This window comes from Raphanus sativus, chromosome 4 (assembly GCF_000801105.2).
Source record: "Raphanus sativus cultivar WK10039 chromosome 4, ASM80110v3, whole genome shotgun sequence".
NCBI lineage: Eukaryota > Viridiplantae > Streptophyta > Magnoliopsida > Brassicales > Brassicaceae > Raphanus > Raphanus sativus.
Genome location: NC_079514.1, coordinates 42,211,534 through 42,349,784, shown reverse-complemented (window position 1 = coordinate 42,349,784; position 138,251 = coordinate 42,211,534). Strand labels below are relative to the sequence as shown.

The 138,251-nt window shown below is 34.3% G+C and overlaps 21 protein-coding genes, 1 long non-coding RNA gene and 4 pseudogenes across 28 annotated transcripts; 10 read left to right on the top strand and 16 right to left on the bottom strand.

Moving 5' to 3' along the window:
• Nucleotides 1-1,069: 1,069 nt before the first annotated feature.
• On the bottom strand, nt 1,070-3,633 carry LOC108855926 (uncharacterized). The gene has a single exon (XM_018629856.2). The coding sequence runs from the start codon at nt 3,116-3,118 to the stop codon at nt 1,259-1,261; it is 1,860 nt and encodes a 619-aa protein (XP_018485358.1). The 5' UTR covers nt 3,119-3,633; the 3' UTR covers nt 1,070-1,258.
• Nucleotides 3,634-5,432: 1,799 nt separating this feature from the next.
• LOC108848875 (CMP-sialic acid transporter 2) lies at nt 5,433-9,441 on the top strand. 2 transcript variants are annotated; one of them, XM_018622329.2, is made up of 14 exons: nt 5,433-5,754; nt 5,957-6,130; nt 6,217-6,333; nt 6,531-6,587; nt 6,858-6,935; nt 7,183-7,287; nt 7,428-7,550; nt 7,641-7,718; nt 8,186-8,255; nt 8,377-8,484; nt 8,600-8,733; nt 8,822-8,901; nt 9,001-9,046; nt 9,143-9,441. In XM_018622329.2, exons 2-14 carry the CDS (start codon nt 5,975-5,977, stop codon nt 9,191-9,193), a joined length of 1,203 nt encoding a protein of 400 aa, XP_018477831.1. In that variant the 5' UTR covers nt 5,433-5,754; nt 5,957-5,974; the 3' UTR covers nt 9,194-9,441. The 2 variants fall into 2 exon arrangements, with proteins under 2 accessions (XP_018477831.1, XP_018477830.1); XM_018622328.2 differs by having other exon boundaries at nt 5,435-5,754; nt 5,952-6,130.
• Nucleotides 9,442-16,758: 7,317 nt separating this feature from the next.
• On the bottom strand, nt 16,759-19,337 carry LOC108849015 (PTI1-like tyrosine-protein kinase 3). The gene is made up of 7 exons (XM_018622506.2): nt 19,076-19,337; nt 18,632-18,821; nt 17,969-18,346; nt 17,622-17,895; nt 17,413-17,545; nt 17,256-17,342; nt 16,759-17,160 (listed from the first exon to the last, which is right to left on the bottom strand). The coding sequence occupies exons 1-7, from the start codon at nt 19,109-19,111 to the stop codon at nt 17,026-17,028; spliced, it is 1,233 nt and encodes a 410-aa protein (XP_018478008.1). The 5' UTR covers nt 19,112-19,337; the 3' UTR covers nt 16,759-17,025.
• Nucleotides 19,338-19,755: 418 nt separating this feature from the next.
• On the bottom strand, nt 19,756-21,591 carry LOC108851866 (uncharacterized). The gene has a single exon (XM_018625341.2). The coding sequence runs from the start codon at nt 21,512-21,514 to the stop codon at nt 19,880-19,882; it is 1,635 nt and encodes a 544-aa protein (XP_018480843.1). The 5' UTR covers nt 21,515-21,591; the 3' UTR covers nt 19,756-19,879.
• A 1,221-nt stretch (nt 21,592-22,812) lies between these two features.
• Nucleotides 22,813-25,806, bottom strand: LOC108855780 (plant UBX domain-containing protein 11). The gene is made up of 10 exons (XM_018629679.2): nt 25,652-25,806; nt 25,412-25,499; nt 25,275-25,327; nt 25,105-25,186; nt 24,673-24,738; nt 24,519-24,586; nt 24,225-24,443; nt 23,675-24,146; nt 23,328-23,585; nt 22,813-23,251 (listed from the first exon to the last, which is right to left on the bottom strand). The coding sequence occupies exons 2-10, from the start codon at nt 25,497-25,499 to the stop codon at nt 23,022-23,024; spliced, it is 1,536 nt and encodes a 511-aa protein (XP_018485181.1). The 5' UTR covers nt 25,652-25,806; the 3' UTR covers nt 22,813-23,021.
• A 539-nt stretch (nt 25,807-26,345) lies between these two features.
• Nucleotides 26,346-31,955, bottom strand: LOC108852900 (clathrin interactor EPSIN 2-like). The gene is made up of 14 exons (XM_057008980.1): nt 31,721-31,955; nt 31,146-31,264; nt 31,011-31,062; nt 30,700-30,779; nt 30,535-30,613; nt 30,355-30,438; nt 30,096-30,241; nt 29,526-29,837; nt 29,288-29,329; nt 29,085-29,183; nt 28,783-29,012; nt 28,367-28,593; nt 27,160-28,252; nt 26,346-27,076 (listed from the first exon to the last, which is right to left on the bottom strand). The coding sequence occupies exons 2-14, from the start codon at nt 31,178-31,180 to the stop codon at nt 26,544-26,546; spliced, it is 3,012 nt and encodes a 1,003-aa protein (XP_056864960.1). The 5' UTR covers nt 31,181-31,264; nt 31,721-31,955; the 3' UTR covers nt 26,346-26,543.
• A 1,623-nt stretch (nt 31,956-33,578) lies between these two features.
• On the bottom strand, nt 33,579-38,057 carry LOC108838050 (extensin-2-like). Its single transcript, XM_057008979.1, has 3 exons — nt 36,655-38,057; nt 34,004-36,291; nt 33,579-33,924 (listed from the first exon to the last, which is right to left on the bottom strand). The coding sequence occupies exons 1-2, from the start codon at nt 37,928-37,930 to the stop codon at nt 34,040-34,042; spliced, it is 3,528 nt and encodes a 1,175-aa protein (XP_056864959.1). The 5' UTR covers nt 37,931-38,057; the 3' UTR covers nt 33,579-33,924; nt 34,004-34,039.
• Nucleotides 38,058-46,209: 8,152 nt separating this feature from the next.
• LOC130511653 (uncharacterized) lies at nt 46,210-48,797 on the top strand. Its single transcript, XM_057008978.1, has one exon. The coding sequence runs from the start codon at nt 46,349-46,351 to the stop codon at nt 48,776-48,778; it is 2,430 nt and encodes an 809-aa protein (XP_056864958.1). The 5' UTR covers nt 46,210-46,348; the 3' UTR covers nt 48,779-48,797.
• Nucleotides 48,798-56,961: 8,164 nt separating this feature from the next.
• LOC108849516 (transcription factor bHLH129) lies at nt 56,962-61,765 on the top strand. Of its 4 annotated transcripts, XM_018623074.2 has the most exons (7): nt 56,962-57,037; nt 57,128-57,444; nt 59,140-59,450; nt 60,035-60,166; nt 60,311-60,376; nt 60,466-60,534; nt 61,519-61,765. In XM_018623074.2, exons 2-7 carry the CDS (start codon nt 57,156-57,158, stop codon nt 61,570-61,572), a joined length of 921 nt encoding a protein of 306 aa, XP_018478576.1. In that variant the 5' UTR covers nt 56,962-57,037; nt 57,128-57,155; the 3' UTR covers nt 61,573-61,765. The 4 variants fall into 4 exon arrangements, 3 of the variants coding, with proteins under 3 accessions (XP_018478576.1, XP_018478577.1, XP_056864957.1); XR_001949207.2 differs by lacking the exon at nt 56,962-57,037 and having other exon boundaries at nt 57,044-57,444; nt 60,316-60,376; nt 60,474-60,534; XM_018623075.2 differs by lacking the exon at nt 56,962-57,037 and having other exon boundaries at nt 57,044-57,444; nt 60,474-60,534.
• Nucleotides 61,766-64,907: 3,142 nt separating this feature from the next.
• Nucleotides 64,908-67,706, bottom strand: LOC108849397 (prolyl 4-hydroxylase 1). The gene is made up of 12 exons (XM_018622947.2): nt 67,472-67,706; nt 67,183-67,230; nt 66,864-66,920; nt 66,677-66,729; nt 66,528-66,593; nt 66,176-66,250; nt 65,986-66,060; nt 65,833-65,903; nt 65,689-65,740; nt 65,459-65,548; nt 65,239-65,331; nt 64,908-65,147 (listed from the first exon to the last, which is right to left on the bottom strand). The coding sequence occupies exons 1-12, from the start codon at nt 67,542-67,544 to the stop codon at nt 65,040-65,042; spliced, it is 861 nt and encodes a 286-aa protein (XP_018478449.1). The 5' UTR covers nt 67,545-67,706; the 3' UTR covers nt 64,908-65,039.
• Nucleotides 67,707-67,908: 202 nt separating this feature from the next.
• Nucleotides 67,909-70,438, top strand: LOC108851052 (signal peptide peptidase-like 3; annotated as a pseudogene).
• A 553-nt stretch (nt 70,439-70,991) lies between these two features.
• On the bottom strand, nt 70,992-71,809 carry LOC108851920 (transcription factor IBH1). Its single transcript, XM_018625397.2, has one exon. It carries the CDS (start codon nt 71,747-71,749, stop codon nt 71,279-71,281), a length of 471 nt encoding a protein of 156 aa, XP_018480899.1. The 5' UTR covers nt 71,750-71,809; the 3' UTR covers nt 70,992-71,278.
• A 5,807-nt stretch (nt 71,810-77,616) lies between these two features.
• Nucleotides 77,617-81,586, bottom strand: LOC108848935 (probable pectinesterase/pectinesterase inhibitor 16). Its single transcript, XM_057009810.1, has 3 exons — nt 80,691-81,586; nt 79,138-79,153; nt 77,617-78,496 (listed from the first exon to the last, which is right to left on the bottom strand). Exons 1-3 carry the CDS (start codon nt 81,540-81,542, stop codon nt 77,832-77,834), a joined length of 1,533 nt encoding a protein of 510 aa, XP_056865790.1. The 5' UTR covers nt 81,543-81,586; the 3' UTR covers nt 77,617-77,831.
• Nucleotides 81,587-86,783: 5,197 nt separating this feature from the next.
• LOC108855756 (polyamine oxidase 2) lies at nt 86,784-90,201 on the bottom strand. Its single transcript, XM_018629649.2, has 8 exons — nt 89,695-90,201; nt 89,179-89,294; nt 88,988-89,076; nt 88,794-88,907; nt 88,616-88,703; nt 88,312-88,500; nt 88,137-88,234; nt 86,784-87,762 (listed from the first exon to the last, which is right to left on the bottom strand). Exons 1-8 carry the CDS (start codon nt 89,732-89,734, stop codon nt 87,024-87,026), a joined length of 1,473 nt encoding a protein of 490 aa, XP_018485151.1. The 5' UTR covers nt 89,735-90,201; the 3' UTR covers nt 86,784-87,023.
• Nucleotides 90,202-93,386: 3,185 nt separating this feature from the next.
• LOC108851835 (transcription factor PIF4-like) lies at nt 93,387-95,331 on the bottom strand (annotated as a pseudogene).
• Nucleotides 95,332-99,905: 4,574 nt separating this feature from the next.
• Nucleotides 99,906-101,557, top strand: LOC108852280 (transcription factor JUNGBRUNNEN 1-like). The gene is made up of 3 exons (XM_018625785.2): nt 99,906-100,135; nt 100,233-100,504; nt 101,123-101,557. Exons 1-3 carry the CDS (start codon nt 99,952-99,954, stop codon nt 101,498-101,500), a joined length of 834 nt encoding a protein of 277 aa, XP_018481287.1. The 5' UTR covers nt 99,906-99,951; the 3' UTR covers nt 101,501-101,557.
• A 1,199-nt stretch (nt 101,558-102,756) lies between these two features.
• Nucleotides 102,757-104,376, top strand: LOC108851051 (probable pre-mRNA-splicing factor ATP-dependent RNA helicase DEAH2). The gene has a single exon (XM_018624483.2). The coding sequence runs from the start codon at nt 102,947-102,949 to the stop codon at nt 104,291-104,293; it is 1,347 nt and encodes a 448-aa protein (XP_018479985.1). The 5' UTR covers nt 102,757-102,946; the 3' UTR covers nt 104,294-104,376.
• Nucleotides 104,377-106,625: 2,249 nt separating this feature from the next.
• Nucleotides 106,626-107,772, bottom strand: LOC108851955 (uncharacterized). Of its 2 annotated transcripts, none has more exons than XM_057009799.1 (3): nt 107,485-107,772; nt 107,310-107,383; nt 106,626-106,979 (listed from the first exon to the last, which is right to left on the bottom strand). In XM_057009799.1, exons 1-3 carry the CDS (start codon nt 107,661-107,663, stop codon nt 106,663-106,665), a joined length of 570 nt encoding a protein of 189 aa, XP_056865779.1. In that variant the 5' UTR covers nt 107,664-107,772; the 3' UTR covers nt 106,626-106,662. The 2 variants fall into 2 exon arrangements, with proteins under 2 accessions (XP_056865779.1, XP_018480937.1); XM_018625435.2 differs by having other exon boundaries at nt 107,310-107,387; nt 107,486-107,769.
• Nucleotides 107,773-108,523: 751 nt separating this feature from the next.
• On the bottom strand, nt 108,524-111,092 carry LOC108849290 (uncharacterized). 2 transcript variants are annotated; one of them, XM_018622837.2, is made up of 8 exons: nt 110,778-111,092; nt 110,333-110,672; nt 110,065-110,253; nt 109,885-109,976; nt 109,690-109,749; nt 109,526-109,595; nt 109,236-109,439; nt 108,524-109,154 (listed from the first exon to the last, which is right to left on the bottom strand). In XM_018622837.2, exons 1-8 carry the CDS (start codon nt 110,924-110,926, stop codon nt 108,765-108,767), a joined length of 1,494 nt encoding a protein of 497 aa, XP_018478339.1. In that variant the 5' UTR covers nt 110,927-111,092; the 3' UTR covers nt 108,524-108,764. The 2 variants fall into 2 exon arrangements, with proteins under 2 accessions (XP_018478339.1, XP_018478340.1); XM_018622838.2 differs by having other exon boundaries at nt 110,787-111,091.
• Nucleotides 111,093-111,535: 443 nt separating this feature from the next.
• On the top strand, nt 111,536-114,903 carry LOC108853328 (defensin-like protein 58). Its single transcript, XM_018626753.2, has 3 exons — nt 111,536-111,626; nt 114,400-114,447; nt 114,729-114,903. The coding sequence occupies exons 1-3, from the start codon at nt 111,536-111,538 to the stop codon at nt 114,872-114,874; spliced, it is 285 nt and encodes a 94-aa protein (XP_018482255.1). The 3' UTR covers nt 114,875-114,903.
• LOC108853327 (AT-hook motif nuclear-localized protein 16-like) lies at nt 112,563-114,316 on the top strand. The gene is made up of 3 exons (XM_018626752.2): nt 112,563-112,988; nt 113,319-113,764; nt 114,265-114,316. Exons 1-2 carry the CDS (start codon nt 112,615-112,617, stop codon nt 113,722-113,724), a joined length of 780 nt encoding a protein of 259 aa, XP_018482254.1. The 5' UTR covers nt 112,563-112,614; the 3' UTR covers nt 113,725-113,764; nt 114,265-114,316.
• A 4,075-nt stretch (nt 114,904-118,978) lies between the features above and the next one.
• LOC108853202 (zinc finger A20 and AN1 domain-containing stress-associated protein 7-like) lies at nt 118,979-120,462 on the bottom strand (annotated as a pseudogene).
• Nucleotides 120,463-123,372: 2,910 nt separating this feature from the next.
• On the top strand, nt 123,373-123,971 carry LOC108851050 (putative defensin-like protein 55; annotated as a pseudogene).
• A 4,310-nt stretch (nt 123,972-128,281) lies between these two features.
• Nucleotides 128,282-129,136, top strand: LOC108853168 (putative defensin-like protein 55). The gene is made up of 2 exons (XM_018626619.2): nt 128,282-128,430; nt 128,699-129,136. Exons 1-2 carry the CDS (start codon nt 128,343-128,345, stop codon nt 128,839-128,841), a joined length of 231 nt encoding a protein of 76 aa, XP_018482121.1. The 5' UTR covers nt 128,282-128,342; the 3' UTR covers nt 128,842-129,136.
• Nucleotides 129,137-131,107: 1,971 nt separating this feature from the next.
• LOC130511993 (uncharacterized) lies at nt 131,108-131,924 on the bottom strand. The gene is made up of 2 exons (XR_008945525.1): nt 131,505-131,924; nt 131,108-131,415 (listed from the first exon to the last, which is right to left on the bottom strand). It is a non-coding gene; the product is annotated as an uncharacterized LOC130511993 (long non-coding RNA).
• Nucleotides 131,925-132,180: 256 nt separating this feature from the next.
• LOC108851049 (uncharacterized) lies at nt 132,181-135,342 on the bottom strand. The gene is made up of 7 exons (XM_057008313.1): nt 135,223-135,342; nt 135,040-135,126; nt 134,734-134,931; nt 133,776-133,946; nt 133,647-133,700; nt 132,963-133,106; nt 132,181-132,864 (listed from the first exon to the last, which is right to left on the bottom strand). Exons 1-7 carry the CDS (start codon nt 135,340-135,342, stop codon nt 132,418-132,420), a joined length of 1,221 nt encoding a protein of 406 aa, XP_056864293.1. The 3' UTR covers nt 132,181-132,417.
• Nucleotides 135,343-138,251: the final 2,909 nt, after the last annotated feature.

Sequence of the window (138,251 nt, the reverse complement as noted above, 5' to 3'; positions counted from 1 at the left end):
ATAAAAAGAATCATAAGATTTTGATTACATTGTAAATACAAAGATATTCAATCTTTCCTAATGAAACCAACATTTATTTTTTGTCACCATCAAGAGATTATATATGTTCAAACCAAACCAGTGCAGTCACCATCAAGAGATTATATAATTGTCAACACCAGAGCTTTTTTTTTTTTTTTTAAATAAGGAAATAGATTTTTGAACATTTAATCAATAAATGGTCCACTTTATTTTATGTACAATGACAGTTTTGTAATATTTCTAATAACTTAATTACTTTTAATATACTGTAAAAAAAGTTGCGGAGTTGACACATAACCATTGTAATCAATGTTACAACTTAAAAGATGATTTTCAATTAATATATAATATATTCTTTGTCTTTTCTAATGACTAAATATATTAATGAAAATAAAAGGAAAGAGTTTTTTTTTTGACTAAGAAAATACTTCTTAAAATGCATATTTGTGTTCTTATATATAATTAGAATGTGTGAAGAAAAATCATAAGAAGTTAAAAAGAATATCTTAAACACAATCCAAAAACTAAGAGATAGAAATGGCTATCACAACGAAGACTTTAGTCACATTTGTTTATACTATCCTTTTTCTCGGATCTTCTGTTCATTGTCGTACTATAGCCACCGCTGTTACTTCTGCTAATGGTTTGTATTTGTACCTCAATTTCAAATATTTTAAGTAATTAATATACATATTGATTTTATGATTTTATTCATATAAATAGGTTATGGAGAACTAGATACGGACATTTGCTTCGTCGTCTTGTCACCGTGTGCTTATCCCAATGGAAAAGCAATGTGCAATAACTATTGTAAGAGACAAAAAGATTATTACGGACATTGTGATGTTCATGGAAGATGTTGTTGTGTAATATAAGTATGTATCCAAGGTGCAATCATCTTATCATATGTGTTTTAATATCTGTAACAGAAGATCTAGAACAAAATAAACAATATTACCAGATTGAAATGAATTTGCTTAAATTTGAGTAATATTTATCAAAAAGGATCACAAGACTTTGAGTACATTGTAAATACAAAGATGTCCAATATCTACTAAAACCAAGATTTATTTTTTTTGTCACCATCAAGAGATTATTATATATGTTCAAACCAAACAAGTGTAGTCCAACAAAGACACATGCATCTACATAAGAGAGAACATGTAAATATATATATATACATACAGTAGTAGCTAAAAAGAAAAATATTTTAATGAAAGTCAAAAAACTCTGTTCTTCATTGAAGTCTGAACTTCTTCAGCTTTTGCCTAAGAGCCTCGATTGCATTCTGTATCCTGTTGCTTTCTCTACTTCTCACTTCTAGTGACGCCTCATGCAAGTTTTGAATCCCTCGACCCAATTTCGCAATCGAAGGAGCTGAAGGAAGAGACACAGCTGCACATTCTATCCCATCTCCATACAGAAGCAGTCCTGCACAAGTCGAAAGACTGGCTCCAAACGTTGCCAACGGCAAGGCACCGATAGGTTTTGCTCTTCTTTTCCGCATTATCTCATAGAACGCAGCCCTCATGGCAGAGAAGCTCGTCTTCTCAGCTGAAGCTATAATACTATGCGTCACCGCTCTGATCTTCTCAGCTGATAGAGAAGCTTTCACCAGAGAAGTTGATTTGGCTCCAGAGCTAGCAAAGCCAGGAGCCATCACTTTAGAAGGATACGCCACTTTGGTGAATGCATAAGTCATCGCCTTGTGAGTATGCGTCAAGAAGAGGTTCAGTGAAGCCGGGACTTTGAAAGTCATGATCTTGAAGAAAGGAGAAGCAGAGATAGCCTTGGAGAGTGATGAAGCACCCCAAATAGCAGTTGCTCCTGCGCCAACCGCTACAACAGGTTTATCAGACAACAACCGTTTCAGCTTCGAGTCATTACCACTCTCCTCGTTATCAAAATCCTGCACCATATGCTCAGACAGATCTTTGACTTCTTGAGGAACACAAGTCCTCCAGTGCTTCCTTAGACCCGCGAGGTTGCTCGCATCAACCACCGCTACTATGTTCTTAAACCTCTTAGCCTGGCTACGAAGAAGATCCGCCATAAGTGCATAAGATTTCTCCTCGGAAGAGAGGTTTTCAAACCGATCTTCGGTTCGGTTCTTGATCGGTAGCCGACCAGCATTGTTCAAAGCGATTCTAAGACCTTCAACCGCAATCTGGAAAAGGTAAACTTCGGAGAGAACATCAGTATCCATGGCTTCCCCTCTATCTACATCAGACAACATCTTTCTAGCACTGGCTAAAGCTTTCCTAATAGACGGCAAATCATCAAATATGTCACGAAGATCCACAAGCAAAGAGTAAATAGATTCAGCAAACGGTGGAACCTCGTAACCATTACTTGAAACTCCATTGGCGACGCAGCTCAACGGGGTAAGCTGAGTGATATGCGAAGATAACAGCTTCAGCATCTGTGTCTGAACATCGTTAGTGATCAGAAACCTCCTCGAACCTGACAACACAGCAGAGCCACCAGAGCTTTGCGGTACAAGACTATTAGCTAAACCCTGCACCTTCCCTCCTCCTGTATCACTTTCCTCATAAGACCCTTCGATAGCAGCGATGTTCACGAAAGGAGACTCAAGCACCATGAAGGAAGAACCAACCTCGGAAGCAACCCTCTTAGCAGCCAACACGTGTCCGTTAAAACTCGTCCCGAAGATCTCCTTCAGCACCAAGATCCCCGCGACGCTCTCGTACTTCTCTTTGTTCACCTTGTCCACAAAACACTGCTTGAGAACTCTAAAAGCCGACGTCGGTATCGGGATAGAGTCCGTTCCCGAGACAGTCTCCTCGGCTTGAGCTTCTCCGAAAGCTGATTTGTTCACCTGAGCAACGACGGCGTCGGGGCGGAGCTCGCGTATGAGAGACTCAGCGTCGGTGGCGGATCTCTGAGAGAGGTTCTGAGCGGAGAGGATGTAGATGGTGGAGTCGTGCTCGGGGACTCTGATGGCGAATATGAAGTTCTTTGTGGTGTCGGGGAGTGAGAGTCTCTGGAGAAGCTCCTTTGATTCCTTTATGTCGTTGGTGAATAGTGACAAGGGCCATATGGTTCGGAGACTATTCATAAAAGCAAATGTCACCATTGGTTTGAATTCGTCTAACAAAAAGGTTGAGACTTTTCAAAATCAAACGAGACGAATCTCCACAAAGCTTTAGTCTTTATTATCGAATTGGATCATGGAGGCGATTTTGTAAAAACCCTACTCAGATCGAATTGGGGGGAGGTGAAAGAAGAAGCTTCTCTCCTTGGTGTAATATACGATTGGAACAGCAATCGGATGAAGCGATTAAGACAACTAGACGACGAAACTGAGAATCGGAGATTCAGGAGACGGTGGAGAGACAGGAACAGTGGGCTTGATGACGGAGGAGAAGTACCTGGTTGGTTTGGGTTAAGACTGTGGTGGAGATCGATGACCAGATTTTAGGGTTTAATTCGTACGAAGCTCTCGATGGTCTGAATCTGTGACCAGCTATTGAGTCTCTCTCTCTCGCGCGACTCTCTCCGATGTATGACGGACGAATTCGCACACAGACACAACAGTTCTTCTTCGTGTTTTGTTTTCTTAAAATCATTTAATTTTATTTCATCATTTGGAAAAATTGTTTAAAGGTCTCTTAATTGTTGTGGTTATGGCTTAATCAATTATTCGACCCGGTCAAGTTCGGTTATTTTGGTTTTCTTAATTTAGTCGGTCTTGAAAAATTCATGTATTAATAAATTTTTAAAGAACTGTATTGATAATAATCAGTGTAGTCAATTTGACTAGATTTATAATCCGATTTAAAAAATAATCATCCGTCTTGGTTTCAAAGGTGGACTGGTCTTGAGCCGAAGAGAGCCGAAACACACAAAAATAAAAACAATTCCTTTGCATTACTACTAGGCTACCAACACTTTTTTTTCTTCATTTTAATTTGCACTGTCAATTATACATGAATTGTTGAATATCATCGTTTAAATTTATAGTCAATTGATAAAAGCATAAATTTATTTTTATCAAAATATATAATATTGTTGAAAATAATTATTTTCTGAAAAAACAACAATTTTCTAGGTCTCACAAAACTATTTTAGTCGGTCTTGAAAATTCATGTGTTAATAAATTTTTAAAGAACTGTATTGATAATAATCAGTGTAGTCAGTTTGACTAGATTTATAAACGAATGATATTTTTCTTCTTCTGAAAAGTAATTTTTTTTATGCCAACAGTCGGTGTTTTGGGTCCAGGTCAGGAATCAATCTTTAGATAATCCGATTTAAAAGTTAATCATCCGTCTTAGTTTCAAAGGTGGTCTGGACCCGAAACACAAAAAAAAAAACAATTCCTTCTTTTTTATTTGCACGGTCAATTATACATGAATTGTTGAATATCATCGTTTAAATCTATATACCATTGATACAAGCAAAAATTTATTTTATCAAAAAATATATTATTGTTGACAATGATTGTTTTCTCATAAAAACAACAATTTTCTAGGTCTCACAAAACTATTTTAATGCATATGTATGTTACATATACTAGAACCAATCTGATATCAAAATCCTGAGCTTTTTGAATGTGTAGATTTTTACTAAATTATGGTTGTGAATTAACACCAAAAAATGTGACCAACATTGTAACGCTCTCATGAATCTTCATTTTACAATTTTAACAAAAAAAGAAAAATCTTAATTTACAATTGCAAGCATCATTTATAAAGTGTGAAGAGTGGATACACATTCATGGTGTATTATATGCCTTAAATTGTGTCCATAACTACAAGTCTACAAGGAAGTGCATGCAAATTGTGTGTATCAAGGTTTATAGGGAAAGAAATATGTATATGATGCCGTATATGTCACGTTGTTGATTTGTTACGCATGCATTCTCCCTCATCACAAAAATAAACTTCAATTCTCATGTTAATTGCTTGATTTTTCAATTCTTTCTGCAAATTAAACCATTTTTATAATTGTTAATTTTTTTGCCATCAGCCACGAGTTGGAACTTAATTATGAAGCTCTCTCAGTCCATAAATTGAATGCATTAACCTTCTTCTAGACCCTAATTAATTATAGAACATTAGAACTCCTATAGTTAGGTATCTCCTACAACGGCAACAAAAATAATCAATTAGTGTTCGTGTTTACGTTAAATTAAAAAAAAAACTAAAAACAAAATGTCGAACCACTATTAAATAATAAAATATTAAGAAAATTTACTAACAAGTCCAAGCGAAAGAAACATTTGACCAAAAAGGCAAAACTTGGATACAATAGTTACGAGACCCGATTCAAAGGCATACACGTCACCTTAACCAAACCTTTATCACCACTCCTACTCAAATCTTATTGGTCCGTCACAGTCACCAGCTGTCACCGTAGAAAGAAACAGCCAGTGGCTGTTCTGTTCTGTTTTTTTTTTGTGTTCCTCCAAAGAAACGCAATAAAACGTGCCAGAGAATAAGAACGCACTTTCAATCAATCAACCAACCAACCGACGGATTCATCTTCCTCATATCTCTCTCTCTCTCTGTATATTCTTAGCATCTTCTCTAAAAGCTGAAGCTTGAGAAGAGAGCTCAAGATTCTCTTGAGTTTCTGTAATTTAGATCTCATTGAGATAAGAGAGAGAGAGAGTATCCAATTGTGTCTGCATCTTACGCGGTTTAGGCGGGAGGAGGTTTTGTGCTTGTGAATGCACTGTTTGAGCTGATCTTACACAGGTCCATTAAGGTTAGTTTGATCGATCTGGTCTCTGTTTTTTTCTTCACCGGAATGTGAATCTTTACAATGTCGCCAGCCACAACGTTTTATGCTTTGATTCTGCTCTTACATTTTTTTTTTTACCTTATGGGTTTTGAGATCTATCATGGATACTTAGATCTGATGGCTGAGATCACACTCTTTGGCTGTTTTTTTGCATTGTGTAGCTCAGTCTAGAATAGTGAGGACGATGAAGAACGGGATGGCTGAGTGCAGCGTGTGTCGTTCGAGGAGTATCAAAGCTATAGCCAGGGCTTATGACAACCGCAAGATTAGAGTTTCCTCTAAACAACGAGCTCTCAATGTCTTTTTGGTGGTCGGTGACTGCATGCTTGTTGGTCTCCAGGTAATATTATTATCTTTCAATGTTACAATCTCTGATTAGTGATTCTTCATTTTAAAAGTTTTTTTGTTTTTGTTACGGTGTTACAGCCTGTGTTAGTGTACATGTCTAAAGTGGATGGAAAGTTCAACTTCAGTCCTATTAGCGTCAACTTTTTGACGGAAATCGCAAAGGTTATGTTTGCGCTTGTCATGCTTCTGATCCAGGTAACGTTTCTGAATTTGCCTTCACCGATCTCTTGCCAAATATCATTTCTATTTTGTTTGTCATGTTGAATTCATTTCTTCTGCGCTTAGAACAGTTTCTTGGTTTTGGCTTACTTCTTCTATCACGTGCGTCCTTGTTTTTCAATGGGAGAAGTAACCACCCTTTTAATACTCATGTTTCTGTGTTGATACTGTAGGCCAGGCACCAAAAAGTTGGAGAGAAGCCTCTACTATCCCTTTCCACATTTGTCCAGGTACTTCTTCATGTCAATTAATAGATTAGGAAATACTGTAAAAGATTATGTAGTAGGATTGTAATAATATGTGCATAATCTCAAATTTAAAGTTAGTTTCTTGAGCTCTCAATGTTTTTTATATATCTGGTTGTCAAAGCATGATAGTTTGAAATGTAGATATTATGTGATCACTACTAGAACTATATTTAATACTCAAAGCTTCTGAGTTTATTAATTGCTTAGTATTTACAGTGCAATTGCAGTAACAGTAGCGCTTTTATTTTGCAGGCAGCTCGGAACAATGTGCTTCTCGCTGTTCCAGCAGGATTGTATGCCATTAATAACTATCTTAAGTTCACTATGCAGGTACACATGCTTCCTTCTTGTTTTTAAAAGTTCCCCAAGTCCTTCTTGACATAGTGCAATATGTTTGCTTTCTAGTGATAGATATTTGTGTTTGCTGTAGAGTCTGCACTGAACAATTGCTTAGAAGTTGTAACGTAATTACATCATGCACTGTTGTTGTATTATCTAAGCCTTCTCGGCTATTAGTAGATTCTGTCTCTCTTATATTTTGATTTCACACAGCAATTCACTTTCTCTGCTGTGACAGCTATATTTCAATCCTGCTACCGTGAAGATGCTCAGCAATCTAAAGGTTCTGGTAATTGCTGTGCTACTGAAGATGATAATGAAGCGACGGTTTTCCATCATACAGGTCTGGTCCAATTACTTTTTGGCTGTCTGTATGTATGATTTTTTTAATGGTTTTCAGACATTATTACATACATTTCTGTTTGACATTCTTTACTTCCTACTCTTAATGGAATTGACTTTGTTTTGACTTTCGGGTTGTAGTGGGAAGCCCTTGCTCTGTTGCTGATAGGGATTAGTGTAAACCAGCTGCGTTCTCTTCCTGAAGGTGCTACTACTATGGCTGTTCCAGTTGCTATGGGTGCATACATCTGTACCTTTATCTTTGTAAGTTACACTTTTTGGTTCTTCCATTTGTTTTTCCTTGAAAATTTAGTATGTAAGTAGTTCCATTCACATGATGTTTGCATCGTGTAGGTTACTGTCCCGTCCTTTGCATCTGTCTACAACGAGTATGCTCTGAAGAGCCAGTATGACACCAGCATTTATCTCCAGGTTAGCTATTCCTGACACACAGTTTTTTCTATAAAGCACCAGATAAGTAAGAGTAGTAACATTGGAAGGTTTGTGGTGACCGTTGCTTGTAACTGCTGGTCAAAGGCTTAAAGCTACATATTCTATTGTGTTATTAATTGTGAGACACATCACTGGAAAAGTCATGACCATCACAGCTTGTGTATTTCAGTAGCCATTTTACTGGATTCTTTTTTTTTTTTGGTTTATGGTCTAGTTGGCTGTGTTAAAAGGTGTGGTCATTTACTGTTTAGAACAGAACTTTTGGCTCGTGTTGTTGAACTTGCTCTGTTCTAAGGTCTAGTGACCTCTTTTAGAAATTCGGTTACACAACTTAGGGTTCAGCGCTCATTCTCTAGGACCATAACCCACTCCTGCGTTTTCCTCATCTTTTGTTTTTGTTTGTATATGTTCTGTTCTGAATTTAAAACATTAGTTTTGTGATGCAGAACTTATTCCTCTATGGTTATGGTGCAATATTCAATTTCCTTGGAATACTAGCAACTGTTATATACAAAGGTATGTGTATTTTTAACACAGCAGAGAAATATATGATAAACCTTTAAGCAAATTAAATGCCTGAAAAGCTTCTTGAAATCCTGTTAGACGCATTGCTCACAACTTTTTCCACTGTCTACAGGTCCTGGCAGTTTTGACATCCTACAAGGACATTCTAGAGCTACCATGTTTCTGATACTGAACAACGCAGCTCAAGGGATTCTATCCTCCTTTTTCTTCAAATATGCAGGTAAATAAAAGATTGTTTTGGATACTGCTATATATACATGAGTAGAAACCTTGCAGGAAGATTGTTTTGATGGATATTTATCTTAAGTTGTCTTCAATTTTTGTATGGTTCTCAGATACAATCTTAAAGAAATATTCATCTACGGTTGCCACAATATTTACTGGCATAGCATCTGCAGCACTCTTTGGACATGTGTTAACCATGAATTTCCTTCTGGGGATTTCTATAGTTTTCATTTCAATGCATCAGGTAATCCCATGCAGACCTCTCCCTGGTGTATCAGTTAACTTATTTTATCTATCTCTTAATGTGTTATTCTGACTCGTACTTTATGCAGTTCTTTTCACCGCTTGCAAAAGTGAAAGACGAGCAACAAAACGGAAACATAGAAATAGTTAATGCAAAGGATGGTCATAGGTGTGTGTTGTTCAATGATGGATCATTATTCTTTCTATAGTAAATGAAGATTCATCTGCACCGTCTTAACTTATTTTCTTCCTCTGTTATCTCCTCCAGGGCTAAAGACTCATTCATCAACATGGCAGCAGGAGCAAATGAAGAGGTGAAAAACTCACACATTTTCAATCCTAAGCGAAATCTAGCTCTTGTTATCTGACTTAAACTGAACACATTTTGTGTTTCTTCTCTGTGTATGCAGGCTAGTCACCGTGTTGAATCAGACGACAGAGAGCCGCTTCTTCCAAGATAAACAAAACTCTCTCAGCGAGATCATAAGCACCTAGTTCGGTTGTTAGATTTCTGTTCACACAGTCCTTGTCTCAGGGGCGGATCTATTAACAAGTTAGGGGGGTCAGCTGACCCCACTAGATTTTTTTTTTATTTCTTTCTCTACATAAAAGTTCAGGGTCCGATTGGGGATAGGGCTGTTGAGGCTTTGTGGTTGTATAAAGCCATGAAATCCAAAAAATACCAGTCAATTTTATGGGGTTTTAGAAATTTGTAAATACCAAGTAGTTGAAAAGGAAAGAGAACAGAGCAAGGAAAGGACAGAACCTGTCCTCCACGCTTTCAGAGCAAGGGTAGACAGACACGGGAACCCATATGGGGAGAGAGTGAGCACGAAGCAGACTCGAGCACCCCCACCACCACCCAGCAAGAGATCTGACAATCCCTCTCAGCCTTTGGGGAACCAGAAATCTATGCAAGAAAGATCTCAACACCTACTCTCCCCACCCTTCACTCATCATAGACAGAGCAGCTACAGAGAGACGTCGAGAGGACGCAACCTCTTCCCCCAACGAAGCCAAGGGCAGTGGAGGGCTAAACAGCTGACAGGCCCAGAAGAGGAGCACACAAGAGATACAGAACCAGCTAACCCTCCACCTAGAGAAAGCCTCCTACCTGCAAACCCCCAGACAATCGTAGCTGAACCAGGCATTAGAACAATGGATGAAGTACTAGAGGAGCTACATGAAACAACGAGACAATACCTGAATTGCCCTGACCCAGTCGAAGCAGCAGCAAGGAGACAAAGGGTCCTACAAGGAGATGCCTTGGGACAGACGGAAGAAGTGGCAGCTTCTATCATTGCTGCAGAGACTCGTAGGCACTACTTCTTCTCCCAAGGGGGAGGATCTGCAAGCAATCCTAATACTCCACCACCAATTCAAGCACCCTCTATTAACGGTCTTCCTCTCCCAGGATTCTCAAGTGCTAACGACCTACAGGACACTGTAGTAATCAACGTGGAAGAAAGAGACCATGGTGTGCATCCTGTCACCAGAGAAATGGACGTGACACCAAAGAGAGCTTCGGGAGGACCCGCGAAGTTGAAATCGATTGTCATTAGCCCTGTCTTCGAACCAGAGATTGCACCAGGGAGTCCCTATGAGCTCTCTGAACAGCCAATGGAAGAGGAAACTCTTAAAGAAGTCCAAAGCAAAATAAAAAAGAAAGGAAGAAGACCAATACAAACGAGAGTACCGGGGAACAGTCCTAACATCTTAAGGGGAGCTAGCTCAAAGAAAAGGAAGATCTCACAGATCCAAAACTCACCAGCTAGAAGAGTAGACTCCTCTAAAGGTACATCACCTACAACACAAGCAAGAGCAACCAAAAGTAAGACAACAGCAGGAGCATCGAGAAGCCAAAGAAATCAGGATTCAAACCCACCAATTAATCTCATTCCAGCAAGGACTAAGAGAAGCTCGGATTTTCGGGCCTCTCCACACCCGGCTCCTTAGTCGTAGCTAGCTGGAATTGTAATGGGTTGGGGAATCCCATTACAATCCAGCGCTTGAAGGAGATTAACCGGCGTAATGCTCCTGATATCTTCTTCCTCATGGAAACCAAAAATCCCACTGATGTAGTCTTGGAAAAAATGGATTGGCTACACCCTGACCAACACTACGTGGTCCCACCAGAGACGCCAGGAAGTGGAGGTCTCTTCTTGACATGGAAACCTGACATCAAGCTCACAGTGTTAAACGCAACAAAGAACTTCATAGATACAAAAATCATCTATAAGGGAGTCAGTTTCCATGCTACTTTCGTGTATGGTGAGCCTGATCAGACAAAACGTCACGCAGTATGGAATGAGATAACTAATCTACAAGTTACTCAAGGAGAGCCATGGCTACTGACAGGCGATTTCAACGAAATCATAGATAATAGCGAAAAATGTGGCGGACCAGAAAGAGCCGAAGGCACGTTCTGTGCATTTCGATCATTTCTATCTCACAATGACCTATTTGACCTAAAACACTCAGGCAGCTTCCTATCGTGGAGAGGTCAAAGACATACACACCTGGTTCAGTGTAGACTCGACAGGGCAATCAGCAACAGTGAGTGGATAGAACTCTTCCCTTCCTGCAGAAGCAACTATCTGAAGTACGAGGGGTCAGACCATCGTCCTCTAATCTCCTACCTGGATGCGACAAAGAAAAAAGGCAGCAAACTTTTCAGATACGATAGGAGACTCAGAGAAAACATGGAGGTGAAACAAATAATCAATGAAGTTTGGTTGCAGTCACAGTCACTCCAAGTTGAAGAAAGACTTATCTTGTGTCGAAGAGCAATTGTGAAATGGAGTAAAGCCCACCAGGAGAGTAGCAGAAAGGCAATGGATCTTCTTAAGGCACAACTGGAGAACGCTATGGCAAACCCAATAGCAGATGAGGGACTAATCCATGAAATCAACAAGAAACTCCTCCTCGCTTACAAGTCTGAAGAAGATTTTTGGAAACAAAGAAGCAGACAAATGTGGTTAACTTTGGGAGATTCAAACACTGGGTATTTTCACTCTGTCACTAAAGGGAGAAAAGCACGAAACAGAATGACAGTAGTGGAAGATGGGAATGGATTACCTGTTTACGAAGAAACACAGATAGCGAAAGTGATCTGCCACTTCTATACTGATCTCTTCAAATCAAACAATTTGGATGGCAAAGACACGGTAGATGATGCTCTCCAACCCTGCATCACACAAGACCAAAATGAGAAGCTTATAGAAATCCCCTCCTTTAATGAGATAAGAGAGGCTACCTTTGCTATCCATCCTGACAAGGCCCCAGGCCCGGATGGCTTCTCTGCTTCTTTCTTTCAATCCAATTGGGAGATAGTGGGAGATGCAGTGGCAAAGGAAATCCAACTGTTCTTCATCACCGGGTACCTAAATCCATCAATGAACAAAACTTTTGTTAGACTGATCCCGAAGACAACTACAGCTGCAAAGATAGAGGAATATCGACCTATAGCTCTGTGCAACGTCTATTTCAAGATCATATCAAAGCTGCTGTCTCTACGACTTAAACCAGTCCTAAGCTCGATCATCTCTGAACATCAATCAGCGTTTATCCCAGATAGGGCAATCTCAGACAACGTTTTGATCACCCACGAGGTACTACATTTCCTAAAAGCATCTAAGGCAGAGAAGAGGTGCACAATGGCAGTCAAAACTGACATGTCAAAGGCCTACGATAGAGTGGAGTGGAGTTTCCTAGCTAATGTCCTAAAAAGACTCGGTTTCCATGATATTTGGACGAATTGGATAATGCAGTGTGTTACTACTGTAACCTATGCCTACCTAGTAAACGAGGAAAGCTATGGAGAAGTTCAACCAGAGAGAGGGATTAGGCAGGGAGACCCACTGTCCCCTTACCTTTTTATCCTCTGCGGAGAGGTGCTGTCGGGACTCTGCAAGAAAGCGGCAGCTGATGGCTCTCTCCAAGGCATAAGAGTAGCAAGAGGATGTCCACGCATCAATCATCTGCTCTTTGCAGATGATACTATGTTCTTCACCCAAGCATCTGCAACGAGCTGCAATACATTAGTGAAGATTCTCTCCAGATACGGGGAAGCGTCAGGGCAACAAATTAATAGAGCTAAATCATCCATCACCTTCTCATCCAAAACACCTGCGATAATCAAAGAGGAAGCAAAATCAATTCTGGGAATAAGTAAAGAAGGAGGAGTGGGGAAGTACTTAGGCTTACCTGAACATTTTGGGAGAAGAAAGCGAGACCTCTTCACGTCTATAGTGGATAGAATCCGCCAGAGAGCCCTAAGCCTCTCAACAAGGTTTCTGTCGAAGGCTGGGAAACTGACAATGCTAAAATCCGTCCTCACTGCAATACCAACTTATCCTATGTCTTGCTTCTTGCTTCCCGTCAGCCTGTGCAAGAGAATACAGTCAGTACTAACTAAATTCTGGTGGGATGGACCGCAAGGGCAAAGAAAGATGTGTTGGGTGTCTTGGGATAAGCTAACTCAACCTAAAGGTAATGGAGGTTTAGGGTTCAGAGATATACAACTCTTCAATCTAGCACTCCTTGCAAAAATCTCATGGAGAATCCTAACGGCCCCTAATTGTTTACTCGCACGAGTTCTACTGGGGAAATACTGCCATAAGCAAAGTTTCCTAAAGGTATCACCAACTGGGTCCTGCTCTCACGGCTGGAGGGGGATACTAGCAGGAAGAGATCTACTACAAGGCAACTTAGGAAAGGCCATAGGGAACGGAAATACTACACACGTTTGGAGAGACTCGTGGATATCTACCGACACATCCCTAAAACCCTATGGACCGATCCAAGAAACAGTGCAAGACTTAATGGTGGCAGACCTATTAACCTCAGAACTAGAGTGGAATAAAGCAAGATTGGAGGAGCTTTTACCTGACTTCGCTTCCCAAATCCAATGCATCCACCCAAGTAAGAGCAGAGCGGAAGACTCAGTCATCTGGCTCCCACTGCCATCGGGGGTTTACTCCACACGCTCAGGATATAACTCTGTTGCAACACCAGCTACATCTACTGCAGTACAAGCAACCCAAGGGGGCTTTGACTGGGTGAAGGACGTATGGAGCGGCTCTTTCTCACCCAAGATGAAGATGTTTGTGTGGTCTATACTACGAGACGCCCTGCCGTTAGGGGAAAACCTACAAAAGCGAGGAATGGGACCGGATGTCAAATGTATCAGATGCCAAGAAAAGGAAACAAAAACCCACATTTTTTTTACCTGCCCCTACGCCAAGGAAGTGTGGGAATCCATTCCTCTGTTTCGAGCAGTTCACATAGCTGATAATGAAAGCTTCGAAAACGCTATCATCAAATTCCGCAAAGCGATTTGTCTCCCCCCATCAGGAATCAGTGGCAATATACTACCCTGGATCTGTTGGGCGATTTGGACCTCGAGAAACACCCTGGTTTTTGAGAATAGAACCTTCAATCCTGCAGAGACAGCAACAAAAGGGTTAATAGCAGCTAAAGAATGGAACTTGGCTCAATACAAAACCCAAGCGCCTACCGTCCATTCGCACACCGATAGAGAGCCAACAACGTCGACAACAACAATCATCGCAGCCACATGCAACACAGACGCGGCTTGGGATAAGGAGCAAAAGAAAGCGGGACTGGCATGGACTATCTCGGATCCCTCTTCGTCTATCGCAGTGGAAGAAACAACCACCGCAGGCTTCGTCGGATCACCGCTACTGGCTGAAGCCCTCGCGGTTCGAACAGCAGTAGCAAGGGCAGTAGAACTAGGGATCTCCAATCTCAAAGTCTACACCGATTGCACAACGCTCCTTGGAGCTATCAACGGCAAATCGCAGCGAAAGGAAATTATTGGTGTTGTCTCTGACATCAGATCAATCTCCTCTGCTTTCGCCTCTATCCTCTTCTTTCATGTTTCTAGATCAAAAAACTCTCGTTGTGATCGATTAGCGAAAACGACTCTGCATCAGGATGTAACAAACTTGGGCTAAGGCCCATTGGGTTTTAGCTTCTATTTCTTAATAGAATTTCCGTGACAAAAAAAAAAAAAAAAAAAAAAAAAACTGTCTTTTTGTTCATTTTTTTCAACAGCCACCTTTTAAAAATGTTTTAGTCATAATTTACTACTATTAGACATTATACTCTTATGACTAAAACTTATTATAAAAGTAACTGGAAACATTTAAGAATGATTAAAAACAAAACAAAATTAAATACTATTTACAGAAGATTTTTTCACTATAAATACAAAAATAAAACTCATTTCACTATAAATTGTTTTCAAAATCGAGCAGAACAAAGAAACTACAGACTTCTTTAATTGTCGCCATTCATCACTTCGGTCAGTGATTAAAAGAACTTTGGAGTATGAAAAAAAAGTGGGGTATTGTGAAAAACGAAACAAGGTATAACATATTTACAATGCGTCAAATTGTGGTAACAAACATGATTCTTCGTAATTTTATTTGTAAGTCAAATTTTGTGGATCCCGATTTTTCAGTCAGAAGAAAATGAAAACAAACAAACAACAAATAAGGAAGAACTTTCAAATACGATGGAATAAGATCTTAGTTCAAGACAATACATAGAAGGTGTTCGTGATGAGATTGTAAATAGCATATGGGTTAGGATCCGTTAAATTTTTATTTTTTTTAATTTAATAAATTGTAGTGTTATTTAAAATAATAAAAATAAAGTTGTTGGTTAGAATAACTAAATAAAATATATTTACTGCTAAATTTTTACCAATAAATAAAAAGTAAATATAAAGAAATAGGTAATATATATTGGTAAATAATGTGAAATATATATTTATAACAGTCACACTTCTAAGTTTTTGATACTGATAAAGCTTTTAAACTTTTAAAAAATAAAAATTACAGCATTTAAAACAAAAATCTATACAACTAAAAGTCTAAAGTCAAAGCCTAAAGTGAAATTCATTACCAACCGGAGTCATTGACCCCTACTACTCATGTCTTTGACCCCCTTCCAATATTCGATTTCACATTTCTTAAAATAAAAGCTTTTTCTTACTTTCGACGAAAACAAATAATTAAAAAAATCAATTTCTATTTCTACTTCTATTTTTAAGATATTAATTATTTTTTGTATTAATGCATGTATTTACTATATTAACGCTTTGTATTTAATGTTTTTATGGATATTCTCGGTAAATAATCTGGATAATAGTACATTTTTAATATGTTTCTCACTTTCTCTTAACACCGACTAAAATGGTTCTTGAAAGTTTTATTATAAGCAATAGAGTTATGACGATCATCAAGACATAGAGCTACAACGGATTTTTTTTTTAACAATACATTATAACTAGAAGATAAAAATATTAATGCATATGAAAAGTAAATGATAATAAATAGAACCATATCTTATTCAGTATCAGTGATTCTTTTGTAGTTTTTCGGCCAATCAAACTTTTTCTTAAAAATGTATTAAAATCATATATTATAAGAAAATATAGATTTAGAATCTATGCACAAATATTGTTATGTTTTTTTTTCTTATTGCGTATTGTTTTGTACCGATATTTGTATATAAACTGACTCCGAAAAGATTTACTTTTGGATCCGCCAGAGGACTCTCTCACCGTAAGAGTAAAAAACATCTTCTCTCCAATTCCATATTCTTTTCAGTCTAAGATTAGAGACTTTTGAGTCTCCCATGCTCTTATTGCATGATTTTGTTTTGCAAAATTCTTTTGGCTTGCTTGATTTAAAGAGTTTAGTCTGACTAAGTCCATTCTCTGTCCACAAAACTACTGGTTGAAGAATAAAATCTAGGAGAACTGTATGTATTGATGATATTGTATAAAGTCATTAATCAAATTTTTTTTTGTTAAAGTATGTACATTCGAATTATCTTCAATGAACGAGCTTATATGGTAAACGAACAAACAAATTTTAGAAGATTACCCATCCAAAACGCTACAAAAAACCCATCAGCTCAAAACCAATTGATATGTATATACATTATCTCGTAGCTTTTTCTCTTCAACAACTTGAACATGACACATTATGTATAAAGTAACGAATCAAAATAGATTTGTTATAAGTGTGTACATTCGGATTATCTTCCAAGAATCAGAGCTTATAATAGTAAAACAACAAACAATGTTTAGATGGTTATCCATCAAAAACGTTTAACACAACACATCCGTGTTACTCTACTCACATCTCTTCCTTAAAAACCCATTTACATAACCACTTGTAAACAGAAAAAAAGGAGAAACAAAAGAAACCTTGAAGCCATGAATGAATCCAATATGCAAGAACCACAAAGAAGAGAATCAGTTTTGATGGTTGTGAGGAGGAGCAGCTGTTCCTGAAGACCTCAAGAGTGGTTGAAGAGCTTTTACTACAATGCTCATGTTTGGCCTAAACTCTGATTCGTATTGCACACACAAGGCAGCAACCGCTGCAAGCTGTGGTGTACCATCAAACACACAAGTTTTTGCTTCAAGTAATGTTCACTGAGTTTATTTATAAAAATGAATATGAAGGTTCATAGTGTTTTTACCTTTGCAACTGCTTTAGGAGGGTACTCTCCTTTGAGTTTTGGATCAACACATTGCTTCACTTTGTCTTCACTCAACCTTGGAGTAGCCTAAAGAAAACACAGCCAAGAAGAGCCTTTGTTAATTCAAGAAAGTAATATATCATATTAAGTTACTTACCCAAGTAACAAGACTTTGTTGACCACGAGGCATAGTATGATCAACCGGTTTTCTCCCGGTTAGAAGCTCCAAAAGCACAACTCCAAAACTGTAAACATCACTCTTCTGTGTCAACTGTCCTGTCATTGCATATCTGCAAACCACCAAAACATACATAGTTACAATCTTTAACTTGCGAAGAATCAAGAACGTTCTGAGCTTTATCTTACTCCGGTGCGTGATAACCAAATGTCCCCAAAACTCTAGTGGAATGAAGACGAGCAGCCATATCAGGAGCTTGGTTTGACAGATTGTAATCAGCTATCTTGGCTTTGAAATCTTCAAAGAGAAGCACGTTGCTAGAACGAATATCTCTGTGTATAACAGCAGGTTGAACTTTCTCATGTAAGTATTCTAATCCTTTAGCTGCATCAACTGCAACTCTGACTCGTTGCATCCACTCAAGTGTTGGACCAGGTTGTGCTCCTTGGACTCCCTTTCTTCCTGTTTAACATCAAATCTATCAATCTTATATCCTAAGTTATAAATCGATGTTTGAACATGAAAACTTTCATACCGTGTAAGATATCATGCAATGATCCCATTGTTGCAAACTCATAGGCAAGGACACGGAGATTGCCTTCAACACAGTAACCAAGAAGCTTAACAAAGTTGTCATTATTCAGCCTTGAAACCTTGGAGACTTGAGTCAAGAACTCAACATTGGTCTCAGGTTCAGATGCATTATCAAGCTTTTTCACAGCCATGGCCTTCCCATCACCCAAGTTTGCATAGTACACTCTTCCATAAGATCCTTCCCCAATCAAAGCCTTTGATCCAAAGTTCTCTGTCTTTTCTTTGAGCTCGGCCAATGACATTGCAGGGACATCAATAGGAGGAGCCTCCTTCAACACGGCAGGCTTCATAGGGGGTGGTGGTTTCTTATCGTTACGTCCTACACAAGCAATAACATTAACTAACTTGTGGAACAAGCAAAGAATCAAACCAAAAACAGGGACGTAAAGCTCTCAGAGAATTTAAAGAAAAGAGGGTTATGAATCTAATAGGTTTCATAAACAAGCGAGGTCTATTAATACAAGATGGAAAGAAATAACTATAACAAAAGTTACTTAACTTGTATAACAAGCAAAGAATCAAACCTAAAATACAGACCAGTAGCTCTAAGAGAATGTATCATGAATCTAATAAGTTTCATCAGTAGTTGAATAAAGATCGATACCATAGTCGTAGTGGCGAGTAGGAGGTGTTCTGGATCGGTTATGATCAGCTCTAGGGTGGTTAGCTTCTTGGACATGACAAGAACAGCACAACCACCTGCGCATCTTCCCTTTCTTGCCTATATCAAGATCGTCTACAGATCTAGGTTTATCCAACCGAACAAAACGGCTGCTCGGTGAACGATCCTTTGCCTGCAAATGACATCAACATCACCACTCAATGACCTGCTCTAGATTGATAAGGGAAAACAGAGGACTCTGCCATCAAATCAACAACATTTGTCTCTATATCACCAACAATGAAGAGACAACCTAGGTTTAATTATGTTGTAAAAAGATGAATACAATGCGCATTGATCAAGAATGACCTTAGAGTTAAAACTATTACATGATCATACAATTCGAAAACAAAATGTAGATGCATTCTAATGATGAAAGATGTTTACCACTGGACCACCACGACGATGAAAATCACGATCCATGACGCAAAAATGCAAAGAGAAACAAAGGATCAACGAGCAATAAACCAGAGAGGACGAATCAAAATGAGAGGCAGGGACCAAGGGAGACGAGCTGTGATCAAGGAACAAAACACAAAAGATAAAAGGGAATAGAGAAGAGAAACAAACAACAACAGCTAAGAAAAGAAAGAAAGCGTAAAAAAGAAGCGACAGAGAGGCATTTGATCAAGAATAGAACTAACATCCCATTTTTGGCCAATTATAATATTGTTTTTAAGCAAATATTTATTCTTCTGATTTGGGCAGAGATAGACGTGGAAGAAATGATTTTCTTGGCGTGAAAAAGCCATGGAGATAGACAGAAGAGCAACGTGTGGCTAATGAACTAAAGGTGGCAACAACAATAGAATATTTTACATTTTCTTTATTGTTTTTAAAATTGGAATGTTTCAAGCTACTTTTAATGAATGTAGAGCTGTTGAATCTTGATCCTTAAACATGTTATAACTGGTCAAACATATCTATATGGTTCTGACCCTTGATTCTGATATTATGTATGTTTAGTTTTATAAAGTGTTAATTTCTTATAATTTTTGAGTGAATCAACATTCATGATTTTTATCAAAGTGCTAGCGGAGTTTATAATAATAATAAAAACAAATATATCGTTGAAAGCTTATTGTTGGAACATAATTTGACACAACACATAAACCTAGAAAAATCAACATGAACACACAACCCAACGAGACTTAGCAAACGTGCTAGATTACATCCTCAAGCTCACACATCCTAAGAAAATTGTAGCTGTGTACAATAGTCTAGGACACATTCTAATGAGCAATGGAGATTCTCAAAACTGCTGCTAGAAAGCCTATAAACCATAGGGAACCGACAACGAGAGCCACAAGTAGAGCACAATGGCCTAGAATTGGAACTGTTGAGAACCGCTTCTATCTTCATTCCATCTTCCATGATTAGTAATCCTGGCTTTATGTTCAACGAGTCTCCAATCACACAATCAACATGGCACACGACCCCACAATCATAACATGTATAGAACCATTTCTCAGGATTGGTCTCAGCTTCACAGACCGTACACCAATATTTACCAAGCACCTTCTCACCACGGGACAAGACTAAAGAATGGTCATCACACCTGTGGTTTATCACTACTGGTAGAGTAGCGCATTTGAAATCCAACTTATACTCACAATCAACGCAACTCAGAACATATGCGTTAGTCATGTCGCAAGCCGCACAAGCGCCACGGTCTAATGTGGTAAGAAATAATGCATGTGGATGAAGGTTAGGGTTTTTAAACCAAGAGACAGACGCACAATGCACATCTAATACTATTTTCTCACCGTCCTCGTACCTAAACCCACTTACTACTCGAGCACAAGCACCACACTTATGTAACTCACCGCGGTTCTCCTTACCTGGGTGAAGAGTAAGCATACGTGTTGAAAGCCCATGCCGTTTCCTAAGAGGAAGGTTAGCACATTTTTGGTGAAGTAAGAAATCACATTCTCTACATTTGTAATGCTTCTCAGAAGAAACTGGACGTGCACAACCTTCGCAATGTATGCCTTCACCACCATCAATAAGTAATAAATTGTGTTCTTCATGGGAGAAATGATTAATCACCCCTTCTTGGATCACTTTGAATGGCATAATATCTTCGTCTTCCTCAGGCACTCCTTCGAGTTCTTTCCCATCCCACACGTCTCTTCTTGTTGCGCACAAGGAGTGAACAGAAAAATCTTCACATTTGTTGCATGAATAAGCTCCGTACCTCCAGGTAATATCTCGACGACATACTTCACATACTCTATCCTTTGGACTTAGAGGGTATGCATGAGATATGCGATGATCATGACGGTTGATGTTTATGACATGAGGTAGATCAATACAATCATAATGAAACATGAGAGAGCACGGAAGACATACATAAGGGTTTCTCTCACCATGAGTACCACAACCGTTACATGTGAAGGAGACGTCCCTCCCCATGAGGGTGAGTCCATGGTCATGACACTTTGGATGATCCACTGTGACTGGTGGCGGGTTATTTGCGCATTTGATGTCGACGCTGAAATCGCATAGCTTACAGTGGTAGATAAAGTTGGAGAGTTTCTGTTGACAGAGGCTACATTTCTTGTTACCGTAGATAGGTGGCCCTTGGAGGCTGAGCTCGAGGGGGTGGCTAGAGTGGCAAGGGTGGTTAATACTCTCCGGCGAGGTTGGAACACAAGAGGGGTGCCATTTCATTTTGCATACAGAGCATTCATATAACTGGCTCCAAGCAACAAGGTTTCCAGTAGACTTATGACACTCCTCGCATCCATCAGAAATTAAACCAACTTTGTAACATAAAGGATGGTCATGCCAAAAGAGATCCACATATTCATATATAGGGGCCATGTGTGGAAACAATGATGAATTAGCTAGGAAGGAAAAAAAATAGTTTCACAGGAAAACTCTCCCTATAATGGATCCATATAAAAGGATGAAGGATCAATATAAATATAAAATAGTCAGTGTTCTTAACTTAAATGGAAAATATATATATTTATTTATTTATATGGTATAGTCTTTTTCTTTAAATCAAGTTGATCATTGTTAGCTGTACAATGTTGACCGAACTGGTTTCTTAAGGCTCAATGAAAATTTCTATTCACCAAGTGAATCCGCGTGTTTGGAGAATTTGCATTCTTGACTCTTCTATAGTCATTCACTAGAATATTAATATTATTGAACTATTTTTTTTCTTTTGCTAAAATAATAATATTATTGAACTTCGACGAAATAATTATACAAATATAAGGAAATTTGAAAATCATGGAAGACCCTACCATGACAATACTGCTTAGTCGTTTCTTAAGGCTCAATGAAATTTTCTATTCCACCAGATAGAACGGGATCTTTTAGAAATGAATTATCACTAATGGATTCATCTATAAACATAAAAATAAATTATCAAGTTAGTCACACAAATAAATACATTTTTGGTGATGTCAAATACACGAGTATACAATTTTTTTGGTCCAAGATGAGCACCATACAAATTTATAGGCCAGGTTGTAATTTGTTTTATATGGTTAGTCTTTTTTTAAGGCTCAATGAAATTTTCTATTCCACCACCAGATTAAAGGGGGACGTCCTCAAGTGTTTATTAAATGGTAAAGAGGTTTTCAGAGTGGGCAAGACTAATCAATCTTTCACCAGATTATTGAAATGAATTATCACTAATGGATTCATCTATAAACATAAAAATAAATTATCAAGTTGATCACATATAGACATTTTTGGTGATGTCAAATACATTAATATACAATTTTGGCCCAAGATGGCCATACATTTTTAAAGGTCAGGTTGTAATTTGTTTTATATGATTAAAACCTTGCAACAAACTAACCAAAATAACAATAATAAAATATAATTTACATTCTATACACCCTTCGGTTTTCTTAAAAAGCGTCGTTTTAGTATTTTAATTTTATTTCACAAAAATGTTACTTTACATTTTAAATGCAAATTTGTAAACAATATTCTAATTTTAACCTCATTAATCTAATATATTAATTGGAAAGAGAATTTTTGTTAATGTATTAATAATCAATAAAATTATTTTTATTGATTTTCCTAATTTGTGTTAAAAGAGTAAAAGTAACATTTTCTGTGAAACAGAGAGAGTATAAGTAATAAAATAGAAACACAAGAAAAGTAACTTTTTCTTAAATAGATTTTCGTTATCTGAAATTTATCTTCTAGGTTTGGAGTTTTATATTAGTAACTAACAAAATAGAAACAAAGGAAAGATTTTGTAGCTGGTCAACAACCATATAGAGAGTAAAGTATAAGAAGAGTCAAGTAACTCAGAACTGTTTCTGTTGCACTAAACACAAACAGAGTTTAAGCTGTCTCATTTTCATCGCCTATCATTACTGTCTCCACCACCGCTTTCACCACCATACTGTGTTGAGTTTCCATTCCAAAACGCGTTTCCATCACCAAAAGGAGCGTCTTCTTCGTCGTGTCTCAGCGTATGGATGTTACTTCCAATCCTAGATGTGGTTGGTCTCCTGTTCCTAACGTTGCCCCTACCTTCTGCCGCTTGCGCCACATTGTTTCTCTGCTCCGCACTAGACGCAACCGGCACTAGAGACAGGAAAAAAAAAGAGTTAAGCACTTACACGACTCTGTTGCATTAGAAAGGGGGTTTTATGAACTCAACTGTACTCCATACTGCCTCGAGGTTCTGGAGCAGAGCTTGATGCATTGGGAGTACCGCCGCCAAGATATGAAAATGGGTTTGCATAAGAGAGTAATCTTCTAAGATAAGCAAAGTAACCGCCATTGTTAGTGTCTGTCGTGTTGTTGTTAGACTCAGAGTAAGATGGTCCTCTTTGATAGACTGTTGCTCTTTTCCTCGGAACCACTATAAGTGCTTGTCTACCGAGCAAACCCAACTCGGACAGAGACTTATCAAAATCTGCACAGATCATCATAGATCATGAAGAAACTGGCTTTCAAGGTAGAATGTTCTAAATTTGTTGGATGCATTGGAGGATTTTGACGTACCTTGGTCACTATAAACCTTACGGGGGTAAGGAACAGCAAGATCATAAGCACCTAGTCCTGGTGTTTGCTTGCTATCCACATAGTCCTTGACCATTCTCAATGTGCTCGTTACAGAAAACTTCTCTTGAAGGTTAGCACCATGAGGCAGTCGAATGTTTAAGTGGACATCAGATGATTGTCTCCAACTTTTTTCATCCTCTCCTTCATCATTAGGCGTTACAATCTCCTTTTCATCAACAGATTTTGCTAAATTAATATCCCTTTCAGCTTTGTTTACCACGGTTTCTTGCTTCCTTTTTCTATCTGTAGAAGATTTGGATGTACTATCATCCGGTCTTGGGGCTGCAGGACGAATGGGCTCCTTTTCTGCCTGAACAGACGAAGGGGTCTCTGTTGCTCCATGCACGACATTGGGTTTGGTTCCATCAACAGAAGATGCTGCCTGATTAGTGGGTTCAGCAGATTGTTTGACCTGTTTAGGAACACGGCTACAGCATGTAAGACAACATCAAAACTAAAGTAATGTGGAGATGCTTCTTTGTGGACAAACCTTAATTGCAGCTGTGTCATCACTCTTTTCTTTTGTTGATGCAGATGTCACTGTTGATTTAGCCTCTGAGGGTTGAACACTTGTTCCAGTTGATTGAGATGAAGACACTGCATCTGAAGTACGGCCGTCAGAAGGCAAGACAACATTGGAAGCACTAGAAGTAGGTTGATCTGAGTTTTGTGATGCAAGTGCTGCTGAAAAGATACTTGCAGTCGTTTCCTAAAAACGACAGGGACAAAAAAAAAATCAAACATAAACAACATCAAAAGTGAAAGAGAAGTAGCCACCGCGTACCTGGATATGAAGTCCCAGCCACGCCTTCTCTAAACTGGATGCGAGATCTTCAGCAACAATAAATCCCTCTGAAAATAGAAGGAAAAAAAAAAAAAAACTTTGAGCATGTTTGCTTTGTCTATATGCTCTTGACAAAAAATACATGATCTTTTACCATTTTTCCAAACTTGTGTACCACTGAATCCAATAGCAGCTATACAAGGAACAGAAGAATATGGGTCTAGATACTAATGTAAGGATCCAGATAAAATCAACAAAAAAGAAATTGCATTACACACACACACACGCAAAGGTGGATAAACCAGCTGGAGTAATAGACTGATAGATAGCAAAAGAAAATATTATAGGTAAATCTAGTCCTAGACTCTAGTTAGGTCCATTCTTCATAAACTATCATCTACGCTACCACAAGAGCTAGAAACTTGTAGAAAGCATCATTACTTCTTCCGGCCTCGTATTGCAAACTTACAAGGCAGATTCTACAGGACGCCTGTTGATTGAAACACTAAGCATTTACTATACACAATCCAGAAAAAGCTTTGAAACTATACCAGAGTTGTTTCATAAAAAACGAAAGAAAGGATACATATAGCGGAGAAGTTTGTGGCGTCAACACTTGCAGCTTGTAGATGCAATAAAACACAATACTTGGACAGCGACTCTGCCACCTGTGTAAGTAGTAGTAAACACACACGACAATGTTATGAAATGAAAACAATGACCTTTGATTGATTGCAAATGTAAGAGAAAACCTACGGATGCTTCAGTCCATGTCAAGTTGTTCAACTTATCTGAATCTTCATCCTCTCCTAATAAATATAAAAGATCAAGCTTTAAGATCAAGATCACTGTATGAATGATTATGATCCTCTCTTAAGATGTAGAAAGCTTACCAGAGATGTAAACTACAAAAAGCTTCTTCTGTCCTTTGGCTTCCAATATGGCTTCCATCACAGAGCCCTTGAATGTGAGAGCTTCCATCTTACCAATCAAACAATCCCAAAATTTCAAAATTCAATTGAAAACAAACAAAGCAATTCAACTTTCAATTTGAGAGAATACAGAGCCTATATCTAAATAAGCTCCACACCAGAGCCGATCAAGCAGAAACCTAAATTCAACAACGACCATACCTTGATCTGATCCAAGCTTATCAGGGAGAAAAGAGAAACTTCCAGCAGCTTTTAGTAGGACGAAGAATCAAAGAGAGAAGTAGATATGAGTCTAACGTTAGATCAGACGCCGTTAAGACTCTATAGTCGGTAACTCGAGTAAACGCCACCGTTACGGCAACGTCGTTACGCGTTTAGTATTAAATTGTCTCGGAGGTCCATTAGTTCTTTAAATATCTAAATACGCCACTTAAGTTTTTATATTTGTTCAATTTAAACACAAACCAACAAATTTGCAAGGAAAAAAAGAAAATTTAGCATTGCTCCGTGAACAAATATCAAAACCACATCGTCGTCTGGATACATTGTGCAATTCCATTTCATTTGATTGGTTATAGGTTTCACTTTGATAAGGACATCAGAACCGTCACTAATTAATAATTATAATAGCTGCTTCTGGTCTAAAGAATCTTCTGCACTCCAAGAGTATATGAACAATGTCGCATCTATAACAGAGCCAAAGGTTTTGTAGCTAGCTTTAGAAGGCGTGAACCTGAAGCGATACCAAAACTTCTGCTAGACTTTAAAGACACTAAAGGTGACAGAATCCAAGTCTTTTTGGAATGAAAGACAGTCCCAGAAAAAAAGTAAATATTTTTATTTGTTCCGTGAATAAAAATGTTTTACACATTCAATAATATGTGAAACCCAAAAATAAAGAAGAAAATGTGTATATATCAAATTTATAATACTCATATAACAAAAAAGACAGACAGACCAGAGGGAGGTCTGCCACTCTCACCAGCACAAATTTCACAACAAGCAGAGAGAGAGAGGGACAAAGACAGAGTGTGCTCAGTTCTTGATATTACAAGTGGAGAGTCTAATGTGTAATGAATGGTTTGGCTTCATCTCACCTGTATCCACCACCATAGGATTGTTGATGGTTGTAACCGCCTTGACCCATCATCGGATTATAATTGTTGTTGTTGCCTAGCATGTTTTGACCAGGGTTCTGTGGTTGTTGCATCGGATAGCCTTGGCCATATCCTCCCATGTTCATGCCTGGTCCCATTCCCATACCACCCATCGGTTGGTTTTGGTTCTGGTTCATGCCTGGTCCCATTCCCATACCACCCATTTGTTGGTTTTGGTTCATGCCTGGTCTCATTCCCATACCACCCATTGGTTGGTTTTGGTTCAAACCTCCATAGCCACCAACATTCATTCCACCGCACATGGGCATGCCAGAAGCTACCATCGGATTCGGTGGAGGTCTCATAGAATTTGCACCGGCACGACCTAAGCCAGTGCCTGATCCCATCGCTTTACCCATGTTGATAGTCGATGTTGGTGCTGGTGTGTTTGTCGGTTTCTCTAGCCGCTTCTCTCTCCTGTTGATCGCCTCAAAGTCCACTCCTATGTCTGCCAATGGATTTGTTTTAGCTGCACATGAGTAGCAAAACAGAAACTGATGTTAGAGAGTTTGCTCCAAACTGGGTTTATTGTTTTTTTATTTTCTCACTTACGTCCAGAGATGTTAAAGTTAACAAGCCCCCTGCTCAACGTGTCTGCCCAGACTGATGACTTCGGCTCAAACTTTTTCTGAGGCTGAGGAACAATCTCAATGGCTCCTGTTAAAGGTGTGAGATCTTGATGAGAGGACGATGACGTCAAGGTGCTTGTTGGTCCACCTTGTGAAAACATGTCTCCCATGAAATTGTTGTTCCCTTGCATAATTACAGGCACGGATTGAGTTCTTTGTAGACCATGGGAAGGCGGCATTCCATGACCCTGGTGTGCCATGAACTGACCAGCTGGTCCACTGGGGTTAGAGTAAGGGGTCTGTGAGCTCGATGAAGTGGCAGAAACTGGTCGTGGATGGAAGCTTTCGCTTGTAGGGTGCGAAGCTACTGCTCCAGGATTGTAACTGGCTGAGCCAGGCTGGTGCATGAAGCCTCCACTGTGATACGGCGAGGCTCCAGCCATATTTTGTGAATGAGGAGGAACCATGTTATATTGTTGCCCAAATGGAGTTTGTCCATGCATGTTTGGAGCCGAAGATACCGGCTGAGGATGATATCCCTCGTACATGTTGTTTCCACTGGGAGGAAACTGAGATGTTGGTACTGAGGCACCCGGTTGTTGCGGGAGTGAAGCTGGAGGACCAGCTTGCCCAAATGGAGTTTGTCCTGGCATGTTTGGAGGTGAAGATACCGGCTGAGGATGATACCCCTCGTACATGTTGTTTCCACTCGGAGGAAACTGAGATGTTGGTACTGAGGCACCCGGTTGTTGTGGGAGTGAAGCTGGAGGACCAGATGGTGGGAGGATGCCAGCTAGAATATCAATATCACTCTGAGATGTGTCAAACTGATCTTGAGGAAAATCTGGTGAGTTTGATGGAGGTTGCACATTTTGAACAGCAGGTTCAGAATGGGCAACAGCAGAAAATGAGTCCCCAAAGCCAAAGTTATGAGCAGTATCAGGATGTGAGGCCTCCGAGGTGAAGGCTGGTGGTGTTGCCTGGAAAGGAGCTCCAAAGCTCTGATGCGGGTTCGAGTCAGTGTCCGTTGAAGTGAAGGCTTTGAAAGGAGAGTCACCAAATGGGTCATCAAATGGCTGTACAATGCAGAGAGAATTTTTAATAAACAGAGTTGTACAAAGAAGAAAGGTATCCTCATAAGAAACAGTCGAAATCTCCGAGAACTAACTGGTTAAGCTCTGTATCAATACCTGAGTTGATGGCTGAGATGAAGAAAACGATGGAGCATTTGATTGTCCATTGGTTTCAACAGACGTAGAATCAGACGGGACAATGGCCAATGCATTTGATGAAAATACGTCTGCAAGGGAGCCAAGTAAGTCCATCTCAACATTGTTTGAAGTGGGAGGAGCAGATGTAGAAGCAACTGTTGGAGGAACTGAAACACCGTCTGCAGGTGCATATGCTGGAGGACCAGCTGAAAAAGAAATAAGCACAACACTCACACTCGGAACAAGCAGAGAGTTTTATGGTAGAACAATATAACAAACTAAACGAACAATGAAATTTAATCTCTATGAACCAGAGGAGTTTGAAAGGAGAACTTCTTCTTTAAGATGTAACAGACTAGGAACTAAAGAAAATGCAAACTTCGAGACCTCTGTACCTGAAAATGCACCGCGTGGATCAAATTCATCAAAAGCCTCAAATTTCTGAGGAGAAGATTCATTAACAAAAGATCCAGCCGGAGGAGAAGCAGCCCCTGAAGCAGTTTGTGGGGGAGGAGGAGAAGCAGTTTGTGGGGGATGAGGAGAAGCAGCTCCTGGAGAAGCAGTTTGTGGGGGATGAGGAGAAGCAGCTCCTGGAGCAGCAACTTGTGGGGTCTCCCCACCATCCCTGGCACAAAAAGATTCATCAGAACCAGTAAAACCAAGGTAGCTCTGAATCGGTATATTAGAGGATTATCACCTTTCACTATATACAGGGCTCCGTGATTCACTGACAGCATCTTCATAACTAGGTGGAGCACCAATATTTTGTTCAGAAAACTTCCTCTGGAGCTGCCCTCTGTCATATAGTCTGAAGAAAGATGATATGAGTTGACATACGTCTACATAACTTAATACAATCAGAATAAGGCAAAAACTTCAGCAAAAGACATCATAAATTACCTCCCATCCTGAGAACTGTCATCAGCTCGAGCACCACTACCCCTACACGATAAAGAGGAACTTTTCATTGTATAAGTGGAACTAAGCTAAGAAGATGCTCGAGACATGCTTTTTGACATCAACTACTACTAAGCTACTATTCACAACAAAATATTTAATCCAGTGGTATTGGTTTAAAATTGTTCCTTTCTTTTTAAGATCAAGTCTAGAGATAAGCTGAAAGTCCAGATCAACATACCTTGATGAATGGCCATCATCCTCAAAAGTTCGTTCCCTCTCTGAACTCCTACCTCGCGTGCCCTGTTGGTAGTGATCAACACTTCTGCTCCTTCCTCTGTAATCTTCTTCCCTATTGCCATCTCTCCCATACCGGTCTTCAGAGTCTCTCGAATTGCGATCTCCATCACGGCTATTTCTGTCATCATCCCTGTAACCATATTCTCTTTCTCTTCCATAACTACTTCGCTCTTCATCCCGGGATCCGTAATCATATTTGTCACCATATCCTCCTGAAGGCTTATACATCCCACCTGGTGCTGAGGTGCGATATCTGTTGCAAAAGCAATGTCAGATTGATATGTTTTGAATGAACCCAAAGATGTGTTACTTTTTATCTCTGAGAGATGAATGACTTTCAAAATTCAAGAGCTAATACTTAAAAATGCTACAACTACAAATTGATATACTATGAGGCATAATAACAGTTGCAAGGCCACTAGCAACCAGAAATTAAACAAGTGTCCTGGAGGCTAACACAGAGAGGAAACTACATCAAATCAGCAATTCGGACAATTACAAGCAAACTTACTTATCTCTGTTAGCAGAAGCCTTCTCTCTGACCTCAGCTATTCTTTCTTTGTCATTAACCAACGCCACCAGGCTCTGTGATTTCTTCCTAACATTGCTTCCTTGATCTCTACCACCGGAATCAATATACTGAAAACTGGACAATGTCTGCCACATGGAAAATGGACATAATGTAAGATAGTCAACCGCTGAGAATAGCATGAAAGGATTCTTTTGATGCTGAATACTTCTAAAATAATGTACTTAAGCGTGGTCATTACCGAAATTTGATATGCACGTTCTCGAATCTCGTCTATGACACGTTCTGACCCATGGCCTACCATGTACTCCAAAACTGTCAAAGCCTGAAGTGAAAAGAAGAGGTAAACCAACAGGAAATTGTATCATTCACTGCTAGAGAAAAAATAAAAAGGGAACTAAGCCAACAAATATATTCTTACCTTATAGACATGCCGCCAGTTCTTTCCAGTGTCGCTAAGTCGTTTCCAAAGGACCACCATGATCAGCTGGTATTCATGGCTGCAAGAGAAGTAACATTTCATGTCATTCCTGTGCAAAGTCATAACTACATCAAAATAGAAGAGTTGGAAGATGGTTGTAGTTACTAATTTCTGGAAGCTTGCGCAAGATCAGCAAGAAGTGATCCGTGAGGACCCCATGGCTCATTGCTAGTAGCATCTAGAACCTAAATAGGAAGAAGGGAAGGTGAGAAACATAACACTATGTTGGACATCTGGCTTCAAATTCCATAACCAAATGAGGAATGCAAGCTTTAACTACTCATAAATTCTAGTTGTAGGAAGAAAAGTAACGAAATTGATCAACTCAAACAGCTCTAAAACTCAGTTTGAGCATAATTACAATGAGAACAAAAACAGAGAAGAAGAAGAAGAAAAAAAAAGAGTGTCCTTTTTACCTTCTGCTCTATTCCAGGCACTTTAAGCACTTTCTTGTTAACCTCTCTCTTACTAAAAAACAAAACACAAAATCAAGCATTAGTTAATGAAAAAAAAATAATTCAATTCCAGGGCAGGGGCATTATAGTTCTTACAGGTCTCTGACAGTTTGACCGAAGACTTTCTTCATCTTGGTATGTGTGGTTCCAGGAATAAGTAGCTCTTAAACAAATGCCACCTCTACAATTGCAAAACTTCACCTTTTTGCCGTCAACTGTATCAAACAAGTCATATATCATCACCACAAGAGGATTAAAACAAGAGAAAACGAATTAAAAAAAAATAAAAATCTCATTCACGAAATGAAGTTAATGGAAGACGAATCAAATAACAAAATGCGTCAAATCATATAATGGAGGAATAATCATAAATCAATCTCAGCTCAAACGAAATAAAAAGTTTTCACAATTTCGCTAAATCAAATGAATGATAATAAGAAGAAAACAATTTCAAAAACAACGTAGACTCAAATCACAATCGATCAAAGTTCCGAAACGAAGCTTCCACAGATTCTACAAAACTTCTATCCCTATATGTGGAGCATCCGCCTAAGAGAATGGTAAGCAAAACCAGCTCGAATCAACCGGGACATTCGAAATGAGAACACACAGATCTGATGAAATCGAAACGGAAACGTGAATCAAATCTCCAAAAAACAGCTGGATCGTACCTGCGGAAAATGTAAACTTGACAAGAATCTAATCGCCGGATCTGTGAGGAGGAGATAAGAGAAGAAGAAGAAGAAGAAGAAGTAGCGGCGTACAGAGCGATTAAGGAATCGAGAGATCGTCTCAAATCAATCAATCAATCAATCAATCCTCTTTCTATAATTTCGGGTTTAGAGAGAGAGAAGAGAACACACAGCAGCCAGAAGAGAACATTCAATAAAGAATAAAAATTAATTAAAAAAGAGTAAAAAGTGGAAATGAATGAAAATGATAAGACAGCGCGATTAACACGCAGAATATTAAGGACTCCTAATCACACATCACTCTTATTCATCACAGCTGTTTCTTCTTCCTTTTCGTATCTTTTTTAATTTGAATTTAACACAATTATTCAGTACTTTGGTGTCAGCACGTTTTATAGCTGAATCTCAAGTGGAATATATAGTATTTTTTAGAATTCAAATCTACGGATTTGGATATCGAAATGTGTGCTTATTTTCATTCTTTTGGTAAGATAACGTTTTTCTAGTACGAAGCTATTTAACCAAGGAAAAAGTTTATACAAATGAAATATTTAATCACTGTTTGAAAAAATTTATAACTTGGTTTCAATTAATAGGGATCAGTGATTATCATTACTGCATCATATTCCCACCCACCCCACCACAAATAAATGACGGTGACAAAAACCCGTGGACAAATACGTTTTTGTAATGGGCCTCAACTCAGCTATTACTATCCCAAAGCCCAAATTATAACCACTTCACGTGTATTTTAGTCCCGTTTTGTATGTGTTTTTGGTTTAACGAAGTCTCTATCTTATTAAAACAGAAATATTCGGTTGGACTTAACATTTATTTTGTAAGTTTTTAAATTAAATACACATTTATACTTTATAGTTAAACATAAATTAAATCACTAATGTTCATTTCTTTATACTATTATCCATGTTTTCAAACAATATACTTATTTTTTTATAATACTATCAATGTTTCCAAACAATATACTTATTTCTTTATACTACTATCAATGTTTCCAAACAATATATTTTTTATACTAGTATCATTGTTTCCAAATAATACAATAACTAATCTTAGTTATTTTATACCTATCATTTTCTCTTTAAAATTTTGTAAAAACATCATAATTTCATAAATTGCAAAATAGTGAACTTTAAAATTTCGATTATAAGATTACAAATTATGAAACTATTACAATTTAAATCCAATTAGATTACATATCGGTCATCCATCAGTTCAATCGGTTAGTCTCGGGTTTTAGTGATTTTTTAATATGAATATTTTAAAAACATAAATTGAATTATCAGATATCCGGATTAACCGGTATAATCACAATCGGGTTGAATTTAAAAATACTGATTTAAATACAAAAATATTTTAAATACACACTCTTTAAAAATTACCAAAATATTTGTTAAATTATTAGTAAGAAAATTTATCGTAAAATATTCCGCGCTTCAAAAGCGCGGATCAAAATCTAGTACAAATTATATTAGGTTAAGTTTTTTAAATAAAATTATCAATTCATTTCAATTTTTTCGATTCGTAATTTTTTATCCATATGTGTTATTTTTCGTTGGTGTTTTTCACACATGTTTAGTTCAATAGTCAATGTCGAAAGGAAAAAAACAGGTAGAAATTAGTTGAAAGAAAGTGATTGTCTGACTAACTCCATAACACAATTAACTAATAAGCCAATAAGATTGCAAAGATGTTGTCATGTTATTATTTTCACTTTCCAGCGTTTGAAGCAACGATATGTCGACGTGACCAACTCACCGGAATGTCTTTCAAACTTGAATGTTTCAAAAATATAAAAATAACGTTAAAACGAACAATCTTATGAAACACGAAACTGAACATCTTTTTTATTTGCTAACACCTCACTCATTACATAAAAAAAGTAGATAGAAAATGTATGCACAACAAATAAATAACGATAAAAAAAGGTTACAAAGAAAAGTACTATGATACGATCTAAAAGGGTCTTGGAAACAATCGACTTGACGAAGACGCGAAGATGATAATGCAGAAGTGGAAGATGAGCGACATTGAAGAAGAGGAAGTGATGTGGATCATTGTTGGAGATGTATTCTTCAGGGTTTCCACGAGACGATCCTTATTTGGTTCACTTCTTCTCATCTTTGACTTTGACCCTTCCTTTATTTCATTTTTAGAAAGAAAACCTGTGTAGATGAAAATGAGATTTTAGTTTATCGAAATGAATATGGCGCATATTGAAAGTATCTGAGCGTTGGAACTTACTTGAATAAAGCGGAAATTTTGTTGAATTTGATGAGCCTAGTAATGGGTAGGAGGTGGGGGAGAAGCGTAAATGTAGACTGGAGGTGGAGGAGATTTTACTGGTGGTGGTGGAGAGTTGTAATAGTATGGTGGTGGTGGGGACTTCACCGGAGGAGGTGGTGAATGGTAGTAGTAAGGTGGAGGAGGAGATTTGACTGGAGGGGGTGGTGAGTGGTAGTAGTAAGGTGGTGGAGGTGATTTCACTGGTGGGGGAGGTGAGTGGTAGTAGTAAGGTGGTGGAGGTGATTTCACCGGTGGAGGTGGTGAGTGGTAGTAGTACGGTGGAGGAGGAGATTTCACAGGTGGAGGTGGTGAGTGGTAGTAATATGGTGGAGGAGGAGACTTGACGGGAGGAGGTGGTGAATGGTAATAGTATGGTGGTGGTGGAGATTTCACCGGTGGAGGTGGTGAGTGGTAGTAGTAAGGTGGTGGAGGTGATTTCACCGGTGGAGGTGGTGAGTGGTAGTAGTATGGTGGTGGTGGAGATTTCACCGGTGGAGGTGGTGAGTGGTAGTAGTATGGTGGTGGTGGTGACTTCACCGGTGGAGGAGGGGAGTGGTAGTAGTATGGTGGTGGTGGTGACTTCACCGGTGGAGGAGGGGAGTGGTAGTAGTATGGTGGTGGTGGCGATTTCACTGGTGGAGGAGGGGAGTGGTAGTAGTATGGTGGTGGTGGCGACTTGACCGGAGGAGGTGGGGAGTGGTAGTAATATGGTGGTGGTGGCGACTTGACCGGAGGAGGTGGGGAGTGGTAGTAGTATGGTGGTGGTGGCGACTTCACCGGAGGAGGTGGGGAGTGGTAGTAGTAAGGAGGGGGTGGGGACTTCACCGGAGGAGGTGGAGAGTGGTAATAGTAAGGAGGAGGAGGAGGAGATTTCACCGGAGGAGGTGGTGAATGATAGTAGTATGGTGGTGGAGGAGACTTGACCGGAGGTGGTGGTGAATGGTAGTAGTATGGAGGTGGTGGGGATTTGACGGGTGGTGGTGGTGAGTGGTAGTAATATGGAGGTGGAGGAGATTTTACAGGTGGTGGTGGAGAGTTGTAGTAGTATGGTGTAGGAGTGTGCGTTGGAGGGGGTGGTGATTTGTAAACATAAGTTGGAGTAGGAGGAGGAGGCGACTTGTAGACGTAAGTCGGAGTAGGAGGAGGTGGTGATTTATAAACATAGGTTGGAGTCGGTGGTGGTGGTGATTTGTAGACATAAGTCGGAGTTGGTGGAGGCGGTGACTTGTAGACATATGTCGGGGTCGGTGGTGGTGGTGATTTGTAAACATATGTAGGGGTTGGCGGTGGTGGTGACTTGTAGACGTAAGTTGGAGTTGGTGGTGGTGGTGATTTGTAGACATAGGTTGGGGTTGGTGGTGGCGGAGACTTGTAGACGTAAGTTGGAGTCGGTGGTGGCGGAGATTTGTAGACATAGGTTGGGGTTGGTGGTGGCGGAGACTTGTAGACATAAGTCGGGGTTGGTGGTGGTGGAGACTTATATACGTATGTCGGAGTCGGTGGTGGTGGTGATTTGTAAACATATGTCGGGGTTGGCGGTGGTGGTGACTTGTATACGTAAGTTGGAGTTGGTGGTGGTGGTGATTTGTAGACATAGGTTGGGGTTGGTGGTGGTGGAGACTTGTAGACATAAGTCGGGGTTGGTGGTGGTGGTGATTTGTACACGTATGTCGGAGTCGGTGGTGGTGGTGATTTGTAAACATATGTCGGGGTTGGCGGTGGTGGTGACTTGTAGACGTAAGTTGGAGTTGGTGGTGGTGGTGATTTGTAGACATAAGTTGGGGTTGGTGGGGGTGGTGATTTGTAGACATAAGTTGGAGTTGGTGGTGGTGGAGACTTGTAGACGTAGGTTGGAGCCGGTGGTGGTGGTGACTTGTAGTAGTAAACCGGAGACGGTGGTGGTGGAGATTTGTAGTAGTATGGAGGATGGTAAGGAGCCGGTTTGTGGCATTCACCGTAAGGTTTCTTTGGTGCATAAGCAAATGACTTAGCATAAAGCACAATCTCGTACTTTGTCTTTGATTTCACATGGAGTTTTGCACCTTTGTTACCCATATGGTAACTTGTAGGAATGTTACATGGCGATCCCTTAGGCGGAGCATGAAGCTTGGCCGTGCAGACTTCACCACCGTATTTACGGTAGTTGTATCCTTTAACGGTAATTGCGTATTTACCGTTGATTTTGGTCTTTCCGTATGCCTTCACTGTCTTGTCACCGGCCTTACAAGTCACTTCCACAACAGCACCTATATGACAAAAACAAATTATTAAAATTTAAAATATCACTTGACGTCCTTTTAGTTGGTATATCTACAAAACCGATTTTGCCTGCTCGATCTCTTTGGATTATTTGTCAATAACAGATTCTTGTCTTTTTCTTGACTTATAATCGTTTTCTTTTCTCCACTAATAAAAATAATCTAGATCACATGCAACTACTAGTACTTTTAAGCAAAAAAAAAAAAACTACAAGTACCTTACGGTACATATATGCTAGTTTAATTCTTTAAGTCCTATAAGCATCATATAATCAAGATGCTTCTTAATTATCGTGAGACTTTTTGCTAAGATTAGATTTTAATTATTGAACACGGGGGAGACTTAGTTACCTTTGAGATGCTTCTTATCGTGGGACTTTTTAGGGTATGTCCAGTCATAGCATCTGTAACAATACACCTTACCAACAACTTTGAAGACAAGTGGATGTGTGTGTGGGTGAGGATGAGGATATGACACCGGAGGTGGTGGTGATGAATAGTAGTATGGTGGAGAGTACGACTTTGGTGGTGGTGGTGGAGATGAGTAGTAGTATGGTGGAGGGTAAGATTTTGGTGGTGGTGGAGATGAGTAATAGTAAGGTGGAGGTGGTGATTTCACGGGAGGAGGCGGTGAATGGTAGTAGTATGGAGGTGGAGGAGATTTGACCGGTGGTGGTGGAGACTGATAATAGTATGGCGGCGGTGGAGATTTAACTGGAGGAGGAGGAGAATGGTAGTAGTACGGTGGTGGTGGAGATTTGACCGGTGGAGGAGGAGAGTGGTAGTAGTACGGTGGTGGTGGAGACTTGACCGGTGGAGGAGGAGAGTGGTAGTAGTACGGTGGTGGTGGAGACTTGACTGGAGGAGGAGGAGAGTGATAGTAGTATGGTGGTGGAGGAGACTTCACCGGAGGTGGTGGAGAGTGATAGTAGTAAGGTGGTGGTGGAGATTTAACTGGTGGTGGTGGAGAATGGTAGTAGTACGGTGGTGGTGGAGACTTCACCGGAGGAGGAGGAGAGTGATAATAGTATGGTGGTGGAGGAGACTTCACTGGAGGTGGTGGAGAGTGATAGTAGTAAGGTGGTGGTGGAGACTTCACCGGAGGAGGTGGTGAGTGATAGTAGTATGGTGGTGGAGGAGATTTCACTGGTGGTGGTGGAGAGTGGTAATAATATGGTGGTGGTGGAGACTTCACCGGAGGAGGTGGAGAGTGGTAATAATATGGTGGTGGTGGAGACTTCACCGGGGGAGGTGGAGAATGGTAGTAATACGGTGGTGGAGGTGACTTAACGGGAGGAGGAGGAGAATGGTATACATAAGGAGGAGGAGGAGACTTCACAGGTGGTGGTGGAGAGTGGTAGTAATAAGGTGGTGGAGGAGACTTAACTGGAGGAGGAGGAGATTTATACTCATACGGTGGTGGAGGGGACTTAACCGGAGGGGGAGGAGATTTGTATTCATAAGGAGGTGGAGGAGATGCAACCGGAGGCGGTGGAGATTTATACTCATACGGTGGTGGAGGAGAACTGTAAATGTAAGGTTCGGTAGCGATTGCCGAGCCAACAAGTAGCGCCAAAATGGCTACTACCCATTGACCCTTGGCATGACTCCATGCCGGAGTCGCCATTGTTTCACCGGATAATTTTAACCGGCTACTAAGGCTTTCTCTCCGAATTATTAAGGGAAGAAAAAAACTGGAGAAAGTGTGTAATGTTTGAAGAAGATGAGGAAGAAGTGATTGATTGTGTTTCTGCATGGAAGAGAGTTGTTTTATAGTGGAGAAACGTAGTCGTTTGAGGTGGCCTTTGTTCATAAGGGACCGATTCAATATTTACGTCTCTTTTTCTATTGTTTTGTTATTATAATTTCGTTATTAGCTGGCAATTGTTTGTTTGTAACTTATATAATTTAAATATAAAACATCCGGAAATTTCCACTGTGTTAGAAAACTAATCTTCAACCACCGGATTGAAATAATCCAAAATTCTGATTGATAATTATTGATCATTCTTTAGAATAAATGATACTATTTGATGCTTGTTTAGCTATGTTAATCACAATGACATCTACCACAATCACTTTCGATAATATTATTTATTTTCTACCGACATTCTGTATCTGTTAAAACTTATGTAAATTTTGAAGCTATAAAGTATCTAAGCAGGAAAAAAAATGTTACACGAAAAATAAAGTTGAACTTGTTTGTGCGTGGAACTAATGGGTGGCGAGAGGACCACAAATTTTCCGTTAATGCATATTACAATATAGTGCCAGAACGTTCCTACATGCTTCAAAGTCATACAAATGAAAGTAAAACATATATAGAAGGGTAAATAAAACGCTAGAACAAGTAAAGAAAGTAAAGAAAATGGTGATCATGAGTGAAGTCAAATGTCCTAAAATGGCTGACACAAGAACCCTTCGCCATCAATAGGTAGAGACAGCTGTTTATGAAGATGTAACGAGTTGATACCAAGTTCAAATTAAACTAAACTACAATAGACAAAGTTAACAACAACGACTTTGATTCGTGACATAAAGAAATGTTATATAATACATGCAAGGTCGCGGGGTGTGACTCGGTGTAAAATACCACGTCGACTCGGTTCACACTTCTGGACTGTAATTATAGAGTGCAGGGGTGGGCACTTTACCCGATACCCGAAATGGCATCCGAACCCGACCCGAAAAACCCGAACCGAAAGCCGAACCGAAGTAGCAAAATACCCGAACGGGTATTGAATTATGATAGATTGGATATCCGAACCCGAACGGGTAATACCCGAACCCGAATGGATATCCGAAAATAACCGAACTTATGTACTATTAACCATATATACATAGTTTACTTCTCTAATTTTATTCAAAATACTTATATTAATTATACACATGGTTTAAAATTAGATAATATACATATAATTGCAAGAAAAGTGATTTTTTGCTCACTTAAAATGCTTAAAATGCATGTCCAAATTTTAGTTTCATGCATTAACAAAAGCTACAGCTAAAATTTTAAAACAATAATCAAATTAGTGTATTTTATTTTTAAGATTTTATCTTCAAATCATTCAATGTATTAAAGATAAAATATCAGTTAAGTAAAATTTATATTTTTTAAAAGAAAAAAACTTGAGAAATGAAGAAGTTAATTTTTTTTTGCAAAATCTAAATATCCGAAAACCCGACCCGAAATAACCGAACCCGAACTAAAAATACCCGAACCCGACCCGAAGTACAGAAATACCCGAACGGGTTTTATACTCCTATACCGAAATACCCGAAAATCCGAAATACCCGATCCGAACCCGAACGGGTATCCGAACGCCCACCCCTAATAGAGTGCATGTGAAAACTCTATTATGAGAAGTATAGCATGTGGGATTAAACTCAGTGGCTTGCAGCTCTTTTCCTGGTCGTACGATTGGCCTGCTAATCTGAGGCATAAATTGGTATAAATAATAACTTAAAAACAATAATGTTAAACTTTTTGAACTTTAAGAAAAAAAAAACAGTTTAACTTTTTGCTAGTGTAAATACTCTCTCCGTTTTATTAAAATACATATTTTAAAAAAATTCAACTACATCCTTTATATGTTTAATACATTTTTGTCAATTAATAATGACTAGCCATAAATTCAAAATAATTATATTTATTAAATATTTATTGGTTTAACACTATGAGAAATATGTAATCATAAAAATATGTATTTACTAATTAAATTTAATATATTTATGTGTAAACATTTTAAAATATGAATTCTTTTGAGTCGGAGCAAGTATTAAATTACAAATAAATTAAGGGCATTATGCAACTAAGTTATATATATATAACAATTCGAAATTAAATCAAATTATTCTTTATTAGTTAAGGATTAGGTTAAGAACCTTCTCTCCTGTAATTTAATAATGATTGTTGGCCACCTGTAAACCTTATCTGACTAAAAATTACGGGTTTTCACTTTTCACATGATCTGAAGATTAATATGGTTTCAGTTTTGGCATTTCCCAATTAAAAATTATATTTAATTATCTTTTTGGAAATTAGGATGCAACACACAAACATGCAGATTACTGCTATACTTCCTCTGTTTTTAAATAATACATGTTTTGAGATTTTCACACTTTTTAATAAAACATATTAAAATTTACTTATTAGTGCATAGTTTTTTGTTATTTTATATTTCCTATATTTCTAAACCAATAAAATTTCAAGAAATGCAATTAATATTTTTGAAATTCACAATTATTCATAATTAGTTGACAAAAATTACATTGAAAATATGAAAAATATATCTTTTTGAAACAAAAAAAATTCCTAAAACATATATCTTTAAAAAACAGAGGGAGTATGTTTTTTTGTAACTGGCTTTCATGATTACTGCTATATATGTTCAAGACAACACAAGACATAAGTAAGAATGAACATAAAAGCGGAGAATATTTACGAATTGGAATCATAAATGTAGGTCGAAAATATTAAATCGTGCAAAGAAAAAATAGTTTATGTCGTAAGCATGTATATAATATATTACTTATTGCGTTGTCAAAAAAAAATATTACTTATTGCCAGAGAAGATGCAAAAAAATTGTTTTTTTTTTTTCAAGAATTGAATTGTTCTTATTTTTTTATACTTGTATTTTTCAAACTTCCTCATATTTTAGGCTGCCCATCAATTATCAATATATTCCCAAAAGGCTATAGACTGGTCAATTAGTTAGAGCTCATGTGGTTAGTTGGGATAATGCTTGTATATAAAATGCGCATATATGTGATTTAATCATATATACAATTTTGGGGAGTATTATATACATTTGACCACATCCGGTCTATATTAGTGTTTTATTTTGTGGAGAAGCATAAGTTACGTTATTTATTTTATTAGAGCATCTCACACTCTATTTTGAATATCTGGTAAAAAAGTTTCATTAGTAACAAAATCGTCGTTGGCAAGGTTAGTGTCACATCAGAGGAAATTAGTGTTGGAAATTTGATACCATGATAATATAATCAATAATTGTTTAACTTATATGTTTGCTTTATAACTTTATTCGCCAGTTAATTACCCTATGTTGTAGGATTGCTCATTAAAAGACAAATCTTAATGTAGGTTTTAGTATTAATATATAACTAGATCATGACCCGTTCGACCGAGCGGGAGTCATTTTTTTTTTATCTTTGTTTTTACTAAATGTTATACATGATCGCCAATGTGTATTAATATAAAATTTTGATAAATAACAATGTGTACTAATGTGTTTAAGTAAGCAATGTGTTTAATTACTAAATTTGATTTTTAAATTTTATAATAACGTAAAGTAGATTTTTTCTGTATTATTTAAAATATATAGTGCTATATATTTTGTATTTTCAACATTTATCATACAAAACTTACATTGGGATATTATTTATATGAAAATATGTGTAACATAATATATTTATATATTATATAAACATATGCACACCCGCACTGGTTTTATTTTTAAAATGTATTCTATATTGTTTAGTTTTATGTAGTATCGAGTTTGTATAATTCAATTTTGTGTTTAAATAACAATATCAAAACTGTCTTTCGTATGTAAAAATAACATTTTGCAAGCACGAGTTGTGTCTTTTTGTAACACAAAATTTTATATAAAACTTATGTTTTTTTGTACATTACGAAATTTAATTTTTTTAAATAATTTTTACGTAATTTCAAAGCGAATTTTATCTCTGAGGTCTAATATATTTTGTGTGTAATGGTTCAAAGCATTTTCGATATATATTATATTTCATTTGGTTTGTTTTTAGTATTATTGTATAAGTATAATACTATACAATATTACTATATTCTATACAATATATGAAGCTATGTGTTATTTGTTTTAGAAAATAGATTAGGCCCAACGTAGTTATAAGAATAGTCATATCTTTATGTATGTGTCTATGACTTATCTACCTAATGTTATTCATACTAATAAAATTAATATGGCCAATGAAAATATACTGATCAATTTAAAATGAATTGTATAGGGTAATTATAGAACGATTAATATTTTTTAGTATTCTTAATATATATCTTATTTAAATCGACATGTAATAAATGTAAAAATAATATATGGAATATGGACAAAAAGAAGAATTGTATTTAAGGAAATACATCAATGCAAAGTTAGACTATGGTACGTAATATATAAAAAGAATGAGATATTTAATTTAAATATATGAGGTCCACCTTTAAAAATCCACCTAAAAGAAGTTGTAATGTTCCTGTTTTAATAAGATAGATTATATATATAGAGAGAGAATTACTATTTACTACCCTGTAGTTTTAGAAGACTGGCTGCCCTATAGCAATTAATTAGGACCAGTTAGCACTTGAAATTGTTGTATGATTCCCTATTCATTTGTCAATGGCGTGCCAAGAAAGAACTCTACCAGGATTGTTTTTAAACTATTTTTTTTTTGGATTTGGTAACGTTTATCTAGAATTTTCTTGCAACAACCCTATTTTGTTTATTTCATTTGAATTAGCAATCCGTACTCAAAGTTTATGTCTGTCGTCAATATAGTGTAATTATATTTCATGGAACTCAAATGTGATACCATAATCGATTAATTGTGAAGGAATGCTGGGTGGCAGTTGCCTTAGATTGAAACGTTTAAATGTTTTCTTAACGTATCAATATAACACAAGTATAAAGTGTATTTTGGACTACATTAAAATTAGTGTTCAGAATTTTGATTATTTTTCTTTGTAGATAACCTTTAAAATTGAATGTTAATGATATTTTTATATACTTTCAGGAAACTGTAGACAATGCAGATAACAGAGACTGACACAAGTATAGGGATCAGGTGCAGGCAAGAGAAGTACTATGTGATAGACAAATTAGATTCATAATTTTGAAGCAATCGTCTTGATATGTTTTCGTTGAGGATTTTATCAAAATGTAGCATCTTCAATCCAATACTTTATTTAAAGGAGAGAAAAACTTCAAGAATTTGAGAGTTGATTGCTCCAACCATAAATTTTCAAAAGATTCTTTAAAAGTTTATTCATTTGAACTATAATTTTTGACATTAACAAAAATTACTAATTAAAAACTGATAAAATTTCACAAATACATATTAAATATACATTTAATATATTATATAATAAAAGATTACATAAATTACATATACAATAAAAAACACATATATACACAGATTTTAGAATTTTGGTATTTGATGCCACTTGTAAGATATGTAGTATTTAATGTTTATGTAATTTGATTTCATTTGTGCTAAATTTTCTTAATGTATTTTTATTTTGTGTGAGCTTTATTTAATGTATTTTTCTATTATACGAACTTTATTTTAATGTTATGTAATATTTATCATATTTTATTTTGTTTTGGTGTACTTAAAATATTCTAAATTAAGTTTGATATATATAATTTGTGATAAATGATAATTATAAGGACAAAAAAAGATAGCTTTAAAGTTTTAAATTTGAGATTTCACTATTTACCTCAAAATTGAAGATTTAAAGTTGGATTGAAATGACAAAAAAAACTTTAAAAATTGAAAATTTGAGGTTGGGTCAGACATGTTCTTACTCATTTGATTACTTGTGAAATTTAAGAAAGGGCCAAACTTAGGAATATAGCTTTTGCACACCCCCATAACCATGCTATGCGTGATGATTTTTACTTAGTATTTGGAAAAAGTTTCAAATTTATATAACCTGAAAACATGTTTTAAAGAGTGTTTTTCCTATGCCACACCAAATTAAGTTTCTTTTTGTTCACATTTTCATCTTACTAGTATATCAGAGCATGGCTTTGATTAGAAGAAAGTCTTCTACATATATAGCTTCCGCTTTCACTCCTGATTTTATAGTACGGTCGAATTATTAATTAATTTCTAATCCATTGAACCAATCATGCTTAAATAAAGTATTCAATTGGACAATTAAATATACAATCTGACAATTAAATAGTAATGAACTATATTTTACTAGTCAATAAATTTCACAGTACCATAAAAGCCGGAAATATAGAAAAAATCTTTTTTTTGGTTGAAAAATATGATTGCTTTTTCTTAACATAAAGATCTAAACCACTGGACTATGAATGAAACTTAAAATATTATGAGTCTTTCAAACGAAAACTACAACTAGAACCCTACACGACAAAAGAATTGTTAAACAAAATAAAACTAAGTAAACACCACATGTTACTTATACTCTCCTGTCGTTAGTTCCGCGCACGGATCGAATATTCAGGTTTTTAAAAGTATTTGTGATTTGTTTTATATGTTACGGATATGCTTCACGGATCTTATTTTCAATTTATTTTGCTTCGGAAAAATATAAATATTCTGAAAAATGGAATCCGGGAAATAAATAGATATTTGTGGATATTTACGGATATTTACGGATATCCTATTTGTTTTGATTAATAAAAATAATTTTAAAAATTTGATACAAATTTGTTTTGTAAAATATTTTTTACATGGTATATAAAATAAAAATTTAAAGAAATATTGAATCTACATATTTTGTAAAAAAATTAAACTTAGTTAACAATTATAATAACACAAAACTTAAGAAAAATTTATAATCGTCATAAAAACTTTCTCTCCATTTTATGTAATATTTTTATATAAGTAATAATGTGAATATAATTTGTCAAATAATATGTTAGAATAATAATTATATAAATTTATACGTTTAAAACTTTAAATATATATGTATTTATATATTGTTGGATCGGATATTCGCTTCTTAAAATTTTAATATTTGTGATTTGCTTCGATTTTAACGGATATTAGTTTTTAGTATTTGTTTTGCTTCGAAAATTTATGAATATCCAAAATTTTCAGATCGAATCAAAACGAATAACGAATAAAAAATGAATTTAACGGATAAAATGTCTACTCCTACCCGTCGTTAACAAGGGTTTCAATTAATAAAGTTTTCTATCTTATTCATATGTCAATAGTGTCTCGTATACTTTTCCAAAGCAATGATTAGCTTTATTTTTTATTTTAAACGAATTATACTAGTCGCTACAAAATAATTATCATTAGAATGCATATTGAAGCTTAATAACTCGAAACGTCTATATGCTACTGTATTATGAAAGTTATTCTCAAGTAGTTTCTGGTTTCTTAAGATAAACCTTTAAAAGATCTCGAATACATACTGCACTATATACATTCTTACATACTTGCATATATTCGCATAATTTGTAAATAAATTTTCATAAGAGCATATCTGGATATACGAATTCTGAGACGTTTATGTATTCTTTACGAATAAATTGATATTTGGTCCATTAACTAATCAAAATTAAAAGATTTAAAACCCCTTAATCGAGGTAATATATAGCATATAAATTAGTATGAAATAGGGAACTCTCAAAGTTTTCATATGATGTAAAATATGAAGTCGCCTCGCGACTCTTCATCCAGCTAACACTATTAATTTTTTTTTTGATAATCCAGTATCCGACCACTAAGCGTGATCGACTAGTCCACCGGGCCTAAACTCATGCCATTACAGGATTTTCAAGCCTCCACTTAAGGGTCTTTGGTTACGCGAAGTAGTCTGGAGGACGAGAGAAACCCATGTGAAAGCTCTCGTGGCCAACGTGGATCGAACTCAGGGCGGGCACTCCAGCCGGAGTTCCTTTACCACTAGGCCAACACGCGTTGGTTAACACTATTAAATTTTCGTAATTAAAAACTAATTGTCAATGTTTACTGCTGGTATAACTTAGGTTTTGACAATCGGTAGTTAGTATCCCAAACTATATGCGTGGACGTATACGTAATGATGTCCAGCGCATAAATTATTCGACTATGGATATGCCACTAGATTAGCTAAATAAAACAAATGATACTTACGTACTTAACAGCAGTTATTCAACGGCTCAGTTTCGGCCTATTAGTTTGTGTAACGTAAGTTACAAGATTATCTCTAAAGTCCTATGCCAGAGACTTAAAAAGGTATTGCCAGAATTAATATCGGAAACCCAGTCAGCCTTTGTTGCTGGAAGACAGATATCTGACAATATTATGATTGCTCAAGAGATGTTTCATGCTCTAAGGACCAAGCCAAGTGGGCGCAACAAAAGAATGGCTATTAAAACAGATATGAGTAAAGCCTATGATAGGATGGAATGGTCATTTATTGATGCTGTGATGAGAAAGATGGGTTTCTCAGAAACATGGATCACATGGATAATGAGATGTATTACGTCGGTACAATACAAAGTCCTCATGAATGGGCAACCAAGAGGAAATATTATCCCAGGAAGGGGACTACGACAAGGGGATCCTTTATCTCCTTTCATTTTTATTCTATGCACGGAAGCGCTCGTTAGCCTTCTTAATCATGCAGAGAACCAGGGAAAGATAACGGGGATGCGCGTTACCCGCGCGTGTCCATCGGTATCTCACCTACTATTTGCTGATGATAGCCTTTTCTTTTGTAAGGCGGAGCCCCGTGAATGTGAAGAAGTAATGAAAGTGATCAGGATCTATGGTAAAGCATCAGGACAATGTATTAACTTTGATAAATCCTCCTTACTCTTTGGTAAGAGGATTAACGCAACCACAAGGCAAGAGATCAAAGATGTACTTGGAATACAAAATGATGGAGGGATGGGGACTTACTTGGGTATCCCAGAAGATATTAGTGGTTCAAAATGCAAGCTCTTTGCCTTCCTAAAAGACAAATTAATGCATAGAGTGAATGGCTGGACAGGTCGTTGGCTCTCGAAAGGTGGGAAGGAGGTATTGATTAAGTCCATTTTGCTAGCTCTCCCGACGTATGTTATGTCTACTTTCCTGCTCCCATTGGAGATATGTGAAAAACTTGCCAGTGCTATTGCTCAATTCTGGTGGAGCTCAAATCCCCCAAAAAGAGGAATACACTGGTCGAAATGGGAGAAAGTTTGCCTACCGAGAGAAGAAGGAGGGATTGGATTTCGTATGATCCATGAGTTCAACTTGGCATTATTAGCAAAACAATTATGGAGGCTAACACAAACTCCGGATTCGCTGGTCGCCCGGGTCTTAAGAGGAAGATATTACAGACTAAGCTCGCCTTTGCGAGTAAATTCTGTAAATAGTCCTTCTTATGTGTGGATTAGTATTTCCGCTGCGAGGGAGCTTTTGTTGTTGGGAATAAGGCAGAAAATACATTCTGGTTATGAGGTGAAGGTGTGGGAGGATCCCTGGATTCCAATGACCCCTGCTAGGCCGGCTATACCTATAGCGCCAGTTATGCATCCAAATATGAGGGTGAGTGATCTTATTAATCAGGAGTTGAAGGAATGGGATGTTGATTTACTGGAACAATATGTCAGCCCTGCTGACATACCCCTTATAAGGAGTTTGGCCATAAGCACAACGCATAGGCCTGACACGTTTTGCTGGAGCTTCACAAAAAATGGACAATATACAGTCAAGTCGGGATATTGGGTTGCTCAAAATCTTCTAAAGGATGCAGACGAAAAACAAGTGCTAGAGCCAAGTATTACAAAGCTTCAAGCCTTTGCTTGGAAGATAAAGGCGCCGAAGAAAATTTGTCACCTTATATGGCAATTGTTAACTGGTCAAGTGGCAGTAACGAGAAACCTAGTAAGGCGAAATATTAGATGTGATAATTACTGCCCAAGATGTGGTGAGCCAGAGGAATCAGTAACACATGCTATTTTCGAATGCCCACCTGCTCTACAAGTTTGGCTACACTCATCAACTCCAACGAGTCCTGCTGTTTTTCCAACGCCAAGTATATACACGAGTATGAACTACCTCTTCTGGGAAAAGAACGGTACATTTGAACCAGATCAAGACAGGGATCCTTATCCCTGGCTGATTTGGTATATTTGGAAGGCTCGAAATGATAAACTCTTTAGGGGCATAGACAGAGATCCTCTGGAACTAGTTCGATATGCTGAGAGTGAGTGTCAAGCTTGGTTTAATGCCAATGAAACGATACCACCAGTGGTACAGGAGAGTAATGCAGAGGAACCTCAAGTCATAAGCTTGGGGAATATTTGTTTGCTGGATGGATCATGGACATCTCAGGCTCAATTTAGTGGGTGTGGATGGGTCTGGTTGGACAGCAGGGGAGTCACGAAACTCATGGGATCACAGAACATCCCCAGAAGAGAATCAGCTCTGCACTCAGAAGTGGGAGCACTGCGATGGGCGATGGAAAATATGCTTCAACATTCAATTTGCCAGAACTTTGGAACAGACTGCAAGGACTTGATTGCTATGATCAAGGAACCTCATGCTTGGCCAAGTTTTGCTACGGAACTAGAGAGGATAGAGACACTGCTCATATGCTTTCCAGACTTCAAGATTTCGTATATTCCTAGAGCGCGTAATCAGATTTCAGATTTTTTAGCTAAGACAGCTAGATCCTTCCATAGGAAGTTACATTTTATTGGTTGTTCTATTCCGGTCTGGTTACCTAGACCACCTCAAGCCTGAGTAATAGAATAGCCGTTTGCCGTCAAAAAAAAAAAAAAAAAACAGCAGTTATTCAACTAACAAGATATTTTGAATTGTTGTAAAACGCAACTCATACGATTCGGTTATCCAAAGAGATCAACAAAGACAATAAGTATATCTTATAAGTTGGGTAATTTTCACCGACAGTACTTTCTGAACTTAATAACATAAATCAACATCATGAGTCGACCAATGTTTACATTATATACATGCACGGACGGATTAACTGACAACAATATATATATATATATACTAGGTGATTTTCCCGTGCTCATGCACGGATATAAATATTTATAAAATAAATATAATATAATAGTTGATTGCTATATATTTTAATTTTAAATTTAATTTATAATTTTAATGCATAATTTATATTAATAATATTGAATTACTTTAATTCTACATATGATTTTACATATGTTATATCTAGTGGATTTAGTTATCATTTAGGTATATTGGACTGCATTCAACTATAATATTTTTTATTCTAAATATATTAAAAATTTGATTCATTTTCTTATTTTCATTTAGGTTGGTTGTTGTCTTCTTTAATTTTAAAATAATATATTATTTTAGATATACGGTTGATTAGTTTATGTTACTTAATTATTTTATGTAATCATCTAATAAATTAGATAGATATATCAAAATATTTATATTACTTTGAAAATATATATTTTTTATTGTTTAAAATTATGTTTTATAATAAATAATATTTTTTTTTAATATCAAAATTATCTTTCTGAAATTTTGTTTATTATAAAATCACATTATATACAATATATATATATATATATATTCATCTAAGAAACAATAAATATAAAGTAAGTATTTTATTACTTCAAAAGTATATTTTATGTTATTTAAAAATATTTTTAAATTAGAATATTAGTATCTTGAGAAATTTCCCTTTTTAATGAAATCATATTATATATACATATATTTTCGGTTTTAAATTTATAACTTTTTCCTTTTTAATATATATGTTATATGGAAAATTTTAAAAAAGACTAAAAAAATAATAGTATTTAAATGTAATATTTTTAATTCATTAAAGGTATCGGTGTAATCAACTATCATAAAAATAACGTGAGCGCAACACATAAGAAACTGACTTCTCGAATTATATCATAGATAGATATATATTTTTATTGTTTAAAATTATGTTTTAAAATAAATAATATTTTTTTCTAATATCAAGATTATCTTTCTGAACTTTGTCACATTAGATACAAATATATATATTTTCATCTAAGAAACAATAGATATAAAATAAGTATTTATTACTTCAAAATTATAATTTATGTTATTTAAAAATATTTTTAAAATAGAATACTACTATCTTGTGAAATTTCCTTTTTAATGAAATCTTATAATATATACATATATTTTCGTTTTTTAAATTCGATTTTTAAAATTTTAAAATTTTCCTTTTTTAATATATATGTTATATGGAAAATTTCAAAAGGGAAACTTAAAAAATAATAGGTATTAAATGTAATATTTTTAATTTATTAAGGGTATCGATGTAATCAACCATCGTGAGAGTTAACGTGAGCGCGACACATAGGAAACTGACTTCTCAAATAATATTATAGAGATATACATGTATGTTGGTTTACCTTAGTCACATATATAACGATATATGTGTATATACATATGTCTATATTGATATTAGTAAACAGTTATCACAGCATGGTTATTGGTTTGTTAGTGAAAGGCTGGGTATTTTTGGCACTGTCAAGCTTTAGTTTTTTTTAGGGTTTATACTATTGTTTATACTTTTTTTTTTTTTGAAAATAGCTATTGTTTTTACTTGTAAAGGAAGATGCTGTATAAGCCCACAAAATACGTTCATATATTAAGTTCACACATTAATATTCTAATGAATTACACCAAAAAAAATATTCTAATGAACCACGCAAAATACTACTTTTTTAATGAACCACGCAAATTCTAATGAACCACGCAAAATACTTTCTATACAAAATAGAAAAGAAAGACCACATAAATGAGAAAAGTCGTCCCCCTATTACCACTTAAAAAGTAATTTAACAAATAAAATGGTATTTTGAAACGCAAAAGTGGCAACATATATGTCTCGACAGTTAATAAAAAACAAAATGTTGGAATTATTGTGCTCAAACAGCAGAGTGAAGACATGCACTTCAATACTGACTTCCACATTGCCTAATTATAGCGTCACATGGCCGCATTACGGTCAATTCATTCTTAAGGCCACCACCGTCTCAACCGGGTAACTTCTTTTGGCTGACTTGACTTTTGTTGCCAGTATCGCCGAGTCATCAGTTATCATTTTTCATGTAAGTTCCAAGTATCATGTGATAATTCGTATTAGTTACATTTACAACCCAATTATCAGATTAGTCCTAAATCCTACATATTATAAAAGAATCAGGTAGTGGTAAAAAGGCTTTAGTAGAAGTCACTCTCAACATCGATTAATTATAGGAGATACTTATACTGATTCTTTCATAACCTGTAGGATTTGAATTGTAGTCTCATCTTAACACAAGAATGCGACTAACCACTTTCCAAATTTACGGAAACAAAGAATGTGTTTTCACTAAAAAGTAAAAACTAACCCCTAAAACTGTTTTATGAAGCCGCCAATTAATTTTTTCTTCCTTGTTGCAGAAGTGTTTACTGTTTAGTGTCTTAAAATAGCAAGATGACATATTTTGACAGATCATTTTTAAAATGGTCGTATTTGTATGAATGACTTCTACATAACTATCACGAATGTAAAATTACAAATTTACATTTTGAGACAAAATAATTCTAGAAAACCTTCATTTCTATACCCTTTTTGTAACCGATCATTTCTATACATTATTGCCAAAGCAAAAATAAAAGAAACTAGCATAAGTGATAAGTTACTCATTTTTCTTATGGTGATTTTAACAGTAGGCCGGAGGACCCCACGGCGGCGTAATTCAGACAGCAGCCTCTAACAACTAACTTAGCCTTCCTCATATGTCTCATCTTTTGGTCGCTATTTACTTTATTTTATTTCATGTTTTCTAGCGAAACATATATAACAAAATCGTCACTATTTTGTGATTATTTTAACTAAATTATTGAATGCATGATATAGAAGGTGGAATTATTTAATCATGAACTAAGCTGGTACATCTTGGAATGTGCTCCTAGTGAGATGCTCTTTGGGTAGGTATCGATTCAATGAATATTCTTTGCAATACAAAGAAGTGTATACGTTAATTAAGCTAAGTTAAGTGATAAGTTTTTAAGACTAACCAGTTGCTGTTGTTAGATTGTCATAGATTTCTACGGATAAAATTCTTCACTAATCAGGAAAAATAGCAAACAATTTGTCCATTAAATGAGACAACCACATAGGAGAATCCAAAGTAAAGCACGAAAGCCCCATGACGTTATTCACGATGTATGGTTTTGTGCAAATTATTACAGTGGTTTTAAAATGTTTATGTGTTTAGAGAGTTACATACTCGCCTGTTTAAAATGATCAATGTTTTTTTAAAAAATTGTTTTTAAAAAGATACATAATTTATAATTTTAATGTATATAATAATAATAAATTTTAAATTTTAAAAATATTAATTGTGTTTATTGAATTTTGGTTGAGTAAAAGTTATGTAAAGGATTAATTACGGAAAATAATATATTTATAATTAAAAATTTACGTATTTTGTTAATATGTATAATTTTTTTTGAAAATACATTATTTTGAAACGAAGGGAATATATTATAATCTAGTCATATTGTTCCAAAATGTACTAATACGTATAACACGAATTACGTTGATAAAACGTACTAAGAATTAACGGCGAACATGGGGTTGACTATTATGTATTTTGTGAATCATGTATTGTTATTTTATTTTACCCGTCACAAAAGGACGAAGAGACTAGCGATGATAAGATACTTATAAGCAGTTAAAAGTAAATTAAAGAAAATAATCCCGTTGATTCAACTATCAACGTAAATAATTTTTTTAAAGTAAGCACCTTAGTCTTGAGCATTTTATCTGTTAAATTTGATTAAATTTGTTATTTATTTTGATTCGTTCTAAAATTTTTGGATATCTGTAAATTTTTGAAGTAGACAAATATTAAAAATTAATATCCGTTAAAAATAAAATATATCACAAATACTAAAAATTTCAACATTAGATATCCATTCTGCTCCGTATTTTTACAAATAGAAATATATTTACAGTTAAATAAATATTTGCAAATATATAATTTTATAAAATTATTATTTTAACATATATTTTTAATAAGTTCATTTATAAAATTACTTATAAAGGTATCAAATTAAGAAAAATATAAAATCTTAACAAAACTACAATTTTCTATTTTTATAAAATATGTAGTTAACTTCTAAAAGATGCTACAAGTCTTATCTCTCTCAGCTGTAATTAAATTGCCTTCTAGGGTGTTTTACTATTTGGATTTAGATTTGTATTTTGTTTATTCTGTTTTGTTGTTTAGATCTTTTGGTTTCCAGAGATATTTTATGATCTGTCGGCTTAGTTTCTAGGAAAATTTTATATTTTCCGTAGTTTTAGATTCTGGAGGTTGCCAAAAAAAAAAAAAAGAGAAAGACTCTGGAGGTTTTCGTAACTTGCCAGCTGTGTATGATCTTGTGTAAGTCCATGTTGTAAATTTTTGGAATGAATATAATCAAGTGTTTGACAAAAAAAAAGAATATAATCAAGTGTTAAAAAAAACTAATACGTCATATACGGTTCTTCTTATGCAAATAAATTTAAGAAAAATACCACTCATCTCCTTACGAGTCTCGTGTTACTTGAAAGCTTACCCGTCAACTAATACGAGAAAAGAAATTGTAAAATAGTAGGAGAATGACAGATCAACAGAGCTTAATTAGGTTTTTAATATCCAATTAACAAACGATACAGCATCTTACAGTTGTCAGAAAGTTGAGGAAAACGTGAACTACCAAAGATAAATTTAACCAGATTCGTTTGCCATCGTAACCTGTCATTCACAAGACTCGTTCATCTTTTTTTTTCTGGTGTAACGTTCATCTTTTTTTTTTCTGAGAAAGGGCTTTTTCATATTTTTTTCCTTTCTATTCTATTAATTTTTTATGACATGCCTTTTTCAATTTATAGTGACTAACCTTAATCTAGAATTAATTTTAACGCTCTAACATCTAGATTACTTTTTGAAAAATTATAAATTAGTTTACTATTTGAGTTCTACTATTTGAATTCGTTATTGACTATTTTGACTATATATACATACTGCACGGGTTATACCCCCACAATGATCACATATATATCGTGGTGATACTCATTTTCGTATCAAAATACTGCAAGCAAGATCTAAAATTCAAGGAAATCAGTTAGAAGATATAAGTTACATAGCTATCAGTAAGTATACAGTATATGAGATATGACCTCATTCGTGGCTATGCACAAAAGGCGTGAAAAAGAGCTTCGAGACTCCCTTTCTAAAGTTAAAGTTAAACTATCTTTATAGTGTTTTAGACCTTATAGTACAACGCTATAGAAGCTTTATTCTGAGCTAAATCTCGTTTACATGCGATTCTTTATCAAATTAGTGCTTTGTATCGTTCGCATACTATTTTATCAATAAACAAGAGAAATTACTCAAAATAAAACAATCAGAGACGGCTTAAGTAGACGGAGTTCCATGTGCATCCGGTGAGGATTTATTAATTTTTAACGGCCGATCAACTAATTTGTTGTCTGATTGTTTTAGACTCACACCATCCTTATACGAGGTCAAAGGATCAAGGCTTGATCACAAAACTTGATTTTTGTTGTTAATAAACTTTTCACTGGTCCCTAAAACAGTATTTTCTTTCAACCCTTTGTATATCAATATTTTCTAAGTAAATAACCTATCAGATGGTATCTTAAGAAAATAAAAGTGAAAAGTAAATTCAAAAACACTTTTATAGATTTTAATTTCTTCCCACATTTCATACCGTGAACTTAAATGTTTGAAAGATAAAAAAATTTTTTACATGTTTAGAATTATTTGGTCTGAAATGAATATTGTCAATTTTGTAATAGCTAAATAGATATATCTGGTGAGACTTGACGTTAATTTGCTAAAGATATCAAGGTAACCAAAAACCAAAAGATAAAATCTAAAATATATTATATAATATGTAACTGTTTGAGGTAGTTACTATAAAATTCTTGAAATATATTAACTTAGTTGATAAATTTACCATCGGGAAGTTTCTTCATATATAGTTTACTATGTCATGGTGTTGTCATCAAGGACATGAGACTTGGTAGTGATCATTGGTACAATATCACATGTTTAGTCATCGCAAAAAAATTCAATAACGGTATAAATACGAAAATTGCTGAGCACATAACCGCATTTGGAGTTTCATACTTAGATTTATCTAGTTGTCATGGAGTTGAAAGTGATCTGATCAAATAACCAATAACATTTCTTAATAGATGCAAACACACCCACATATGAATGTATCGATAAATATATGATTAGTTTAACAAAATTTAAACTTATATAAGAAATAGTTAGCAAAAAAGACATATAAGAAATATAAGTTTATCTAGGATATTCAAATATATGAATGTAACGATAAATATATGATTAGGTTGGATCGATTATGTTGCCATGCTCTTTACGTCGGTAGTTTACTTGACTGTGCTTTAACCGTACCGTAACAAACTAGTTTTATTTATAACAGGCTAAACCAAAATAATTAACCTGATCTAAAATAAAATTCCAAAACAAACAAAATAAAACCGAAAAACTAATTTAATTAAAATATGATTCGTTTATTTCTTTTTGCAGATGCATTTTGGTAACTTGGTCTTTTCCAAAGAAAACGAAACCAAAAAGAATTCTTAAGTTTAACAAGAATTTATTAAATCTGAATAAAGCTAATGAAAAGATAGGAACCGAAACCGAAGCAAACTTCGATCAAAAGTTACCACTTCGATATGATTGTATCGTTATTCCAAAAATATAAACAAAATGGAAGCAAACTTAAATCCAAAATTTTACCAAAAAAAAAAAACTTAAATCCAAAAGATGCCATATCTTCTTTGCAGGTTTCACCAAAAAAGAAGTATCAGAAAATTGGAATACATGGCCAACTAACTATGTGTCTATATATAGAATTGGTATATTTTCTTGTTTACAAGCAAAGGACACACATGCTTAACTATATTGACGTGTGGTGTCTATTGAGACCAGGTCTAGACTCTAGAGTTACATATTCTGTCTTATTGTCCAGCGAACTTATACAAAAATAAACTTCAGTTTTATATTTCACCGTTCTAATCAACGAAATTAAAATTTAAAATTCTCAGCTAACCTATTAAAAATGCGCATTGGTGACACGAATTTTCAAATTAACCTTAAAAGAATTATTCACCATAATATACTTAACTCAAAAACTAGTTGTTACAAATGGCATCAAATTAATATTGATAATAATAAACACATGGGTTAAATATATTTGAACATGAACTGAGTATATATTTGATCTGGATGAACTAACTCTGTAGACCTTATAGCATCCAACCCAAGAAGAATCGGTCTTTATCAGTCTCCCTAATGATTTGGACTGATCCGGCCCGTTTAAATATGCAATGTTGGATATTGTAACTAGTAGTAACAATCTTGGGCTTCGTGTTGTTCGTTTAAAACTTTTTCGAGTAACCCAATAATTGTGAATGTGAACCGAAGATAATTTATCCTCAACTATCATGTTTGCCTATGAAATTTTAAATTCATATAAAATTCTATTTAAAAATTTTTAAAAATTTCATCATGTCCGATCCCATTAGTTTAATTTGTTTTTGATCCATCAAGTGCAATGATAACAATATATCTTCATAAAAATTAGTCTAGATAAAGTTAAATCTTCTTCATCACCATGTACTAAATAATTAAAAATTGTAAAATCTCCAACCAATCATCTTCGCAACATACAAACGAAAAGTTATAAGAAAAACTTTAAATTAACTAAAATTTTTAAAACGTCAAAATCTCCACCTGTCAACCACATGAGGTGCACATGCGTTGACGACCGTGAGTAGAACACTCTCTTCGTCAAGCGGACAAGCACTTACAGCACATGCACACACACAAGCCTCCTTTCCAATTTTGGTCCCCTTTAACTAATTTAAACTTAACAATCCCTAACTACATTTAGTAACTCTCTTGCATTATTAAACTAACCAATGAACTAGTCATAACCTCTCTCTCTCTCTCTCTCTCTCTCTCTCTCTTAAGGCTCTCAAGATTTTTCCCCTAACTATCAAATTTATTACTTTTGTAGGGTTTATATTTTCCGGCAAAAGCAAATCATGTATCATCCGTCCTCCTCCAAATCCACCGCTCCAGACGACGGCGACGCCGTAAACAATCCATATGATGAAACTACAGGTGGTTTCTCCTCCCTCGGCTCTCAAACTCACCATAATCTTCCACCGCCGCCGCCGCAGCAGCACAATCCCAACGTCGTCGGGTTCGGTCATTACTTCTCAGGCGAACCATCTACCATCGGACATTCCGGCGCTTCTTCTTCTTCTTTGTTCCGACACAGAAGCTCTCCGGCTGGATTCTATGACCAACTTCTTCCCACTGATCCCAACGGTAACTTTTGCGTTTCTTACATTTTCTACCACCATATTTGATGTATAGTCGACGGTATGCAAATTAAATTACACTCTTACACGTAGGCATATATATTTTTTTTGACCCAACACATAGGCATATATCATAGGATTATAATTAATATTATTTGGTTAAGTTAATCAATGTTTTGAATTTTATATTGTTTCATTGAGATTTGAGAATATATATAATTATTTATATATATTTTTTTAGAAAAGCTTTCAATTTATATTTTAATAATTAAAGTTTTATACAAAATTGTTATTTTTATTTACTTGTACGAATTAGAATCGATATAACTAAACTGATCATTACTTATATTTTAGTATTTTTTTTACAAGACTTATATTTTAGTATTGCAGCAAATGTTTCAAAATATGTGAAATTTACGTAACGTACGATTTAAATAAACTTGTACAGTAAGTATTTGATTAAACGAGTTGGTAAGTAAATTGGTCTAACACGTAATTTGACTTCCTGGAATCCAAACTATGTAATTTAACATTGAATTGGATGCGATGACTTTTTTTTTTGAATGCGATGACTTTAACTTGTCTATCTGTTCCCCTCCACATATAAAAGGGATACGATTTTTGTTTTTTCTAATTAATTAATAATTATAATATCAACAACTTAACTGAAAATTGAAATCACAATAGCTATCAAAATATCTAGCTACCAGGAGATTTTTTTTTGGTTTATATGGTTAACCAATCTATTGATTTATTAACACCTTTCTCTTTCATTTATGTCTGGAGAAACCATGGTCGGTCTGATTTGCATACATGTACTAAAAATACATGTATACAAAGATTAGAAACATACATATAATATCTTTCACAAAAACATACGTTTATATACACCTTACATGCATGAATAATTAAACACGTATTTCTAGGAGATGCAAGTTGTATAATATAATGCCAGTTACAAAAAAAAAAAAAAAAAAAAAAAAAAAAAAAAGTTGTATAATATAATAATGTAAATTAATGCAAATAGCGTGTATTATAAAAATATGCACTTGCCAAAAGTATATGTTAAAAACGAATCATTGAAAAGTATAGTCCACTTGGCAATATTAAATCCATCCCACTTGCTCTTTTTCTTCTGACAAAGCAGCCATACGGCCCACCCTGCTGACATGGCTTCAGCGTAGTCACTATTTTGATTTTTGGATACACCTACTTGTTATTATAAGAAATGGATGAATTTATTTTTATACGAATAATAATAATAGATGTATTACTTTTATTAGTTGCAACTTGCAAATAGTAATTTATAAAACTAATTTTTGCGCAATTTGATCTTCTGTTCATTGCATCCGTCCGGTTTATTTTCCACTGTAATACATCTACAAGCCCCAAGAAAGTTTACCCCTCTTGCATTATTAAATAGAATAAATGATAATAATAGTTTGGAATGCGAATAGTGAATATTTCTAAGATTCTTTTCATGAATCTTTATTCTCTATCAAATTGGCGATAAATATAATTGAAGTAGAGACAAAGGAAGGGGTCCTCGAATCTCGAACACGGCCCATTCTCTCCTATTTTGTATATATATACGTTTCAAAAATCATACTGGTTATTAAAATATTGAGATAGATACAAGTTAATAACCCTACATAGCATTACATCTCTTTCGATTCAAATTTGTTAATGGAAGAGGGAACAGATTTTTCTCTAGGGCGGCCAAACGGAGGATACGGCGGAGGAAGAGGAAGAGAAGACGGAGGGACATCTACGTTGAAGTCGGAGCTGAGATTCTCCGGCGGAAGTAGTAGTAACTATCAAGAACATAACACTCTACCTAGAATCTCGGAGGTACAAGCGGCTGGGGCGGCTATAAACGGTGTCGCATCAACGAGTATGAGTTTTGGAAATGATAATAACAATTGGAACAGGCCGTCTTCTCATATCAGTTTCACCATTGATGAACCTGGAAAACGGTCCAAGACCACCGACTTTTTCACCTTAGAAACTCAGGTATTTCTATATTTTTGTGGTTGTTATATGTATTTGTGTTGTGTTATGAATCTTGAATACTTTAATTGTCTATGCAATAAAGTGTCATAATTATTCGAATCTCTTAGGTAAAAGAGTGGAAATTGCATATATATGTCCAAAGTTGTGTGATTTGTATTTTTATTATTGGTTGTCTAAGTGTGGAGAACGTTTATGATTGATCTATGTATGATTTACAAGTTGTCTAATGTGATTTGTATTTTTATTATTGGTTGTCTAAGTGTGGAGAACGTTTATGATTGATCTATGTATGATTTACAAGTTGTCTAAGTGTGGAGTATTATACTGTGCTGAGTGGTTTTGTGTATATACTCTAGTATGTAGTCTATAAATCAGATTTAAGTTCCATAAAGTTAACTAGCAAAAGGGATTTCAAGTTGAAATAAATGCCAATAAAAATGTATGTCACAAGTTAATGGATGTTGAGTGGTGTTGTCTAATACATATACATACTTTATAGAAGGTACTATTATTGATTTATTAATATTTTCACAAATGTTTATAAAGCTTTAAACTGATGTTTGTGTATGGTTCTGATTCTTTAGTTTAGCATGCCACAAACGTCTCTGGAAATGGCGAGAATGGAGAGTTTGATGAACATCCCAGAGGGTTCGGTGCCCTGTAGAGTAAGGGCCAAACGTGGATGTGCGACTCACCCGCGTAGTATAGCTGAAAGGGTAAGTTTTTTTTCCTAATAAAGTAGCTGAAAGGGTAAGTTGTATTCTACTGATCTGATATTAACTGAGTAAAGATATATTCGTACAAGATAATTATATGTGAAACCCAAAGAAAGCAAGAGTATGATCAAGTTTTCTGTATAGGATAGAAGAACGAGAATAAGCGGGAAGCTGAAGAAGCTACAAGAACTGGTGCCTAATATAGACAATGTGAGAGATATGAATTTCGTTTCTATGTAATTTAAGGTCTAATCAAGGAGATTATATATACATAAAAATGTTTTGACTTTTTTTTGAAGCAAACAAGCTATGCAGAAATGTTGGATTTGGCTGCTGAGCATATCAAAGGTCTTCAACACGAAGTAGAGGTGCGTCTTTCTGTACACTCGATATATTACATTGTCTCAAACTGAAGTAAAGATGATCATATTAATTAATCCTTATATGCTTGTTGAGAATATGCTACTTTTAATCAACTCAACCATATATATTTTGATGTGTTGAAAAAACAATAACGGTAATATATAGCAGATTATTAGCAGCTATTTTATAATTGATCAGATCATGAATCAACCTTTACTCAGGGGCTTGTAATATTTTCTATACAGCAAAATTTACATGACAACTGTAAATATAGCGCTTATTAGTTTATGTTTTGATAAATGATGTCATACATATCTTATTTTTCTAAAAAAATCGTGACATAAATAGGGATCAGTTTAAAGCAAGTCAGTGGATACATAGTTGCCCTATGTACGTTAATAATCATAAATAGCCACTCTATGTATACAATCACATAGAAATATATAGCTATGTATATATCATACAAATGGTTAAATAGGCTGTGCATGTTTGAGGTTAACCTTAGATCATACAAATGGTTATATAGGCTGTGCATGTTTGAGGTTAACCTTAGATTATGAGGTTCAATGTAATTCACATGATGGTCTTATTGTAGTAGTATATGAAGAAATACTCGAGTTGGACTCAGTGGCGGATCCAGCATTTTTTATTAGGTGTGTCAAATAAATTAAGTGGTGACTAAAACTAAGAATATCAAAAAAAAAAACGTAAGAAAGCAACAATCTAGATGTTCGAACTTAAGATTTAGGGGTGTCAAACTTAACTATTCTAACCAAAATAGCCAACGTAACTGAATGTCCATAGCTTAAAATTTTACTTTTTATCATTTAACCTGTGTCAGTTGACACACCTTTTCACCATTCTGTCCATAAAAGCCATACAATTGGAACATGAGATTTCAAAACACAGATATTTGCTTAGTATTTCTTTTTGGCAAATAAGTTTTCTTAGTTAATGATTTATATTCGTTGATTGTTTATCATGTGCAGTCACTAGAAAAGGGGATGGAGAGATGCACTTGTGGGGCGTGCAAGAAGCGATGATGAAAAATGATATGTTTCTAAAGATGATCCAAGAAAGTATAGAAGAAAAAGAGACGAAGGAAATAATTCAAAGAGAAAGAACATAATTTTTTTTTTGATTATATAACTTAAGCATACTCATTATATATTCATAACCGGTTGCAACTTGAGTGCTTATCTCCCTCAAATCTCGATATTTTATTTTATAAGCCAATCAGGAGTACAATTGTCTAACACATCAATAATAGACAAAGACGGAGGCAAACTCTGCCAACACCAGAACAAATTGATTGGCCTGCCAAGCTTTAAGGTAGAAAGAAGGTTGAAGAAAGCTTCTATAGTTTTATGCCTAGATAAAATTTTAAGATAAAGATGAGAAGCTGGAGGAGAGTGCTATCGAACAGTCACTATTAAGGTTTCTGCTTTAGTTATGGTTTTTGTTGCTGATCCGGTTCACTAATCTAAAAGTTTTGTCCTAAATTTTTTGCCCTTAAAGAGAATAAACAACCGAATTATATCTATCTTATTAAAACAGAAACATTCTATTGGACCTAACATTTATTTTGTAAGTTTTTAAATTAAATACACCTTTATACTTTATAGTTAAACATACATTAAGTCACTAATGTTCCTTTCTTTATACTACTATCCATGTTTCCAAACAATATACTTATCTCTTTATACTACTATCAATGTTTCCAAACATTATATTTTTTATACTACTATCGATGTTTCCAAATAATACAATAATTAATCTTAGTTATTTTATATCTATCATTTTCTCTTTAAAATTTTGTAAAAACGTCATAATTTCATAAATTGCAAAAATAGTGAACTTTATAAAATTTCGATTATTAGATTACATATCGGTCATCCATCAGTTCAATCGGTTAGTCTTGAGTTTTAGTGATTTTTTAATATGAATATTTAAAAACATAAATTGAATTGTCAAATCTCCGGATTAACCGGTATAATCACAATCGGGTTGAATTTAACAATACTGATTTAAATGCAAAAATATTTTAAATACACACTCTTTAAAAATAACCAAAATATTTATTAAATTATTAGTGAAATTTTTCATCGTAAAATATCCCGGGCTTCAAAAGCGCGGATCAAAATCTAGTCTATTCTATTAAAACAGAAGTACAAAATTAGATTAACCCTTAATTTTTCACTATATTTACATTGTTATGCCACTGAAGCATTAAATGAAGTTATATTTAAGTATGATTGTTTTTCCTAATTTAAATAATAGATTTAAGCATTTAATGTTTTTCCTAATTTAAATAATAGATTTCCTTAATAAAATCTTAACCGAAATATATTTTCTAATATATTTCGTTTTAACATATTAAATATTTTTAATATCTATTAGTAATAAATAATAAAATAAAAATTCACACATCATAATCAATTCATATAACATATAAATAAAATATTTTTTTCATATATTATTAGCATAGTGCTTCCTATATAAGTCCAATTAGTTATAAATATAAGATTTGTTTATATGATACACTGTGATATAATAGATGACTAAATCACAAAATATAATTATTTTAAAGTAATAAATAAGATCGTTATGTTTTAAAATGTTATATTAACAATTATGTAATACATATTAATTTACAAATATATATAGTATACCATTAGTACAGAGAAAAAAATTTAAGTGAAAAAAAATATCTATACGGTCACGGCCTCACGGGTCAAACTATAGAAATAAACAAAAATAACACAACATTATTTTTCTTTAACAAATTTATTTTAATAGAAATTATAGTTCCAAATATGGTTATATATTTTATGTATTTATAATTTTATTTCTTTGTATTTGAGAGATGCTAAGATTTTTGAATTGGAAAAAGTTATGATCCACTTTTATATTATTTTAATTAGGAAGTTTAAAATTTATATCATAATATTTTATTAAAATTTTAATTTTAATTTTTATTATAACAGCAAAGACTAATTTCTCATTTAAATTTATATTTAAATATTACAAATACATCATTTAATATTAAAAGAAAAATTAAAAACATAAAATAAATACCCGCCCGGTCGGGCGGGTCAAAATCTAGTTAACTATTAAACTAGTAGTAGTATTTAGTTACACGCTATTAAGCCAGGGTTATTTACCGTCATCATCGTATGTGCATGGGTTTACAACCAAAAATATATAGCATATACTCAAGAAATGAAGAATAGCTGCGTGAAACTTTTTTTTTTACCATTTTTCCTTTTACACGTTTAAACACCGTATCCACATATTTTTTGAACTATGGTTATATACTTTTAAAGGAAAATATACTAATATGTTTATGTAATTGTGAATCACAATTTTTCTTCAACAGTCTTCGGATGGATATGATGTCGAGTGTATCAACAAACGAAGCAGCCAGCATTTTAAAACATTTTATTAAAAATCATAAATTTCAGGTTTGCTTGATTTTTTATTTTAAAACTTCTATTTATGTGTTTATTATTTTGTTTTGATAATTGAAATCCTTTGAACTCCTATATTAATAATCTTATTTAAAAGAAAATAATAATATTTTGGCTTCACAAAAAAAAACAGGAATTGCCGTTAAAAATTCCTGAAACAGTCTAAGCAGATAAAAAAAGCAAACTGGAAACATGGGAAGCTCATATAATTACTGTCAACTGTCCGGAAGGAAACGTACCATTACGGAATTACAGTGTCACTAAGAATGGTCGGAAAGTGTCTGGCATCATCAGTTACGCTCCTGGACATGAGGTATATAATAAAACTCTTTAGACAGTTACGCTCCTGGACATGAGGTATGCCCAATTTCGACATTTAGATTTTTAAAAATCATAAAATTTGTCATTGTTAAGGTTTATTGTACTTAAAATTCTACCATTAACTTAACTGATTCATGTAAAATGTCCATATATAATATAAATATAAAACTCAAAATTAATAAGTAACTATTAAAAGTGATTATTTAATAATTTTGTTAAAAAGACTATAGCAAAAGGAGAAATTTAAAGTAAAATTAGATATTAATTTAGTCCCAAATTAAAACAATTTTATAACTCGATAAAATAATAAATAATTATTCAGTTCAGCTTCCAATCCAGTTTTAAAAACATTACTAAATTTTATATACGAGTTAGATCCAACCCTTCTCAGCACTAGGGTTAGGACTTCATATGTTAGTTTCTTTAATAGTTTTCTAACATATGTTTGTATATATTTTTAAGGTTTGCTTTCTTCATACCCAGACACGTATGTGTCTATGTGACATTGGTAACATTTTTCTCAGATTATAAGCTATAGTAACCAAAGATTTGTTGTTGTTGGGAGACCGAGTGATTACACCTCCAAATCCAATATGTATGTAAATGATAGATTATAAAATTCAAGGGTCAAAAAGAGGTATATCAAAAATCTGAGATTCTATGACATTTTCAATATAAAGTCACTGTGGTCCCTTTAGTTTATAAGTGTTCCAAGTCCCTCAGGAAGTAGCTTTTTGTCTCATCCATTTAGTAGCTGACCATTTCTCGCCAGATAGAACTTCACATCCTCCATGTATGCTCTTTGGATCTGACTGTCCATCAAGCCCCTGAATAACACAAGAGACGAGACCAATATGAAACACAAAGCAGTCCACATGATTCATGTTTGTATCAAGAAAGCAAGTGAATAAAACAAACCATGCTCCAGAAGAGAACTGCGTCTCCTTTGGTGGGTTTCACAGAAATGCCTTTCATGATTTTGCCACCACAGGTGCATTCACCATCACCAGCCTGCATTTGAATAGAGAGAGACATAAAAATATACACATTGGTTTCTACTTTCAGACATAATGTAGAGAAGAAACAAATGTGTAGTGTAAAGAGATCCTCCACAAGAGGAAGAAGAAGCTATACATACCAAAGGGAAATAAGTTTCTCCTCCTTCAACATCATCTGTTAAGTACATTAGCATAGTTGCTACGCGCTGACCACCGCGTTTCAGATTGAACTGTGTGGAAATCATAAGACAAAGAAATGATGTACACACAAGATAACGTACTATAGAAACTAATTGTTCTAAGAAGATAAAAAGAAGAAGATCAGAACCGTGAGCAAGACTATAGAAATGAAATGTAACTGAAGCCTTACAGTGTCAGAAAAGTAATCGTGATGCGGTCGGTAAAACTGGTTTGGCTCATATCTGCACTGCATCAGATTTTGATTCATCAAATCAAGAAAACAGATTCATTTGCTTTAACTAAAAGAGTAGTAAGATTGCACTTCTGGACGCACCTTAGGACCTGAATGAGTTCTCCATTCTCTGCTGGTACTTGAGAAAAGACCGAGATTCGCTTTTCAATTGCCTGATAGCAAAATGAAAGGAATATGATTATCAAATTGAAATGACACACCTTTTGAAAACATGAGAGAGTCAGTGTGATCTACCTGTATCATTGGATAACTTCTTTCAACATGATTTAGAAACATTCCAGAGCTTGTCCTCACATCACTTTTAACTCCCTAAACAAGAAGAAAGTGATGGATAAGATTTTTGAGAGCATTTCTACTCGCACAAAGTGTTTGACAGTAATATAGGTCTAAATCTCTAGAGTGTGAAATATGAATATGGCAGTACCTTTCCTGTTTTAACATCAACGACAGTGGAAACCTGAAGGCGAGGCCTGGCGATAGCTTTGAGGTATTCACATTCCTACAGATACACAAATCAGGAGAACAATAAGAAACTTGTTTTAAAAGGCAAGACAAAAAATGATAAAAGCCGTTTTGCTAACTCTTATGGTAATGCAATTAGAACAAAGCCAAAGAAAGGTTCCATCTAAGTCCTAAACATACTTTAATTATGTCCATCTAGAAATATGATAAACATGCTGTATAGAAGTAACAGATTAATCAATGATCCTTAAACTCAATGCCACCTCGTTTAACTCAGCGAATTAAACACTAATATACAGGGGCGTGTAGATTACCTCTGAACTGAGGAAGTTATGAAGCACAATAATTCGAGGGGACCAACTAACTACTTCAGGCTTGACCTGCACTAAAGCAAATCAACAATTAGCTGGAATCAAAAGCAGAACAGACTTCGATTTTACAGAATGGATATTATAAGACTTACATAGCCAAGCCGCAAAGCTTCTGCATCTTTGTCTTTTGCCCACCGCGACACATCTGAAAATATATGAGTTATCGCTATAATTTCCATATAATCTCAAATTAATCTTTCCTAGAATAGTCTTGTCCTGAATCCTGATGCTAAGATTATAATGTATTGTGTTAAACCTATATGCAAGCATTATACGAACCTCGGAGATGTCGGGAGCTCTGTCCCCGAAGCCCTCTTAGGGATGGTAATCCAGTTCCTGAAACAACAAGCAAGCAACAGAGCAGCAACAAAGATTCACAACATATTAGTGTTTTTTTTTTTTTTTTGCTAAAATTTGGAACAACATATTAGTGTTTCCACAGCAATCAATCCCTTTACAGAAGAGCTCACATCAACTTAGTTGTCAAGCTAAATCTCAACAAGAAACATTGCCAAGAATCAAAAAGACATTCAAAACTACAAATAAAACATGTAACACATAATCATACTCTAAAAAAAAGGAAGAAAGAGGTAGTTACCGTACGAATCTTCCAATCTGTTGATAAAGGCCAATTGTAACAAGGCACCTGGGGGAAAAAAAGAAACAAGAAACACAATCTACATGAGTTACCAAAAGTGCCGTTTCAGTTTGTCACAAAAAAAAAGTCAATTTCATAGTCTTGTCTCCAAATAAAAAAAAAAAAAACAGAACAGATTTAGAACTAGAGTCACGGTAATGATAAATAAAGATATATAAGAGGTGACATCAAATTATATAAGCTTTATAGCATCTGCTATAAATAGAGAGAGAGAGAGAGATGAAGTTACCTATGATCATTCCGATAGTGACAAATGTCAATAGACCGAACACGATCTTCATGGCAGGAGGAGCTGCTGCCATGTTTCCTTTTGTTTTTGTTTTGGATTGGGGAGAGAGATTAGTAACAGTCTTTTCACAGAGGAGCTTTTTGAGATTTGGGAGGGTATGTGTGAGAAAACGTCAGAGGAGTTTCTTTGAATGGATCTGTGCTGCTTTACCATAAAAGAAAAAAAAAACAGAACCTTCCTTTCTTTTCTTTCTTTATTTTCTTTAATGAATAGCTCTAATTTAGTTGACCAAAAGATTAGCTCAAAAAACAAAAAAAAAATATATACTAGAATTATAAAGATATTAAATTATTGCAATATGTTTTTAAATTAATTATAATTTATAAGTGATATTGAGACATAACATATATAATTATAATTGTTTCTATAGTTATTAACTTGAAACCTTCCACCTACAGGTGAAGGTCTTGAACTGGGTAGACGGCGTTAAAGGTTCTTACTTTACCGGCTTAACTGCTCAATTCGGAGCTTCCTTACCTTCTGAAGCTCATCAAAGCGTTAGACTCGAAGCTTCTCTTGTGGATCCTCTGGACTCATGTTCCAATCTCTCTTCCACTGTCACTCTCTCTCTCTCTCTTAAAGTCTATAGCTTTGTTCAGATTACTGAATGTTCCATCTTGTTTCAGTTAGATGGACGTATTGCATTGTCGGTTCGTGGAAACTGTGCTTTCACTGAGGAAGCTGGTGCTTCTGCTCTGTTGGTTATTAATGACAAAGAAGGTTTGGTTTTTTTCGCAATGGGTTTGTGAAAAAATGGAAGCTTTGTGTCATTTAAATTATTCTTTTTTTAGATCTTGATGAGATGGATGGGGTGTATGGAAAAGGATACAACTTTGAATGTGACCATACCTGTTTTAATGATCTCTAAGTCAAAGCGGGGATGCTCTCAACAAGTCTATGGTAGAAAACAAGAGTGGTGAGTGTTGTAGACTCGTTAGATAGGCTTTATTGAGTTGTGGTTGATCTTCTAAAAACGTCTTATTATTATTCTTTGTAGTTGAGCTTCTGTTGTACGCACCAACTCGTCCTGCTGTGGACTTCACAGCTGGATTGCTGTTGCTCATGGCTGTTGGCACTGTTGTCGTTGGATCTCTATGGTCTGAGCTTACAGATCCTGACCAAGCCAATGAATCTTACAACATATTATCAAAGGTTAATAACATCTTTCAAGTCCTTGCTTGGTGTTCACCATGTATATTACTCTATAATTAACTCTTTATCAAAGAAAGAAGATTGATTTTAGAACTTAATTTTCTCCAGGAACTTTCTAGTGTTGGAACTAGAAAAGATGATCCAGAGAAGGAGATCCTTGATATAAGTGTCCACTGGTGCTGTGTTCTTTATAGCAACAGCCTCAATTTTCCTCTTGCTGCTTTTCTACTTCATGTCATCATGGTTTGTATGGGTGCTCACTATATTCATCTGCATCGGTGGCATGCAGGTGAACATTCTTGTGGTTTTGAACTAGACTAGTGTAGAATTATTGAGATTGAATGAATGTTTGCTTTTTGTCTCATCAGGTTAACAAAGTCTCTGTTGTTTTCAGGGTATGCATAACATCATTATGGCAGTTTTATTGAGGTATTCTCAATTATTCCTAAATATTAAACTTCTTTAACATCTCTTAATGGATATATGTTGTGATCCGTCTGCAGAAGCTGCAGACGTCTTGGTCGGAAGTCTGTGAAGCTCCCTCTGGTTGGGACAGTGTCATGGATGTCGCTTTTGGTGAATATAATCTGTCTAGCGTTTGCTGTCTTCTGGTTTGTAAAGCGGCACACATCTTATGCTTGGGTTGGGCAAGACATCTTGGTAAAGCTCTGTTTTTTTTTCTTCATGCTGTCATGTAGAGAAGTTTTTTTAGTATGTGAAATATTTCATTGACAGGGGATCTGTTTGATAATCACAGCCTTGCAAGTGGTTCGATTACCTAACATCAAGGTAGTTAAGTCTTGACTTGTTATGTAGTAGTGATTTGTGATTAAATTGCTGATAGTGTTTTGCTGTACTCTCAGGTTGCTACCGTGCTTCTTTGCTGCGCGTCTGTATATGACATCTTTTACTCTTATGTTTGTTCAGTTCTTTCTGACTTTGATGCTTGCTCTCTTCTCTTTGGTCTCTCAGATATGACAAGTTCAAAAAGAGGGTGGTGTCAAGTGGGTACTTTCTTTGGTTGACTATTGGCTACGGAGTAGGTAAGTTTCACTCTGCACTGCAAACATGGCTGAATGATTTACTATTTTAGCACATTTTCACAATCTTTGAAACTTCGCTGAAACATAGTTTCTTCCTGTTATGTTGTCTAGGTCTGTTACAGACGTATCTAGGTCTGTATCTAATGGACGGACATGGCCAACCTGCGCTGCTCTAAATAGTTCCCTCCACACTAGGTAATACAGGAGCTTGAGTTTCTCTCTTCCATCTGTTTCTGTCCATTGTTATTCAAACAAAACCTGATGTGTTTGTTTCTCTCTAGGTTTAGCTGTCGTTCTAGGGGTTGGTAGAGGAGAGCTTAAAGAACTATGGAACTATGGTATCGAAGAGCCAGAGTCTCATACACCAGAGGATCATCACTCTAATGGTGTGTGTGAGATCTACCAAACAAGCTCAGCTTACCCTTGAACATCTAGCAAAGCTTAGGAGATTTAAACTATGAGAGATGCATAAAGCTGATGTTAAGCTCTAGACAAATCTAAACGTAATAGGATACCCAAAAGTAACTCATGAAGTGTTTTGTACAGAGTCCATAACAGTGATCATTGATGTGCAAAAGTGCATGAAATTTGTAAAGTTTGTCAAAGTGCATGATCGATGATCATTGATGTGGAATTGACCAAAACAGTGACCAGTGTATTTACATGCACGTGTGTTCATTATTGATAAAGTAAAGGCCAATCGTGTGAAGTATATGTATGACCAACTTCATAATATAATATGTGTGGAAAATCCAGTTCGCACGTAAAGTTGCGATCGCTTAGAAAGAAAACAAATATAAATCGGAGTTACGTAGTTTAGTTGTCTTTTTGTTAATTATGTGATTGTGTTTGTAGTTTTGATTTCAATCCTGCATAAATACGGTAGTGTGTGCGTTAATTAAAAAAATGTAAAATATTTGTTTTAACATTAAGAATCATAACCAGGATGAGTTTGGCATGACTAATTTTCTCATAAACCCTGAATCATCCATTGCTAATATCTGATATGGCGTAAAGTACCATTCACAATGAAAATTGAATTAGATGCACAATGAAACTAACTTTTTATGTGAAACCACTAGTATAATGTATATTTTATGATAATTCTAAATTTATAATAAAACTATAGTTTATTGTGTAAGTTACAAAAGTAAATATATAATTCAGCCATAAAATCATCATTGATGAATTACAATCAAGGCGAGCCTATAGTAGCGCATAGCTAAAAAGAACATTAAAAAGTAGTGAATAGCTTCAACTGCAAGTTCCCAAACCCTAATGTTTATAACGTTTTTTATATACAAGAGCAATACCAACTTAAACAATCATAGCATGATAAATATAAAATCCCTTATTATCAAAATTCAAAAAAAAAAAAATTGTAACTTATGGACTAATACATATCCACACATTTCATATATGCATATACCCTATCTTACACGTATGTATGCATATAAGAATATGTACACATATCATGATCACCCCATTCCAATACTATATATGTGTGACGTATATTTTTATATGCATCATTGATGATGATGATGATTGATAATCATTTAGGAGACAAGCCATCAACAAGACACTGCATGACCTTGACCTGCATACTAAGGCACTTGATGTAATGAGCCGTCTCTTCCATCAGCTTTGAAGTCTTCATTTCTCCGCCTCCGGGAACAAGATTCCTCAGCCTCTCCGCCGCTGCCTCTTCTACTGGATCTCTTCGGTTACTTCTCCTCCTCAGCCAAGTCACCCTCTTCCTCCTCCTAGGGAATCTTACGATCTTGTTGTTTCTTTTGGCGGCTCGCTGTAAGAGGGCTCTACTCCAGAGCCGATCAGTGCAACCGGCTGCTCTGGCCATGGACACATACGCAGCCTTCTTGATTTTCTTGACACGATCGCTTTTTTTGTCCGGAGAACTGAAAGGGTTTTGTGTACTGAGATTTGAGAGGGTTTGGAGGAAGTGGAGGGCAAATACATCCTTCTCAGGGACGTCTGTGTTTATGTGGTTTTCTGCGAAGGCCATTGTTTGGGTTCTTTGAGAAAATAAGAACTTTAGTTGAGAACCTTTATAAAACTTTTTTGAGAATGACACAATATTAGGGTTAATAAATAGTGGGGAGAGAGAGAGAGAGGGGGGGGGGGGAGAGTGAATAGTACTATTTAGTCTTCCTGATATTTAACCTTTCTTCTACAATTATGGTTTTTTATATCACAAGACACACCTATCAAATTCACTTTAAAGTTCAACCATGTGTAAAGTTTTTAAACATGTTTACTATTTCATGATCTAAATATGACCAAAGTTGTAAAAGAAAACCATATATGAAGAGATGAAGAGGGTGTTTTCAGAAAAAAAAAAGAGAGATGAAGAGAATTAGGTTTGCTATATTAGCTTTGTTAAATTGAATTTAGGAGCTTTATTTTGTTGACAACGAACTTTGATAGCTTTATAAATGACGGAATGACCCGCCAAATGTAATTGCATAAAAATATGAGAATGTGAAGTTAAGTAATTAAGTGATAGTTTCTTCATTGGTGACAAAATAAAACAATAAAGTTCTACATTGGGACTACTAATAGGATATGAGAAATTTGTTTAAATTTTTGAAGATCCGTCTGGTCTAGTGTACTGTTAAGATGTTAGCTGATGGATAGTTAGATGTCTTATAATTCCATTTAACTTCATTATCTTCAGGATAGTTTGTTCTTTTCCCAAAAAGAGGAACCATTTCGAGCTTACAAGATGATAAGATGTGTTGCAGTTTGCCCAAAAAAAAAGATGATAAGATGTGTAAAATCATTTTAATTTAAGAGTTTAAAACTAAAATTTTTAAGATATCAAATTTTATATATTTAGACAAGTATAATATATACCTAAGGTGATTAAGTCTTGAATAAATAAATGGACATTTAGTGGTTTGGCTTGAAGAAAAAGAGTGATGTCAATAGATTAACAGAACTTGGCTATTTTTGACCAATTTGAAAAAATATAAATAACTTTAATGTTAGTATTTGAACTAAAAATTTAAAAAAAATTCGGATGATGTTTACGTAGACGCAAAATAACTAAGCCCGTTTGGCTCATACTTTGTAGAAACGGAAAAGGAGCAGAGCAATTGGGAGCAGGCATCAGATTATGGAACAAAATTTCAACCTCATTTTTATGTTTCTTTGTTTGTTTTTATAAAATGTTAATTTTAGCTACGAATGCGTACAGATTAATTAACGTGAACAGCTAATAGAGACGTTATGATAAACATTAGGTAAGCTATATATATCTTATCTAACATGTATTCATTCATGTTAACATTAATTAATGACGATAGGTATGGAATAATTATGGAAACCATAAGCTCTTTTTTACTTAGTAAAAGGCAAGCTCATTTTTATTGCAAAATAATTAACATACCCCCCCCCCCCCCCCCCAAAAAAAAGTCAATTAGTTGAGTTATATTACTTGCCCGATCTCTGACTTATTAACAAAATTCTGCACCGCTTTTAACCGATATAAGATTTTTATTCGATCCCAAGTTTGAACTATACGAAGTAACACAGTTGAAAACAAAGCAACTACAACATATCAAACCAAATTTTAGCTTTAAAAACTATGATTTATAAAAAAAATAAAACGTGACAAAAGGTGATCAAAGATATAAAATGTTCACCAGCAAGATCAGCGACACCAGTTATAAATACATCTTCATCTTTTTTAGTATTTGAGATCATTTAATTGATTTGGCCAAAAAGATGACAACAGCATTATATTATATGTACACTATAATAAACAAATTTTAGAAAACAACTCAAACAAAAGAAAAAAAAAAGAGAGAGAGCGGAGAAAAGAGACTTAAGGAATACAATTTGTGTTTGGTTAAGGCTATAATTTAGCATTAGTCCCATCTCTTTTGTGTTAATCACTCTCTCCCTACCGCTTTTCCGCCGGACGTATTTTACACGCCATTAATTATTTTGTTTTAGCACTAATTATCATATATCACTCTTTAAAATTAGACTCCAATATTATTGAATTCCCTAAATCAGTCCCAAAATATTTTCGATAGTGTTTCAAATTGTACATCTATATCACAGAAGAAATATTTTAAATTTATCAAGTAACTAAGTATCTGGAAATCATAATTTACAGACACAAAAATGATATTAGGAGTCTAACTAAATGGATAATAAGATTTAAATTAAAGAGATTAGCTAAAGAAGGAGGTTAAGAAGTGGTAGAGTGGGGCCACTAATGGGCCAACCACCACATGAAGGCACATGGCTATGGCCTTTACCCACCCCCACATTCCTTTCTCTCTATCCTTTAACTTTTAATTTCTGCTTTAATTACTTGATTAGTATTAGCAACACGCCTACACCAATCGTTTTTATTTGATTCTCCGCTTCATTTTTATGTAATTAATAGTTAGTCGTTGGGGATAGCTTTAAAAGTATTCAGCTAAAATGTAAAAACAAATAGAAAAGAACAAGTGGTATTTGGCCTAGTAAATAAAGAGGAAGACAACTATGAAACTTGAAAAAGAATTACACATCATTATTCACGTTCTAAACCAGGGACGTGTGAAAAAACTACGTCATCCCTGAGGCCTCCTTTTTTGTCAGTTGTTTTATTGTTAATTAACGTTAGTAAAAAAGAAGACGGCTCCTTAAGCTTGACGTTACAACTGTCGGCGAATCTGCTCGTAATTGCTGACGTGGCTACGATGTTGCTTTCTCCGGTGGATAATATGACGGCGCTACTTTTCTTTCATTGTTATTTTTATTTCATGAGACGGGCCAAACCAATGAAACCATGAATGAAGAATAAATAGTGTGCAAGCAATTTTAAACTCAATTAACAAAATGTATGTTTTATATATCCCAATACAAATTTGGCAGCACATCTCTATTGTTATAAGCGAAGAAACCTGAAGAGTGGCTAAATATGTTTATGATTATTGTGGTTCAAACAAATTGCTATAAAGAATTACCAGCGAGAAGTTCAGACAAAACAGATAGAAGATCAGGTATTCGTAAAAAACAAAAGTTGATGAGAGACCATGTTAGTATGAAACTCCAAAAATATGAAAGATCGTACTAATTACATGTTCACATTGTTTCGGTCTAAATAACTTACAGAATACTTATAACGCTATCACTAGGTCTTATAAAAGTTGCAAAACTTTGATGTAAAAAACAATTTAAAAAAAAAAGACTTTTCAAAATTTTTAAAAAGCGGACAGAACCAAAAGGTTTGCACGTGGGATAAATTTAGTGTCCACATACATAACACACACGTACATACATATACAGAGATCATTTTTTGATAGTCTGTGTTGAGAAACCAGAACCATAGAAAATAAAAGGTGGGCCAATCTTGCCTATTGTTAGAGAGGCAAGGTTTTAATACTTGTAGCTAACGAAGACCACTTCCTAATTAACTAATTTATTTTCATTTAAAATTCTAATTAATTATTGTTAATCACTATTCTTCAATTATTGTTAGTTGGTATAAGCTCTATATTATTTTTTCCATCGTGTTGAAGTTTCAATGAGTACTTACATATCCGGAAGTACATGTATGGTTTCGAAAAAAAAAATACATGTATGGTGTTAAATAGGAGTGGGCGTTCGGATACCCGTTCGGGTTCGGATCGGGTATTTCGGATTTTCGGGTATTTCGGTATAGGAGTATAAAACCCGTTCGGGTATTTCTATATTTCGGGTCGGATTCGGATATTTTTAATTCGGGTTCGGTTATTTCGGGTCGAGTTTTCGGATATTTAGATTTTGCGAAAAAAATTAACTTCTTTATTTCTCAATTTTTTTCTATTTAAAAATATATTTTTTTACTTAACTGATATTGTATTTTTAATACATTGAATGATTTGAAGATAAAATCTTAAAAATAAAGATACTAATTTGATTATTGTTTTAAAATTTTAACTGTAGCTTTTGTTAATGCATGAAACAAAAATTTAGACATGCATTTTAAGCATTTTAAGTGAGTAAAAGATCACTTTTCTTACAATTATATGTATATTATCTAATTTTGAACCATGTGTATAATTAATATAAATATTTTGAATAAATTAAAGAAATAAACTATGAATATATGGTTAATGGTATATAAGTTCGGTTATCTTCGGATATCCATTCGGGTTCGGGTATTACCCGTTCGGGTTCGGATATCCGATCTCTCATAATTCAATATCCGTTTGGGTATTTTACTACTTCGGTTCGGATTTCGGTTCGGGTTTTTCGGGTCGGGTTCGGGTGCCACTTCGGGTATCGGGTAAAGTGCCCACCCCTGGTGTTAAATGTAGATTATTAATATCCAAGTATCCAACTTATAGTAGCTAAATTGAAGAGAAAAAAATCTCTAGTATTAACTGTACGTGTATTTCTTTAAGCTTTTCGTCTTGTATTCCATAAGAAGAAAACATACGCATTAAATTAACTACTGATCATATTTTCAAAATATTGGGCTAACTTCTTTTCATTTTAGTTGAATAAATAGTCAAATACTTGTTTATAATATGTCACTATGATATTCAAACTAATCACCATCATACATAATTTTGATAGTTTTTGTGCCAATACATAGCATCTTTGAATAGTTTAGACTTTGGACTGATATACGACGGCATTAATTGGCTATTAATAGACCAACCGTTTGATCAGAATTATTTAGTTTCAAAAAGAGTTAACCAATAGAGATCACAATTAATTCGTTCGACCAATTATAGACTTTTGCTAAGTAAAAAGTAGCAAGTAGCAACAAGCCAGATAAGCTACTTTGATGTTGGGTAGTCAAACCACTTACAAGGCTGTGATCATCAAACAACCAAAGGATACGACAATGAACATTTTACATAGTTCAATAACAATACCAAAATTTCTCTACATAACCTCTTAACTCTAAGGAAAGAAAGGAAAGAGAGCAATATAGATCCAAATTGACGAAAAATTTACTTACTAACAATTTTCTTTTGTAAACATGTGCAAACGCTGATATACAAATTAGTCAGCATCATATAAAACATTTGATTCCATTTTGATTAAAAAATCTCAAAACCATCGCATGTAGCATCTTTTAATGGATTGAAATTTGAACTAATGTAGACACTGTTTACTAATAGACCAACCATTTGACCAAAATTATTGAGAAAAGAAAATTAACAAAATAGCATAATCCAAGATTAGTTAGTATGTTATCGGTCACGGGTTTAAAAGGCCTTTTATCATCATTTATTTCAGGCTTCAAACCTATTAATGGATGGGCCTTATTTTTTTTTTTTTTGAACAACTGATTATATTAAAAACTAAAGATCTAATGGGCGATTATAACCGGAGTGAAACTTGACGGCAAACTGAAAGACAAAAATAGCTAAAACATGACAGATGATAGATACGGCTAAGGAGAGAAGAGACCCATAGAAAAACTTCATTTATAATCCTAGAGTCTGCATTCGAAGGAATGCGCTGAAGTCGAGATCGACGTTGAAGGACCCAAATACCAGGTTTTGTGAGCAGCTAAACACTATTTCTGAAGATGCAAGAGTCTTCCGACGTTGCAGTGAGGTGCGGAGAAGCTGCCGGAATAGGACTGCACACAGAGTCATCGACGATACAGCTTCTAAAGGATAGTATTTGACAGAGTCGGAAGATACTGAGTTTAAGTTATGCTGCCATAAGATGCGGGGAAGAGGCGACGGAGACACGAGTCTGACTCGAGATAAATGCCTTATAATCCATGTCCAATATATTTACAGTTTACAAACAACGGTAGTCTACAAGTTTCTTTCGGGAAAATGATAGGTACAAAGATGTATGCTTACTGCTTAGTTATTTGCAGTCACTAACTAAACAGAAAAAAATTTAAACGAAAATCCATGATTTAAAATTGTAAATCATATATATAAATTGTTATAGAACACATATTTTGTTTGCCATCTTTTTCTTTAACTTACTTTATTCATAAACAAATAATAGAAAGAAAAGATAATATTGAGCACACATTTTGAATCACAGTATTACTCACAATTCAATTATGATGACTATAACACAGTTAAGATAATTGTCATATACCAGCTTAATTACAATTAAGCTCACTTCACAAGGCCTGAGTCGAAACTAACGCCCGTTGACGGTAGCCACATCGTCCCGCCAATGAAACCAGCGACAGTGAACCCTTCCGCTTCCTTCACCGTTAAAGAAGAATGATACCCGGCCCATTTAACCCGACCCGAAACCGATGATGCAGGACCCGAGTTACCAAACTCTCCGTAAAACAGAGTTTTAAGACCGAAACCACCCGACCAAGGAGACCAACCCGACGGGGGAATCGATCCACCGAGAAAAGACTGCATCACCACCGTTCTTGAATACTCTTTCCACGGCCGGCCAAGATAAGTCGTTGACTGCGCCGTGATCTTGCAGTTATGTATCGAGATTCCGGTGTTCTGACCCGGGTTGCTCCGCCCTTGCGCGGTCACGAAGTTTTTTTGACCCGACTTCCGGGCGACGAAGTTGCAGGACTGAAATACGACGGCGGAGTTTCCGAATACGAAGTCGACGGTTCCGGTGATGTCTGTGTCTCGGTAGAATTGTCGTTTCGAGTGCGTGTAGAGTGAGTCTTGGTATCCTTCGATGGAGCATCGGTACACGACAGATTTATCTGCTCCGACACGAAGGGCAACCGCTTGCTCTGCGCTGGGTCCAGCACTGTTCACGAAGGTTATGTCGCGCGCTATAAACCCATCTCCCATAGCAGCTTCCAAAGTTTGAAAAACACAAAACAATTCGTTAACCGGTCTGGTCTGAATCTGATTTATACCGTACCGAAAAATAAAGAATTTTTTTTTTTTAAGTGAAAATTTAATCAATGGAGAAAATAAAACCGAACTAAATAGATTAAAGTTCAGTTTTGTTTGAAAACTTTTAAAACTTTGTTAGAAGGGCAAAATGTCAAAAACCAAACACTTATTTGATTTGATTTCTATATTTTCTAAACCCAAAAGTCTTATCAACTAAAATCAAAAGACTTAGTTTTATTTTTTCTTACTGACAACTATGTTAGTTTTTACTTTTTATTCCTTTGCCCAAAGCTTTTATTTGAAATTCACATACTATATATGTTTCACAAAGATAGATTAATTTATGTTTACATACATAATTCTTTTTAAATATTAAATTTTTATTTTAACCTTTTGTTTTCTGTAATTACCAATCCTTTAATAAAATTAAGCAAATAGTAATTTAATCAATCTATTAAATTTTCTATATTTATGCTTTATTATATAAAATAACTAAACTTTATGAAAAATGCAAATTTATTTATATGATATATATATTTAAAAAACATTTATATATATGAAACGCATAGAGATATGTTTATCGAATATTGTATCTTACCGACGGTGGCAGTCTTTTTTTTTTTTTTTTTTTTTTTTTTTTTTTTTTTTTTTTTTTTTTTTTTTAAATAGATATATTAATTGAACAACCCGAAACGGGAATTACAAGATTCGATTACAAGGATGATTTGAACAAAAGTTCTCGAGGCAATCTATTACTAAAACGAGCTTCGCCCACCCACTAAACCCGGCACATTCCGCTCATCCGTTTTTCAATTTTCTCGAGAATCGGTTGCCGTTCTCAACCTCCGACGATGACTTTGGATAGGTGAGGTTCTCCTTGTTGCCAAGGATGCCGGGACTATCCTTGTCGTCTTTGGAGTAGCTAGTTTCCGATGATCGCCTCAAACCTTTATAACCGTCTCCTTCGATGAACGCACAAATGCTATAGAAGGATGGGAAGGAACACAAACCTTTGAAAATCGCTCCCGCCCGACTGCACTGCCTCCTACCGCACAAACTGACCAGGGAGAGGAGACCAAAGTCTTCAAACCCAAGACAAATAAAGACAAAGCGGGTACGGACCGATTGCCATGAATGGAAACCTGAACGCTGCTACAAAACCTGCAAAAGCTAATGCGATGTAACACTGCCATGATCGAAAACGATACACGGCCTCGGGATATGTCACAAAGCCGGAAGATCCACCGAGGATACAAAGACTCCTCAGACAGAAGAAGCCAATAGAAGCCTCGTCCACCGCCTTCTCCAAGAACAGGAGATAGGAAAGCTTTATCTTGTGAGAAGGAAGGCTCGGTGGCACGAACCCACCACACCAATACGAACACGAGCAACACCACCAGAGAGAAACGTCGACATAACTCTCCTTGGTTACAGGAACCACTCACCGGGAAGAGGAAGGAGATCCAGAAGGAGTAAGCAAAACCGCATCTGAGAGGCCATAGACGACCACCTTCGATATTGCAGCGCTGCCTCTACCACACGCCAACACCGCGGGCTCCGACACACGCCAGAAACCGGAGCTAAGCGAGCCTCTGAGTTAAAGGGAACCTCCAGAGTTCCTTAGGCAGTAGCGACGCAGATCCCGCCAATCCAAGACACCAAGGTAAAGTCGATGATTTGCTGCTACACGCCTCTCACTCACCGCACGGACTAAGGAAGCTCGAAAGCTACCAACCGGAACAGAACAAATGAGACAGCCGAACCTCCTCCACGCGCAATCGAACCTACAAGAAGTAAAAGGGCTTCCTGCCAAACCCTAAAATCCGACCACACCAGACGAAACCACACCCTCTCTGCGTCTAGACTCCAACCACCTAGCAGACCACGCTGAAACCGGAGCTCCCCTGCAGCAGAGACGAAAACGACGGGTCACCAGAAGCAGAGCGACGACAAGGCAGGGAGAGTGAAGGGGACACCGGTGAAGCAAAAGAGAAAACAAAGAGACAAGGGCAGAGGAGAAGCCTCCGGTGCCGGAACCTGCGCTCACGCGCTGTCCGTACCGGAGCGAGTGAGATCTACTTCGTTGGCCTTCGAGAGAGAAAGTGAGGAGAGAGAAAGAGAGGTCTGTATCCGTTTATAAAATCCAGTCTTGTAAGTAGTGTAGCCGCCTCTATTACTTCTGCTACCTACAATGACCGTTACGCCCTTCCCATCACCAACTAACATAACGTTCTTCTGCTTCGTCGGGATGTTAATGTTCTCCTTATAGGTCCCAGCTTTCAAGTGAATCACGGTCCTTCCTCCACTACTCGCCAACGAACAAGCCAACAACGCTTCTCCTACTGTTTTGTGTGTCCCACTTCCGTCTGCAGCCACCACCGCATCAATCTTCAGTTCTTCCACCGATGCTTCTAGAAGCCTCCGCTCCTCCGACGAAGTAAGAAACCTCGGAAACTGCTCATGTTCCGACAAGAGCCTCTGGGGTTTAGACTTCAGGGATACGAACAACTCTAGCGAGTTAGTTAGCAAACTTGAGAGGTTTCTTGCGACGAAATCCATCGCGATTCCGTGGTTGTAAGAGTTAGATTTTTCTTGGAGGCTCTGCTCACAAGTGTCTTGGTTTGTGAGTGTTGCGCTTAGCCATGTATGAACGTCTTCATCGTCATCACTTGAAGTGATGCGAGACAACATTTCAAGTGTGTCGTCTAGGAGCTCAAGGCAGTCGTGGATGGGGTCGGACACGTGGACTTGTTCGGTACGTTGAGAAAGAGTGAGGTTGAAAGCGAGAGAACGAGCCAAGAGTGCATGGCTCATACTCTCTTGGACCGATGCAAGGAACACTTGTTTGGTTCTTGATGATGAGGAGAATCTTGAGAAGTGGGAGTAGGAATTGGAGTTGGTCACAGCTGAAGTTGTTAGAAATAGGTATAAGAAGTTTATGATGAGTAAAGTCATTAGTGTTTTGGTAATCCTATTATTTGATAATGACAATGATGAAGCCATTTTAGGTTTAATGATTTGTAAGCTGTTGTAGTAGTAGTAGCTTAATGATGCATATGTATATATATACTAACATTGCAATGTTCACATTTTGGTGTTATTTTGTTTCTTATTACTACACGACTACAATGAATAACGCGCACGAAACCTTGTAATTTATTCCATAAATAACTATAATGCATCCATATTAACCTTTATTGTATAATAAAACAGTACCTAATCTAATCTTCTTCCATATGATAATTAGTGACTCAAAAGTTTGTGATATTTCAGAACATTTGATGTTTTACCAAGCTTGATCTTTATTAATCTGAATATCCGTAATGAATGAACTAACGTTCTCCAGCATAAGTAATAAATACTTTTTGGATTTATTTATTTGTTGGTTTAAAATAGGAGCAGAGAGGAAGTCACAAAGTACCTTATCTCTTACTCCTGTGTCAAGCTATCAAGCTAACATTTACAAAAAGCTATGGTTAGATGTACATTAGTGTTCTACATGTATTAGTTCTGTAAACGCAAACCTTAATAGTGAAGCAACAAAGTATAACCGTATAAAGGCGCTTTAAATTTGCCAGACTGTGCGTAATATTCACTATCATTGCTGCTTTTTAATCATAGACCAGCAACGTTTTTTTTTTGGGCCTGCAACGTATTATATGTGCTTTCTTTTATATATATGTACTTTTTTATTGCGAATATTCTAACTATAAATTATATAGTTGATCTATATGCATGAAAGTGTAACGCTGAGTTAAATTCATTTGTATGTTTTTGGTTAACATTCATTCATTTATTTATTGACCAACAGAAAGGGGAACTTCGAAAGCAAAACGCGTATAACTTTTTTCTGAACAAAAGTTACGCGTATAACTTGTTCGTAACGTTATACATCATGAAGTATATATAATATATGTATATATAAAATTTTGGGCTAAAATCTCATGGTTGTTTAAAAAAGGGGGGGGGGGAATACCATGAAGAAACAATTTAAGAAGGTATTTATTTATGTATATGCATTTATAATTATATAACTAAAAATTCCAATGATACTCGTATAAACATGAATCGATAAAAGCTAGCAAGAAAATTAAGAAATATAAAATTCCAAAAGAACAGAATAAAAAGAATTTAGTATTTATCTGCTTATTTTAACTAGTATAATATTTTTGTCAACAACTTATATAAATTATAACTGTTGAAAAATATGTTTTGTTTTTTTTGGCAAGTGTTTCATAATTATTACGGGAAATAATAAATTGATTTTGTTTATGCATGGATAATGATACTGCCAAACACAAACAGACAGGAAACAATGGGATCCATCTTATGTACATCATCAAAGAAGATTCAACGACGCGACGTCACCACTCACCCACTTGTCAGCCTCGGGAACAAAGGTAACACTTATATGTTCAATAATCTGATACTTTTTTGTACCTTAACAATAATTTGAACCCTTTTTTGAGCTTAATACTTTGAAACTTTACATATATGTCTACATAAGATGGTAAATAGAACTTTTTTTTTTTGAATTCGGAGGAGTTCTCGGCGGGGTCGATGGAAACTCTCTGAAGATCGAGTCCAGTTTGCATGCTGATGATTCCTATACCTCTAATATTTGTCGTTGGAGGTGGAGTCGGAGGCCTTTGGTCTTCTCCCGGTGATTCCGGTGGTCTGATTCCGTTTAATTCAGCGTCGATCTCCGATTAGGATGGAGTTGGTGACTTACAATTCCGGTGAAGGTGTGGCGGCGGCCCCGACGGCAAGCTCTAGCCGTTCGAGACGACAAGGCTCTGGCGTTCGACACGCGTCTCCTTGCGGGTTTGGGTTTCAACACGTGGGGGATGAGGTGTAAAGAGCGGTGGCTTGTTGGACTCGGTTTTTTCTTTTGGGCTTGAGCGTTTTGTTTTGTGGGTTTATCGGTTTTTTTTTGTGAATGTGTCTGATATGAGCTTTTTGTAAAATACTCTTGTTTAATAATATTTTTCAGATGGCAAAAAAAAAATGGTAAATAGAACCCAAAAAAAAAACCAAAATACTATGAGAAATATGTACATGATCTCTTTATGACCGTTTTGGCCACTCTTTGTTTCAGCCTAAAGTTAGTTAATACTTTATATAATTGTATTAGTTAGCTTTCTAAAACAGTTTTTTCGGTCATGGTGTTGACATATTTTCTGCCCGATAGTTCTACATCAATTAATTACAATGTACAAAACCGTATTGTTATTATGTTATACATGAATTGCACCGTTTATTCCACTGTGTTTGCATATTTATTGTGCTCTTGCTATCTAGTAAATCATTGATCAACCGTAAAGCATGGATAAGAATGCCACTAAGCTCATGGGGCATATATCTTCGAGCTTACTTATGACTTGATATATCGTCTATTATCTATAATAATTATAATTGGTAAGTCTACTGTCTTGTCTAATAAATGCATGCATAACTAATTCACGCAATAATGTGCTTATATATAGTACTACAAATTAATTATACTAATTTATAAACTGAAGAACAAATACTAATTTAGTTCTGATTTTGTCCTATATATTATGTGTATAAATAGATATATAGTTAATTTATTAAATATAGTATATATGAAGTATTTTGATAGATATTAATACTATATGATTTGATGATTGACTATACGTAAGAACTACCTTTCGTAGTTTTGAACTGGGACAAATCAATGGAGACCTTACGATAAGCTTTTAAATGTTTCCCAATGCCAAAGGAGAGTGAAAAGGATAGACAATCAGTGATTTGATTACTTAACATATGTATTTATGTAGATTGAGTTGATTAACTTTCTATGAAAATCAAAATTTCAGCTTACAATTTAAAAGCGTCCGATAACAATGTGAGAGTAAACAACATTCAAGGATAATATTTTAATATACTTTTTGCAGAAAACAACATTCAAAGCTTGAAATCATTTGAATGTTAGATATGGTCCTTACACCTTTGTAACAATACCTATTATGTGGGTCGGTGGGTGTGGGGAACTCTAGCTAGCTACATCTTTTCAATTATTTCTCTAATAAATTGAGATTATCGCAGTCAAACAAAATGCTTAACCATTCCAAACTTAGAAATACTTTCTAGTGCAAAACTTTTGTTAATAAACCAATAAATCGAAGAGAAGAATTGGAACTTGGGTTATAAGAGTTTGAAGTTGATTGATTTGAATCGTTTACATAGAAACAAGAAAATGAAGGTCGTCTTAGAAGTGTGAATACCACCTAACGCTTTTTGTTCTATATCATTTAACGGGACATGCAAAAGACTTTAATACTCTTCTCATTTACATATTTATAGAAAAGTCCAATAGAAAGCTGCTAATTATTATTGGCAAAAGGTTATGAGAAGATGACAATTCTATAATTGATGGAAAAAAAGCAAATGGGTGTGTGGTATGACTATGAGTCAATGTTATGTATTATGTGTTGCGTACTTGTGTGTGAGGTCTTCTCTTTCTATCCATTCTTTCAATTATTAGCGGTTGAAGCTGTGGTGGACTAACTTTCATACAATAATGTTCTGAGTTAAGATGAATTGAAAAGCTTTTGATGATCGTTGACGGAAAAATTTCAAGGACTCGAACTTTATTTTTTTTGAATCAAACGTAAATTATTGTATGATATTTAGTAACTTTGGTCCATATTCAGTATGATTGACTTTCAGGTGGATGGAAGTATAACTTCGTCACATTCTTATTAACATTTCTAGCTGTTCCCCTTAATTCTTGTAAATCGTTGAGTTTATGAAATACCTAGTCTCTTTTTAAACAGGTGCTAAGTTTATCTACATCAAAAATTATAACTAAAATCTTTCAAAATTAAATATAAACGAAAGACTTTGACAAAAATTTTAAGTTTTTGATAGGCTCATAAATTATATGTTTATATCTATGAAAATTATAATTGGTAACCCCAATAATGATCTTGTAATCATGCATGAGATGGAGACTCCTGATCATCCATATGGACATCTGAACTTCAAGATTGGGCCTTACTTCAACAGAAATAGATAGTTAGACTAGGACACAAATAGAGGCTACTTCAACGCCATATAAGCGTCGACCCGCGGTGTAAGAGATGTGGGGGCTCCGAATCTATTAATCATCTATTGTTCCACTGTCCATTTGCGCGAGAGGTATGGAGTCTTGCTCCTTTCGTAAATGGATCTGGTGTTAGTGGATTAACAGATTTACGAGCCGATTGGACGTCTCTTCAAAGTCAACAATGTCTCCCACCTACAGGAATCACAACCACACCTCTAGTTCCTTGGATTTTATGGTCGCTATGGAAAGCGAGAAATAAGTATGTCTTTGATAATTTTGCTGGGAATCCGGCTGATGTACTTACACAGGCAATAGTTGCAGCTAAAGAATGGATGGACGCACAAGATAAGGTGGAGAAGATACCGCACAGACAACCCCTTGTGCCAAGACAGCAACTTGAAGTGGCAGTACGCTCAGACGCTTCGTGGTCGGAGCGAACCGGTAGAGCTGGTTTGGCCTGGATAGTGAAGAAACAAGAACAGAGGACAGAGAAGCAGAGAGGTGTAAGCTTCGTCTCGTCAGCCTTAATCGCCGAAGGTCTGGCGCTCAGGGAGGCGGTGGAGGACTGTTACAAAAACAGAATGAAGGAGGTTATCTTTGAATCAGACTCCTTGCAGCTGATCTCGGCCATCAACAATAAGGAACCGCTGTTGGAAATTTATGGAATAGCAGAGGATATCCAGATTCTAATCTCTTCTTTTACTACTGTTTTGTTTGTGTGGATTCCCCGTGGGATGAATGGAGAAGCAGATTTGCTTGCAAAGAAAACCTTATCTTTGTATGAACAAGAAGAGGTGGCTGTGGAAAATTTAATTCCCCCACCTAACTAAGTGAATGAATGAAGTAGTTGTGTGACAAAAAAAAAAGACTAGGACACAAATAGCCCATTAAATATTTATTCTAAGCCCAAGATATGGACCTAATCGCTTATCAGACTGTGAATCGTCTTGATCAAGGTATTGACCGGTGGCTTGAAGAAGGAAACATCCAAGAAGCTGAATCTTCTTTGAAAGAAGGCTCATCTCTCAACTTCGAGGTTTTGTTTGACGATCTCCCAATATCTTGTTAAAGAACTTTTCTCTCATTTTTGCATTTTGTGTATGATTTCAGGAAGCAGGAGCACTTCTTGGAAGACTAAAATACCCAAAGATAATTATTAGGAAGTAAACTGATAGTGTCCTCAAAGATGATTGTCATATATAAACATATCACAAGGATATAATTAATGTTCACATTATTGAACAAAACACTGACCAGAGTTTTAATACGATCCAACACTAGAGAATACTTAACAGTTTTCCCAACAAGACAAAGACAAACCACTTTAGGTTCTTTCTAGTAACCGACAGCTTGATAGAAATATATATAGCACAACAGATTGCAAAGACTAGTTTGATACTGGTGGATGAGTTTTAGAGACGAGATATAAGAAGAGGAACAGAGGCAGGTCCTTCTTCACCCATCACAGGCTGAAACAGATCCAACTCACCATACCTCTCCAACACACGCATCCTACAATCCTCACCCGCCATCAAACCAGTCGAATACGCCCCGTGAACCGAGCCAGGGAAGCTAGAACTCGTCGCTTCACCGGCAAAGAATAAATTATCAACCGGAACCCTAAGCCTCTCGTAGAGATCATGGGGTTTCCCCACGATATCATAGCTATAAGATCCCAGCGAGTTCACATCAGACCCCCACCTCGATACAAGATACTGCACCGGAGGCAGAGCGTCAGGAAGAATCCTCTGGAGCTGCAAGACGGCGAAGTTCGCAGCTGCTTCATCAGACATCTTCTCGATGTCTTTGGCAAGCTGACCGGCCGGCATGTAGACCAGAACTGGATGTCCTGTGGCCTTGTGGAGGTTCAAGAAATAGCTGCAGCCGTAGGAGGTTTCGGCGACTACTCCTAGAAACTCTACTTTTGGCCAGAAGACTTTTTCGAAGTGGAGTATGATCTTGTTTTCTGTTCCTACTCCGAGGTCGTTGATGGCTTCTTGTTTCCACTCTGGTAGCTTCGGTTCGAATGTTATGGTTCCGGATTTTAAGACACCGAGAGGGACAGCGATCACTGCAGCGTCCGCAACAAATGTTTGTCCATTTTCTGTTGTTACCTTGACTCCATTATACCGCCTTACGATCTTAGTAACCCTGAGAAGCAAAAGAACCATAGGTTATGATCAAAATAGGCCTAAAAAGACAAAAAGATAAAAATAATTTTATGATCAAAATAGGCTACAAAGAAAAAAATAACAAAAAAAAAATTAATTAAAAAACAAAAGATTAAGATACTATAGATTTATTTAAAATTATTATTTTAAATCATAAATTCTAGATTCTAAACCATAATTCCCAACCTCATCCCAAAAACTAAATCCTAATTTTAGATCAATTAACCCTATAGGTATATGTCTCTTTTTTACTCTTTCATCTTTCTATTTGGAAACTATTTTTGTGATATAAACTTTTTATGGTTATTTTTAAAGTATTTCTCTAAAAACAGTTGAAAAGCGCAAAAGCTTTACCTATGGCCTAGACGAATATCGATCCCTTTGGCTAAGGTATTGATGACAGGACGATACCCTCTAACCATGAGACCATGTCCACCAGGAAGCAACTCCTCCTGCATATGTTTAGGGATGTTAAAACAGACAATCAAGAAGCAGTGATTTAACTGGAAGAGGAAGAATGTAAAGAAACCTGGTCCCAACACTTTGCAGAGATGGTGTCAGCATCGGCAGCAAACCATCCTTCCATGCGGCACAAGTACCATTGAAGCACATTGTGTGCAATCCCCTCTAACCTCAACTCGGGTTTCCTCGAAAACACAATCGAGAAAGCCTGAGATATTGACATGTCTGCCTCCTGCTCATCCCTGACTTTATTGATCTGCATTTGTGAAAGAAGAATATAGTTAAGACTGAGCGTAGAACAAAAAATAACACAAGAATCAAAACATGATGTAATAAAAGAATAAAAGCAAATGAGTGTAAGGGACACGTACCTCTTCTAGAATCTGCTCAAACGTTACGCCAACCTCTGTTACTAACTCTTGAGGAACTTGATTGCCTTCCATATCAAACAGAGCATAGCTGCATAAAACAAAGAATTACACAGAACAAGAATTATAAAAAAATGTAGAATTAAAATTAGGAATATCCAAATTGTTGTACAGTACACACCTCTCGAGATCATGATCATACAAGACCGAGTTGTCACCACTAGTACGATACAAGGGCAGTCCCAGTCTCCCAATTACTGGTGCAAGAGGATTCTCTTTGCACACTCCGTGCAGCCTGCAACAAGATGCAACAGCGTTAACAAAGGTAATCAAGAACTCCAAAGCATCATAAATATAAAAGAGCTGCGAGATTACCATGATGCACCAAGATCAACAGGAAAACCGAATGAGTAATCAGTGTGAACTCTTCCACCAATCCTATCACGAGACTCCAATACCATAACCTACAAAAAGAAAAGAAAAACACAACCGTGAGAAAGTGATGAATCCAAGCTACAATATAGTCCTCTCAAGGACATACAAACAGTTTACAGGGCACTTCATACCTGAAAGGAAGCATCTTGAAGAGTGCGAGCAGCAGAGATCCCAGCAAAACCACTTCCAATCACTATCACAGAGGGTGATCTTGTCTTCATCCTCTCACCAGCTGAAAAGCAATTAGCTGTGATAATATCATGAAACAATGACGAATCAAACGATCGTTCAAGTTCCAATAAATTAACGATTTTTTTTAGCAAATAGAAAAACGTGTGACAATTACGACATGACCTTTGAGGGTACACCAAACATAATCAAAAAGATGCCCAGAAAAATAAAGTTAAAACAACGACATAAGGAAAATCATGTGGCAATTGGCAAATACAGCCAAAACAAGAAGACACCAAAAAGGAATCAATTCACCGACAGAGAAATTAACACGAGGAACAAAAAAATAACAATTTTTATTACAGAAGCCAACTTTTTTATTACAGAACCCATCTAGTTTCGTTCATATATTCAGACAGACACACATAAAACGCAAAAGAAAAAAATAATAATAATAAAAAAAGCAGAAAAAATACCTCTGCGGATTTGACGATCAGAGTTTTTTCTCGACTCCATGATTCTTTTTTTTTCAATTGATCAAAAGATTACTCTCGAGATTATTAGAATTACGATTACTATTCTTATTACTATTAGAAGGAAGCTGAGGAGAAAAATGAAGGATGAAGATAAGAAGACAAGTCGTAAAGTGGCTCGATATCGATGATGAAAAGATCAGGCTTCCAAACAAATTCATGCGATTTCTCTGTTCTTTCAAATTCTCTCCCTCTCCTGATTCTGTTTTTTTTTCTTAATTTATTTCACTCTGCCTGCACAAACCGATCAGTCTTAACGTAGATCGGTGATGATCGGAGAGATCGGAGGCGTAATTCAAGCGAAGCAATCGGGAGAGAATTTAAAAATCGCAGAGATGAGAAAGAGAGAAAGTTTCAAGGAGAGAGAAAAAAACAGAGGCTTCTAGAGAGAAAGAGAGAGAGAAGGAGTCCCCAGAGTTTTGGTCGGCTTTCGAGTTCTGAAGTCGAGAAAAGTAGGTTGGTTAGCTTTTTATAATGAAAAGCGGAGTAACCTATGCTTTTGATTTGTTTTATAATTCAGATATCATTTTTTTTAATATTAACCAGTTAAAATTTTATATTTATCAAAATATAATATAATATTAATTAATTATTTTTTTGCTCCTTAATTTACTGATTGGTTGGTTATTCATGAATTGTGAATTATATTTAACAAACTATAATGTTATCTAATTAAAAACTAATTTATCTATATATTATTTATAAAATTATAGAAAGAAAAATTAATTTGTAAGTTTGAAACAGTTAATTGCTAAACTCCGGTGCGATTCGTAAGCCTATAATGAGTCATCATCTTTTGTAGAAACTACTATAAAGTAATGATAATATATTTCTGGCACTATATGATATGCTATTGCTATAGTTTTGAATATTTAAAAGTGTTATTATAGTTAAATTTTATTATAGATAAAAGTAATGATTTGTTGTTTAGTATTATTAGCTATATTGTACATTTTCTACCTTTTGATGAAGAGAGTATGTATATAAACAATTTGGTTAAACCGGTTCAACTTGCAACATACGCGGATGGTTTGAAGGATGTGATGGTTTCAGATGATGGCGTGTTGTTTCATTAGATAGTTATAAAAGGTATGTTCAAAAAAGATAAAAAAATTGAACGAGTGCATGCAATGCAATGAGGATGTTGAAATAGAGTGAAAAGGTGGATTATTTAGAATTAAAAGATTCAACCGGTTAAACAAGTAGATAGGAAAACCATTATTCATATATGTAATAAACCTCCATATCATCAATTGTCTAATTCATATTGAAGAGTGCTAAAGTAAAGTTTAATTGCGTATCTCTTTTTGGCACGTTTGATAAGTTACTCAGCTTATTGATCAAAGTGGTCCAAAAGGACTGACGTGTAGTGAAACTATACGTTCGAATGAAAAGTGAGAAAACGTCAGCTTTTTTGTTTGAGTCGTACAAATAATAAACAATTTTTAATGTTAGAATATTTCAATCCGAAGAGAAAAGTATACAAAGGAAATTCTCTAGACGCTTCTAAATGATTTAATACAGTGTTGGTAGTTATGATTTTGGGTAGAATTGAAGACAAAACTTTACAATAATCTGGGCACGTTGAATGTTTTGACCTCCGTTTAAAACTTCAAACATCATAATACAAATTACATCAAAACAGTTGATATATCGGTTAGTATGTGATTTTCTATCGAGCGTCATTCAATATGAAATAGAGAAAATACCTATAAATTAGTGTGTCATACTGAAAAATATATACAAAGGATGGAGCCACGTTGAATGTTTTTTTCAAAATGAGTCATAGACAAAATCTGACATGAAAAGTTGATATCCTATGCACAATTGTGTATCAATTTACGCTTGCTATGAACTGATGACTCTATTAGAAAACACAAATGCATGGTACAGATGAAGTTTCGATAAGATGTCTATGGAAACATTTTTGTACTGTAAGCAGTCAATTCTAATTGGTACACAAAGGGGTAAATACTAAAAACTAGTCCTCTTTATAGTGTGAAAAATACATCGTTATAAAGACATTCAATAGTCTCCTATCGTATAATTTACATGTGCGCCATGATAACAGACCCGTCCCTTGTCTAAGACTGCTGAAGCATAAACTTTAGGCCACCAAATAATAAAGGAAAAATGAGGCCACATATGTTATATATTCAGGTCAAGTGACTTGACTTCTTAGTTGTAAACATGTTATTTCTCGGAGGGTAATAGAGATTTTATCAAAATAAATTGTTTTGATTTACCATTTTGTTTTTAATACTATTTTTTTACTCTGTTCAGCCATATATCTTTTGTTCTCCTCTTATATTTCATTCTTTTTTTCTTTGTTATTTTTTTTAGTTTGAATAAATCATTTGTATATTCTTATAAAATTTACAACCATTTAAAAAAATCTAGTAGTATATTATCATACCAAAATTAATAAATTTTAAAAGGTCAACATCTTGTTTAGCTCATGCTTTTAAAGCTTGAAACCAAATATTTTCTTTATAAAAACTATGAAATTTACAAAAAAAAATAACATTATCAAATAGGGTATAAGTAGAATCAACACCTTTTTAGGGATGATTCAAATATTTTATAGTGTTTTTTGTTTATAAAAATGTATTCAATTAATTAAACACTATAAACAAAAATATATGGTTAAATATTTAAAATACAAGGCCACATACATCTCTAAAATGTTTTAAGCCACTGAAATGTTAGGGACGGCACTGCATGATAAACCCATATTTGTAAAGCATACATTTTCTTTATTTCATATAGCGAACATTGTATTTTTCTTCCTAGAGAATCAAGTCAACACGTCAAAATAAAATTAACTTAAAGACGGTCTTGGTTATGTGGATGTGTTAAAAGATTAAGAATATATTATTTCAAAAATAAAATCCGAACCCGCCGGCTGTTCTTATGATTGATTACAGACTTATACAGGTTTAATTTGTGCACTTTGTGGGAAGTCGAGTTAAACAATTGCTAAGCATATCAAACTATATAGTTCAGAAAACATATCAAACCATGTGATTTATTCAACAAACATTTTTTTCTTTCAAATAAAGTAATAAACAATGCACAAGAAAATATCTAAGATATTTTACTCAATTATTGCTAAAATGGATTCTTACCAGTGGAGCACATGACTAAAATCTTAAAATGTCAATGTTTGATAAATGACAGATGACATTCACTGAAAACTGCACCTTCACATGTGATACTTGCCTTTTCCATCCCTATAATTAATCATTCGGCAAAAAGAAAAGAAAAAGCATATTTTACGAACAATATGACATCATGCAACGTTAATATTTTATCAAACTCCGACCAGATCTCTATCTCTATGTACTTCGTAGAAGAGCCTGTGTTTGATAATGTTTGATCATAAAGCATAGCTTGTGTTTGATTAATAATCATAAGTATGCATTTGATAATGTTTGTGTTTTCGAGGGAAACACAGAACAAAAATAATGGAATCCTAGATATAGTTTCTTTGATCAAAAACGAAATGTATGATATGATGCTATTTTTTATTATTAACTTTTCTTTTGATATGATGCTATAAGTATCAAGAAAACAATTATACCGGTACGATACAAGGTAATGGAAAATATTTTCAAGTATTTAGACAAATCCGTAGTTACGATTTATCTTCTGAACTTATCAGATAACAAAACCACATACCGAACATGTATTTTACTTTTAATTTTTAAAGGTTCTATGCAATTACAAAAAGCTCATGTCATTTTGACATAAAAACTAAACGTACATAAACTCGCATATACATAAAGTAACGTTTTAATCATGTTCATAAGGTTTGCAACGTCAGTTTTGTGGCCTCAGTCTGCGCAGTAGTTCCTGAGAACCAAATCTCAGCATCTCCATCGGCTGCGTTTAATATCAAACCACAAGGTGTCAAATAACATTGCGTCTTCGTATTACTACAACTCTTATCGACTTGACTAAGTTGTTCAGCACTAAAGTAGACGACGTACACGGTACACCGTTAGTACTCGGATAAACCATGTCATATAACACTCAAGTAAACTGTTCACACCCTTACCTGAGACGCGGCCTGCAGGTGTGGGAATACGCCCATGCATCTATCAAACCGCTCGGAGAAAACTTGGTTTGTACCGGGTTCCCACAAACTAAACCGGGATTGTTTTGAATAGCAGACGGGTCCATAACCGGAAATCGAGGAAACTGTACCGGGCTCTGCATCTGAGGCTGTACGCCAGGAAACACCATCGGAGCCACTGCAGCACCCGCCATTCGACTCCCCATCCACGTAACTTGAACCTGTAACCTAAGTGACTTCATGTAATCTATGGCTTCGTCCAAAATTGATGCTTTATCAGTCTACAAAAAAACAAATAATCTAGTTACCATGAGAGTTTTTTTATTTTATCAATCAATCAATCTCCATGCGATATTCGATTTTATAGCTTACTTTAGTGCAGTGAGGTATTAGTTCTTGCAATGTCTTCATCCTCTCATTGATCCTATCTCTCCTTCTCTATTTTAATTAACAGAAACAAAGTTTTGTATCTCTTATCTTTGTCCGAATACTAATGTGTAATTTATTAAACCCTATGCTTGTATATAGTTATATATCGATGAACCGATGAAGTACCCTTTCAGAGAGATTATGAACTTCAGCTGCACGGCTCCTTCGCGTTGATCCTGATCGTTGGTTCGACTTGTTAAGAATAGCCTGTAAAACGTAATAAATCGAAAAACGTTTCAAGAACTTAATCATCATTTGTTAAAAATTAAATCATACATCTGATTGAGATAAAGATTCGTCAGTGTCCATTATAATCTTTCTCTTACGGTTTGTTGTGATGCTTTGTCCACTAGCTATTTCTTTGATGTTCTTGCCAAAGCTGCAACCAGAGGAGCCACCTGATGATGAACCTGCGTTATGGTAAAGCCTTTCAACGACTGTTTTGTTTCGATCATGACTCATTGAGACATCAAGATTGTTATGAGGTTGGTTGCTTCCACAATGGCTCGGTCCGACGGTCACCACCGAGTATTGTTCCTTTCCTAGTTGTTTGACTCCTGATGATGAATCCATTAACCAAAACTTAGGAGGAGGCATGACCTGATCAGGAGGGTCAGGACCGGCATCGTGCTTAAAAATCTCTGTGGCTGGCTTCTCTAGGGGATTGGCAGTTGAGAAGAAATGAGATGAGAAGTCGGCAGCTATGAATGGGTCTTCATCTGGAGGGTATTGTATCCAAGATACGGTTTCTTGATCCTCAAGAAAGTTGTTGGATCTTAGGGTTTCTTGATGATGATCATATTTCTCAGTTTGGGCTTGGGTCTGCTCTCTATTAGTTTGGCTCTGCAGAACCACTTCCCCATCTCGCCATAACAACTCTACTAGTTCATCTTGTGCCCTACACATATATACACTCAAATACTATTGTATAATTTAAAAGAAAATTCTAAATATGAATATATTAGATTAAACATAATATACCTTGTAGATCTTCTACTATTAGACAACTTGTAGTTCTTCTCAAAATTCCAATCTTGGTAATCCATGTCAGATCTCTAGAGACATGTCAAAAGAATTATTTTATCAACCTCAAATGAGATATATAAGTGAACAGAGCTAATCACAACTTATGATCAATAGATACAGAGGAGCATAAAGTAGGATTTGATAACACCAAATCCAACAGTTTATAACACTAATCATTATCTTACAAATAATTAAAGATTATAAGAAGCAAGAACATGTGTTCATCTATCTTATTAAAACAGAAACATTCTGTTGGACCTAACATTTATTTTGTAAGTTTTTAAATTAAATACACCTCTATACTTTATAGTTAAACATACATTAAATCACTAATATTCCTTTCTTTATACTACTATACATGTTTCCAACAATATATTTATTTCTTTATACTACTATCAATGTTTCCAAACAATATACTTATTTCTTTATACTACTATATCAATGTTTCCAAACAATATATTTTTTATACTACTATCAATGTTTCCAAATAATACAATAATTAATTTTAGTTATTTTATATCTATCATTTTCTCTTTAAAATTTTGTAGAAATGTCATAATTTCATAAATTGCAAAATAGTGAACTTTAAAATTTCGATTATAAGATTACCAATTATGAAACTATTACAATTTAAATCTAATTAGATTACATATCGGTCATCCATCAGTTCAATCGGTTAGTCTCGGGTTTTAGTGATTTTTAATATGAATATTTTAAAAACATAAATTGAATTGTCAGATCTTCTGATTAACCGGTATAATCACAATCGGGTTGAATCTAAAAATACTGATTTAAATGCAAAAATATTTTAAATACACACTCTTTAAAAATTACCAAAATATTTGTTAAATTTAGTGAAATTTTTCATCGTAAAATATTCCGCGCTTCAAAAGCGCGGGTCAAAATCTAGTTCTCCTGTTACACACTCTTCAACATATTCCAACAATATAGGAAGGATCAAAGAAATAGTTAATTTTATAGAGAGAAAGAAACAACAATAGATTCCAAATATAGCAATATCTGTTAAAGCCGACCGTACTACTGACCAGATTTGGAAAGTTTCTGGCGGAACCAGAAGTTAAAGAAGATCGAAACCTGATTAGTGGAAATAGAAGTTCCACACCAGAACTTTTTCTTTCCTCTCACTAGCTTTACATAAATCTAAAGACCAGATTGTTAAGAAACTCTCAATAAAACATGAAAGAAACAGAGAAGAAGCAGAGCGAATGAGAAAGAGAGAGAGAGAGTAAGGTTCTTTACTTCTTTTGGTACAGACAGAAAGCGACAGGAGTATAAAGACTTCAAAGCCAGATAGAGATATTACAGCGAAGGAGATAATGATTCTGTAAGGACAACAGTACCGCAGCCTTTAAAACTAACGCCACGTGGCAAGTTCGGGGACAATATGTTGGAATCAACGAGACCTACAAGTGGAGATCTTCTTCTTTAGCGATGAGATCCATTGCTAGATTTCTAGTGGTGGTTTCTGATCTGTACCTTGTCTATATAAAACTCCGCAAACAATTATTTGAGGGTGTTTTTGTCAACTCACAAGTCACACTCCTCATGGCTTCTTTCTCTGCACATGATTTATGTAAGATGACGTTTTATTCTTCACTATCGAACAAGTTAAATTACGTTTTTTTGGTCATATAGGATGTAATTAAGGTAGGATTGTTATCCATGTTCAAAGATTTCATTGAATATGAAGCAGACAAGTCTCACGGAATTGCTGGGAAAAAAACTTTGGTAACCTTAAATATTTTTATATCACTCACCAAAGAAATCATTCTTTGAAATCAGTTTAACTTGTAGTCTGGTAACATGTGACTCAATTACCTTTTAGCATTATTCAAAGAAACATTTCAAATTCAGACCTGTGTGATGGTCTTTTGGTGAGAAATTCACTCTTTACTCTTTAAAACTAAATGTATCCCTGTTGAAGTTTACTGAATCAGCCGATATGACATTGAAAAAAGAGAATCTAATCGAGGACAACCTTTAAAAACAAGTTTTGGAATATGAATTGTATGATACTCGATCAACTTTAGTTTCCTGTTAAGCAAGAAAAAGAAAAATCTAGTTTCTTTATTTCGTTACACTTTGTAGTGCAAAGAGATGGTAGATTTTTGTTTTGTAAAGCCCATAAGCCTAAACTGAAGGCTGAAGTATACGTACAAGGCCCAATATATTCGGGGGGAACAAAGGAAACAAAACGCAACCAGTTTAGGCAATGTGAAACCTTTGAGGCAATGGCGGCTTCCTGCGTGGAAGCACAGAATCAATGGTTACTCTTTCCGTTGCACCGATAAATTTCTGACAGGCATATACCAACTGCAAACGTTTCTTACGTTATAAGTTGCCGTTTTAATTCTGGTTTGATTGTTGCTTTTCTTTGTTCAAGTATGAACATACCCTTTATAGAAACCTGATACTGATAGATCCCATTGAAAGTCTCCCTCTCTCTTTTCCATGTCGAAGAAATTCAACAAATTATGAGTTGAAAATTTGGATATTATGTTCCTTTGACTCTCTTCCTCTTTTGAAAAGTTTTTTTTTTCTTTTGAAAAGTTTTTATTTTATTTTGATATACCCAAGAAGATCACTAGATTCGTATGAAGATTGTTGCAGGCACTATCTATTACAGATTTCTTTATTGAACAGTTATGATAATATTCAACAGTCAAAATATGGACTTTGAATGTCATATTAGATCAAATGGTAGCAAAGCTAAGTTATTGTCTGTCCTTTACTTTGATATTCTATTTCTCCTTGCTGTCGTTTTAAATTTCATCTAGGGCGATTCCAACTAACCCTTATAATTGTTTCCTTTTACTTTTTTTTCTCTCTGTGTTATTTGATAGATTAGCTTATCACAAAATGTGATCGTGCAGACGTCATCTTTACGCCATGCATGCTTTACTACAGAATCAATCAACCAATGCCCCGATCGGCAACTGTAATAAGAGTTGAGTAATTATGATTTATGAGTACCGTCGTCAGAAAATATGAAAATAACTACTGTTTATTATGTGTTCAGAAAATATGAAAATAACTACTGTTTACTATGTGTTTAAAATCTCTGGTATACATCACAAGGGATATAATGGAGCTTGACGAGTTTAAAACAGCATATACTACTAAGTTTAGGTGGCAAACCAAAACATTGAGATTATTTTCATACTTTTTATTGACCAAAATGTCATCAAGTTGAACTGATTTTTAATGTTTTTGTGGATGATTTCAGTAGCTTTTGTGGTGGGGAAGCAACTTTCTCGTATCTAGGATTATTCTTCTCTCTTCATATAGTATGAACTGTTGGTTTGAATTCGTCATACCAAGTCATAAATTAAGAAGAATGGTCCATGTGTGGATCTGTGAGTAGATAGGTGATCAATGATCAGTTTGTCGTATATCTTCCTTGCAAGAAACCTCTTGTGTATCTGTCCACCACATATACTAGCTATTGAATATTTTGAATTATAACAAAAAGTAGCACATCAAACTTCTTTTAACTAAGTCTGTAGCAAACACTTAGGAATGCAGAAGTTAATGATGATATGATAATTTTTATTATTCAATATATTTGGTTTACCATCGACGCTTGTATTTGGCTCCCCGGCTATCAATATAGTTGAGTCTACATATGGAGCTTTTTTTTTTTGAAAGCCAGATAGAGCTTATTTAAATCTTTATCTTTTGCTTTGTATGAGTGACCATCTTATTTCAATATATTTTACATCTTTTCAACATTTTGGAAATCTATAATATGGTCATACCACGTGAATTCAACAATACATGTATATCTATTGAACTTACGATTTTATTGATGACGTGATATAATTACTGTTACATAAACGTAACAACGTCATGTTTAAATTTCAATAATATTTTTTTCTTCTTGTCAGCAATATTACATCATCTATAATTAGTTGCAATCAACGATCTAATTATTTTCCATTTCTCCTTGACTTTTCTGCATACCAACAAATAGGACACCCATATAAGTTAAACTGCCCACTCCATATAACACCTATGTTCGTTTCCTTACTAAATTAATATAAAAACCATCTAAAATCTTGCTTTTTAAGAGATTTTTATTTTAATATAATATCTTTTGAAAAACAATACAATATATTTAAATACAACAAAAAAACACAAACTTTAAAACTAGTTTCGGAAGAGAATTTACAAAAAAAAAACACTGATAAATTAGTTTATGCTTTGCGTTCTCTGTTTATAGAAATAGATTTGTTAAGAACCAAACGTATATCATTCAAAACAAAATTATACTATTTTTAAATGACAAAGACCATGAGATATATGGACTAATAAATTGATATTTATGTAAATGGTTATAAATAAATTTTAATTAGTCATCATGAATATATCTGTACATAGTACTATATATGAATTTATTTAGTTGATATTAAAAGTTCCTACATATTTGGTGTATTTTATAATCGTAATATTGCCGACAAAAAAAAATCGTAATATTAAATTTCATTAAAATTTTGTGTGCATAATAATAGTCAAAGTCATTCGAAATTGACCGAGCACCAGTTGAACGGCATAAAAATACTCATTAGCATTTACCTATATATATGTATGGAGAACTCTTTATTCATAGACATGATTGGTGATATAAACAGGTTGATGTAGTGAAGATGAGTGGCCAAGGTAAGGATCATGAAGAAGATGATGAAGCAAAACTTCCTGGATTCAGATTTCATCCGACGGATGAAGAGCTTTTAGTGTATTATCTTCGAAGAAAAGTAGAGAACAAACCCATCAAACTCAAGCTTATTAAACAGATCGATATCTACAAGTTCGATCCTTGGGATCTTCCAAGTAAGTCTTTATATTAGATTACTCTTGTATATACATAATTCAAGTTCTCCATGAAGGATACAGATTAACATGAACATTTACTGTGGATTGTTATTAGGAGTGAGCAATGTTGGGGCAAAGGAGTGGTACTTTTTCTGCATGAGAGGCAGGAAATACAAGAACAGCGTTAGACCAAACCGGGTCACTGGTTCAGGTTTCTGGAAAGCCACCGGTATAGATAAACCGGTGTACTCCAATCTTGACTGCGTCGGTTTAAAGAAATCTCTAGTTTACTATCTTGGTTCAGCTGGTAAGGGCTCCAAAACCGATTGGATGATGCATGAATTCCGCCTCCCCTCCTCATCCGAGTCGCCAACTCAACAAGCAGCAGTAAGTTTAGGTTATTTTTGAATATATTAGTGCTCCATGTTATTGATTTAAATGGTCTTATGAGCAAATTAAGAAACCGGTTTATTTAATCAAGAACAGTATGCATCATCATACTCAACTATCTTGTCCATTCTTAATGAGTCAATTTTCTTATATTCGTGGTGTTAAATGGTTTAAAAAGTCAGTCACGAATGCACATTTCCATACGATGTATTGATCACATATTCTAGCTTTTTCGTGAAAACGGGACCAACTATTGTTAATATTTAAATTAGACTCTAGACTTCATTTTTTAATTTTATACTTAACAAAAAATCATGAGAATAAATTCTATTTTATTTTTCTAAAAGTACATGAAAATGTCCACAATAGTCTAATTATCTGTTTCCTTTAATACCGTTTAATTAATGGAAAATAAACTTTGGGTATAGTAATGTGTCCATCCATTAAAATTTGATATTTGGTTTGAGTCAACAAAATCATAAAATATCATCCATTAGTTTTATGTATTTTTCTTTGAATAAAAACCATAATATAAAAAAAGCATCATGCAATCATTAATGGCTTTCAGATATTACAGTTGGAGACTTTTTTTATGGGTCCATCTTGCTTTCGCAGGAAGTATGGACACTATGCAGAATCTTCAAACGAGTCACACATCATCGAAACCCAACCATCGTACAACCAAACCGTAGACCGGTTATCACCTTAACCGACTCGGGTTCTAAGACGAGCAGCTTAGATTCCGATCACACCAGCCATCACGTCGTTGAATCCTTGTCCCAAAAGCTACATGAGCCGCAGCTTCAGCCACAAACGCAGAATCCTTACTGGAACCAGTTAACTACGGTTGGTTTTAATCAACCGACATATAATACTTGTCATGAAAACAACTTCCTGAATCTCTGGAACATCAACGGTGGAGATTTCATCGGTGATGCAACAAGTTGGGATGAACTAAGATCTGTTATAGATGGAAACACTAATCACTTGTAATAACTTTTTTATCTCCTACTTCGGGAGATGTTTATTTTCTTGCACGTTTGGATACTACTAATGTTAGATACATATCAATCGCCATCTTGTTCCATAAAATACGTTCATAAATATTCTTCAAATTAGTCTGAATCAATGAGAAAACATAGCCTGCTGTAGAAGAAGAAATATGTTCTAACAGCAAAGAAAAACACAAATATATTAAATTTACTGTGACAGTAATTTATAAACATGGGTCTTACTATGTTCATTTGACTCAATCCACAAATAGTTGGATAAAACAATGTAAAAATACCCAAAACTATAAAAAATTTGTAGTAAAACTACTCGACTGCAGACTGATCAAATGAGTGATAGAGGCTCACCAAATCTGTAACATAGACTGGTATATAAGTACATGAAGAAATATAATCACCAGGTCGAAAATCATGAACTTCACTTATTATGTTTGAATGTTGGCTCATTGTCTTGTCACTTAATCGATGTCTTCGATATTTACTACATACACGACCAGACTTATCTTTTAGCGTGGGTGTCCTCAGCCGATATATGCAAAATCCTAGGGTGTCTCATGGCACAGCATTGAAGCAGAATATGAGATATCTTCGTGGTACTTGCTCTCTAGGACTACATTACCCATGCAAGACATGTACAAAAATGTTGCTCTATAGTGATAGTTCTCATAATATTGATATTGATGTGTTAAATAAAACAAGAGATAATAGCATTGTCTTTTTGTGAAGTTGAATTCATGACTGCAATAGAGGCAGCAAAACAGGCGATTTGGTTACAAGAACTTTTGAGTGTGGCTGTCGGAGAAGAAAGCAAGAAGGTGGTTATCATAGTCTGACAATAAATCTGCGATTGCGCTGTCTAAAAATCTTGTGTTCCATGGTCGGAGTAAGCATATATATAGAAGATTTCATTTTATACGAAAATGTGTCGAGAACGAGCAAGTTGAGGTGTAGATCATATTCGGAGTGAGTAAAGCGCGGACATTCTTACCAATTTACTTGGAAGAGCAAAATTCAAGGAGATGAGGGACCTTATTGGAGTTCAAGATGTGTGTGATGACAAGTTCAAGCTTAAGAGAATAAATGTTGGATAAGCTTGAGACACAAGTTTCTTTTTCTTATTAAGATTATGTTTATCTTTAGGAATAGGAAATATGATAATACTGATGGTTATAGGAATTGTTGTGACCTATATATATTTGGATGCATCGTGTGATGCAATGTGTGTGAATTCTACAAGTTGTGATTTTTATTGAGAACTTAGAAAAAGAAAAATTATAGTTTTGTTGAAAGGAAATTTTCTAATTTTTTTCCCAAAATACACTCTTGAAAAAAAAAAATCAAAATAGGGTTTGGTGACTATAAATACAGCAACAACGAGGAGGAGTTGGTGTAGATTGTTTTTTGTTTGGTTTGTTTGTTTGTTGAATAGATGGAGTCGTGCATCGATATGATGGTGAAGAAGAATTCAGGTGCTAGGTATTGCGAAGAAGAACGTAGGAATCTACCAGTCTGGGTGCAAAAAGAAGAGTTTGTCCGAACTTTGAAGGAGAATCAGATGGTGTTGGTGACGGGTGAGACCGGTAGTGGTAAAACAACGCAGATCCCACAGTTTGTTTTAGAATCAGTGATGGATGAAAACTCTAGCGCTTCTGATCAGTGGTTGGTTGGGTGCACGCAGCCTCATCGAGTTGCAGCCATGTGCGCTGCACGTCGTGTGGCTGAAGAGATGGATGTAAAGATGGGGGAAGAGGTCGGTTACACAGTCCGTTTCGAGGATTGCAGTAGCCCCCGAACGGTGCTCAAGTACCTGACTGATGTAATGCTTCTCAGGGAAGCTATGGTGGATCCGCTCCTTTTGAGATACAAAGTGATTATCCTTGACGAATTTCATGATAGAAGTTTAGCCACAGATTTACTTGTTGCTATTCTTAACCGCACCTTGTTTAGGCGACCTGATCTTAAGCTTGTTGTGATGAGTGCAACCCTAGAGCGTTTGAAGCAAAAGTATTTTAGTGATGCAGATGCGCCTCTCATCAAAGTCCCTTGTGGTAGGCTCCTCCATCCAGTGGAGATCTTGTACACCCGAGAACCTGTGATGGACTATCTCGAGACTGCCATAAGCAAAGTTATCGAGATTCACATGTGTGAACCAACAGGTGACGTTCTTGTTTTCTTGACCGGGGAAGAAGAGATTGAACATGCTTGCAGCAGAATTGTCAGTAGTCTTGGAGATCAAGTCACCGTTGTGCCCTTGTATTCCTCTCTTCCACCAGCTTTGCAACAAAAGATCTTCGATCCTACACCACCACCACATTCAGTGAGAAAGATCATCGTCTCCACCAACGTTGCTGAGACTTCTTTGTCTATGGACGGGATTGCTTATGTGGTTGATCCTGGTTTCTCCAAGCAAAAGAACTGTTGTTTCTTCACTGCTAACGAGATCTGGTCGGTGTCCCGAATATCAAAAGCAAGTGCTTACCAGAGAGCAGGACGTGCCGGTAGGAAATGTTTTAGGCTCTACACTGAGAAGACTTTCAATGACTTACCGGCTTGGGAGCTTCCTGAGATATTTAGATCAAACCTTGTTAAAACAGTTTTGACTTTGATGAGGCTAGGGGTGAGGGAAGTGACAGATTTTGAATTTATAGATTTTCCTTCCCCTCAAATGCTCTATCGGGGCTTGGAGGATTTGTTTCATCTAGGAGCAATAGATGACCAAGGTAACCTGACAAATATAGGCCACATGATGGAGACGAGTTTGGAAGAGCCACTTTGATTTTTTTTTATAAAGTTCTTTTCATAAAATTTTTTTTTGTTGCTGAGAGATACCAAAATATATGAAAATTATTATAAGCCCGTAGCGTCAAGTTTTATTTAATAAACTAGATTTTGACCCGCCCTTAAAAGGGCGGGTATATGTTTTGTTTTACATTTAAAAAAAAATAATTTTAATATATGTATTTTAGTTATATTTATGTTTTTTATTATATAGTATTTTTTTAATGATTAATAAGATGTTTTAATCAATACTATTAAATTTGGAACATGTCCAATTGATATTAGTTGAGTTCAATTTAAAATATACCCGTCTTGATAAAAAACAGGAACATGACCTATTGATATATATGCGATCCAACTATTTTAATACAATTATTAAAATCTTTTATTAATAATTTAAAAATATTATATAATGAAAACACAAATTTTAAATTTATAAAAATATAAGACAGAAAATATACCCGCCCTTTAAAGACGGATCAAAATCTAGTCAATACTATTAAAATAAGAACATGACCTATTGATATAAGTGTGGTCCAACTATTTTAACACAATTATTAAAATCTCTTATTAATATTTTAAGAGAAATATTATGCAAAGAAAAACACAAATACAACTAAAAACACAAATATAATATATTTTTTTAAAATGTAAAAGAAAAAATATATCCGCACTTAAAATATCTGGTATATTTTTTGTTTCTGAGAGGGCGAGTATATTCTGTTTTATAATATATTTTATAGAAATTTAATTTAATTTTATATTTGTGTCTTTATTTATAATTATATTTGTGTTTTTTGTAAGCATATTTGTGTTTTCTTATTATATTTGCGTAAAAGCTTTAAAAAAAGAAAAATTATTACTAAAAAAAAAGTCTTCAAGATTTCAAAAAATTATATATGGTCGTTTTTGTTAAGTAACAAATCGAAGAGAAAAAAATGATTCTTGGAATGTTCGTGCACCATTTGCATGTTTATTTAATTTTAGCTTTGTTTGATTAAATAAAATATATGGAAGCAGTTACAAAAGTGGAAAAGCCGATTATCGGGGGAAGTTAAAGGTGGTTATATCCACAATATCAATATATATATATATATATATATATATATATCAATGTAGTTATATTTAAAATGTATATATTATTGAAATTTTAAATTTGACATAACTTACTATCAATTGGACATGTTGAAGAATTAATAGAATAGATATTTTTTTGGACAAATAAATGTTATTAAATTTATTTATCGATTTGTTAACTTTGAGTTTATATAAATTGTTTTTTCATAATGAAGATAGCTTCTCAAATGGCAATAATTACAAATTCAAGTTCAAGTGTTCGCCTTCTGTTTCATACTTGGGCATTTCCTTGCTGGTTCTGTAACGAGATGATTCTCTCCATCAATTTCCTACTACACTTGTTAAAATTAAACTCATAAAACTAATGAAAGAAATACACAAATAATAAAGAATGAGAAATAGATAGATAGCACTCAAACAAAAGGTAAAGCTGTGGAAGGATGATTTAAAGGCCTAAATTAGGATTGTTTCCAGCGAGGATAAGAGAGATCTCCCCTCCAGACCACAACTAAACGCTTGGTTAAACATCATACGTGTTTGAAAGGTCGAGACAAATGGGAACCACGAGCAGAACGCAACGGGAAAGAATATGAGCATTCCCATTCCTGCATCATAGAGCCTTGCTACTAGTGAACGGATTGACTTCCACATCCCAGTTCGCTTTATGATTGGCTTCCAAGCACATGCAATCTAACAACAAAGAGAGGATTACATCGTTAAAAACTTAGACCTCACGCAAGAGATTAGATACTACAGGAGTGCAACTTACAGAGATGATTCCCCATCATGTTGGTATAAAAGCCATACACTAGCGAATATGTCTGTCAAAACTTTTGACTGATATTGTATCTACTTAATCTTCATCAAAACTTTACAAGCAATATTTAAACCAATCTAGAAAACACCTACACTCTTCTTATCTACACAACTGTGAAGTTGATTATTCATCACTCACGGATAAGAGCATATTATTTATGTTATTGAGGAGGGGAGATTGTTTTGTCCTACTCATGCATACTCTGTCTCCAAAATCTGACCGTTAGAAGATTTGAAAGATGGGCTTGAAGGGAGGAGGACATTTACCATCTTGGACTTCACTTAGTCTGTTTGAATGTTGGCGCATTGTCTTGTCACTTACAGTTTAAACTAATTTGGTTTACTATGCACTTGGGAAGATGGTAAAACATGAAGATCCTATTGTCTTTCATTCTCTATGATCTTCCTATTCAAATAACAAGTAACACACATATGTATGAAAGAAACGATTATGTTCATTATTGTAACACATACTTATGGGAAGAGTTGAACATAGCCAGTCAAAATAGCAATCCCAAGGATCAACAAAGGTGGAAGGATTACAAAGGCACCAATGGTAGCAAAGAAAACAGAGTCATTCCTCTGAGAGACCTCGTTAAGGTAGCTTTGCCTCTTGATGTTCCTTTTCTGAGAAGTGGTTAAGAACTTAGGACTCACTTTCTTCAGGTTCTTCCCCAAGGGGATGGTGAAATCATCGTCTCTGTCACCAACAAGCCCAGCCAACTGATCACGAACTGTTAGTCCCCTCAAGCCACCACCACCACCACCACCACCACCATCACTCAAGTAACCTGATGAATTCAAATATAAACCATAAGTGATTAAACTATTTATTTTGAAATTCTCAAAGAGTAAATAGTACTCACGTTTACTATCTAACCTATTTTTTTGATATTCTTACGTCGTGCCGTTCAACTAACGATTCCGTTTAGCAGGCTAAACCTAAACATCGTTAGTTTTAACTTTTACGGTGTAAAATTCTCGATTTATTTTATTAAATTCAAACACCAAGAGAGTAAGTAACGATGTTTAACACTTAACCTAATGTTCGATAATCCAATTAATACCTAAACATTTTAATAACTCAAGTCTCAAAATAAGTAAGCAGGCGTGTACCGTACCGTCGCTGGTGGAAGTAAGCTGTTCTAGGAGATCTAGCTGTGTCCGTGCTGATGATGATGATGAAGAAGAAGAAGAACCTTCAATGAATCAAATCGACTGTTATCAGAATAACTCAATTTGATATAGGGAAACAAGAATCAGACAGCAGCGATACTTGTCGGATTGGTTTTATTACCGGAGGAAGAAGGATCGTTGTCGTTTTCGGTGACACCGCTTTGGCTCAGCTCAGAACGGAGGCGAGGAGGAGAGAGTTGGAGAAGGAGGTGTCTCTGTTTTGATCGAGATGATGAAGAAGAAGAAGAAGGGTTTGAGATTGGGTGAAGAGAAGCGGGGAAGAGATTCAATGCCATCATCGGAGCTGAGAAAGGCTCTCACACTTTCGACTTCTTCTGAGATTCCAAGTTCCACATTTCTTTGTTTGAGAGGTCAAGAAAATTTTGAAATTATTATTTTGGAAAAATTAGCGAAATTACTCCGCCTGGTATCGAACCCGGGTTTTATAGACTAGCCCATTATTTTGTGTGTCCAATTGTTTTTATATGTTAATGTTTGATTGAATTCAACAATGGTAATTGGTAAATGATGAGGGTAATGTTTTTAAAGTTTTTTTTTTTACTATTAAAATAGACGTCAATAACAAAATAAATTCCATGCATATTTTTGTTTGAGCATTATTTCACTTTCCGCAAGTTTGTTAACTTTGTTTACCTTAAATAAATCTCAGAATTTAATTAATTATGAATCACTAAACTTGGGATGATGTTTCTCACTTGGCAAGAACCAAGTCTAGTGACTATGATACTCTGAGTCAATGTAGCTCTGTGAATCACTATGAGAGAGCTTGCAGTTCTAATTCAGGTGTGATCCTGAAGCAGAGAAACGTCCTAGAATGAGTCAGGTTGGGCGGATGCTTGAATCAGATGAACACCCTTTTCGCTAAGTTGTTTATATGTTTTGGTGTCTCTTACCTCAGCATCTCAATCACTCACTTGAATATGACAAGTAAAAGAAACCGATTCAAACTTAAAGTCACACTGCAAGTTTATCTTGATGAGCAACAAAGTCATGACAAAAGAGCAGAGACCTAATAAATAATAACCTAATTATATAGTAGGGGACAAAACGAAAGCACATAAACATTGAACAAATAAGATCTCTCATTTTGCGTGTTTTCATGTTTCAGAAGTAGATTTTAGAGAGCATAATCCAGGACTAATAAAATCTAAACCTGCAAAATAGAAGTCCCAGGACAAATAAGATCTCTCAAATATAGTTATTAGGCTTTACATTAGCTCATTAACATTGCACAAATGGTTCAGGTGTGAACCAGGCGGGCTGGGTTCCATATATTATGGATTCTTTCACTTTTGTTTCTTCTTGACTAGAATCAAATGTATTAACATTCTTCATATGATTTCAAATTAACATCAAGAAAACCAAACTTTTATTTGATTTCATTCCATGAGAACGTAACCATTTGGATCATGTACTAACATTCTACTACTAGCCGTGCGTTCAATATTCTGAGGAACTTTCTGGAAAACCTGAGCATGAGACTCGGCTTCTCGCTGAAACTTCTTGACCATTTCATCAAGCTCTTGTTTTCTAATCTCCACGTTCTCTTCTGCCTCTGGCTCCTTGAGTCCAAGGTAGAGCAGAGCTCCGACCACTAGAACAAAACCTGAGAAGAAAAGAATGGCTGAGAAAAGCGCAAAGGCTTGTGGAGAATCTGCAGCTCCTGGTATGCCATCTACGTTTATCCCAAATAGACCAGTCACTATTGTCAGCAAAAGACCAACTCCTCCAAAGATTCCTAGGTTGTGTGTAACCGTGAGGCTTCGATCCTAGTCAAAGTTAATAGATTGATTAAGCTAACTAATCTAGAAGACTTGGAGAGTTAGTTATGTACTTATGTTATTGTTTACCTGTAACCATGCTCGAACTGTGTTTTGCATTACGTCTTGGATAGTGAATAAACGACCACGGACAGCTTCTTGTTCATTGATCATGTCGCGTGTGCTCTTTCTTATTCCTTCAAGCAAGCCTTTTGCTGTATTGCCTTTTAGTTGCTGAAGCAGCTCGAACACAATCTCTTCTCTAGCATGAAGCGACCATTTCACTCTTATAACCTGAGACAAAGATATCAAAAGGGAAATGATGAACAGATGATCTGGATCTCGTCCATGATGATCAAGCAAGGAAGAAAGTATTTTACCTGGGTGGAAAGCCTTCTGATTTCTTGATTCAAGATTATAGTAAACAGATTTAGATCCTCGTACATTCTCCTGTTTTCAAGAGAAAAATCCATGCTCAATCAGAGGGCTAATGAGTTGTTAAGTAATAGTGTAATAAGATAAAGAGTAGGTACAGTTGAAGTACTTGTTCATAAACATCAACTCAACTTCATCTGCTGCGCCAAATATATACTTCCTAAATAGCCTACGTATCAAAGAGATTATGGATATCACCAAAATGTTCAAATATCTTGATAAAGAGATAGTTAAATTACAACTGTATGTTTTGTTATAGGCTTGCAGATAGTTTAGATTCAGGGAGGGAAGATAGTTAGTTTACCTATCATCCCAGCGAGCAAGACGGCATGTAAGATGTGCTATTAGTTCATGAATGGTTCTTGGAATGCAGGCTCCACCAGCAATTAGCATTTCCTGGTAAGACACAATGCATCCATCATCTTAGACTAACCAAAGAGAGACCTAGAAAGAAAAAAATGAGTTTAGATGAGAAGAAACAAACCTGGACTTCTGTAATACCTAACACACTAATGTTCGAGGCAAACCCCTTAACGTGCAATGCAGTCACTGCAAAATTCTGTGACTGCCATGACCTCAAGACAATGGGAATGTCATCTTCTTCGATAAAAGGATCACCAACTGATTGCCCCAACAGCTCAAACAACAGCCCACCAGCTACTCTAACAGGAACCTATCAACCATATAACAAACAAACTTGATCTACTTCAGCTACAAACCAACAAAGATGTTAAGATTTTTATTTATTTAACCTCATAGAAGATATGTTTCATCCGTTCACTAATCAACTTGCTCTCATCCCTCAGAGCAACGCTAACAGCCGGATGCAACCACTGCGCCTCACGCAGCCACAAAGCAACACCTCGATGGCTAGCATCCACGTGGCACCACCACGTTGGACCCGCGAGTGGCCGTTCCCAGTAAGGAGCAGCCAGCTCAGCAACAGTGGCTTCTCCATCAACATTCTGCGCTGACCAGTCACCATCAACCTTCACTGTCTGAACAAGCTCAGAGAGCCTATCCCAACCAATTGGTCTCCAATAACTCCTCGAGTGCTCCTCTTCTTCTTCTTCTCTAAATTCATGTTTCTTCCTATCACCACCACAAGAACAACAAGAAGAACACTGTTCACAGTTAGTTAAGATAGTCCACAAGAGAAAGCCCATTAAGCAATTAAACACTGATAAAGTTAGTAACTTATGATACGTTAAGGTATAAAGGGAATCTCCTCCTTGACACTGAAGAAGGCTTCTGGTGTGGTACTTGGTTGACTTACGACGAGCTTGATGAAACTCGAAGGCGCATATAAGACCATCCCTCCAGAGGTTGTTGTGATTCGCATTCATTACTTCCAATCAAGTTTCCATACCTCAGAATCAATTGGAGAGAGATATAGAGGAGAATTTTGAAAGCAATTGGAAGCAAACGCAGCTCAATTCGCCAGAGAACTTGTGCACCGATTCAAGTTTGTTTTAATCAGAGTGGAGAAGAAGATGAAGAAGACGAAGCAGGCGAGCAGCACAAACAAACACGTGTATACATCAGCACACGTGTGTTACCATATTTGGGCCTTAATGGACCTTCTTCTCTCTACCATTAGCCCAAAAATTCGATTTCTCATCTTTCTTCCAATTTTGTAATTTTAGATTTTAGAAAATCTTTTGACCAACAAAAAAAAAAGAAGATTTTTAGAAAATCATTTTTGAGAAAAAAATCTAACACAACTGTAATATATTTTCTATCTTATTTAAAATGGAAATCTATATCAGATTTTTTTTTATTTTTCTTTATGACATGTGTAGAATTCAAAAAATTCTGAACTTTTTTGTTGTTGACCATATCTCTTAATAAATAACTTTGTAGAAATTAAAGACTAGCTACTTTGACCAAGAATCATATAAATTAAGCATTTCTGATTTTTTTTCTTCCACAGCAAAATTGATAGGAAGAAAATAATGAATACCAAAAAAAATTTTGTGATGTTTTTTCTTGTAGTGGTACTAGCAACATCGTCGTTGTCCAACTCAAATGTTTTAGCCTCACCGGGTATATTGTTAATGTTCATGTTCATTTTTCTTTGATCATTTTATGAATACTTTTTTGAATGTTTCGTTTTTGAAAATATAAATTTGTTAAACCGATGTATGTATATGTGTGCGTAGATATTTATTTTTCTTTAACTTGGTTTTATTTGTGCAGTTATCAATTATGGGGATGGATATAACTATTGCATAAGATATTGTACAAAAGATTTTTTCGAAGTTGAATGCCAAGCTGAGTGCAAACAAATGGGTTATTCGACAGGGTGGTGTCTTGGTTATGCACCACAATTTCAGTGTTGTTGCAAAAAATGATAGAAATTAATCATTTTTCTAGACAACCGGTTATTGAGGGATTAGTAATGTTATTCTATAATAATATAAAAATATTTTATATGTTCTTGTTTGCTCTTCAATAAAATAATCAAATTATATTTACGCTTATTGTGCTTCTATCATCATATATACCTTTTTGAAAACTCCCGTAAAATAATTATTCTTATTTAGGCATTTGTAACTTATTAAATATATATCTTTTAAAAAAAATCCCCGTAATTTGTATACTCATTTTTAGATTTAAATTCCAAATTTTGGTGCACAAAAAAAAAAATTCCAAAATTTTGAGCCCTATAAACTTTAATCAGTCACTGGACCAATGTGTTTCACCTAATTGGAGCAATTGTTTTTGTGGTTCTCTACTCCCAATCAGTATTTTATTTAGATTTGGTCACAAAAGATATAACTTGGTTGTGAATAGCTACAAGATGCTTAAATATTATTATGAATCAATATTTGAATTAAATAATAATGTCATGAATCATCTGTTGGGAAGTAGGCTGCCAGAAAGCAATTTAATATGTTAATTATTAATCACAATTTTGATGACAACTTAACCATCGCCTACTCTTCACAATCATACTTTTGGCATCTCTAACACATAATCTCCTTACTTAAAACACTATAACGCCTTACAAAATTTGTGAATCTTCATAACAATGGCTGGAGGAAATATGGCTCTAACTCCAACCTTTGTAGGATCTAAGTCAATGCCAATTAGAAACCATGAAGCAGCAGAGAGAGCCAATAACAACAACAACCTGAGAGCGTTACCAAAACCGGTTCAACCAGTTTCATCAGTCGAAGGAGAGATGGCTAAAAGGCCAAGAGGTAGACCAGCTGGCTCCAAGAACAAACCAAAACCACCAATCATTGTGACTGAAGATAGTCCAAACTCCCTCAGAGCTCATGCCCTTGAGATCAACTCAGGTAACGACATATATGAGACTTTATCAGATTTTGCTAGAAGGAAACAAAGAGGACTCTGCATACTTAGTGCCAATGGTTGCGTCACCAATGTGACATTAAGACTGTAAGTGAGACTAGCCCAATGGGCCAACGGAAGACTGATCAAGAGAAGAGCCCAATCCAGCAAGATCAAAGGAAGCAGCAAAAGATGATCTAGAGTGAGACAAAACAGAGGAGCTGCAGCAGTACGGTAAAGGAGACGCTCCTCTGCTCTAACAGATTTGATGTTCTGCTTGACTCACCTCTGACAGCTGTAGTCAGTGGATAAGATCTTGCTGTAACGTCTAGATTGTTCCTAGACTCTCCATATATGTAATCAAAGCTCCATTGTAAACGTTAAGCAAAATAAGAGAAAGTTCAGTCTATTGCTCTCTCTGTCCTGTTCTTTATAAAGACAGCCAGCTTCATCAGGAGCTATTGTGACATTACATGGACGTTTTGAAATCCTCTCATTCTTTGGTTCAATCTTGCCTCCGCCAGCACTGCTTGGTATAATTGGTATGACCATTTACTTAGCCCGGCCTCAAGGACAGGTTGTTGGTGGTGGACTTGTTGGTGGGCTAATATCATCTGGACCTGTTGTTATCATGGCTGCATCTTTCATGAATTCTGTGTTTGATCGTCTTCCTCTAGATGATGATGAAGTTGCTTCTATGCAGAACCAGCAGTACTATCATAATGCAAGACTACGTCCTTTAGATGACATTCATGGATTGCCTCAAAACCTGATCACTAATGGAATCTCTGGCTCTGATATTTACTCTTGGGGTCCTGCACAGCGTGCTATGTCCAAACCTTAATATCATCCCTCGTCTGATCTCCATGCATGGTTCATCATATGTAAGTGCCTAGTAATTGTTAATGAACTTGAGCATAATCCTCTAATTTAATAAAAATGTATCAGTGTTTTTATGATTAATCCCAAGGGAATGTTCTTCACTAATACCAAATATTAATGCATGCATATCTAGTAATGATCTAATTTTTTCTAACATTAACTTTTGCATTAAACTGTAGTGACTGCAATATTTTAGTCAAAGATACAAGTGGCTCATTTGTATAATTGTAGTAATTGTAATATATTTTATATCATATTAAAAAATGGAAATCTCTATTAGATTCTTGATTTTTTTTTGACATGTGTAAAAGTCTAAGATTTTCTGAGATTTTTTGTTGTTGTTGGACATATCTCTTAATGAATAAAATGTGTAGAAATTTAATATTACTTTTGATCAAGAATCATATAAATAAAACATTTCGACTTCTTCTTTTTTCACACCAAAATTGACAGAAAAGAACAATGAATTTCGGAAAACCTTTTGTGATGTTTTCTTTTGTAGTGGTATTAGCAACGTCGTCGTTATCCAACGTTTTAGCTTCACGGGGTATGTTATAAATTGTTTATCTATCTTTTGATCATTTTTAAGAATAGTTTATCATGAATACCACAAAAACTTGTCTCGTTTTTTTTGTAGTGATGTTGGCAAATCCATTGTCCAATTCCACCGAACTGGCTTCATCGGGTATGTTTTAGTTTTATCATATTTTGGTCATTCTAAAGATAAATGTTGATTTACATATAATTTTTAGGGGGAAAAAATTTGTAAAACCGACTTAGATGCATATGGGTACGTTTAAGTATAAATGTATAATTTTTAGAATAACAAGAGTATGCTAGTCTTCGACTCTTCGTACATCACATTATATTCTCAACTAAACATTTGGTTTCCCATTTCCCACATTTTTTTGAATACATTTGTTTCATAATTGATTTCCTTTAACATAAGTTGAACATGTGTTGCAGGCGTCGAGGCAACGCCATCTCAGGTTCACATTTGCTATAAACGTTGTTCACGAACTTACGGAGTTTATCAATGCTACGATGACTGTCTAAGCAAAGATTATGATAATGGAAATTGCGAGTATAACGGACTTTGTTGCTGCACATAATGATAAAAAGTCGTCACCTTTCTAGTAATCTGGCAATTTGAGCGTTTGAGTTATGCTATTTTTATATCAAAAGGTTATACTTTTCTAATAGCAGATTTATGTAAACCGTTCAATGACTTTCGTTATTTCTCTTGACGATTGTGTTTTTCACAAACTAAAAATAGTATCAACCTTGTGCGATGCAAATCCCATCTCCAAAGACTACTGTAACCAAAGAAAGAAAGTAAGTTCACTGATTAATTGAAACATGAAAATCAAGAAAATGTCAGAAACAAAGCAAGAACCGGATGAAGAAAAAGCTTAAAATGGGTTTTGGGCTCAGAGACAGAGAAAGAAACAAGGGATTTGATGTATGGCCCGTCAGATTTATGAAACTAAACTCCAAGAAACAAAAGAACCATCGCTTGTCTTCTTCCACGTTGATAAACAATTCTGAGGTTCTGCTATAGGAAAAAAAAGAAACATATATACATTTAACATTTAACATTTTACCAAAAAAAAAGAAACATATATACGTACACAGCCAAGGCTATGTAGCAAAGATCGCTCTCGAGGTTACCTGGATCAAGGGAAAGTGATGCTCATGAGAAACCCAAGGAATAACCACAGTATTTTCCAAGAGAAAAAGGAGAGTTCTCGAGCTCCACGTCGTAATCAGCGTGTATGTTTCGAGGGTGAAAAGGGACGGTGGATTTTGATGGACAAGGGTTGTGTTCGATTTTGAGTTTTTGTGTTCTTCTTTGGAGTACACAGAATATATATGGAGAAAGGAAAGTGAAGATAGATTTAACGCATGATTAAGAATCCAGATTCGGAGACTGGGATTTTGAGTTTTGGGAAAGTAGATAGATGTTGTAAATTTGTTACGTGTTGTTTAATTTTGAGTGAAGAATTATAAAAAAGAAACATGTATCTTTAGTTACTAACCGGGTCAATATCACTCAGAAAGGATAGATTTTGAACATATACTCGAAGTCATTGTAAACACTAGGCAAAAACCCGCGCTGCGCCGCGGAATATTATAACACGAACTGATTTTTATAATTTATGTCAATTTCATGCTTAAACGAAACTGACTTCGAATTAATATGTTAATTCTTTTCCCAATAAAAAATGAAAAAAACACAGATCGAATCATCAGACTTAAAAGTAAGATGGCTTGTTCCAACTTGCTAAGTAATTGCAACTTTCTCTCTATCTTTAGAAAGCTTCTTTCCAAACATAATATAATCCTTGTTTTATCCCTTTCATCTACTTGGCTATAACATCATTTGATAATATAAATTACATCTTCAAAAAACTCCTAGCATTAGTGTAACAAATGCAGTTGGCAGAAGATTTATCAACACTCCTTCTCCTATCATCCTCCTACCCTGAAGTGAAGTTTAGCTGAAGTGTTTCCGCTGTAACCATAAATATCTCTTCTTTAAATAATATAGAAAATTTATAAATTCTGAATATGTAAAAACATTAACACAATTTATAAATATTAATGCACTTGTTTGACTATTCTTACACCATCTTCTACCAACAAGCACATATGGGGTCATCAAACAAATATCCCTAGCCAAATCACCGGTCTTATTTCTGATCTTTTAGAATAAGTAGACATTTTTTTTTTGAAAATTTGGATCGTCTTAAAATGCATCAGTTTTTGGTTGGTCTATTGATATATAGTGTATTTAATGATATTTAGCATCTCATTTCATTCATTTAAATCACTTTAGATTTCATTTAGGTGTCTACATTGCATATATTTGTCCATTTATGTGCATTAGGGTTTAGAGTGTACAATTGGAAGTTTTGGGTCAATTCTCAAGGTCATTTCTGCAACTTAGGAAGTCCAGAGTCAGAAACAGAAATATCAAAAGTTCAGGGACCAAGGCTGCAAATTCAGAACACTCGGTTGGGTTAAATTGAACACATTATAAAGTTAAGGGGCGAAATCAGGGACCTTTCTTTAATTTACAAAGGCTTGGGCTGTTTTGTAAAGAAACATAAGTTTAGGGATCGCTTGTGCAAAACCTGAAGAAGTCACCATTGGAGCTTTCGATTGATTGCTCCACCGCGAGCTCGGAGCGACGGGCCAGTTCTAAGAGCACGACGGAGAGCTGAACGGCTAAGCATGAAGATCCGTGGTGGAGCAAAGCAGCTGAATCAGAGACTTGACGCCATGGTGGAGGAAGCTTTGCGGCGGTTAGGATGCTCAAGATCGGACTCGGAATGGAGGAAGAGCTCACCAGGAGTTTCTAAGCACGGCTTGGATAAGATTGCGACGAAGATGAAGAAGACCCAAGGCGGAGGTACGACTGCGAGTAAGACGACGACGGCGTGAAGCTTAGCGAAGAGAACCTTGTCCCAACGAAGAAGATGAAGAGGTCTGAGCTCGTGCAAGTTCATAATTCACAGAAAAGCAAAGATTAGAGATATAACTCACGATCCATGTGACGCTTACGTGTTGTTCAAAAATCATATGTGTAAATTTAGAATGTTTTCATTGGTTTTTCAACTTTTTTCATTTATTGACATGTCATTTCTAAAATCATTCTCAAATTCTATGTGGCAGAAACTGGAGAAAGACTAGCCTTATTATTGTGTGGATTAGTAATTGATAAATCTTAATCAAGTCTCAATCAACAATCAACAATTTACCAACTCAGCTAAATAATTATATTTAATTGCGAAGCAAATAATATATATACATACATGCTGGCTCATTTTGATTTAACAGTTAAATAACGAAATGCTAGTCAAAATAGCTTAAGTATTACGGTAATGAATTGAGTAGGAAATTTATTCTATTAAAATTGAATTATCATTTTTAAAATAATCTTTCTTCATCTTAATAATTACATTTATGTCACTGAATTAATAACTATTAATTGATTAACCATAAATCATTTATTTTGTTAGATTTTTTTCTAACCAAACTTAGATCACTTTTTAATCAGATTTTACAATATAATTAAATTTTTTTGTTTAAAATGGGACATAGAAATTTTAAATGTTACATCATGTATATTATTATTTTATTTCATATACAAAATATAAACTATAAATGTTTTATTAAAACATATAAAGTCATCTTTCAAATATATATATACTAGGGTCGGCCCGCCCTACGGGCGGGATGATAATTTAAAAATAATTTAAATAATTAGAATAAATATTTTTATTTAATTTTTGTTTTATTTTAAAATGTTTTATTCTATATTAGTATGAGTCATTACAATTAATAAAATTGTTTATTTGAAGTTTTATTATTTTTATTTTAATGGTGTAGAATTGTTGATTTATTTGTTTAATTTTAAGTTACCTAGTTTTATTCATTCCCTTACATTATTTTATATCGTGCTCTTATTCGGCTATATAGCTATATATTTTAATTTTACACAGTTGTAGATCTATATTTATAGTTTTTTTAGAATTCATGACATAAATATTTAAAATACATTCTACATCTATTTAGTTAGAATAACTTAACATATCTCTTTTATATTAAAAATTATCCATTTACTGTTTTATATTTATTTTTTATTTCTTTAGTTTTCTATTTTTCTTTATAATTATTTTTGATTTTTGATCATCGATTATTTTATTATTATGGTCTTGTTTTCGTAGAATGTTTTTAATCTATTATGTATTAATATTTGGTTATGTTTTTCTCTATTTGTTTATTTCTAATCTTGAGCTCTAACACGATGGAATCATTTTGATAAACTTTACGCTTTTTATTTGCATTTGATAAAACGTTGTGAACACAATATCGCTAAAAGTCGTATTTGTTCTTTTTCTGAAGTGCATGTATTTTAGACGATTCTATAGATTGTGTGCTAATTTCACATTGATGGATTTTTTTGTTAGATTGTAATTAAACTATTGATTAAAAAAAGTGTTGGCTATTAAACATTCTATTAATAACTTTTGTTTATAGAATAAGAAGATAAATAATATAGAGTGTTTAATGCCTTTTTAAAAATTATTGATCATCTGGAACGCTTAGGTTACTTCAATATAGTGAAATTTAGAGCTTTTTAGCACTGAGGAGCTTATATGCAAATAAATATATAGAAATTATAACAATAATCTGTAACATTTCTCAAAGAAAAAAACAATAATCTGTAGCAACGGATATAAAAAAGAGTCAATGTGGTATCTCCTCCCTCTTTCACAAACAACATGATAGATAGAGATCTTACGAAGATAGAGACACCAAATTACTTTACAAAAGAAAAGGTTTGTTTTTTTTTTTTCATATCCTTTCGACTTTATCCGCCTTGATCACAGGATTGGCCTTTGCGATTACATCACGTCCAACTTCTTTGAAATCAAAGCTACACTCGTGCCTCTCCGGGTTCCTATGGCTTCTGCAGAACGTGCTACCGCATTTGCACTTAAACCCCATAACCCCAACCTTCTTGTTACAGCTAAAACACCTGTTCGTCCGTGCAGGTTTCTGACGGCTCTGCCTCCTCATGTCCGTGGCTATAGGAGCTGATGACGGCTCAGCGGTTACAACAACAGAGGCTGGTCTGGTTTCAAGAGGCTGTTTTTGCTCTGGTGTGACAATGAGACTGAAGATGGAAGCTTAAGTGAGTTCTTCAGCAGATTTTGCTACAGCGGTTAGATCTTCCTCGGCTCAGAGACTTCTGTATCATTTGGAATAGAGGTTCACGTTGGAAGACTCGAAGAAACCACATCTATTGTCGCAGAGTTATGGCTCAGTTGGTGGGAAGCTTGGGCTGTTGTTTTGCTCAGAGCTTACTGTTGTTCCTTTCTTCTTCTTCTCAAATCTATTAAACAAACAAAAAAATTATATTCTGACAGTAACAAAAGAATGTTATAAAGATGATAATCTTTGCATTAATTTGATTCAACCCAGCTACGAAATTGAATCAATTGAATTAAACCCAGATTGGGTATAATCAATTTGCCTCATTTCGATTCAACAGAGGTTCTATATAATAATCAAATGGAAATCAATTCGATATAATCAAATTGATTCATTTCGATTTAAAAACCTTGCTTCAAAGAAGATATATCATCGTGTAGATTCAATGATCGTCACAGGAGGGAGTCGAACCGCGACGGAGGAGCTACAACGGTGCCGATTCAATGCCGAGGAGGAAATCAAAATTAGCAATTTTCTCTTGATTTTTTTAGAAGATTATGATGAAGAGGATTGGACAGATGATTTTTGTGGGAGATGATTTACCTTTTAATCAGCGAGAAAGATGTCCCTGCCGCGTTTGACATTCCCGGCGTCACAGAATTGCAGCAAGCTAACCTGTACAGTGAAAGAACACCTATCAGACTTCAAATCATAAAGAATTATAAGTTTATTTCTCTGCTTAAACAGATTGAGAAGATGGTTTTGAGAAGAGAAAGGCTAACCTATTTATACTCTTCTTATTGAATGCTAGTTAGTGGAGTAGTGGTTTTATCGATTCAATGAGAACGTGAATGCCACAAATTGAATGTAAGTATACCGTTACGTCTTCGTCTGGTAAAATTCTGAGTCAGAGGAAGAAGATTAATCGAAACCCTCGAGTTGGGACCGATATCGCGACGGTGGAGAATGATGAGAGTTCAACCCGTGAAATAGAAAACGACGCGTTTTGTGTGTTTTTTCTTATTTATGATGGGCTTTACCAAACTGTATTTAAAAAACAAATGACAATCAAAAGCCCAAATGAAATTAGATCTTCGATTAATGAAACGCAAAGTATCAGTGAAAAGGACACGTGTCAAGCTCTAATCTCCCTATTTGATGACGTGGCCTCCTTAGAAGAGAGTCCCCTTTTCTTTATAATAATAGATATATTATATATATATATATATATTTATTTATACTAAATAATTTTATGATTAATATAATTCACACATATATTTGAATTACAAGAATACAATAAATAAATTTCAGTTTAATATTCTCCTTAAAAATAAACAATAAATAGAATTTGTTGGCATGTAAAAAACTTAGAGGCATATATATCTATCTTGCTAAAAAACTACATTTCAATTGACATAAAACATTTTATTTTATAAATTTAGATTTATTAATATGCATAACATAATAATTAGTATTTTAATTTATAAATAAATACATCAAAAATGGTTACTGTAGTTAAAATTTATTAATTGATGAATATATTATATAACATATTATTTTGATTGTTTTTATATCCAACTGCAATATTAAAAAACAATAAAAATTGTAATTAATTAAAAATCATCGATCTATCATAAATCTTATAAATTACAAATCGAAAAATGCATATATAAATACATGATTGTGCAACCATTACATTATTGTATTATAAAAAGTTTCATATATTAATGCTACTAAACAAACACTTGTGCATGTCAAGCTCTAGTTTAAATTATAACTAGATTTATTAATATGCATAAAGATAATAATTAGTATTTTAATTTATAAATAAATACATCAAAAATGGTTCTGTAGTTAATTTTATTAATTGATGAATATATTATATAACATATTATTTTGTTTGTTTTTATATCCAACTGCAATATTAACAATCAATAAAAATTGTAAGTAATTAAAAATCATCGATCTATCATAAATCTTATAAATTACAAATCGAAAAATGCATATATAAATACATGATTGTGCAACCATTACATTATTGTATTATAAAAAGTTTCATATATTAATGCTACTAAACAAACACTTGTGCATGTCAAGCTCTAGTTTAAATTATAACTAGATTCATGCCTTTTTAGCATGATCACTTATTCAGATTATATAAGGCACAATGAAATTATTTGGGTTGAAAATGACAATTTTCCCGTTGTTAAGTTTTAGCGAGAAAATATAAGATATAATTGACATTTAAACAGCAAAATGGTATCATATGCAGCATGTGCGTACAAGGTAATTTTTGTAAACTAAAAAAAAAATACGCACATGCTGCAACTATGTATTATTTTCATACAAAGTAACTAAAAACATAAAATATGTCTTTGGATGTAAGTTTCTTTTTCATAAAAAAATTCAGTACAACTACATATCATTTTTCAGTAATTATTTTGCAGTTAGTCAAAGACTTAAAGTGATGAGTTAAGAAAAAACTAAACATTTTGTTATTTTTATTGATTTGCTATGTGTGACAGTAAAAAAAATCCCTATATGTATATTTTTTTCTAACATCTTTTGATTCTGCAAAGAAAACTTGCTTTAATCTGATAAACTGAATTTCTTTTTGACAACAAACAACTAAAACAGAATTATATTAACAGCAAGATTCTCTCTAAATTAATGGAAACTTCTCTCACAAACGGCTTCTCTTTTATTCATATTTCTTACTCCTTCAGTTTCTGAATAAGCGTTATTTTGATATTTTCACATAGATTAAGAAAGTGACAGAAATATATGTAAGTTGTTATTAATTACATTTCTCTGACCAATAGTATTTGAGATAAATAAAATTAATGCAGTTTGAAATTAATATTCAGCTGAAAATATGTATAATTTGCATTGAAAATATAAAATGACACTTTTTATAACAAAAAAAATGTTAGAATGACACTTATTATGAAATAGATGGAATATTACTTAAAAATCTTCAACAATATTAACTTTAATGATTACCAACAAAATCTTTGACCACGTATTCTGTTTCCATGTTTTGCTACCTAATCATGCTATTATACTCCCTCCGTTTTATTTTACTTATCGTTCTAGACTTCGATATATAGATTAATAAAACATTAAATTTGTATATTTACTAGATAAAAACATCATTACCAATACACTTAACCAGATTTTAACCAATAGAAAAATGATTTAGAATAAAAAGTCAATAAATTTTGCATTGAAATCATAAAATGACATTTATTTTGAAACAACAATTTTGCTCTAAAATGACATCTAATTCGAAACGGATGGAGTATTTCATTACCATAAAGCTATAGTCTATTTTGACAGTCCATTTTGACATAATGTACGACAGTCATACACACAAAAACAAATCCCCATATTAGTATTCAAACACCTTTGGTCCGGCAAAGAAAGCTTGCATTTAGTCTGATAAGCGATAAATTGAATGATATTAAATGTAAGATTCTTTCTACTTATTTAATGGAAATTTATGTCCAAGAAACGGCTTCCTGTCCACTATTACTTTCCTATTTTTAAAAAATCTTCAAAAATATTTTACTTAAATGAGTACCAACAACTAAAATAAATAAATGTGTACCAACAAAATCGTTGACTATATGTATTAACTTTCCATGATTTGGCACCTAGTATAGTAATATAGAATCGTGCCATAAAGAATAGTTTTTTTTTTTCTTTTTTTTTTGTGGTAACAAATAAAGAATAACTGAGCTGAAAACTAGGCCATCTCTCGACAGAGTAATATAAATAAAGCTTTTCATACAGTTTTAATCAGTGTAGACTTTTTCATTCGGTCTTTTTTGTGTGAAAGGGACGTTCTTTTTCGAACAGAATTAATATTATTATTGAAGAAAACATGAATATCACGAAAATTTATGTGATATTTTTTTTTGTGATGATATGTGCCAAGTCATCGTCCAATTCAGATGTTTTGGCTTCATCTGGTATGTTCTGTTCTAGTTTGTATAATATTTTTGGTCATTCTAAAAATAAGCGTAACTTTATATATAATTTTTACAAAAAAAAACAAATTGTAAAACCGATTTAGATGCACATGTGTGTATATGTATTATATTTCCTTTACGTTAGTTTTTTTCTTTCTTTTGAAGCTTATTTAGCATTAGTTGTTTCGAACTTAATAAGACGGTTACACGGAAATATCGAATTGCAAGAGTATGTTCTTCCTACATCACATCATATTCTCAACTATAGATTTAGTTTTGTACCAAGAAAAAAACTATTGATTTAGTTTCCTTTTTCCCACATATATTTCATATATAATTGATTTCGTTTAACATAAGTTGTACATGTGTTGTTGCAGTGGTCGAAGCAACAAAAGTGTGCGATTTTCCGTGTTCACCAAGGTACGGAACTTTTGAATGCTTCCATGACTGTTTCCTTGATAATTTCAAAGATGGAAATTGTGTTAATGGGCGTTGTTGTTGCACAAAATGATAAAAGCGGTCACGTTTCTAGAAAACTGGCAATTCGAGCGGTTGAGTTATGCTTTACTAATATCAGATTTATGTATTCTTTTCAATAAAATAAAGCATTTGATTATTCTTTCGATTCCATAACTATTGTTATTTTTCTTGACGATTGTGATTTATATCCAAACTAATAACTTGTGCGATGCAAATGACAGAGAATAAAAATTTACTATATTAAACATTAATAAGAAGACGGTATAAAGACAATACTATAATAATAGCCATATATCATTAACTTATTTTTCAGTCACATATATATACATTAAAGTTAATTTATAACAATGGCAAATGTGATCTGGTGTGGTGGCAATTGCAAGCAATGGAAGTTATGTACCACACTTAGTCTGATGGATCTGGATCCGGGAACCACGAACTTAACTAGATCTGGCCCTTTCGGACAACTTATTTAAGTGCCGGGAACAACTTGGCCAAGGGTCCAATGATTCTTGTATACATTTTTAACGGATTTCGGGTTGATCAAAATTTTAGATTTGAGTTAGACAAATATAACCGATGAAAATTTCATCAAATTTTAATTAGCAATTTTATGAGTTAGATTTCTTAACCTTAAAAGTTGCTCCTTGAAAACGTTCAAAAGATGGAAAAAAATAAAATTTTTAATAGCATAAAAACTATAAATGGCAATTATATTGTCGCAACGTTTTTTCACTACATATTTCCATATAAGTATTAAAATAAATTGTTTTAAAAAAAAGTACATTTTTGAACTTTAGTATTAATAACATACGTTGAGCAGTTGATTAAAACAGTGAAATATTTGTTTTAGCTGGTCGCGCGAAAGACTCGAAACGAGATGGATATATGGACGACTACCAAAGATTTTGATATTTTGTAGGTTATTAGGATGGTTTTCTCATTTATCATGTTTGCACTGTATTGTAATTTTCATGGGCGGATCTACGTTGCTTAGCAAGGGGGCAGCTACCCCCATTAAAATCTATAATTAAATTGAAATACGCTTTGTTCTTGAAATATTCTACAGCTTAGTTGATTAAAGCATAGACTCTGCCCCCGCTAGATCAACGTTCGATTCCCCATCTGCCGCCTAGCATCATTTGTTTTTCTTTTTCTCTGATATATTTTTTGGCCACGTCTCCAGATATATATTCTAGTTGGTTAAATCATTGACTCTGCCCCCGCTAGATCAACGTTCGATTACCCATCTGCCGCCTAGCACATTTGTTTTTCTTTATTTCTCTGATATATTTTTTGGCCACGTCTTAAGTTTCTTTATTTTCCTTATGTTATTTTTCATGTTCCTGTTTTCTTTTCATTCAAAAAGTTTTGTTTTAAAATATTTAGAATCCTACTTTTTTATTTAAACTAGAATCCTACTTTCTCCATTTCGATTTAAATATCGTTGTAGGAAAAAAAAAATCGTTTCAATTCTCCATTTTATTTTTTTATTGGTTAAAATGTGGTTAGATGTATATGTAATTGTGTTTTAGAAATATACAAAACCATATGTTTTCTTAATTTGTGTCCATAAATCTAAAACGACAATTAAAATGAAACGAAGGGAATAATATTTTTCCGTTATGTTAGTGATGTCTTTTTTTTTCTTCTTTTAGTTCCTTGTACCTTTTTCTTACTTTTTCTTTATTTTCCTGATTTTTTTCTAGCCATGTGTTATGTTAGTTATTTTCCTCGAGTTTTATTTTTTTGCTTTTTATTTCTTTTATTCAATTTAAAAAAGTATATATATTTTGACTCCAGTATTTTTTCATTTTACTAGTAAATTTTTTTGTTTCTTCATTTAGTTTTAGTCATATTATTTTATTATTATTTTATTCTAAATTTTCTTCTTATTTAAAATACAATAAATAAATTTCAGTTTAATATTTTCCTCAAAGATAAACATAAAAATATAATTTATTTGGCATATAAAAAACTTAGAAACATATAATCTATCGTAATAAAAAACTACATTTCATTTGACATAAAACATTTTATTTTATAAATTTAGATTTATTAATATACATTAACATGTAGCATATTATTTTTATTAGTTTTATGTCCCACTACAATATTAATAATTAAAAAATTGAAGATAATTAAAATCGCCGATCTATCATAAATCTTATATATTATAAATCTAACAAATGCATATACAGACGCATGATTGTGCAACCATTACATTATTGTGTTATAAAAAAAATCATATATATATATCGTTAGACAAATGCTCTTGCAAGTTAAGTTACAAAAAAAAAAAACTCTTGCAAGTCAAACTCTAGTTTAAATTACAATTGGATTCAGGTTCTTTTAGCACGATCACTTCTTCAGATTATATAAAGTACAATCGAAATTATTTGGGTTGAAAAGAGTGTTTTGAAACCCGACCCAAATCCGCGGTTGAACCGGTAAACCCGATGATCCAAGATAAATCTGGTTTGGATTGTGAAAAGCCCAAATTTTAAAAACCCGTAAAAACTCACTAAAACCCGAAACTCGGTACCGATTGAACCACTGATTGAATCAATAGATAACTTTTATATTTTTAAATTATGTTTTTAGATTATATTTTATATTCTAAATTTCCAATTTAAAAGTCAGGTTTCTTTCAGTTTTTTTGCCGTCTTTATCTCTTGTCTTCTTCTGATTATGTATCTTTTTTTCTTCTTTTTTTTTGCTTTTTGATTATTTTGTTTATTATAAATTTGTAATATTTGGTTTTACGTGTTCTAATGTGTTATTATTTTGTTGATAAGTTTTACAATTTAGATTCAACTTTCTGATTTTAATCACATAATACCAATTACACTATTTTATTTGTGATTTTTAGATTTTGATAAAGATTTCACTATGCCACCGGAAGAAAATAAAATGAACTATGGTAGAGAAAACCAAAATTAGTTGATGTGATTTGGAGTTAATTTCTTTTTTGTTATTGAAATTTTATTACAATAATATTTTACTTTTGGTTTATTTTGGATTTGAAGTTTAATTTATTATTCTCATTAGACATAAATATTTATGAATTTTATTCTTGATTTTTTTGATGTCATATCTTAACCAGTTACAAAAAATTTAAATAGTATAAATTATTTTTTGATATTTTGTATATCAAATGAAAATAAAATATAAAAAGTAAAGTTAAGCATTTTCTAAATTTTTTTAAACATATATATATATATAAATATATATCCAAATTATTATTTTATGTTTTAAAAATATTTAAAGAATATTAACTTTAGTTTCTACATTTATATTTTCATAGCTAATGTATTATTATATAATAAAATTAATTCATTTATTAATTTTTGGTGGATTCATTGATCTAATGATCCGGTAAGTAGTCCGGTTCAGTGTTCGGATCGGTTTTCAAAACATTGGTTGAAAATGATTTTTTTACCGTTGTTAACTTTTAACGAGAAAACATAAGATATATCGACATTTAAACAACAAAAATGGTGTCATACGCAACTTGTGTCTACAATGTAATTAAAAACATAATATATGTCTTTGGGTGTAAATTTCTCTTACACAAAAATTTTCAGTACAACTACATATCATTTTCCACTAAGGCTATAACTGGTGACCACCAAAGAATAATAGGAACAACCAGGAAAAGAACGAAGAGGAAAAAAAATAATAGGAATATTGTTCCCTATTCTTTTTTCCCGAATTTTATAAGGAATATATTTGTTCTTTGATTCCTTAAATTAAAAAGAATGAGAAGAAATATTGAAGAAAAAATATTCTTCATAAATGATGTCAAATTTAAGGAATGAAGATAAATAAATTATTCTCATTCTTTATAAATGATGTCAAATTTAAGGAATAAAGAGGAATTTAAGGAAAGAGCCTAATTGTTTTGCTTTAGTCAAAGACTCAAAGTGATGAGTTAAGAGCGACAGTAAAAAAAATCCCTATTAGTATATTTTTCTAACATCTTTTGATTCTGCAAAGAAAACTTGCATTTAATCTGATAAACTGAATTATATTAACTGCAAGATTCTTTCTAAACTAATGGAAATTTCTGTCACAAACTGCTTCTCCCTAATCTTTGACTATCAACAAAATCTTTGACTACACGTATTCTGTTTCCATGTTTTCCTAGCTAATCATGCTATACATGCCAGTATTATATTTCATTACCATAAAAATAGTTATAAGCAAAAGATTTGATTTCCGTAAATAATAAAAATAAATTGCGGGTTGAAAATTAAACCGCGTCTCGACAAATAGTCATGTATATAAAGACTTTCTTGAAGATTTAGAACAGTGTAAACTGCTTTTTCTTTCTTTCGTTATTTTGTGAAAGAGACTTCTTTCTTTTTCTTACAACCGAATTAACAGTAAGAAAGAAATCATGAATACCACAAAAACTTGTCTGATTTTTTTTCTTGTAGTGATATTGGCAAATCCATTGTCCAATTCCAACGTACTGGCTTCATCGGGTATGTTTTAGTTGTCTAATATCTTTGGTCGTTCTAAATATGTGTTGAATTACATATATAATTTTTAGGAAAAAAGGTTGTAAACCGATTTAGATGCATATGAGTACGTTTTACTCTACTTCATTTAGAATTACAAGAGTATGCTATTCGTACATCATATTATATTCTCAACTAAACATTTGGTTTCCCAATTCCCACATTTTTTCTGAAGGCCATACATTTATTTCATCTTTGATTTCCTTTAACATAAGTTGAACATGTGTTTCAGGCGTCGAGGCAACGACATCTACTGTGTACATTTGCTATATACCTTGTTCACCAAAATATGGAACTTACGAATGCTTCCATGACTGTCTCTACAAACGTTATCATGATGGAAATTGTGTAAATGGGCGTTGCTGTTGCTCATAATGATTGAAGCCGTCACATTTCTGGCACACTGGCATTTAAACGCTTGAGTTATGCTTTTCTAATATCAGATTTTATGTATTCTGTTCAATGAAATAAAACATTTTATTAGGTGGAAACGAAGTAAAAATATAATATGCTGGAAACTCCATAATCAGATTTAATTGATTTTTAACATTAACTAGAATTTGATCCGCCCAACCGTGCGGTGTTTGTTTTTATTTATATATATAATTATTTATATTATTTTTCAAATACCTAAATTTCATAGTTTGTTTGTTTTATTCGATTAATTATATTAAACTCACATGTATTTATTACTTCTTATTATATATATATATATATATATATATATATATATATATATATATATATATATTTTTTTGTTGAATTTGTGTTTAATTATTTGATAAACTAAAATATGCAAAGTTTCAAAAAATCTGAAAATTATTTTATATTTCTTTAAGTTAAAACTAATAATGGATCTAATTTCAATTTAAGTTATGTAGTAGTAAGAAAATAATTATTATTTAGTAATTGTTTCTGAATTTTATGAAAATTTTAAAATATTCATATACACTAATCTTTTAAGCATTTAGAATTAGATATTTATAGAAATGATAAAATAAATGATTGACTATTAAATAAAATTTTGATTTTTTTTAATATGTTGCTATAAAGTTATATTATTAGAACATAAGTTTTATTTAATGTAATTCAAACAAATATAAATTTAAAATGAGATTTACATAATATAGAAATCTTCTTATCTATTAAAGCAATATACCTCTTATAAATAGGTTAATATAGTATGTCAATATCAAATGGATCATTACTAATTATTAATTCAATCATGTTGTTCTCAAAACTCAAAAGTATAGGAACTGATTTTTTGGAAAAAAAGACATATGTACATTTCTAATCTAACAAAGACTTTCACCTTTATTATTGTTGACTATTTTTTATGTCTATGTTATAAATATATAATTTTGATATACTCGTAAACATTTTAAATATATGATCTACATTTTAATGCTATATATAATGTAATTCCATAATTTTATTGTTTAAGTTCTTATTTGAAATTTTTAATATATAAATTTTTATACATTTTAATTTGTAATAAATTGTGATTACATAATAATATAATTTCAAATTTGGTAAAATAAATTAAAAATTTGAAATAATCAAATAGATAACACCCTTCAAATATATGTTTTTAATTTCTACAGTTTTCGTTCAAAATATTTTTAATTTTTTTGTCATCCACATAAACTTTTTAAATATATTTTAAAATTTTTGCTAAAATATTTAGCTATACAATAAAATAGAAATTTGTTTAGGATCATTTAAATTTCCTTGTTGTGTTTAAAAAATATAATTTAGCATCTATACTTTAATATATAGGAGGATTTTATAAATAAATATATAGTTATGTTCAAATAATTTAGACATATTATTTTAGCAAATTTTATACATGGTTTACGTCAAACCCCTTTTAATGGTGTATCATATTCATAATGAAAGGATTTTTAAAAATAAATAAGTTACTTTATTAATTTACTATAATTTTTAATATTTAATTCACATAGTTCTTTTATTTTTGTATAATATATACTACAATTAGAAAGTTTATGAAAATATCATAAAACTTTTATTTTATTTTTAGGATAAAATTGTAATCTAAATTGATTTGAATAAAATTATATTACAAATTACGAAATTAATTAATGCATTATTATATAAAATATTTAAATGTTTTGTAAGATTTTTTTGAACTTTTTTCAACAGTATGTTTATAATTAAAAATAAAATTAAAACAGTTTTATAGGTAAAGTTATTATATGTGTTAATTATATAAGATATGATATCTTAATGATACCAACATGTTAAATATAAATAAATGAAATATGAAATAAAGAGGTCAATCTTTAGTAAACCTACACCCCAACTTAAATAAAACCAACTCATTAAACCCGATCCGCATATGACTTTGATCTTCAAATCGATTTAGGGTTCTTAAACTAAATTTTTAAGGGATTTCACTACAAAAAAGAAGGTTTTTCTTAGCGGTCGGATAACGTTATCTAACGAATTCAATAGTGATATTTTTCACTGCTATCGTATTATGATATAATATTGAACTTTTTGTGCATTATTATTTAATAACATATAATTTATGTTATTATCTATATGTTTAAAAATTAAAAAAGAATAACAATATTTTAAACTTTTTGTATTATCGAAATTGCAATTTAATTAAAATTGATTTATAGATTAAAACTAATTTATTAATTAAAATATAATTACAAATTATTCATAAATTAAAACTGGTATACAAAAAGAAAAAGAAAAATTGATTTAAATGTAAACCAAAAAAATTAAACCCAAAAAAAAAATCTAACTCCTCGTGCCTCCATCTCCTTTGCCCGGCCTCGTCTGTTTGCTTACTCCAGCCACCTCCTTCACCGGATCTATCAATCACCATCACGTACTCCTCCACCATCGACGCTTCAAACCACGCTATCCCGCTCTGACTCCGGGACAGCTCCGACTCCACTCCCTCTTCGTTATCCACTATACTTCGAATTGTAGTGAGAATCGAATTGTTAGGATGGAAGAGCGGATACTTTGAGACATACAGAGAGAGAGGAGAGAGGTCGAACCGTGGTGGTGATGCTGGGACGGCGAACAAACAGAGGTCATGTGATGGTGGGGATGGTGAGCCTTGGTTCTTCTTCATGGTGGTGGTGATTGAGGAAAATACATATTCGAAGGAGAAGAAGGGATTTGCTTAAGATCTGAAACCGAAAAGCAAAAAACAAAAATATCGACGGTGGATGAAAGGGAGATTTGTGATTCCTAGTCATATGATCAAAAATAATTAATGGATAATCTTGTGTTCAGAGATTGACCAATAAAAAAGAAAGAAAAAAATAACTAAAACAGTGAATTGTGGTTTTTGGATTGAAATCAATTAAGGATCCAAAATTAACCCAAAAGAAAACTGTTTTTTGTTTTTTCTACGAGAAATATTACAAACAATTTTACAACCGACAATTATACCTTTCATATCAAGATTCACGCCTAATTTTATTAATTGAACCGCTCTATGGAATCTACGTTTAAATGTATTTTTTACGCTATGCTGCAGATCTCTTTTAAGCATTTTCTTTCTTAATTCGCATAATTTCGTTTTTTTCCGGGAATTAAAACCCAAATCTCCTTAAGTCTATATGTAACACAATTTTTTTTCCTAAGAATTCTTAATTTAGTTCTACCATTGGAGCACTCAAACTAGTGTCTCCTAACAAAAGTTCTTAATTTAAGTTTATTAATTAAATATTTATTAAGAATCTAATTAGGAGTTATCCCATTTATCAGGCTCTTATTCGGTGTTGTTTACTGATCGTCTGAGTGTTGCTTACTTGTGTCATTGTGTGTTATATTAATTTTTCAACATTGTAAACAAACTTTTATTATACTCGATAAAAAATAAATTTCATGATTCGAATTAAATCTAAAATCTGTCACAAGCAATTTACAACTCATGGTTAAATCGAAAACAGAGAAAATAAACTAAATGATAAGGAAAATGATGAAACTAAAATACAAGAAAAATGAACTCAATACAAGAGATGCTACTCCCGAATGCATACCAGGAAAGCCTGGACCTCCATAGAACAGACACGTGCCCCAGTCATCGTCTCTAGACATATTTGCGATGCTGTAGAATTCAGGATTGGTTGCTTTGACTTCGACGTGCTGAACTGGCTGGAGAATGTTATTACTGTCTACGATCTCCAAATTGCGGAAGTAGCCCACTTTGCCGAAGCCTTCGTCTGGGAAATGACCAGAGCCCATATCTGTCATCGTCTGCCGGCCGGAAGTATGTGAGTCAACGACTTCACCACCCCATTGCACTTGGTCCGCGTAAATTAAGTTTGAAAAAAGTTCAGCGGGCCAATATCCAACTAATGAGTGGTTAGATCCTAAGCTCAACCACCAATTCCCGGTCTTCCGATCCTTTAATTTTTATTTATTAAATATAATATTAATATATTATTTGAAGAGTATAAAATGCGAAAAGTAAATCAAAGCATTAAATAAATAAACAAACGAACCTTCCATACGGAAATGGTGATCTCAAACTGGTTGGCGTCGAATTCAGAGACAGGAGCAATGGTACCTCCAATGATAATGTTGTCACTGGTTTGTATAAACCCAGGACACTGGAGATTGTAACATCCAGTTACATATGTGTCGCTCTGTATAATAATTATTTTTGTTATTAGTAAAACTTATCAAAATCATGTTTTGCACTTGTTGTTTTTATTGTAATTAAAATGAAAACTGAATCAAACTGATCTTATATTGTACACGGTTTTGAATTAAGTGGTTTGCATGCATCAAACTTCTTTATTTTATATGTGCTAAAAGAGGAACTAATAAAACTTAACCAAAATTAGTTTTTATTTGGAAGGAATATTAGCATATATAAATTGGAAGTAGTTATAAATTAAGTGTGTAACTGATGAGGATATGAGTAAGAAAATAATTACAGAATACTATTAGATCATTCTTACTAGTAATAAGTGTCTTACTGTATAAAATTACAGAATAGGTAATATAATAATTACAGAATACTATTAGAATGTTCTTGCTTGTATTTTATTACTAGTAATAATATAATAAAGTTCTATTACAAAAAATAATATAATAAAGTTAAACTCAGTTTGCTATCCTATTAGCTAGCGTCAGTAAACATTTGTGATTTATATAAATGAGATAAAATTGAGATAACTTACTGTCCAATAAATGAATAGCCTTGGCTTATTGTCCTGATACATATTTGGTGAAACCTAAAATGAAACATTTAAATGTATTAGTAATTATATATCTTAAAAATACAAGTATTTAAACTCTTTAAAACGTACCTGCCACCCTACTTCAATTGTATTAAGATTGTTCTTCTCGTAGGTTCCAGATGTAATCCAAATCTGGGCTAAGCTGAACTCATCTTGTTGTTCCACGTTTGGATCCCACACGCTTATAGTAGCCTCCGTTCCATACATTTCCGGTGGGCTGTACGTAATTCCGACTGCATGCTATCATTTCAAGTCACAATGTCAGTAATTAGTAATTACTAAAAGAGATCAAAATGTGCTTTTATGATACGTGTAAAATAGATATGCTTCTAATCAGTCTTGGAAAAAATGGGTAGTGTCATTCTAGTCTTAACTATATATTCTAGACAGATTAAGCATGTCTATAGAAGTGTCACAGGCCCATTCTTATAAACTAAGTGGGCAGGACCGGGCTTGGATGCAAGCACAACATGTGCTTCAGGGCCAATTAATTAAAAAATTTGTTAGGGGGCAATTTACTGAGGGATTAGTTGAATCATGTGGTATAATTTACTTGACTCTTGTTACTGGTCTAGAAATGATCCTTTCATGTCTTTTTTTTTAAAAAAAATTGCTTTGCTTTATATTGTAAAAAAAGGAAAATAGCGTGATTATGACTAAAAGCCTATAAGTTATAATTAAACGACTATCTGAACACAAAGGAAAAAAATTAACGGCATCTGCTTATTTTTCCATGGTGATCTTTTTATGCAGTGTTCCTCTCTCTTTCTTTTAGGTTATTCCATAAATTGTGTTTATAAGTTATGATGAAATTAAAAATTATGAAAAGTTATTTAATAGTTGAATTGTTGAATATTTGTTGTTTGATCATAAACACGTATATTAAGGGGCAAAATCTTTTTCTTTTGCTTCTAACAAATCTTAGAACCGGCTCATATGTGGGAATTCTGATGTCCCTCAGTATATAGTTTTATTTTATGATAGGTGTAAAATGAATATGCTTCTAATCAGTCTATAACAATTATACCTCATGTCTAGACGAGTACTGATCCGTAGATGAACTAGTCCGTACGGGTACAGTAGATTTGTTAGACCCGTCTATTTGGTCCTTCCATGTAGGGATCATTCCTTCTGGGCAATTGGCCTTACTCACTTGAGCTTCCAAAGTCTTCAACTTGCTTCTTTTTTTAACTCCGGTCGATTTTGGGACTTCTGATGGTCTTTTCTATTTTTTGTAACCAAAAAAAAAAGTTAGTTTCTTTCATAGTTTTTTTTTTACAACAAGAAAATATGTAGATAAATGAAACTAGAAAATACACAAATTGAAGAAAACCTGCAGCTTGTGATTCTGTAAAAGGTCGTGACTAAATGCCACCTGTTTATATATGTCTACGCATTCGATATCCTTTTGATCCGAAGTCTAAACAAAAAGAAATAAGCATATATATGTTAGTATAGCTTTGATTTGCTACGAAAGAACAAACACAATGATTACTTTAAAAATAAGTACTATCACCTTGGTTGGGAATCCAAGACCGAGTGTCATGATCGCAAGAATCACAATTGTAGACCTCATAGTCACACAAACACCTTCAAGAACATACGAAAGTCTAAGACAGTCAAAGATCATATCCATAGATACAGGAGAACGATTCATCTGAGATTACCTTTGCAATAAGCACGAACATCAAAATTAACAACTTGCAGAAATCATAACAAAATGTTCCCGGTAATATCATATAAAATAGATAAGCAAAGATTTACATTGAACACCAAACAGTTGAAGCATAAGATCACTGAAGATCAAACCAAGACTGGAGACTCGGTCATCATCAGAGAAATCGCAACCTATTTATGAGAAATCAGATACGTTTTGACCTCAACTATTTCAGGAGCGGAGCATCAAAAAAGATCCAAGAAACCCATCAAAAGCGTGAAAAGAGAGACCGAGAATCAAGAACATTAGAGGGATCCAAAACATCAACAAAAGACAATGATACTATAAACCCATGTAAAGAGATAAGACGAGAAACAATAAGATTCCTAGTCAAACACTGGAATAGAAGATAAAGCTGAGACCTTTAACGCATAAAGATCTCTCCGCTCGCGATCTCTCTATTCTCCCTTATCCCTTTTCTCAGTCTCTTGCTCTCACCCCTTTAGCTTCTCCAGTCTCCCTCTCTGTGTACTCTATCTCTTTTTTCACTCTAAGCATATATGAAATCTCTCGCTCCCTACCTCTTTTTGTTCCCGTGATGTATGTCACTCTCGTCACAATATTTCTCACCATATGCTCTCTCTCTCTTTTTCTAGTTCTAGTTTCATTCCAATTGTTGCACAAAAAGAGTTTTATTCCAATTAGGGCGAAAGTAGTTTTGTGTTTATATTTTGGTAGAGAGACGGTTGTGTTAAACTATCTATAAAAACATAACGTATGTTTACCATAGAAACAAAAGGGATTTATCTCCAGTGAATATTAACGTTTTATGCTTCTTGGTTTAAATTAAACTTCCTTGTTTTTGCGGTTGGCGAAATAAGAAACCATGCGAAGAAGGCATAATATAACACATCCCGTGGATCACGTTAACGTCAAAACAAGAATGTTAAATTCAAAAAGAAAACAAGAATGTTTTTCGAAAATTGTGACGTTATGATATTTTATATCCACACATGGGCTATAAATAGAAAAATACATTCTTTTCAGAACTTTGGAAAGTTTCGAAAATGGAAACCTACTTGCGGACCCTGTCTCTCAATTATTTCTCATGTGGTGCGGGATTTTAATCATGTGAGAGCCAATTCTTCTAAATTTAATAGTAGTAAATACTAACTTCCCCAAAATAGTATATGGTCAAACTTTGTGAACCAACGTATAGACAAATTAATGTTAGATACAATTATTTTTTAAAAAGATATATTTTATAACTAATTCGGTCGTTTATTTGATTGACGATACAAATTAAAAATTTCCAAACAAATAACAAGAAATTTGGTAAACAATATAACCTTTTCTAAAAAATGTTAATTTAAAATAATTCACTATATAAACTACATAACTATTTGTAATATTTTGCTCGACGTTTAAGTAAATATCTAAGTGTTTCCCATCATGAACTCACTATTACCTTTTTGAAAGTTTAACTTGATTTTGGAATGTAAACTAATTATTTTGAAAGATTAACTAAGATTTTGCACCCTCAAGCTTTAATTTTTTAAAAAAATAGAAACTAATTATTTTGAAAATTAATTAAAATTTTGCTCACTATGTAAAATTTTTGTACAATGAATCACATATTGCATTAAATCCAGGATATGATATAAAATGTTTTACTAAACTAAATACTTGTTTCTGATATACACTTGAACAAAAATAAAATATTGAAATTAACCACGAACTAAGTTTGTCGACAAAAACAGGTTCGCTAACTTGTTAAAAAAACTTGTTAAATGTTTTTTCATAGCTTCATCACAATGAGTAAACTTTGTCCATGAAAACTAAAGATAATTCACAGAATTTTCTTTAAATTAAGTAAATTTATCAATACTCATTTTCATTTTTAGTCAAAAATAATACTCATTTTAAAGAGAAATTTTCTTTCATATTAATGTTTAGAGAAAAAGTGGGAAACAGATGGAAAATGGGATAAATGTGGAAAAGAAGTTATGATATTGAATCTTGAAAATGTAGTGACAAAGAAAAAGGGAGAAAGAAGTAGGGTCTCAACCAAAAAAATGAAAGAGACGAGCAATATTCTATTTTGAAAAAAGCATCGATCTGATGCATATTATTTCGTTTTCACAAATATTATAGTACCTTCAAAGTTCTCTAATTTTTTCAAAAAAAAAATATCATTTCACAAATATATAAAGCAAGAAACTTTTAAATATGTTTTCAAGAATACTAGTAGTCATAATACTATGTGGAAAAAGCATTGCCCGTAAAAAAAGATCTGTAAACTAAATACTGTAAATAATTCAGTGGTGAAGATTAAATATAACTGTTGAAAATATAGGTAAAAAAAAAGAAAAGAATGTTAACCAAGCGAGGACGGCTAGTGGTCTTGCGGGAGCTTCGGCCCCAATACGGACCCGGGTTCGAATCCCGCTGGCCACTGGGGGTTAAATTTAAAATCTGGACTCCCCCAGCGTCCGGTGACCGAGGCGTACTCCGGCCGATAATGTAGGCTGATACGGACACTTGCCGCTAGTCTGAATCCACTTCGGTGGATGCCAGGATACACCGGGTTATTCAAAAAAAAAAAAAAAAAAAGAATGTTGACAAAAATATTCTAATGAAACTATTATATAAAAAAATTAAGTTTCAAAAAAAAAACTATTATATAAATGGGAATTGCGTTTGTGTGAATCATCGAGAAAAAGGGGAGAGTGTCTACGTAACCTAGAAGAGCAACAAATTCTAGAATCAGAGAACCAATGGGACCATGCCGTATTATTACACGCACATAAAGACAGGAAGTTTAGTGTCTGAACGTGTCCCTTCAACTGAATTTCTCTGCTGATATTTGACCCCACGTCACTTCTGAA

What these genes read in the sequence shown, in the direction of transcription:
- LOC108838050 (XM_057008979.1), bottom strand. Translation starts at nt 37,930, where the DNA reads ATGGCGACTCCGGCATGGAGTCATGCCAAGGGTCAATGGGTAGTAGCC. An exon ending in CGATAAGAAGCATCTCAAAG is followed by an intron (nt 36,292 to 36,654) that starts GTAACTAAGTCT and finishes TTTGTCATATAG; the next exon opens with GTGCTGTTGTGGAAGTGACT.
- LOC130511653 (XM_057008978.1), top strand. Translation starts at nt 46,349, where the DNA reads ATGATTGCTCAAGAGATGTTTCATGCTCTAAGGACCAAGCCAAGTGGG.
- LOC108849516 (XM_018623074.2), top strand. Translation starts at nt 57,156, where the DNA reads ATGTATCATCCGTCCTCCTCCAAATCCACCGCTCCAGACGACGGCGAC. An exon ending in CGCGTAGTATAGCTGAAAGG is followed by an intron (nt 60,167 to 60,310) that starts GTAAGTTTTTTT and finishes TTTTCTGTATAG; the next exon opens with GATAGAAGAACGAGAATAAG. An exon ending in TGGTGCCTAATATAGACAAT is followed by an intron (nt 60,377 to 60,465) that starts GTGAGAGATATG and finishes TTTTTTTTGAAG; the next exon opens with CAAACAAGCTATGCAGAAAT.
- LOC108852280 (XM_018625785.2), top strand. Translation starts at nt 99,952, where the DNA reads ATGAGTGGCCAAGGTAAGGATCATGAAGAAGATGATGAAGCAAAACTT. An exon ending in CGATCCTTGGGATCTTCCAA is followed by an intron (nt 100,136 to 100,232) that starts GTAAGTCTTTAT and finishes GATTGTTATTAG; the next exon opens with GAGTGAGCAATGTTGGGGCA. An exon ending in CGCCAACTCAACAAGCAGCA is followed by an intron (nt 100,505 to 101,122) that starts GTAAGTTTAGGT and finishes TTGCTTTCGCAG; the next exon opens with GAAGTATGGACACTATGCAG.
- LOC108853328 (XM_018626753.2), top strand. Translation starts at nt 111,536, where the DNA reads ATGAATACCAAAAAAAATTTTGTGATGTTTTTTCTTGTAGTGGTACTA. An exon ending in AAATGTTTTAGCCTCACCGG is followed by an intron (nt 111,627 to 114,399) that starts GTATATTGTTAA and finishes TTTTTTTTGTAG; the next exon opens with TGATGTTGGCAAATCCATTG. An exon ending in CACCGAACTGGCTTCATCGG is followed by an intron (nt 114,448 to 114,728) that starts GTATGTTTTAGT and finishes CATGTGTTGCAG; the next exon opens with GCGTCGAGGCAACGCCATCT.
- LOC108849397 (XM_018622947.2), bottom strand. Translation starts at nt 67,544, where the DNA reads ATGGCAGCAGCTCCTCCTGCCATGAAGATCGTGTTCGGTCTATTGACA. An exon ending in CAGATTGGAAGATTCGTACG is followed by an intron (nt 66,921 to 67,182) that starts GTAACTACCTCT and finishes TTGTTGTTTCAG; the next exon opens with GAACTGGATTACCATCCCTA. An exon ending in TTGATGTTAAAACAGGAAAG is followed by an intron (nt 66,061 to 66,175) that starts GTACTGCCATAT and finishes CTTCTTGTTTAG; the next exon opens with GGAGTTAAAAGTGATGTGAG.
- LOC108851955 (XM_018625435.2), bottom strand. Translation starts at nt 107,663, where the DNA reads ATGATGGCATTGAATCTCTTCCCCGCTTCTCTTCACCCAATCTCAAAC. An exon ending in CAACGATCCTTCTTCCTCCG is followed by an intron (nt 107,388 to 107,485) that starts GTAATAAAACCA and finishes GATTCATTGAAG; the next exon opens with GTTCTTCTTCTTCTTCATCA. An exon ending in GCTTACTTCCACCAGCGACG is followed by an intron (nt 106,980 to 107,309) that starts GTACGGTACACG and finishes TGAATTCATCAG; the next exon opens with GTTACTTGAGTGATGGTGGT.
- LOC108852900 (XM_057008980.1), bottom strand. Translation starts at nt 31,180, where the DNA reads ATGAAGAAAGTCTTCGGTCAAACTGTCAGAGACCT. An exon ending in AGCCCTGTATATAGTGAAAG is followed by an intron (nt 29,013 to 29,084) that starts GTGATAATCCTC and finishes TTTTTGTGCCAG; the next exon opens with GGATGGTGGGGAGACCCCAC. An exon ending in CATCTCAGCCATCAACTCAG is followed by an intron (nt 28,253 to 28,366) that starts GTATTGATACAG and finishes TGCATTGTACAG; the next exon opens with CCATTTGATGACCCATTTGG.
- LOC108855780 (XM_018629679.2), bottom strand. Translation starts at nt 25,499, where the DNA reads ATGGAAGCTCTCACATTCAAGGGCTCTGTGATGGAAGCCATATTGGAA. An exon ending in TTTTGTAGTTTACATCTCTG is followed by an intron (nt 25,328 to 25,411) that starts GTAAGCTTTCTA and finishes TATATTTATTAG; the next exon opens with GAGAGGATGAAGATTCAGAT. An exon ending in TGACATGGACTGAAGCATCC is followed by an intron (nt 25,187 to 25,274) that starts GTAGGTTTTCTC and finishes CTACTTACACAG; the next exon opens with GTGGCAGAGTCGCTGTCCAA.
- LOC108848935 (XM_057009810.1), bottom strand. Translation starts at nt 81,542, where the DNA reads ATGGCTTCATCATTGTCATTATCAAATAATAGGATTACCAAAACACTA.
- LOC108853168 (XM_018626619.2), top strand. Translation starts at nt 128,343, where the DNA reads ATGAATACCACAAAAACTTGTCTGATTTTTTTTCTTGTAGTGATATTG. An exon ending in CAACGTACTGGCTTCATCGG is followed by an intron (nt 128,431 to 128,698) that starts GTATGTTTTAGT and finishes CATGTGTTTCAG; the next exon opens with GCGTCGAGGCAACGACATCT.
- LOC108851049 (XM_057008313.1), bottom strand. Translation starts at nt 135,342, where the DNA reads ATGGATATGATCTTTGACTGTCTTAGACTTTCGTATGTTCTTGAAGGT. An exon ending in TACAGAATCACAAGCTGCAG is followed by an intron (nt 134,932 to 135,039) that starts GTTTTCTTCAAT and finishes TACAAAAAATAG; the next exon opens with AAAAGACCATCAGAAGTCCC. An exon ending in GGCTATTCATTTATTGGACA is followed by an intron (nt 133,107 to 133,646) that starts GTAAGTTATCTC and finishes ATTATTATACAG; the next exon opens with AGCGACACATATGTAACTGG.
- LOC108853327 (XM_018626752.2), top strand. Translation starts at nt 112,615, where the DNA reads ATGGCTGGAGGAAATATGGCTCTAACTCCAACCTTTGTAGGATCTAAG. An exon ending in ACCAATGTGACATTAAGACT is followed by an intron (nt 112,989 to 113,318) that starts GTAAGTGAGACT and finishes TTCTTTATAAAG; the next exon opens with ACAGCCAGCTTCATCAGGAG.
- LOC108849015 (XM_018622506.2), bottom strand. Translation starts at nt 19,111, where the DNA reads ATGGATCGTGATTTTCATCGTCGTGGTGGTCCAGTG. An exon ending in TTTGGTTATCACGCACCGGA is followed by an intron (nt 17,546 to 17,621) that starts GTAAGATAAAGC and finishes GGTGGTTTGCAG; the next exon opens with ATATGCAATGACAGGACAGT. An exon ending in AACAAAGTCTTGTTACTTGG is followed by an intron (nt 17,343 to 17,412) that starts GTAAGTAACTTA and finishes TGTTTTCTTTAG; the next exon opens with GCTACTCCAAGGTTGAGTGA.
- LOC108851920 (XM_018625397.2), bottom strand. Translation starts at nt 71,749, where the DNA reads ATGGCCTTCGCAGAAAACCACATAAACACAGACGTCCCTGAGAAGGAT.
- LOC108848875 (XM_018622329.2), top strand. Translation starts at nt 5,975, where the DNA reads ATGAAGAACGGGATGGCTGAGTGCAGCGTGTGTCGTTCGAGGAGTATC. An exon ending in CCCTTTCCACATTTGTCCAG is followed by an intron (nt 6,588 to 6,857) that starts GTACTTCTTCAT and finishes TTTATTTTGCAG; the next exon opens with GCAGCTCGGAACAATGTGCT. An exon ending in CTTTTTCTTCAAATATGCAG is followed by an intron (nt 8,485 to 8,599) that starts GTAAATAAAAGA and finishes TATGGTTCTCAG; the next exon opens with ATACAATCTTAAAGAAATAT.
- LOC108855756 (XM_018629649.2), bottom strand. Translation starts at nt 89,734, where the DNA reads ATGGAGTCGAGAAAAAACTCTGATCGTCAAATCCGCAGAG. An exon ending in TGATCGTCAAATCCGCAGAG is followed by an intron (nt 89,295 to 89,694) that starts GTATTTTTTCTG and finishes ATATTATCACAG; the next exon opens with CTAATTGCTTTTCAGCTGGT. An exon ending in CTGCAAAGTGTTGGGACCAG is followed by an intron (nt 88,235 to 88,311) that starts GTTTCTTTACAT and finishes AAACATATGCAG; the next exon opens with GAGGAGTTGCTTCCTGGTGG.
- LOC108849290 (XM_018622837.2), bottom strand. Translation starts at nt 110,926, where the DNA reads ATGAATGCGAATCACAACAACCTCTGGAGGGATGGTCTTATATGCGCC. An exon ending in CTTGCTCGCTGGGATGATAG is followed by an intron (nt 109,750 to 109,884) that starts GTAAACTAACTA and finishes TTTGATACGTAG; the next exon opens with GCTATTTAGGAAGTATATAT. An exon ending in CAGTTCGAGCATGGTTACAG is followed by an intron (nt 109,155 to 109,235) that starts GTAAACAATAAC and finishes AACTTTGACTAG; the next exon opens with GATCGAAGCCTCACGGTTAC.
- LOC108851866 (XM_018625341.2), bottom strand. Translation starts at nt 21,514, where the DNA reads ATGGCCCCTATATATGAATATGTGGATCTCTTTTGGCATGACCATCCT.
- LOC108855926 (XM_018629856.2), bottom strand. Translation starts at nt 3,118, where the DNA reads ATGGTGACATTTGCTTTTATGAATAGTCTCCGAACCATATGGCCCTTG.
- LOC108851051 (XM_018624483.2), top strand. Translation starts at nt 102,947, where the DNA reads ATGGAGTCGTGCATCGATATGATGGTGAAGAAGAATTCAGGTGCTAGG.